Here is a 108,357-nt window from a genome sequence, read left to right on the forward strand (position 1 = left end):
AAACACCTCTAAAAATCCACACGGAAAACATAATTTGCACTAATCCGTGTGGCCAGAGGAATCTCTCCAAACATGTTGTGAACACACTAAAGATTAGAGATGACACTGTTCTCCACACGCCATATTCCTGTTCCTTAATCTGATGCCATTTGTTGAACTGCAGACTCTAAAACTAACAAGGCTAATCTCACTGCTGCGCTAAAAACTGTTTTCCGTGAATGTTGGGATTAAAAAATCCAAAAGGCCTGTTTCAGTAGCACGAGAAAAAAGTGATGTCAGTGTGAAGAGAATGTGAGTTTGGTCAGTTCATGCAGTTAAAGGTGCACATTTTCTTTACGGTCTTTTTATTTTACATTTTAATGACATTTAGAACACTGACACCAAACTGGGTGATGGCAATCTATTTCTTAGGCTATGCATCAAAGATGTTGCCATAATGCTGATGTCAGGCTTTACTGTGCAAAGTGTTGCATTTTGTGATGTCATCACTGAGAAGTTTAATTTCTACAGATCGTGGCGTCATCTGTGTTTACAAATTCACAAGAGATTCAGTTTTTTTCAGCTCTGGCAAAGATCAGGTCTTGTGGTTGTCTAATAGAAAAGCAGTGAATTAGATTTTCCTTCTTTAGGCAGCCATGAACTGTATCTGCACCGCAGTTAAACATCTGATCCAATGTGAACGCCTGTCTTCATTCAAACATCTGTCTTCCAGTTGCCACTTTAAACACTGACTGAACGGCTGCCAAAGCTTCCTTTTGTAAACTGTGATTTGTAGTTTTTAAAGGTCACCCATATAAAATTCTTTTATACCAGCAGGTGTTGCGACAGAGATGGGAGATGCTGCTCTATTGGCCGGACTCATCCAACACTTTCTGTAGGATTTAATCAGGTGCAGGGTCTGGAGGGTTGTACTGCCCTTTGGGACGGTTTAAATTGGGGATGCAACTACCGATAATTTCCATTATCTATTCATTTGTCAATTATTTTCTTGATTGTTTTGTCTATAAAATGTCAGACCATAGTGAAAAAAGCCTTTTAAAATGTTCCCACAGCCCAAAGTGATCCATTTCGATAGCTTGTTTGATTTACCCAACAGTCCAAAACCCAAAGATGTTTAGTTCACCATCATATATGACAAAGACAAGCATCAAACCCTGACATTTGCTGGAATCAGTAAATGTTTGGCATTTTTGCTTGAAAAGTGACAATTAATTGATTAGCATAAATAGTTGCTGATTCATTTTCTGTCAGTCGACTAATTGATTAATCATTGCAGCACTTGTTGAAATGAGTTGCGTAAGGGTTCTTTGGCAGCCAGAGCAATAGTGACAGATGAACCTGAACCCTACAAATCTTACGCTGCTCGGTAAAGTCAAGCAAGGAAATGATATCGGTTTCATTTTGAATTTTTTAGAAAAATGTATAACAATTCCTTTATTTGTTCAATGTCTTAAGAAGCTTGTTTAAAATCAGCCGTTAGCCCACGATTCAAAGCTGTGCCACTAGCCTGAAACCAAGTCAGCTGATCCAATAATGCACTACGTATGACAGGTTACTGTTTCGTCAGTACACTAACCATTGGTGCGGGTGATTACAGGGTTCGGACTCCTGTACCCACAATGCCTCTGATGTATGTGATGATGAAGTGACCCATAGAAGAAACAGCAGTCAGAGTGGTGCAGTGGACACTAAAACAGATGAGCTGACTTGCTTTAAAGTGAAACACAAATAGCTCGATGACCAGTTTCCATGATTTGTTTGCTGCCTCCAGGAAGGAGATGATACATGTTGGCCTGTGAATATATCATAAAATGAGTTCAAATGTGTGACTTTTTGAATATTCCCATAGTACAATATTCATTTAACTTGCAAACTGTACATAGTGTGTAAAAACTGATGATGCCAATAAATCAGATGTATGCTTTCTATCATTATTGAAACATTTCATTATTATTTTCTAAATCACAACTTCATAACAACCTCTTTGGTTATGAAAGAGTTTGGTTGAAGTACACACAGCTGCTTTTCAACATATTAGTGGTACATACAGACTCAACAATATTTATTTATATATAATATTTATACCTGTAAAACAAGACAGGTGGACACACTGCATCCTGTATGAGAGTGAACACACGGCAGGTTCAAGGTTCAGCTACATAAAGGACTAACGAGAGAAAGAAATGACCAGCGCTTGTTTGAAGAGCAAATGGTAGCCATAAAGCAGAGGGTTTATCTGTGACGCAGAGAGAAAGACTCAGGCGGTTCTCAGTGTTTATGGCAGTTTATTGGCTGCAGTATGTGGAGGCCATCCTGTGAACCTCAGACTGCATGTTGCACTACTGGTGGTGCTTGATGAATATGACACAGATTACAAGAGGCTACTGTTGAAATGAGATTTGTGTTATTGAGTCAGACTGTGAATATGAAGCAGGTAGAGAAGATTTAAACAGACATGAGGTACAGGTGTCCCATACTGTAGATAGCTTGGGATTCAAAAATCACAAAAATAGTTCTGAAACCTGATTTTTTATAATTTAATCAGATATTTGTGAGTCTGTAGAACTATCAGACCAATAGCTTGGTCATTCATTTGTAACAGACTGTGGTCTCTAATAATCTATTACACAATTATACCTGTCTAACAAAATATGCAAGACTTCCTGCCAATACGGTAGGTAGAACAGAGCAGCTTAAATGTGTGAATGTTTACTTTCTAGAGTTCATATCTGAGCAGCAGCTTGGCGATTCCATGCTGATAACAAAGGCACTTTATAACGACGTGTCAATGTTTTACAAGAACACTTTATAAGCAGGTCATAAAAGATCCTTCTTCACTTACCAAGAACACAACATTTTATGTTACATTACAAACTCTCTTTATTGCCCTCTGTTCCAGCAGTGACGCCCAATCTGACTGGTTGTCTCATAAATAATGCAGCTATTGAGAGCTGGTGTTTAGGGAGGTGATTTGACTCCTACTGACATGTCCATCAGAAGAAGTTAAATATAAAAACGCACTATATAACACACATTTCAGACGGCTGAAAACACATTTGTTTTCTAAAAATGCAATGTAACAATCATGTAAATGCATTCAGAGTAAAATACTGATATACTTCTACTTCTAAATCGGCCATTTGTCTTGGGAGTGTTGCTTGGATATGTCAGAGAATACCTTTGTGATCTATGTTACATCTGAAAAAATACAGATACTACTAAAAAGACAAATACTGGAAAAAGACAAAAAAATTCAGGAATAGAGACGATATATTATCTGAATTAGAACAAGTGGCCACACTGCAGAAATACAGATGATACTGATCCATGTCACAGCAACAAACACCCACAGGAAATGTAATGAAGCACTCAGCGGTGAGATCATTTTCTCCTCCCATGTCCTCATGTTAATGCTGCTGTGCGGCAGATTCCTTGGATTTGCAGCAGAAGAGAGTTATTTATGTAAAAAAAAAGACTCCACTTCCACTGCAGAGCAAGTTTACTCTGAACATTTGTCAGGTGTGACACAGTGTTAGCTACCTCTTCTGCTACTATTTTCCATTTCTGGCTGTGAACATGAATCTAACCTTCTTTTCCTCAGCTGCAGAGGAGCAGCCTGGATTCTCCTGTAAAATGTCACCACAGTATTAGTAGTAGAAGTAGTAGTAGTATAGAGTCAAACTATTAAGTATATGACCTATGTATGTACTCGTCATAGAATGACAGACTTTCTCCCATCCTCTCACATAAAGGGACATAAAGGGATGTGGGGACAGGAGGCTTGGCGAAGGCTGAGCGGTGTGTGTTTGAAGGTGGGAAGCAGCTGCTGGCTGACAGACATCAGAAGGTCAGGTCTTTCTCTCCCAGTGAGGAGAAGCACTGGTCCACAGTCTGATCAGACACCTCCTCCAGCGTTGACGGGTTCCACTTGGGATTCTGGTCCTTGTCAACCAGCACTGGAAACATGCAGAAAATCACCACATACCAGGGGGAATCAGATGATGTGACAGGCATGATATGAGAAAGCTATTATTTATCGATCCTTTAATAACATTTAGAATCAATACTGCGTTCTTTTTCATTGCACTTTAGTTCTTTATAACTCTGTGCAATCCATATAAATTATGCTACTTCACTGAAATTCACATCCACCCTATTCCGCTTTTGTTGTCCATGCACTGCAGTGACTCACCGGCTCTTACACCCTCATAAAAGTCGCAGCCCCTCTGCAAAACAACAGAAACTCACGTGAGATGACATCCTTTCAGATTTTACTCCAACATATCAAGTCATAACCAAACTTAAACAGCTGTGGTAGACGATTAAGGTAAGTAATACTGACATTATAGCTTTAAAGATAAATGCAAGTTAATATGGTAAAGAATGGGATCCTCAACTTGAAGAATCATTTACTAATCCTCCAATTCTGAAAAGTATGAAAATGAAGCTGATGGATGTTGATCATTTCCCTGTAGGCTGACACTCCAGTTAGAGTGAGTCTGTTGGTTTTTACCATGCAGGCCTGGCTCAGTCGATACTCCATCACCAACACGTCCTGCAGGCTCAGAGATGCACCCGCCTGCAGCTGCTTATAGGTGATTTTCAGGGACGTGGGAGACATCCTGGACAGCGTCTGGAAGAGGAGACACAGGGAACCTTTCTGTGTAAGACGCTAACAGATAGATGGTGATGAGCTGCTTAATTTGCTTTTAAATCAAAACAATTCTCCAAATTATCAAATAAAATCATGGAAAAAACAAGCGGAGCGACGTGTAACTAACGAGAAAGATGGCTATGAATATTTAATGTACAAGGCAGGGCAGTGAGTCAGCGGCGTAGTAGTAACTGAGGAAGTGGGTTTCTAATAAATATTTGATGCCTGAGCTGACCCTCATTGGCTCTAATTCAGATTTTCATGGTTTGAAAGGATACTGGAAATGTTTACATGTTAAACTGAATGAAAGCAGCCAGGCAATATTTGTTAAACCTTCAAACAGTTCTTTAATATGAACTATAATCCAAATGTTCCAAATCAAATAATAAACAGGCAATTATCAGTCAATGGAGGCTCACATTAATAGCTGGCTAGTGGTACAGTATTATTAATCCTGGAGTGATCAGGAGAGGAACAATGAGGAGAGGGCTGGGGTCGAACCTGGGGCGTGTGCACTGTTTCATAAGGTTGTACGCCTTGCTTCCCACATTTGATCTCATTGGACCATCGGGGTGGAAATGACGTGAAATACTAAATCCGAGAGAAGAGTCACATCCACGAAGAGTCAATTTCAGAATCATTAGGAAAGTTTGTGGAATGAAGCCACTGTGGTCGGCTAAGAGCTCTGAAATCTCACAGGAGGGATTTTGGTGCAGCCAACAAGGCACAAGACTAAGACTAACCCCATTAAGTGCTTAAACTGAGGTTACTGCTAATTACCAACATATACTGCTAAAGCCAAATAATGCCCTGGCTCCACTCCAGCACTGTCAGTGGGATTTATCTGATGGTGGGGTAACAGGGCTGCAGAGGGGAAACGTACAGCAGTTCCTTAAAATAGCTTCTATAACCACAATATACAGTAAGTGTCCATGTGTGAAGCTGTCAGCAGGCCTCTGCACCAGTGCTGCTAGATTTCTCTGCAACAAATGAGAATAAACAAATGGCAGTGATTCTGATAAAGCCGCAGGTCAAGATCATACCTCCACTTGTTTGTTAGCGAACTCTGAGCCATCTGCTTTCAGGTTCTGCATGATGCCCTCCACGCTGCTGGAGCTGAACAACCTGAAGGGAAGGACAGACCAACATGGATTCATGTTTTCAGCAGGTTACCTCAACTCACGCTCATTCAAACTACAGTCAGAAGGTTTCTCCTTTCAGTGTCCGTTGTGATGCTGTGCTGGCAATATTCGATGTTTTTCTTATGTCCACAAACCTCATGAATAAACCAAAACCAACAATGAATTGATTACATTACCAAGTATTTTCTGTGTATATCTTATTCCTCTGTGCCACAGAATTCTATTGTTGTCCAAAAACTATTAAAAACATCAATGAGCAACAAATCCACCGCTAAAAATAGTCCCCAACAAATACACTATTTACTGTACTCCTGTTTGAGTAACATCTGTTAAACTACAGTGCCCAGCTGGAGAGAACTGATCAGCTTGTAAGATGTACATCTTCAGTAGGGATGATCTCAGGGCGGAGAGCAACAACAGGGCAGGGAAGTCAGGAGGATTGAGAGACAGACTAAGACAGACTGTTGGTTTTGGTCTTTTCACGGCATTTGTTGACAATAACAAAATATAGCTGATCACAGCCTTATCCTTTAAGTAACTAGCTGTTCACTAGGTTGAACCATTCAGATTATGTTTATATTCAGGAACACAGACATTCAAGGACTACCTGTCAATATCAGACATGTGCTTGTCCAGGACAAAAACCTTCTCAGAATCCAGACTACTCTGTGGACAGAGAACACAATTATCAACACAGACAGGCTCTCTGACTCTCAGGCGTTCACCTGAAAACAGATGTCTGAGGGGCAACTCGTTGGCTTTTTGAGCTGTTTTGGATATTTTACGTTCAACTTTAGTCGTATGGCTTACATGTATGGATTCTAACCTGGTTCTGGTAGGAATCTAGCACTCTGGAGACGTCTTCAGCAGAGGGAGACCTCAAGTCCACCAGCTCCTTCTCCAGGTCTGGGATCTATTGAAGTAGAAGGCTTGACATTAAAACTAGCCACTGAAAAAATGCTTGTAAATTTGCTGTTTGTCTGCAGTCGACTGTTGATTCTACAAGCAACTAGGCTAGATTCAACCTTTCATCATTTTGAAAACAATCACATTTTTGGATGGAGGCAGATCTTTCCCTCTTGGTTCTCACTAAGGAAAAACATTGTTGAAGAACTGGCTGCTCTGGATGCAGGATGGTGGCTGTTGACACTTTGCATACTCCAAAATAGTTTTCAATTTGCGTTTATGGTTTCATTCAATGAGAAAATAACACATGAATGCATTGCTGTGTAGTAGCCAACCTGGAAGTCACAGACAGGGGAATGTTTCTACAAGAGCATTAACATGCAATGTGTTCACCAGATACAGTTTGACCTTTAACAAACAGACAGCTGAAGATCTCAACCAAAGTTTATTAATCAGACTTTTTCTTTAATTTCCCCAGATATTTTTCCAGCTCTGTTTTTAAACAAACTGCTGTAAAAATTGTACAAATAAACTAAATCCACCCCACTGCTCGGCTGTCCTGAAAATCAAGGTTGCAGTCTTAAACAAACTCTGCCGCCCACTGTTCTGACCTCACGCCAAAAGCAAGGCAAACACAACCTGCCTCTGGACCAGCCAGTGACTCAGCATCTGGCTTTCCAGAGGAGCTTTGAACCCCCCACACCCCCCCACCCACCCCCGACTATGCTCATGCATGTCCTGCACTCCTCCCTGCAGCACCACCATCACTCGCAGTGCATGGCCTGTTAAGTTAATATAATGAATTGAAAGCAACATATTGGGAAAATCCTGGTTGTTTGGCTTGTCAAGTGTTTGTCTGCAGTCTTGTATAAAATAGGTTGTCTGTTTCATATAACAATATTATTCCTTAATATTTTTGAGGGCACTGTGAGTTTATCTACTAACTTGAGTTACCGTACCTTCTTAGACTCTACAAAGTGAGTGGCAACTCCAGCTCTCTGCACGTCACGTCCCTTGAGACGGAAGCCCGTTAAGGCCAGAAACAGTCCCAACTTGCCCCGGAGCCTCGGCAGAAAATGGCCACCGCCCACGTCAGGGAAAAGCCCTGTCAAAATAAGCAGAAAACTGGGCACATTCTTGTAGTCTCAATACACATGACCAACTGTCACTGTTCACCCTGTCAAAACGCCCACCAATAAAACATCCCATTACCATGTGACTGTAGCCTGACCGATGCTGCATTTTTGAAGCAGATACTGATATCGATATTTGAAAGTAAAAAAAAAAAAAATACAATATAGAGTCGGAGTGTATCAGCCATGGCCCCCCCCCCCGGCCCTCCCTTTGGAAGGTTGCTACTATAAATAGTTTAGTTACTATACTTTAAATAGTCCGTTGTTGAGCAGTTATTTTCTTGATTAATCAATTATTCCTTTTGTTTACAAAACATCAGAAAACAAGTGAAAAGTCAGTTTCCTATAGCCCAAAGTGATGCATTCAAATGTCATGAACGTTTTGTCAGAAAAACAGTCTCAGACCCAAAGATATTCAATTTACTATGTCAGACAAGGAAAAAAAGCATATTCTCATATTTGAGATGTTGGAACCATCAAATGTGACATTTTTGCTTGAAAAATACTTTAATGAGTAATTGATTATCAAAACAGTGGCAGATTAATTTTCCTTTGACTGGCTAATGGATTAATCAACTAATATAACAGTTCAATAACTAACAGAATTGCACCAGATGTCAGCTTTGTCCACATTGCCTCACCTTCCTAAAATATCTCTCCAGCTCACCCAGAGATGATTTACATACAGTATGATTAAGTAAAACCATTAAGAAAACAAACGATTACAGGCACTCTACAAAAAGCTAAACATGCGGCTTACGAGCATTTATGATTATGAAAGATTTTGTCACAATCCCCTTAATCTGGACAGAATTGAGTCTGTATTTTCAATAATGTTTCCATTTGATTTCAGTGTTTGTGACAGGAAATGAGACTCCATTGGTCACAGTTGGTTCTCTGACAGCTTTTGCATCGTGGCAGGGGGGGTGGGGGCAGTGAATGGGAGAGAGACGGATTAGATGAGTTGACCTGATTCACTGCTGAAAATGTAATATCATAAATGTGGCAGATTATGGCTGTTGTTCAGAATGCTAGCAGGGCTGGGTTAAATCTGTTAATCCCGCCACGGAAGGAGTTAACCTTAACGCTTTACCGTGGGGACGGTAAGAGTGTGTTTGTGTGTGAGTGAGTGTGATAGTGTTGGGTTATTGAAAATGACATACATTTTAACATCACAGCATGTCTATTGTTCTCAGCTCAGCATTTTAAGGGTGCCTTTTGCAAAGGCAGCTGTTTTCAACCAGATTTTTTTAACCCTCTTTTGAAAACCTTGGTGTTAAGCTGCATCTGGAAATGATGGGTCTGGAAAGGGGTTTGTAAGTAAATGTACCTGTCCAAAGAAGTTTAACCTGTTACTGATTTCTAGAAATTAGATCAATGTTATCTCTATGATTTCAATAGACTGTGGGGAGACTAACTATATGCCCTTTTCATAGCAGACATTTTGCATTAGCATAGCAGCAAAACACAGGCGTTAACTACTGACATTAACGATGACTTTGTTACATTTAGGTGTTCTTGTTTGACAGAATGTACAATACCAGGGTCCTAACACTGTTACACCTTAAGGGAATGTGGTCATCGTTAATGTTATTAGTTACACATGTGCTTGACAAGTCAAAATGTCCTCCATGAAAAGGGACTTTTTTGTATTTCATTGTGTTTCCTCCCAGATTTTCCTATTTTCCAACAATTACAAAAGGCCCGTTCCCTATGAACTGCAGTCTCTGTCACTGCTGAGTCTCAACTTGGCGTGGGGAGGGTGGAACACACGGTGTCTACAGCTGCTTCTTTTCACTTGCCATCGATTAGCTTCGCTGGGAGGGTGCTACACACACACAACACCAAAGTTCTACCCCCAACTGTGTTTGCACCCCACCCAACCAGTAGGAGTGGCTAATGTAGCAGCAAGTTGAGAACCCTCATCCGGCTTCCCACCCCAAACTAAAGGAGTACTTGAATTGTGTGAACCTCTGATAATGTTCTAGTCTTAGGATACACCACAGTGGGAACTCATATTAAGCTCTTTTCATACATCTATCATGTAAATGTGGAGGATGTTGTTGTGATGACTTCAAACTGCATGCTTCAAACAGACGTCCAGAATACATCCTCTGCAATCCGGCCCAGGACATCATGTTTTATCCACCTTGTTACTCATTAACAATTACATCCACACTGAGCAGAAACACTAAATTATGACATATGTCAACAAGTGGACACATACCAACTGACAACAGTACACCATTTACTCTTCTTCTGTCTGTATGTTATATCTGTTCCTTTTTTTTAAATTTTATTGTGAAGCACTTTGTGACTCTTGCTCACTTTGAGGCTCTTGAGAGGATTCCACCCCAGGATCAAGGCTAAAATAAGCAAGTAGGGTCTCGAAGCAGCTGCGATCTCTGTGAACATGCTGTTCCCGAATGGAAATGGTGCAGTGTGAAGTCCAAGTTTCTGATTACAGAGGGGATGTGTGGTACAGAGGCCTGGAAGCCAAGTGCCTTTAGTAAAAACAATAGTGACAATGTGTGAAAACAGCAGCTCTGAAGAGGATTAGCCAAGACTTCCTGCCTCCTTGCCAAAGTGACTGGAGAGTTTTAAAGACACGAGGAGATTCTTGCTTTATTTATGAGCATTAATAATGAGACTAAACGGAATGTATTTCATGTGCTACTTCACCAGCAGGTACTGGACGACACAAGGGTGTACGTGCGTGGATTAGTGGACAACAAGGACGCAGTTACAAGAAGACACACCCTAATAGACACACATACTGTACAGTACATCAGCCTGCTCGTATAGCCAATCATCAGCCTGTGCAATTGAATTGCCGTCTCATTTCCTCCTACTCTTCATTTTGGCCTCGCCTTTGAGAAAATCCCACACAACAGTCAGACTGCATCAGCAACAACCCTTTAGTCTTTTCTTTCTGCGAGACTAATTTCCTCTCCACTGACAACATCATCTTCATCCTTGTGCTGCTCCAGACATCTGAGTCCGATTCCACTGCACACCACCACACAGAGTAAAGCATCAGCTGAAGACTGATTATGGAGACCGAGTCCAGAATGCTCTGGAATAAGCTTGATGTGTGTGTGTCTGCGCGTGGTTGTGTGTCAAATAGAGGATGACGTGAGTGTCCTTGGAAGTGTGAGGGAGTGAGCACACACAGTCAGTTCATCAGAAAATGAACAGATACACATTAAAGCTGCAGAAAAACGATCAACCTAGCAACTTATAACATACTCAAAGCATTTCCTCTTTGTTACACAACACATAATATAAAATTTGTCTGTTGAGCCTTTAAATGGATCATCAAAGATGCTCGAGGACCACCTCAGCTGTAATTCGTTAGTTGTTAGAGATTTGTTACTAATCTCCTCAGCGCTTCAGGAGAAGGCCATCTGTCTACAGGAGTCAATTAGCTAAAGAGCAAACTATAGCTTAGTGCTCTGGCAATGGCCATTTACACTTGAGGAACTGGCTTAGACAGAAAAACACTAAGTTCTTGATGATTTCTACATGTAAGCCATTTAGTTACTGATAGTATAGTTATGCTATGTATCATTTGGTGGTATCAGATTATGCAAATAAAGTTTGCAACTTTCAAGAAGGCAGATAAAAAGCCTTTCTTCTCCTAATAAAGTTGAATTTAAAAGTAGTTTTTGCTACAGACTGTCCAATCAGACGGTTTAGAACAGGTGAAATGAGGACAGTCTTCAGGAACAAGAATTCCTGAGCCATGACTTATTTGAAAATGAAAGAATTTTGTATCCCATCTGGATGATTTGTTTTGTTTCTCATCCTCCTAAAAAGGGTCAGACAAAATAAGTGTGTCTGTGGGAAAGCTGCAGCTGAACTACAAAAATATACAGGAATGCTGTTCTGTCACCATGGCATGTTTGTGTGTCCTGTAGTCATGACTTTATATGTATTTGTATTGCCAGTATAAGCTTCTCACAGGCTATACAGTAGATCAGAATCAATTGCATGATATTAATGAGAATATTAATTGATATTAGTTTAACTGTTTATGAGCATGTACAACTGACAGAAAGTGTTGCCAGTTTGTTTGATCTCTCCAATTGTTGATCCACTTTCCAGTTCCCCTTACTGTCTCCTCATTTCTATCACCTGCATCTTATCGTCTCTCCTATTTAAAGGTGCAAGGAACTGTTACTGATGACGGCTGCATACTTATCAGCAGGCTTGAAACTGTTCTATGGTATCTTATTAGTTTTTATTTTAACAGATGATGTGATGTACTGTCCAATGAGGGCACACAATTACCACTGCTAACACTATTTATTTATTTTTTTGATGATGACTACTCTGACATTACCCTCAATTTCTTTTACCAGTTTTTTGGTACATTTACTTCACCATCACACTTTAAGAACAAAAACTTACTTTGGACCTCAACTCTTAAAGGAGTAGTATGTAGGATTTAGTGGCATCTAGTCATGAAATTGCAGATTGCAACCATTTGAATACCGCTCGCCTCACCCTCCCCTTCCAAGCGTGTAAGAACAGCCCAATCTAGAGCCAGTGTTTGGTTTGTCCGTTCTGGGCTACTGTAGAAACATGGCGGTGCAACATGGCAACCTCCATGGAAGGGGACCCGCTCCCTGTGTAGATATAAACAGCTTATTCTAAGGTAATGAAAACACAAAGTTCTTATTTTCAGGTGATTATACACTAATGAAAACATAATTATAAATATCATATTCCATTTCTGCCAATAGATCCTCCTAAATGTTACACACTGGACCTTTAACCATCATACAAAGTTTTCTTTATATTGACCATCACAGAGTCACAAGCATGGCTGTAAACTCTTGTTTTCCACATTACCACACTGGTCATTTTATCAGTTAATTTTAGCAGCATATCTATCCTATCATATGCTGTGGTGAATACCACTCATCTATCCCTTGGTGTATTCTTTCCCAGCGTCCTATGCAGACAGACCTTGTGTCTATGAATGCATATGAATTCGATCCAGCTGGGTCTGCAACTGAAATCACTGCTCCTAAATAATTAATGGTCTAGATACCTGCTCACACTGATGTGGGCCAACCAGTGCCCCCACCCCACCCAGAGAGGAACCAGTGCAGCTGGACAGTCTTACCAATAGCAGTCTCTGGCATGGCAAACAGCGTCTTCTCAGTGGCCACTCGAAACCGTCCATGAACTGACAGACCTACGCCCTGCGGGTGGAGGAGAACAAAGGTTACACACACACAAAAAAAAAATCAGTGCTATGAAGAAAAGAGGAGGAAACAGAGGCCCAGGCTGGGTAAAGAGAATAAACAGAGGGGGAAAACAGGGCATGGAGAAAACATTAATAACTGTCACCTCTACATATAAGCACTGAGCTGAAGTTTGAGAGCGAAAATGCTGACTAAAAAGTAAACCAGGCCGACCCTGCGTAAGTGTGTGTGTGTACGTGTGTGTGATTTATGTGTGCGTCTCCCAGCAGAGAGAGAGGTGAAGCCTAATGAGCAGCGTTGGCCAGAGGACATTTCCAGCACAGTTTGGACCCTGTGTGTCACATTATAAGGTTACCATGGAAACAACATCCCCTTGCATGCGTCCTCTACTTATATGCATTAAACAATGTAGATACACAGACAGGTGTATTGTACTGCCTGACAGGTGAATGTGCATGTAGTTCAGCTATGATGAAATACATCATTTAAAGAATTATTTAAACTTTAGCTTTTTAAGGGTGAAAACGCCTCACTGACAGCAAAAACAAGCTAATCTCATAAGATTTTGTCACATATAAGAATGGTAAACAATTTTTCTTAATGACAATTACACAAAATGAATAATTCATTAATTTATTTATGCAACTGTCCTTTATCCTGCAGGAGACAAGCAGACATTTTCATGTTCTAATACCCTGCTGATGAGACAATGGCAAAATGTAGGATGAATCAAAAAAGCACTCAATTATATTTATAATGTGGGCGTCATCAAAGTGAAAATACAATAAAAACAAGTCACAAAGCAAGAGACACACAAGATGGATACTGTACTCAGCTCAAGGTAAAAAAAGATGACAAATTCTGGAGGGGATGTGATCCAGCAGCACAAAGTAATCACATTACTTCACTGACCTTCACTGTTCTGGAAGACTTCTTATTAAGTAATCATTCACACACAGGCGGAAATGTTGTGATTGGACCCCTTACTGTACAAGGAGCAGAGTTATTTACTGGTCAGGTCAGAGAAAAATCCAATATGTCAGTGACTGACTGACTGGTGACTGGTGACTGTGGAAGGTCATCAGGTAAATCTCCTGAGGGTTCACATATCTGGTTTGTGTCAAGTCACGTAAATCGGCTTGTACCAACTGAGTATCACATATGCCAAGAAACATTTCTCTATTCCTAGTTTGCTTCACTTTTGTGCAGCCCACGACACATGAGCATTGGCGTCTCTTTCCCTGCCAGGCTTTACACTGAGATGACGTCACACACATTTACAGCTTTTTTGGGCTTTGGGAAAGTTTTACAAATATTGAATCTTAATGGTTTAAAATGCCTAATACAAAGAGTAATAAGTGACCTTCAGGGCCATTTGAGGCATCATATCAACAACTTTAAATTGCCTCTTTTCTAATGGCGGTCTATGATGAAGGTGGTTTAAAAGGGGCAGTGGGACATTTTGGAAAATACTTGCTTTCTTGTCGAGAGTTAGATGATTGGATCAATACCACTGTAATATATCTCTCTTTCTTAAATATAGCTACAGACATCAGACGATTAGCTTAGCATACAGACTAGAAACAGGGGGCAAACAGCTAGCCTGGCTGTGTCCAATTATAAAAAAATCTAAATTAAAAAAAATACACCTGCCAGCACCTCTAAAGCTCACTAATTAACACTGTATATCATGTGGTGAACTATTTCTTGCATATTTCCCAAAAAGTTGAACTATTCCTTTAAAAAAAGGCCACAGGTTGAGCTCTTAGTGTTGAGGAGCTGGATTTGCTCCACAGACAGGTAAACAACAGACTAATTTTGAGTTTGGTTCCTCATATGTGAAAAATGCCTTTACTCGTTATTTATCTTTACCGGTTGCCCCCAAAGTTAAAGAAACACATGACAAAATGACAAAAACATCTATTTATCCCACTAGATTTTTGTTACAGATTAGATTCAGATTTGACTTGGCTTGGCTGCTCTGGAGCACATTACGATGGAGTTAATGAGTTTTTATTTTATTTCTGAATATTTATAAAAGGTTGGCAATATTATGCTAATGTTTTACCCCCTCTATACATGTTGCTTTTTTTTGGTCTGGGTTTAAAGCCACTGTTGCTTGTGCTCACACGCTGGTATGTTATGTATATCATTTTATGTTTTTTGGCCCCAACAATATATATATATATGTCCTTGCATAGCGCCTTTCTAGTCATCCGACTACTCAAAGCACTTCACACTACATATCACATTCACCCCATTCACACACATTCACACACTGATGGCAGGCGCTAAGTGCTCATCAGTCCAAAGAAACTAACTAATCATTCACACACACACACTCACACACCGAAGGCACAGCCCTCGGGAGCAATTTGGGGTTCAGTGTCTTGCCCAAGGACACTTCGACATGTGGGCTGGGGGAAGACAGAATCAAACCGCCGACCTTCCGATTGGTGGACGACCCGCTCTGCCACAAAAGTAAGTTTTGACCCTTGGTGTCTGAAGCCCTTCACTACAGAGTGTTGCTCAACTTGACGTCACACTTACGGGAGTGGAGGGCATTAAGGCAGTGGTTCTCAAACTGGGGGGGCGTAGAGCCACTGCAGGGGGGCCGTGGCTGATGAGCGCACCTAAAGTTGCATGAATATGATTCATGTGGTGACATAAACAAAAGTGCTCTGATGCTAGCAATGCTATTTTGCTAACCTAAATCTTTTGTTTATTTCAGTCACCCGTATTGTTAATGATTGATAAAAATGCAATCTACCTTCGCTAGGGGGGGGGGCATTAGCGTTTTTCAGCTTCTGAAGGGGAGGGGCGTGACAGTAAAAGTTTGAGAGCCACTGCATTAAGGAAAGGGTATAAATAAACAGGTAAATGGTGGGTAGCAATTGCCACTCTCCACCATAAACAGGAAACAGTTGAGGACAATTGATGAAAGTTAACCCTGCCTCTACTTGTGCCCCTGCTGATTGTGATGCTGATTGTGAAAAGTTTCTTTTGCACTTTGCTGGAAAGGTGGAGTTAATAAGATCTGGTATCACCCCCAACTCTGCCTTTTTAGATGTGGATCACCTTCTCAGGGATTCTTTGAGCAATTTTTCTGCTATTACTCTGCCTGAACTCTGCCTTTTATTTCAAAGATTCTCTATCAGCTTCTTGCTGCTGTGGGAAACAATAATACCTTTGAAAAGTTCCAATCTGGCTTTCATCAGCACTGAGACAGCCCTTCTCAAAGTCACTAATGATCTTTTAATGAATGCAGTCATGTGTTCAGTTCTTGTGCTGCTGGACTTAAGTGCTGCCTTTGACACAATTGATCATGGCATTCATTTAGATAGACTGAGGCACTGGGTGGGCATATCTGGCACTGCACTAGGCTGGTTCTCATCTTATCTGTCCAATAGGAAATTCTGTGTCAGCATTAATAACTTCCTGTCATCCTTCTCCCATATCAAGTACGGTGTGCCTCAAGGTTCAATTCTGGGTCCAATACTGTTCTCCTTATACATGCTTCAGCCTGTTCACTTGTCTTAATCAAAAAACTCTGAAACGACTGCAGACTGTACAGAACTCAGCTGCTAGGCTGTTAACTGGGACCAAGAGGTACGACCACATCACACCTGTTTTAGCCTCTTTACATTGGCTCCCTGTTTGTTTTAGGATTGATTTTAAGATCTTGTTGATTACTTTTAATGCTCTTCATGGCCTGGCTCCAGACTATATTTTAGTCCTTTTAATCCCTTATGAACCTTCACCTAGTTTGAGATCTTCAGGCAGGTCTTCTGTCTGTTCCTGAGTCCAGGAGGAAAACTAAGGGGGACAGAGCTTTTGCTATCAGGGCCCGAGGCTCTGGAACAACTTGCCCGAAGAAATTAGGTTGTCTGAGTCAGTGACTTCTTTTAAGTCTCTTCTCAAAACACATTTTTATCGGAAAGCATATCTTGATCTTACCTGAGCTGTCTGTTTATTTTATTGCTTTTATGTATTTTATATTTTATCATTCACTGTGGTATTTTATTTCTCTTTTTGTGAAGCACTTTGTACTTTGTTTTGATAAGTGCTCTATAAATAAAGTTTTATTATTTTATTATTATTATTTATAAAAACTTGCTGTGTTCAAAGGTAAAGGCTAGAGCAAGCACTGAAAGCAAGAGGCCACAGCACCTGGTGTTGTTATAACTGATTCACTGGTATTGATTAACAACCTTATCAACCTGTAAACATAGAGTATTACATTCATTTTGTGCTCTGGGGCAGTAAAAAAATCGTTATTGCCCCTTATGAGCCAAGATAAAACTTTATTGGAGCAGCAGCAACAGTATTACGATTCATCAGTGGAACAGATGTAGCACACAAGAAACCAGCATTAGACAGAAAACAATTGTGTGGTAATGTAGACATGATGCAGACTATTTAAAACATGTTAACAAAGCAGAGAGAAAATGTTAGAAACTTCAATATGTAGTAATGGGGCTGCAACCAAAGATTATTTTCATTTTTGTTTAATCAGTCAATTATTTTTTGATCATTGAGTCTATAAAAATAGTCATTGTTTAGTCCATGAAAATAGTGAAATACGCCCATCAGAATTTCACAGAGCCCAAGGCGATGCTTTATTCTGACCATGAGTCCAAAACCCCAAAACAATAAATAATGATATAAAAAAAACAGCAAATTCTCACATTTGATTAGTTACAGATGCAGGGTTACTTACAGTCAAACCAACTGTCACAACAGCTTATTCAAATGTGGATTACTATTCATGAAATAACATCATCAATAAAATCTGAAATATAGTACACTGTACAGATATATAAAGGACGCAAACTGCTGAATGCTGAATCACTGCCAAACAACAAGTGGTGACTGTGATTTCAGTCGACAGCCTGTCTTCACCTCGCTCTTAATGGATAGCGAAAAAAAGAAGTACAGAAGCCAGAGGGCAGTGCTGCAGGGTTTGCCTTAAGGCTGTGTGACAAATGACCACAGAGGATTAAAAATATCTGATCACTGGAGACTAAACAGACCTCTGCCAAGAGCTGTTCTTCTGAAAGAGCCAGATCCCAATACAAAAACAAAAGAGGCACACAAAACAGACAGACGGTGACTTCTGTTAGCTTAGGACATGAGTTATATGATGACTGTGCTTTGGCAACACGTCAGCACTTAGGCTCAGGGCAAAGACAGGCACTGGGCTCATTTTCTCACAAGTCAAGTTAGCTTTGTAGAATGGAAATAGGAAATCAAAAGATATTCATTTTTAATCCTGCAACCTAGTATATGATGAAATAGAATTTTGTGAAAATTTGTATTTCATTAGCTTAATGTCAAACTAGGAGTAATCTGTGTAACTCTAATGTGTTTGTGCATGGAACTCCCAAAATGACCAATATACTGTATATAGTAAGCCATTATGAGATAAATAATAAGTAGAATGAATACAATACCATTGTGAAAACATTAAATATTTTATTTTATATTTTTATCAGTTTGAGTTTTATTAAAGTTAAATTTCTTTTCAAAATGCCCTCTTTCAAAAATTTATTTATTTCACAATAGCATTTTTCAATTACACTTTTATTTCATAATCACTATGTCCCCTAAATCACCCTCTCATTCACTATTGCCTATATAAAAACGCTAAATAGATTAATCTATTATGAACACTAAAATGAGCCTTTGAACATACTCAGCCATATGTCGTACAGCTTTTTAATTTTGTTTAGACAGAATGGTAGAAGATGGTAAAAAAAAAAGAAAGAAGAAAATTTAATAGTTCTGTTTCAGCGGCCTCTCAGAAAACCCATTTCCTATAAGCCCAAGGCCATTGCGAGTTAAATATCACCAGATCAACTAAAGAGATGAGTCCATGGGTCAGACATGTCCGTAATAACAGCGGGGCAGAGCAGGGTAGATGCTTTTTTAGACAGCAGAGATTACAAGTAAAAAGTTGAAAAAGTGACACTAGAAGAGGCTCACACTGTCATGGCTTACTGTGACACTTGAATAGAACAGAGCCATCGTTAATGTGTTTAGTAACACCTGTCCTATGAAAAGTCAAAATGTCTGCTGTGACCTGCACAGGTGCAGTGTTTCTTCACTTAGGCCTGGTTGATGTATGGAGACTTTTGAATCCCACCAGTAGGGATTGCACTTTCTATTCTGCTTACCATCATGTCTTTACTAGGATAGATTATTTCTTGATATCCCATTCTCTCCTTTTATACACAGCCTTGTGTGACATTAGGGCTGGGTATCGTTCAAAGATTTTCGATATTGTTACTGGTACCGATACCTTGAGTTCAATACCGGTTCCTGAACGATACCTTTTTCGATACCAACTTCATAACATCCATTTCCAGCTGCCATCTTGCACTTGTGACATCATTTGGAGCCAGAGTCTGCACAGTAGTGATCGGAGATGGAGCCGTGGTATCGAGCCAATCAACTGCACTATTATTTCTTGGTACAAGCATGCTGCATGGTGCACTGACGCTGATGAGATTTACTCCTTAGGTATTGAAATTTGGTACCGAATGACAAGGCATTTTTTGATACTTGATGGTATTGAAGCAATTCGGTCTGCCATAAAAGTATCCAAGTTCAGGACCCAGCCCTATGTGTGGGGTGTATTTTAGTATCAAATAAATAAATAAATATGGTCTAATTATGAGGCTCTTGCCCTAATAGCATACTCTCCCAAAACCTTATTCCAACCAGGCAACTTTAGATGGTCGGATCAGGGTATTTGGTATCTCGGGGTCCTATTCCCACCCAACCTGTCAGGCATCATAAAGATAAATATAGAACCCTTACTTGAGAAATTTAAGCTAGACATACAAAGATGGGATCCCCTTCATCTCTCTCTGCAAAAATCCTCAATTTTGACCCCTTCCTGAACACTACCTCAATCCCTGCCTACATATTGGTAAATCCTCCTTCTACTGGAAAAAATTACGCAGAAGGGTACAAAACCTTCAATGACTTACAGACCGAATTTAAGTTTGTTTGTCTGTTAAAAACAATACAGGCAATATGTGCAAATTCATCCATAGCATCTCAAGCTACAGTAGGGGTCATAAGGCATCACTTTACTATTCTATGCTATTACAGAAATATGGCACTATCAGTTCCCTGAAAACTATATGGGAAACAGATTTCAGAATTACATTTACAGAAAAAGAATGGGTCAATATCCTACGTAATTCAAAGCACATGTCACGTGATAGTCACACTAGGCTAAATCAAAGATTAAAGATTATTATTATTATTATGACGCCCTCTAGATTGTATAGGGTTAAGCTTAAAAGTGATCCCGGGTGCTGGAAGTGCCCTGACGAGGGTATGTTAACTCATGTTCTATGATATTGGCCCCAAAATAAGGGACTTTAGGATATCAGTTCATGATTGTATCCAAAGAATCATTGGTCAGGAAGTCCCCTTTTGCATTTGTTTATTTCTGTTGGTGGACCCGACCACCCTGAAAGACACAATTCCCTCTATCTATACTGAATGGGTCCAGACCGCTATCACATGCACACACACACCCACACATTTGCTCACCTGGTCACAATTACAACACAATCTCTTAAATTTTTCTTTTTTACTAGTTAATGTCTTAGTCCTCTGTTTTAAGCTGTATATGTATATACACTACCGCTTAAAGGTTTGGAGTTCCTTGTTATATTGATGTTTTTCTATTTTCCTTCAATAATGGCTATTTTAACATAGATAAAAACAGTATAATTATACACCAAATGTATTTACATTTGAAAGAGTTTTAGAATAATTAAATGATTAAAACTTCTGTTTAGTCGATGTCCCCAGAGTGTTGCATGACACGGGAGAATACTGTTGTAACTATTTTTTCCTCAAATACTCTTCGATGTTTTATTTGTTTTCCAGTCCAGAAAAGCGTAAGTGACCCTAGATCATTTTTGAACCACAATTGGGCTCTAAATATTTTGGGAACCCATTTTTCTTTGGGCCCTCTGCAGTCTACTCAGTGGTTAGATTGAATAGGTTTAAACTGTGATTTGTAGTATGTTCAGCTGCTATTCTGTGATCCAATTCCAACAGTGCTAACCCTAGACTAACCTACTATTTCCATTTGGAAGTTTTAAGCTTTGCTAAAACAACACGCCTGTTAGTTCCAGCTTGTTATAGGCATTATTGTGCACTCAACACTGAAACAGGAACCTGTTCCTATTTAAATCTGCACAGATTTAAATGCTAAGCTTCCAATTTCTTTTACCAATGACTGCTGATTTCTTATATTCTTATTTAGCTGTTGCTCAGAGGTATCTTTGTCTCTTTCTGCCCTTTCAATTGTCAGTCTGGTTGAACCACTGTTTTGTTCTCCATGTACAAATCATTACTTTTTTTGCAAACCCTTCATACAAAATAACATAACACAAAAAAATAGATTCCAATAAAACCCTGTTTTAATCAAGATACTGAATGATTTCACATTTTGCTTATTTACATATTTTACTGCATTTTTTCATACCACTATTTGTTTCATAATGTAGTTAATTAATATTGGCCATTTTGGGGTTCCATATGTGTAAGGTAACGTTTTAGCAAAATATCCAGAGTTCCTCTTGTCTTCGTCTATTAGATACCGAATGAGTCATGTAAAATGGAGTGTACTTGAAAGAGAAGATAAATGAACCTTGTACATCATAGCAGCCATTTCCTCCAAAGTGTAGAAATAACACAACCTGAAAACAACTGTGGGAACGTAGAATGTTTGCAATGAGGGAAAGAAAGAGGAAAGAGACAGAAAAGGACAAAGAAAGGGAAAAAAAAGAATAAACAGTCTTCTTGGAATGATCATCAGATGCACCCAGAGGAATGAGGGGCCGTTTAATCTCACATTACCCGAGTTTCACCATAAAAGTAGTGGAACATTGTTACATGCTGGTGTGTTACCACCAAGCACCATATAAGAACATGTCTCCAGATCCTGCTGTAAACAATGGAAATGTGCAAAATTGTGCAGATGAGCATGTTTATAGCTAATGCTTACAAACAGAATAGGCTTCAAAATGTACAGTTTGGGACAGTTGGCTGGGACAGTTTACACTGGCTAAGAATATTGAGGGCTTCATGAAGTCCTCATTATGATATTTGGTTTACTGGATATAAACCAAATACTGATAAAACAGGTGGGGTGAAATCCATTAAAATGATGTAGAGAAGATGCATTACTTTCTACTAAAGTGAAATCTAGGTACCTCTCCCTAATAATATTATTAACGCTTTTCGATTCAGCAGAGGAATCAAATTTTTAAGATCAGAAATCATTAGTGACACTGTGTATGAGAGTGGAAACGCATGTGTGGATAATGCAGAAGCCTTCCAGTTGGTGCCAACAGACACAAGTGACAGATGAAAGTTATAAACAGAGAAAGTGACGTCTGTTTGAAAATGCACAAGTTACTTTCCACATCACTCTTGCACAAAGTATTCACTTTCAAAACAAGCACCGAACAGGCTTTGAAAGATGAGAACCTTAATGCGGGGATCCAAATCTGCCCTGAGGTCATTTCTGGCTTTCACTTTTGTTCATTCTTGTCTCACTCTCATTAGATGATGTGGACATTAGCCAACAAGAGCTCTTTTTTCCAGGGAAAAGAGATTACAATCATACTGCTCTAAACAAATATCCATCAACTGGGCAGCAACCGCTACGCCACCCCTGTTACAAACTGAGTGTTCTGAATGTGACTATGTAAATGTTTGAAACCTTAAAGGACCAGTGTGTAGGATTTAGTGGCATCTAGTGGTGAACTTGCAGATTGCAACCATTTGAATACCGCTTACCTCACCCTCCCCTTCTAAGCGTGTAGGAGAAACTACGGTGGCCGCGAAACTCGTGAAAAAAGTGAACGGCCCACTCTAGAGTGTTTGGTTTGTCTGTTCTGGGTTAATGTAGAAACATGGCGGTGCAACATGGTGACCTCTGTGGAAGGGGACCCGCTCCCTCTGTAGATAAAAATGGTTTATTCTAAGGTAACGAAAACACGATTATTATTTTCAGGTGAATATACACTAAAAACATACTTATAAATATTATATTCCATTTCTGCCAATCGCTCCTCCTGAATGTTACACACTGGACCTTTAAGAGAAAATCAAACATGCTCTAGCAGACATGGATTAACAACACTTCAACATTCACAGAGCTAAATTCCAGGGATTTTAAACTTGGAGAGCGGTAAATGATGTGCGTGAGATGAGATCCCACTGATGTATGAGAGAGGCAAACACATAGACAGTGTGTGTGTGTGTGTGTGTGTGTGTGTTCTATGACCTGCTAATGACATGCCTTTACTCCCTGGTGGTTTGTTAGCACTAACGCTAGCATACTTGTTCGACGTGGGAGTTCTACCCCGAGCTCAGCGCAGATCTGGGAACAGGGACTCTAGTAGCTCTTGGACTTTTCCATATATAGAACTAGCCTGTTTTCAACCACTACAAACATTAAACAGCAATGACCCTGAGGATGGTTTGTGTCAACATTAGTGTCTTCTCTGTACTGACATGACAGATAGGAGAGTTGTACTTCAAATTACTTTATTCCCAGAGCCATAAATCTATAGGGGGAAAAAAAGAGTAGAAAAAGATTAAATAAGTGTGCGATAAGCAGCACAAATATCAAACATCACAACTTTTAAGGTTTTCCACTGGGATGATGAACGGAAGTGACTTGTACCACACCATATGGTGCAACATACATCAGAAGCAAGCACTCAGCTGTCCCTTGCATCAATTACTGCACATTACCCTACATTGTTTGTTCAGTTTTGTTCTGACAAATAAATTATGGCTTTTGTCTCCTCTTGGAAAGGAAAATGGTAAGTGGGGGTGTCATTGTCATCATGGCTGTCTAAACATAGGAAAAACAAGCAAACAAGATGATTTTTTGATTCACAGCTTCTAGGATCCCCCCCCCCATTTTACCAGTGTAAAATGTTTGCTATGCTGAAAATACTAACAAACAAACAAACAAAGGCTGAACTTGTGAACTTTTTTTGTGTTTTCTTTCATTTTTCTGTATTTGCAGTCCATAGCAGCCCGTAGAACTAACTGGTCAGTTTTTATGAAAAGTGACACATTGATACAGGTCAGCCCAAGAAATGGTAAACACCGTGAGATCAACAAAACAGTCCCTCTACTGCCATCTAAAGTTTGACCCTTTAAAACCAATCCCCCTTTTGTGGGTGGTTTGTCTAATTTAAACCAAGTGGACTATTTTTGATCATTAGACCCTTGCAAGCCAGACTGCTTTGAAGGTAGGGAAACAAAATATCTTCAAAGCTGCACTAATCAATATTTTTTATAATAATAACGAATCAAATGACTGTGTGATGTGAAAGGTGTTGCTCATAGTGACAAACCCACAGCTCTACAGCGCGTTTTAGCTCATTGTTTTGGTTTCATTTCTGCATTGTGCCTGATTATCAAAGATCACCAGTTACGATTACAAGTTATTGTACCTGTATGCAAATTTTATTCAGTTGTTAGGATTACTAATGATGTAGAACGACACTAATTAGCATATTAATCTCCTTCCATAGGTAGCAAGTAAGTCAATATTCCTCTACCTTGAGAAGAAGCAGTGCACCACTACAGCACCATGTACAGAAAATGTAGATGTAACAACACCAAGAAGTCAACCCACACTCAAGTCAGTTTCGTTCAGTTCCTCACAACAGACAAAATCAAGATGAAATGGATAGCTTCTGTGCAGAGCCATGGTCTCCAAAGATATTCACCATTATACCCTTAAGTTTCATCAATAAGTCCATGGCCTCAGTGATAAGGGTTCTACCAAAACCTGAACCTCCTCTGTATGTTATGTTCTTCTCTGTCCTCTGTGTCAGCAGAGACAAAACCATACAAGAGCCAACTGCTGTCATTTTATTTCTTCAGCCCATCATATCTCATGCCATATTATTTGATTCCCTCTACTTGAAAGAATTGAACAGTCGGTGTGCAAGAAAATCCTGCATTAAACAGCTCCCTTCCTGTTCCAGTCCAATCATACCAACCCTAAATGTGCATGCAATCAAAACGTACACACATTCACAGAGAAGGACAAATTTCTTCTGCAGTCTGAACACTATGATTTTGGAAGGGTAAGCTTTGATCTGGGTTGCAGTGCATGAGTGTCAAAGACTTGACATCCCATCCAAAATAACACCGCATAAGCATTCAGTATAAAAAGGAGCAGTCAAACAAGACCAAAAAGCTCCCCATCCCTGTGGCATTCCTCACCCTCTCTCAACAAACTACACAGCCAAAAATATAAATAAAGACCTGAGCCACCTGATCAAGATGTTGATTTGTACCACATGCTGCTGTAAAATACTCCTAAAGAGATTTCAGGAGTACCAGAGTGTATAGTGCACCCTAATGGCCAGTAGTTGAATGGTGAGATTCAATGTTGTGCAAAAGCACTTCACATATCTGTGCGCCACAGGGACACTGACACTCACACCCAGAGACATGATGAGTAATGACCCAGCAGATACTGTGGCTGTGAGTGACCTTGGTGACACCTCAGGAGTAAAATCTCTGTTAAGGTCATGACATGGAAAAAAGAACAGACTCATCCAAAGGCCAGACATCTTCTCTGACCAGGTGAGTTAATATTAATAAATTACCGACCTTTGCGATCAAAGTTATTTCTGATTAATGAGCATGTGTTGTCTGAATTATGTCTCATCATGCTTATTGTGGGGCAAACTGGTACAAATTCAAATTCCTTCTACAGCTGACACCCGGAGGGGAAAAACCAGTGGCAGCAACAATGCTTTGTCACTTTATATTTCATCCAATCAGAGGCCACCTTGCCACTGGCATCAGATGACAGTGGCACATAGTTCTCTAGTGACACCTACAGGCATATTTTAATATCACACCTCATATAGCAACTCTTTTCACGCAACAAGGAACCAAAAAAAAAGGAATCTTTGATCCTCATCACAAGGATGAAAATTAAGTCTTTTCATTGCTTCATAATATGCAAATATCCAGAGAGAAACTGTGTAAGGTTAACCCAACCTTATAATACAAACTTAAATACATAAAAAGAAATGTACTCACCCCTCCCATTGTTATTCCATCAATAAGGGCGATATATGGTTTCCTGCATGCTCCTTGAAAGATAAAATAAAATGTGTAAAAACTAAGGAACACTGACTTTAAACAGGCAAACTGATGAAGTAGAGGTAACTGGAAATGTATAAAGTGAGACAATAAGTGAATGTGTACCTATACACAACAGGTAGAATTAACGACACAGGTGTAATTGTAACGCTTACCAATAGCATTGTTGAGAATATATTCCTCACGGAAAAAGTCCTCTGCAAGAGCGTCTCCAACTTTCCCTGCTTCTGTGACCGCTGAGAGGACAAACCAGATCAAAACAGTAATGAAAAGCTCCCAAGAGCCTAGCCCCAGTTTGTGCCTCTCATGTATTGGCATACATTAAGATCACAAACGTAACCATCCATATTCTCCACTGCATGATAAAAATATGATTTTTTGGGTTCATTCTGGGTTTTTCAAACATCACCGCTTAATTATCTTTTAGAGAAACTGATGGTTACCTCTGTGACCCGGATGTACGCTGATACATGAGAGGCCCAAACTGGGGCTATCCAGAGCCCAGTGATGCTGCAAGGCTACTGCTTACCTCTGATGTCTCCACCAGCACAAAAGGCTTTCCCACCTGCTCCTTTGATGATCATAATGTCAGTCTCATTGTCATTTTCCCATTTCTACAATCACAGAAAAAAAATAGCAGCTAATGCATAGGAAATCATCATCAAAAACAAATCTTACGGTAATTTCATGTGTCACTAAGATGAAACAACACTATTCAAAACACCTTAAAACAACTTAATGTTGAGACCTTAAACACAACACCATCAGAACTTGTGGTACGCTAGATGACACAAACTGTGTTCCATTTTAGCATCTTCCTCATTTGAAGGATAGGGTCTGTAAAGATGTGGCCTTCAGAGGACGCAAGGCTTGCTGGCAAACTGAACAAGCGAGTGGCACACAATGGATTTTGGGATATTTAAAACCACAAATGATACAAAACAGTTGTGTCCTCCAAATTCCAGCAAAAGAGGGCAATTTTTATTTGATGAGAGGAATGACTGTATTATCAGAAATATTTTTGTGTGTGTCTTCTGGTATCCAATTACATCAAACCAAATGTTTTTCAGGAAGAAAAAGTAATTACATTCCCTAAACTGGTAGATATGTTTGGAATAAAATATTGTGTAAAAGGGTTTCGTACAGACTACAAGTATGTCTGTAACTGTTAATAAGTGCTGAATAGGTTTACGCGCAAATCTATCCAACTCTCAATTACATCAAAACCTTGACAATGTCAAAACTAAGTGAGATACTGGCAGCCATTTACAATCAGTAACAGACCGCTGCAATAAATTACACTTGACATTTGCCCCAGTTGAAGTTTGCATTAACCAAGCGTTCCACAAACCTTGAGCTGCGGGTAGATCTGCCGGATCATGGTTAGGTTGAGGGCATTCAGGACTTTGGGTCTGTTTATGGTGATCAGACCTGCGCTGCCCACTTTCTCCAGAAGAACCTCTGGTTCCACCTGACTCGACATCTGATCCAAAATAGAGACAACAAGACAATTATGTAAAAGTCTTTACAACACACTGTAATAAACTCAAAAATAGCAGTATCACTCCAATCGATTTAAATAGTGAACTGAGTAAAATCCCTTTGATAGACTATAGAAAAGACTTTGATTGAAACTGAATGTGACTGATGACATAGAATCACTTCAATAAATGGTATTATAATAGAATAATACTTATATGGCTGATTCTAGTGAAAATGCAATATCAATAATGGTCCACTTTTAATTCTACTGCCAATGTTTGGCTGACAGAGGAATTTGAATTTTAGCATAACATAACTGTCGATTGTCTCAAGATTGACACCTTGTAAACACTTGTCGTTAATCTGCATTTTTAGTGAGCAAAAAAAGTACAAAGTTGTGTTGTACACTGGTATCAGCTAAAGAAAACCCATATAATTGTGTCCAATCCTCACCATATATTACTGGAAAGCTACAGTACAACATGTAGGTACATGAGAGGGGTTTGCTCACCATGTGGCCCTGGATTCGCTGCAGTCTGCAGAGGGACCTCAGTCTGGAGGAAAGAGTAACGTTAGTGGCAAACATTAATAATAACCATACAGGCTGGACACACAACGTTAGTATCTAAAAACATTTGATTTCACAGACTCAGACTTAATTAACTGCCAGGTTCAAATTTAGATACTATCACAACATTATTACACACATATATACATACAGAAGCTAGCATCCTAGTGACTTACTTCAACCTGATTCCAGCACGTCTGACATTTTATAACAAGCTACATAATGTCAGCAAACTCGGGAGTTTCAGGACAACAAACCCCCAACTATACTGTATAGGTTCGCTAGAAACACCGTCACTTGCCACATACCTGTAAGCAGATCTTAAAACGGTTAAGGACATTATTATTTTAGACTTATGTCGCCTGGCCAGAGGTTGCACTCTCAGGTACAGCTTTCCTTGCTATCTCCTCTGTAGTTTGTGCGTTTACTTCCTGAAAGAGGCACCGAGCTGCCCCTGATTGGTCGGTGTGGTGACGTAACGGTGGGCGTACGCACCGCCGAGGGAGTTTCAGTCCGTGCTGTGTTTGTGCCACACTGCCGCCTACTGCGGAGAGGAGGCGCTCTCACTCAACAGGATGGCACTTCTGCTCGGACTGTGTTTGCGTTGCTAGAATGCACTGCGAACACTGGTTAAGGCATTCACTCAATTACTGTACTTGAGGAGCTTTTGGAGGTACTTGCACTTTACTTGAGTATTCTATGTTACTCCATACACAAATATTACACTTTTCACTTCATGCATTTTATTGACAGCTGTAGTTGCCAATATAATACATTTTGCAGCAAACCATGTAAGCATCCCAACAGGATATATATATTCTTTACTTTTACTTAATAATAATAATAATAATAAAACTTTATTTATAGAGCACTTATCAAAACAAAGTACAAAGTGCTTCACAACAAGAAAAATAAAATAACAGAGTGAATGACGAAATATAAAGAAATAAAACACATGAAATACAGAAAAGCAATAAAATAAATAGTAAAATAAACAGCCAGTTCAGGTAAAATCAGGATATGCTTTCAGATAAAAATGTGTTTTGAGACGAGATTTAAACGAAGACACTGACTCAGACAATCTAATTTCTTCGGGCAAGTTGTTCCAGAAGCCTCGGGCCCTGATAGCAAAAGCTCTGTCCCCTTAGTTTTCATCCTGGACTCAGGAACAGACAGGAGACCCCTGCCCGAAGATCTCAAACTACGTGAAGGTTCATAAGGGATTACAAGGTCTAAAATATAATCTGGGGCCAGGCCATGAAGAGCCTTAAAAGTAATCAACAAGATCTTAAAATCAATCCTAAAACCAACAGGAGCCAGTGTAAAGAGGCTAAAACAGGTGTTATGTGGTCATACTTCTTGGTCCTGGTTAACAGCCTAGCAGCTGAGTTTTGTACAGTCTGCAGTCGTGTCAGAGCTTTTGATTAAGACAAGTGAACAGGCTGTTACAATAATCAAGGCGTGAGGAGATAAAAGCATGCACAACAGTTTCTGCATCACTAAGATTTAAAATAGATCGTATTTTTGCAATGTTTCTGAGGTGATAGAAACATGATTGGACAAGCTTAGTGATATGTTGCTCAAAACATAAATTGCTATCAAACAGGACACCAAGATTTCGTGCAACAGGCTTGATATGTTGTGACAGGTTACCAGTGGATGGCAGTATTTGTTTAGTGATGTGTTGGGGCCCAATAACAAGGATTTCAGTTTTATTTGAGTTGAGCTGAAGAAAATTTATCGACATCCAATTTTTATGTCAGACAGGCAGTCCTGCAGAGAACTCAGCATACTAAGGTCAGTGGGCTTGACAGGGAGGTACAACTGTGTGTCATCCGCATAGCAATGAAAAGAAATACCATGTCTGCGGATTACATCACCCAAGGGAAGCATGTATAAGGAGAACAATATTGGTCCCAGAATTGAACCTTGAGGCACACCATACTTGATATGGGAAAAGGATGACTTGAAGTTATTAATGCTAACACAGAATTTCCTATTGGACAGGTAAGATGCGAACCAGTCTAGAGCAGTTCCAGATATGCCCACCCAGTGCCTCAGTCTGTCTAAAAGAATGCCATGATCAATTGTATCAAAGGCAGCACTTATGTCCAACAGCACAAGAATTGAACACATGCCTGCGTCTGCATTCATTAAAAGGTCATTAGTGACTTTGAGAAGGGCTGTCTCAGTGCTGTGGTGTTGACGAAAGCCAGATTGGAACTTTTCAAAGGTATTATTGTTTTCCACAGCAGCAAGGAGCTGCTTAGATACAAGTTTTTCGAGAATCTTTGAAATAAAAGGCAATTTGGATATTGGGCGGTAGTTATCCAGGAGGGTGGGATCAAGCCCAGGTTTTTTTAAGACTGGCTGGACACAAGCTGTTTTAAAGAAATCAGGGACGCAGCCAGTAGACAGCGAGCTGTTAAAAATAATTTGTAAAGGGGCACAATACAATCCATAACTTCCAATAGAAACCTAGTTGGGATTTTGTCCAGAGGGCTGGAGGATACTCTCATAAGAGACATGATGTCTGCGAGTTCGGGCAGAGTAACAGCAGAAAAATTGCTCAAAGAATCCCTGAGCGGGTGATCCACATCTAAAAAGGCAGGATTGGGGGTGATATCAGATCTTATTAACTCCACCTTACCAGCAAAGTGCAAAAGAAACTTTTCACAATCAGCATCACACTCAGCAGGGGCACAAGGAGAGGCAGGGTTAACTAACTGATCCACAGTCTTAAACAGGAATCTGGGGTTGTGCTGATGGGCAGAGATAAGTGCAGAGAAATGGCATGTTCTTGCATCCTTCACCATCCTATTATAAAGGCGTAATAACTCTTTCATGGCCACAAAGTGGACCTGGAGACCTGATTTCTTCCATCTGCGTTCTGCTCTTCTGCAATTCTTTTTACAGCTTCGAATACTGTCATTTAACCATGGCTGTTTTCTAGTCTTTGAGTTTTGTCTATTTTTAAGAGGAGCTATGAGATCTAAGGTTGAAGAACACAGGTAGTTAAAATAATCAACCAAATCATTGGTGTTGGAGGAATCGGGAAACACACTGCCTGGAGGATTGAACCGTGTACAGAATTTTAAGGCACTATGCTCATTAAGGACGCGTGTGTACTTAGAGCGGGATAAGACAGAACTGGCAGCCTCTAATTCACAATTGAAAACAATGCATAGGTGATCAGATACAAACATGTCCCTGGTTTCCACAGATGGGGTTTTCAGGCCCAAAGTAAAGACTAGGTCTAAGGTGTGGCCACGGGAATGAGTTTGGCCAGACACATGTTGTTGTAAGTTGAAAGAGTTAGTGATATTTAAAAAATCAGCAGCAAGGGCATTAGAGGAGTCATCAACGTGAATATTAAAGTCACCACAAAGAACAATTCTATCATAATTTAACACAAGACTGGATAAAAACTCAGGGAGTTCCAACAAGAAGGAGCCAGCTGGTTTAGGGGGGCGATATATAATAGCAAATATGACTGGGAGGGGGCCACCAAGTTTAAACATGAAAGTTAAGTAAAGGATCTGGATGCATCTTCCACCACTGACTACAAATACTGTCTACAATGTCTACATTTATTTTTAAATAAAACAACAACAAATAGTGACCCTCAAAGACTAGTGAACTTGTTATGTAAAAGGCTGGATACCAACATTTAGACATGTTTGATTACACAGGCTATCAAAATAAGATTAAGGTGACTGCGCGGGCAGTTTCAGGGTGCGATAAGGGCAAATAAAGAGCACACCTTGGTTACATTAGCCAGAGTAGCAAATGAGTGTATCAAGAAACATGGAGACCAAATAAAAGCAAGACAATGCATCGTTCATTTACTAGCATTTATCTTTTTTTTTTTAAATCACAAACATAATCATGGATACAACAATGCCTGTAATATGTCTCTTACACCAAATTTATGTTAAGTTAAGAAAACCTTGAACTACGTCATACCACGTCCACAAGTCATGACATGGCTGATCCAGAAACATTTTCAAACACCCAGCATTGTTGGACGGTGGTTGCCTGTCAGGAGTCAGAGCCTGAAGCTGTGGAGTGAATATTCATCCATCTCCATTTTCACTTGCTATATGGCCAAAACATGTGAAAACTAAATGTTTATTTTTCATTCTATATGATTACATGTTTGGGTAAATCTTTTTAAAAATGCAGGTGTTCAATACAAATACATTTTTTAAGATTATATGTGAAGGAACACTTAGGCAGTAAAATATTGATTATTATAAATGGTAGGAGGATGAAGGCTTCCAGGTGGTCACTTGTGTTGTTTCTCTTCCCATCCAGGTATCTTCATCTAGTCAGAGTCGCTGCTGCAGGAGCTGCTGGAGGACTGCAGCAGGGATGAACATAGCACACGGACATCAATGAATCACTTCAATCATCTACAAAACCAATATACTGTAAAGCTTATATTACAGCTGTTTGGTCTACATTAAATTTGATTTTCTGTGTTTAGCTCACATTAGGTTGTATTGCACAACTCTTTTATGTTCTAATTCTGAATAAAATCTACTTTCTGGAGCAAACAAAACCAACATACAATGCATCATATTTCAGAAAATGACTGACTCTTACCCCATGACAGTCCTTTCCTTTCTTGTGACAATGGCCATGCTTGTGACCATGCTTGTGCTTGTGTTTGTGCCCATGTCTGTGGCCCTGCCCATGGCATTGTCCATGCCCTTGTCCGTGTCCATGTGGCTGCCCATGTCCTTGTCCATGTCCTTGGCTACAACCAGGTCCAGGTCTGTGTCCGTGGTGGCCTCCGGGTGGACCGTGGGGCTGAGGAGGGCAGTTTGGTGGTGGGATGGTGCCTGGAGGATAGTGAGGGTATCCCTCTGGCGTCTGCTGAGGATGGTTCGGGTAACCAGGAGGGTACTGGTTTCCTAAACATAAGGGGAAAAGAGAAATCAACCTTCAGTTAATACTTAGCAAAAATGATTCTCAAGTATGTAATGCACATTCATTTATTTTTGAAAGTGATTGTGTTATTTACCTTGGTTGTGTCCGTACATTTTAAAGCTTCAGATGAAACTACAGATCCTGAAAGCGGAAAAAGGCACATTAAACAAACCAACACGGCTCGTCTTTTAACGCACATATAAAATCATTCTGTATTCTGTATTTAAGAACTTTAGAGAGCGACAAATCATCAGCAGAGTTTTAGAGGTGAACTTACTGTGTGCTGGAGAGCAGATCCACAGATGCCGCCGTCACCTGCTGCTCCTTTTTATGTGCAGTCCAGTTCACTTCATTGGGGGCAGTGCCTGAACTCCCATCAGAACATTTTTTCTGTGTGAGCTAAATGGGTGTGTGTGTGTGTATAATCTTTACATACAGTCAATATGGACCATATACAGTCTAAATTATGGATACACACACCCACAAGCAAACTTTTGAAATTTTGTTGTGCTTTTCTCTTTAAAAATCTGGTTTACTAATCTTTTTGTCTAGCATTTGCAATCTCATAACACTTTTTTTCAACATTTGAATACATTCTGATCTTGAGTTTTCATTGCTTAATAAATTGACTATCTGCCCATATCTCAACACGTAAGAAATCAGTATGTGGGATGTCTCTTATCGGACAGAGCGCACTATTTCCAAGTTAAACATGACATCAATCAAATGTATCATGTGCACTGTGCAGTACACTGAACTTTTTAATCAGCTGTCAAACACAAAACTCCACTGATTGGGGTTGGGCCAGAGGTGCAACATGTTTGAAAGTTTCGGCCCATAGAAGGCAGTCCAGTAGCAGAAGCAGCAGCTGCCTGCCCGGTGTGAATTTGTGGTATTTCATGGGCGCAGTTTCCGTAGCTCGCCTTCCAGTTCACATTTACACAAAAAGGTACCGGGCTACCCCGCCTTACTGTAATGTACTAAAAAGAGAAGATGCTCTAGTTTGTTTTAATCATAATGCAGTAATCTATGGTGTTATTACAAGACCAAAAATAGCATAAATGAAAATTCACAGTTTACCAAATGTTTGAATGGTGGCGATTAATGTTGGATTCAAGTGAATGTACTGGGGAGCTGCAGGGTGTGTAACTATTAGTGAAAAACACTGCTGAACAAAGGCCTTAATTCAACACTCCCTGGGTAAATAAAGATTATATAAATACACACTGATAGATAACACACACAATGGAACAAGAAACCGTGAGGTCAAATGAAATAGAGAATACAGAGACAGATATTGAAGAGATTAACTGCTTTTATGACCAGTTTTATTGAACAATTAGATCAGTTGATAATACATCAAAAGCACACATGCTTTAAAATTTAGATGGTCAAATAAACTGATTATTATGATGAGGTAGGAGGAGGAGGGTTTCCAGGTGGTCACTTGTGTTGTTTCTCTTCCCATCCAGGAATCTTCATCTAGTCAGAGTCGCTGCTGGAAGACTACGCAAGGACAAACATTGTCATTTCATTTAGTGATGATGTGTCAGTCAGTTCAATAATTGAGTTAGGAATTAATAATTGAATGATATAATCAATAACATTGTAAATAAATGAATAAAGTGATGTGTCAATGTTGTATTCAATTTTATTATTATGTCTTTGAATGATGAATATGTTTCTGGATCTAGCAACCCTTTCCATTTTCCATTTACTTTGCTGCTTTTCTATTTGTGTTTTCGGTTTGGGCCACACTCACACTCAACCTTAAACCATGTGGAGGCAGCTAACTTTGTCTGCTGTTTGATGCTGGGCAGAAGCATACAGTTGGTTTGCAGAGCTTTTTTCAGTGAAAACAGCTGCCTGCTGCGACTGAAAACGACGCTACACTGCTGATTTAAAACAGTAAAGTTGCAGCCGGGAGTTGGGTGATAATTCTCTATGGGTTCATCGCTGTAAACGACACCTTTCACATTATAGATAGTCATTTGATCCATTGTTATTAAAAAAAATATCGATGATGACCTTTGAATATGTTTAACCAAGTAGTGCCTAAACTTCAGCAAAAGTTAACCATAGAGGTGGCACCAGGAAATGCTCATATGAGTCGTTTTTGGAACAGTGAAGCGGGTTGCTTTGGAAGACAACTAATCAAAATCATTAGGGTTCTTCCATTAAGGACCATTATTGTCATGGTAAGATCTTACTTTTTAAAGACACAAACTACAGAAGCAAATAGAAATTGTGAGCCTAACATTGGCACTAGGGTAAACCTTTAGGTTTTATTATTAGATTATTAGAATTAATCCTCTGGGGACAAAGAATGTCCCCAGTGTCATGGCAATTCATGCCAGGCGTTTCTACTATTTCGTCCACTCTATTTACATAATTGAGCGTAGACTAAATAACAGAAACACATCACTGTATAATGTAATGCAGTTCAACAGCACTACATCCTCCAAAATGACCATACAGTTGAATCAATACCTCTCTAAAACAATTTCAACAAAAACTGAACATTATAACCTTCATTGAGGTAGGGTGTATTGCAGGACTGTTGTATTAGGCTGCACTAGTTCTAGCTAGGTGTACCTAATAAACTGGTAACTGAGTGTATTGCCAAAATTAAAAAGGAAAGAAACATTTAAATTCCTTTAAGAATGGGATTTGTTAATAAATTGTCTCTTTGTATTTAACTAACATTTTGATTAACTGCAGTGAAACTGGATCTTTAATATGGCCTAATGTGTTTTATTTTAAATGTAATGATTACTTATTGTCAGTGGATTACAGTGCAGTATTTACTTTGGTACAATAAAGACTCCATGATTTGCACTTTACATTAATCGATAAATCAACTGGATCTTACCCCGTGACACTTCCTTCCTTTCTTGTGGCCATGACCATGTCAGTGTCCATGTCCAGGACCATGGCTAGGTCCACACCCATAAAAAGGCCCTGGTCCACAACCTCCGCCTCCATTCCCTCCACAAGGTGGGGGTACAGGATTGCACACACTTGGACCACAAGTCCCCGGAGGACAGAATTGGAAAGTGCCTAGTGTACCTGGTGGGCCTGGTGGGCCTGGTGGGCCTGGTGGACATGGAGGGTAATGTTCTGGCATTGGCTGAGGACAACAGCCAGGGGGATACTGGTTTCCTAGTCAAAAAAAAGGGATGGGGATCATTTTCTCTTTCTGTTTGTCTACACATAAAATTAAATTAAGACAGTTTGACAAAAAGGACGGGGATGGGGTTTTAGCAAAAGTGAAAAAGTGAGTTATTTACCTTTTTTATTCCCGGACATTTCAAAATTTCAGATCCAAGCCCTGAAACTGAAAGAAGCCTCTTAAATGGACACAAATCCCCTATTAACATAAGAAAAGAAATAACTTTTTATGAAATGCGGATGTGAGCTGTTGTAAAACCTAAAATGCTATATTGTGTAGAAAGAAAGCAAATGTAGTCCACTGAGGACAGTATGTTTGTAAAACGTTACAAAACAGGCAGTTGAGGTCATGTGATTTGTGATAAATATACATCATAAAGTCATGTCTCACAGGACTGTGTAAAGACAAAGCTACTCATCAGTAGGGTATGTGTTACAGATAAAGAGATGATGACAGAATAATGCAATACAGTTAACAAATGAAATACATGTCGATCTATCAATACACATATACACACACACACACACACACATATATTTTATGGTAACTATGCCTAGATAGCTATTAGTGAACTTACTGTGTGCTGGAGTGCAGATCCACAGACACAGCAGTCAGCTGGCTCTGCTTTTATATGAAGCCTCACCTCAGCTGGAAACAATCCAGTGCTCATCATCGGGGAAGAGCCTGAACTCCTACCCAACATTTTTGGTAAGATGTTGGGTGGAGATGTGTAAACCTTCACTTGAGATTTCTATTTATTTATAATTATTCATACCATCACTATTTACATGTTTTTGTCACCACGTGGCACCAGATAATATAACAATAATCATAATAATAATAAAACTATTATAGAGCACTTATCAAAACAAAGTACAAAGTGCTTCCCACAAGAGAAATAAAATACCATAGTGAATGACGAAATATAAAGAAATAAAATACATAAAATACACAAAAGTACATAAAATACACAAAAGCAATCTTAAAATCAACCCTAAAACCAACAGGGAGCCAATGTAAAGAGGCTAAAACAGGTGTAATGTGGTTGTACTTCTTGGTCCCAGTTAACAGTCTAGCAGCTGAGTTCTGTTCAGTCTGCAGTCATGTCAGAGTTTTTTGATTAAGACAAGTGAACAGGCTGTTACAACAATCAAGGTGTGAGGAGATAAAAGCATGTACAATAGTTTCTGCATCATTAAGATTTAAAATAGATCGTATTTTTGCAATATTTCTGAGTTGATAAAAACATGATTGGACAAGCTTAGTGATATGTTGCTCAAAACATAAATTGCTATCAAACAGGACACCAAGATTTCTTGCAACAGGCTTGATATGTTGGATTTCAGTTTTATTTAAGTTGAGCTGAAGAAAATTTATTGACATCCAATTTTTTATGTCAGACAGGCAGTCCTGCAGAGAACTCAGCGTACTAAGGTCAGTGGACTTGACAGGGCGGTACAACTGTGTGTCATCCGCATAACAATGAAAAGAAACACCATGTCTGCAGATGACATCACCTAAGGGAAGCATGTATAAGGAGAACAATATTGGTCCCAGAATTGAACCTTGAGGCACACCGTACTTGATATGGGAGAAGGATGACATGAAGTTATTAATGCTGACACAGAATTTCCTATTGACAGATAAGATGAGAACCAGTCTAGTGCAGTGCCAGATATGCCCACCCAGTGTCTCAGTCTATCTAAAAGAATGCCATGATCAATTGTATCAAAGGCAGCACTTACAAGTGCAGTACAAGAATTGAACACATGCCTGCATCTGCATTCATTAAAAGGTCATTGGTGACTTTGAGAAGGGCTGTCTCAGTGCTGTGGTGTTGACGAAAGCCAGATTGGAACTTTTCAAAGGTATTATTGTTTTCCACAGCAGCAAGAAGTTTCTTAGATACAAGTTTTTCGAGAATCTTCGAAATAAAAGGCAATTTGGAGATTGGGCGATAGTTATCCAGGAGGGTGGGATCAAGCCCAGGTTTTTTTAGGACAGACTGGACACAAGCTGTTTTAAAGAAATCAGGGACGCAGCCAGTAGACAGCGAGCTGTTAAAAATAATTTGTAAAAGGGGCGCAATACAATCCATAACTTCCAATTGAAACCTAGTTGGGATTTTGTCCAGAGGGCTGGAGGACACTCTCATAAGAGACATGATGTCTGTGAGTTCGGGCAGAGTTAACAGCAGAAAAATTGCTCAAAGAATCCCTGAGCGGGTGATCCACATCTAAAAAGGCAGGATTGGGGGTGATATCAGATCTTATTAACTCCACCTTTCCAGCAAAGTGCAAAAGAAACTTTTCCCAATCTGCATCACACTCAGCAGGGGCACAAGGAGAGGCAGGGTTAACTAAGTGATCCACAGTCTTAAACAGGAATCTGGGGTTGTGCTGATGGGCAGAAATAAGTGCAGAGAAATGACATGTTCTTGCATCCTTCACCATCCTATTATAAAGGCGTAATAACTCTTTCATGACCACAAAGTGGACCTGGAGACCTGATTTCTTCCATCTACTGTACGTTCTGATCTTCTGCATTTCTTTTTACAGCTTTGAATACTGTCATTTAACCATGGCTGTTTTCTAGTCTTTGAGTTTGGTCTATTTTTCAGAGGAGCTATGAGATCTAAGGTTGAAGAACACAGATAGTTAAAATAATCAACCAAATCGTTGGTGTTGGAGGAATCGGGAAACACACTGCCAGGAGAATTGAACAGTGTACAGAATTTTAAGGCACTATGCTCATTAAGGACGCATGTGTACTTAGAGCGGGATAAGACAGTACTAGTAGCCTGTAATTCACAGTTAAAAACAATGCATAGATGATCAGATACAAACATGTCCCTGATTTCCACCGATGGGGTTTTCAGGCCCAGACTAAAGACTAGGTCTAAGGTGTGGCCAGTGGCCACGGGAATGAGTTTTGCCAGCCACATGTTGTTGAAAGTTAAAAGAGTTAGTGATATTTAAAAAATCAGCAGCAAGGGCATTAGAGGAGTCATCAACATGAATATTAAAATCACCACAAAGAAGAATTCTATCATAATTTAACACAAGACTGGATAAAAACTGAGAGAGTACCAACAAGACGGAGCCAGCTGGTTTAGGGGGGCGATAAATAATAGCAAATATGACCGGGAGGGGGCCGCCAAGTTTAAACATGAGCATTTCAAAGGAGGAAAAATCATTGCAAGCTATGAGGTTACACTTTAAATGCTTCCTATAGACAGTAACAAGGCCCCCACCTCGACCACAGACCCTAGGGCAGCTAAAGCAGTCATAATCTGGAGGGCACAATTCACTGTGTGGCAGTTTTTGGTGGGCAGAGAAGAGGAAAAAGAAGAGTGAGGGGAAACAGGTGATGTAAATAGTCAACCACGTGAGGAGGACAGCACAGCAGGCTGCAGGTTAGCCGCCAGCATGCAACTACCTGACTTGTTTGGGTGAAGACTGTCTTGTGCAAACAAGGAAGAACGATCCCAGAATAAGTTAAAGTTGTGAATAAAACCAACGTCATGGGTACTGCAGACAGACTGGAGCCAGGTATGAAGGCTGAGGATCCTGCTGAAATGGCCAATTCCCCGACTCAGTGTAGGAATTGGACCGGAAATGAAAGCATGCTTTCCGGTGCTGTTGAGCAGGTCAAAGAGGTAGAAGTCTACTTTTGTCAGCTCCGATTGCTGACGGGCGGTGTCACTGGTGCCGACAGGGACTACGATTTTCGTGATAGTCGTCAGGAGTGCGGCCAGAAGTCCGGGGAGCTTTTCGAGGATGTCGGGGGTCATAGCTCCGGGAAAACAGTGTGTGACCGCATTAGCGAAGCGGATATTCCTCACTATGGAATCTCCAACGATCAGCGTAGTTGGGGGGATGAGAGGAGGCAGAGTCGATGATCGTGGGGACCGCCGAGTTCCATCAGCCGTCCGTGGGATAGTCGTGGCCGGGGACTGCTGTGGCGAGGGGGGCGGCGTCCTCCCTAGCAGAGGTGTTCGCTGCAGTCTCAGGACGAATGAGACCTCCAGAGCTTCTCCTGATCACGGCCTCTTTCAGTAACTTGCGGAGAGAGGAGGAGGAAGACTTGGCCGCTGGAAAAAGGGAGCGTCCCTCCAGTGGAGGAAAGTCCTGCGTGTCCAGGATGTCAAACCTGTTGGCCAGCGGGAGGTCCCGATGTGAAGGTGGAGGAGGCAGGCGCTTTGCACCATGTCTGTCCTTACAGGCTACAGTCCTGTGCTCCGGTTGGCATGGAGTCGCCAGGTGCTTTGCCTGGGCCGAAGCAACAGTGGAGAACTCCAGGATGAACTTGTCTTTTTCTCTGAGCTCGGCTTCCAGACAGGCGATACTTTTCCTCAGCTTTGAGACGGTAAGGTGACAAGAGCCACACTCAGCCATCAGGCTATCATTTAGTCCGTGAGAGTCCTTCAAAGCTTAAAGTCCACAGTAAAGTCCATAAAAGTGCTACAAGCTTAAAATCTGTGGTAAAAGTGACCGGTTAGCCTAGCTGCTGGGCTAAAAACAAACCTAGCTAAGCTAGCACCAGTGGAGGCAGTCCAGTAAACCACGTCGAGTTGCAGCCAGCTTAAAATCACTTAAGATCCACACGTCCGATGACTGAAAACTTTTACCGAGTTAAAACATATAGGTAAAGCAGTGGCCAGGAAAGTAGTGTAGCCTAGAAAACTTGGCTTAAAAACTCGATAAAATATCAATTTATGATGGTTTAAGACGAAGTTTCTAGCAACGCTTCTGCCGGGTACACAAAAACGACACACGCACATTGTCAGCGATAAGCAACAATGGCAAGAATACCAGACAAACTCATAGCATCATCAGTTGTCATTGTATAGTTATGTTTTTTTTTAAATGAATTCATTAGTAATATTTTTTCCTGACAAACACAATCATGGATACCATAAGCCCTAAGATATGTTTCATTTACAGCCACTATTAAAGCCACTATGTTAAGTATTTGAAAATGTCTTGGGGCACCATCTGGCTGTCTTATCAACAATGACACTGTGGCAGACAGCAGTGCACACCACTATCACATCCAATCCTCACAGATCCAACCACGATTTTCCCCAGGAATGTTTCAGTTTTGTACAAACAATAAACTCCATCAGAATGATAATAATAATGACAACATCACATAAAATGCACATGCAGTGACCTAAACAAAAGTTATGAAAAGCCAACACAACCATCAGTTAGAAGAGAGAACGACTGAAGCTGTGTAGAGAGAATCCATCCATCTCTGTTTTCACTTTAAAATGTATTACCTTAGTACTCGACACAAGACCGTACAATCAGTGAAAACTCAATGTCTTTTACATGTTTGACAAAAGCTTGTTTATATTTGTTGGGCCAACAATATACATGCTTTTGAGGTACAGATAACCTTTTAAGGTCAAATGTGATTCTTGTGTAAGGTAGGAGGAGGAGGGATTCCAGGTGGTCACTTGTGTTGTTAATCTTTCCATCCAGGAATCTTCATCTAGTCAGAGTCGCTGCTACAGGAGCTGCTGGAGGACTGCAGCAGGGATGAACATAAAAGACAAAACAAACAAAATGATTCAATTACCGATGACAGCTTATCATTCATTTCTTGACAAAAGACTTTGAATGCGTTTGTCTCTTGGAAATCAGTTTTCAGTTTTAGAGCAGAGAAGAGAGCAGTTGTGCCCCAAGGGTCACTGGTTCCCTCCCGGGGCAGACAGGATAAATCTGGGCATGGAAGAGGAAGAGTAGCACTTGGCCGTCCCTCTTGAGACACTAAACCCCCAACCGCTCCAATGGCACACAGATCTGACTGTGGCTGTTACATCCAGGTGTGAATGTATGTAACTGTGTGAAAGTGGAGCATGGTGTTCCTGCACAAGTGCATTTGTCCTCACTGTTCTACCACTGGATAAATAACCTTTACTAAATAGAGTATTCCTGTGATCAGTTTTCATTAGGATGGATTGCACAAACCTTTTATGCCTCATGTTTCTCTGAATTCTGAACAAAATCCACTTTCTGAATGAATAAACTGAACAGTGCATTGTTGAATCTTACCCCGTGACAGTCCTTCCCCTTCTTGTGACACTTGCCATGCTTGTGGCCAGGCTTGTGTTTGTGCCTGCGCTTGTGCCCATGTCCATGTCCATGTCCATGTCCATGTTCATGTCCGTGTCCATGGCCACCATCTTGTCCGTGTCCATGGCCTCTTTGAGGACAGTGTCCTCCTGTAATTAGTCATAAATCAATATTTAGTAAATGTAAATGTCGAGTATGTAATACATATTCAATACATTGGAAGAAAGAGGTGAGGATGAACCAAAAGCAACTGTGTTATTTACCTCGATTGTGCCTAAACATTTCAAAACTTCAGACCCTAAAATTGAAGAAAATGAAAAATGTAATGATTTAAATAAATCCACACAGATCCCCAGTGAGCAATTAAAAGTCACAAGAAACAACAAAACACCTGAGATGGTAATGTACTTTCCAAAACATTCAAAATCAGGCAAACGCAACTGTGAGGCATGTTAAGGTGCTATGTACAACAATTCAAAATTATACCAAAAACAACCATCACCCTCTGCACATATATGCTCATTCCCTATTTTAAGAGAGCTGCTACAGATCATCAGCAGAGTTTTACAGGTGAACTTATTGTGTGCTAGATAGCAGATCCACAGACACAGCTGTTACCTGCTGCTCCTTTTATGTGAAGCCACACTTGAACCTGAATCAGTTCATCAGGGGCACTGCCTGCACTGTCATCAGAAAATCTTAGTTTTGTGAGGGTAAAGTATGTGAGAGGCAGTGCGGATCATCTGTAGCATATAGTACATGTATATGTTGCTATGTACACAATAAGAATACTGCAAATTTCTTAAACTAGTATTTACATGTTATTTGTATTACTTATACTCATGTTGTGAACATTGCAAGAGTGTTGCACATCATGTAACCCAATGTGTTTGTTTTGACTTCCTTTGTCCTCTGTACAGTGTGTTTGACAAACGTGTTTGTTTGAAAAGTTTTCCTGATAGCCAGCCAGTATGATGTTATCAGGAAACAAAACCTGTATTTTCACCTCTGAAGAGTGAAGAAAGCTGTGTTTTCTTTGCAAGGCTATACACACAAGTCACTTGTTCACAAAGTTTTGAAGGAACCAAGGAATAATAAGTGCATATTCAAGCCATGTGGCTTTACAAGGCCTGCTTGTCACTTGAGACTTGAATGTTTCTGCTTTCAAGTGTCAAGTCCAGTACTTAGAGAGTCTTTAGGAAGTCAAGTCTCAAGTCAAGTCTTTAGAGAGTCACATCTCAGGTCACGAAGTCAAGTATGAAGTCAAGATTCTAGGGAGTCAAGTCAAGTCTTCGTGGAGTCATTTCTCAAGTTAGATCGTGTTTTTAGGGAGTCCATTATCAAGGCAAGTCTATAGGGAGTCACATCTCAAGTCAAGTAAAGTCTCAGGTAGGGAGTTAAGTCTCAGGGTCAAGTCTTCAGGGATTCAAGTGGCAAGTCTAAAATCAAGTCTTTTGGGAGTCACATCTTAATTCTCAGGTCAAGATTTGAGTGAGTCAAGTCTCAAGTGAAAATCTTTGGGAATAAAGTCTCAAGTCAAGTCTTTGGGGATTCAGGTCTCAGGTTTAGTCAAGTCTTAAGGGAATCAAGTCTCAAATCTCAAGTCAGTTCTTTAAGGAGTCAACTGTCAGGTCTCAAGTCTTTGGGGGTCACATCTCGATTCTCAGGTCAAGTCTTTAGGGAATTCAATTCAATTCAATTCAATTTTATTTACATAGCACCAATTCATAACAGAAGTTATCTCATTGCACTTCTCCTATAGAGCAGGTCTAGACCGTACTCTTTATAATATTATTTAAAGAGACCCAACAAATCCCAGACTCAATGATGAGCGGCCATCCGCCACTGCCGTGTTAGGTTTTGAGAGAGAGAGAGAGAGAGAGAGAGAGAGAGAGGTTTTGGGGGTGGGGGGAGGCACAATGCAAATACCACCTACAATTTTATATATATTTTTTTTAAATAGTAGAATAGTAATTGTAGTGTTAATATTAATAGATTAGTAATAATAGGAATGACAGCTATAGGAAAAATAATGTCAGTATTAGTAACAGAGCCAATAACAACAACTGTAGTAGCAGTTGTCGAGCAGGAACACGGAGGCAGCAGGCGGCCCACAACCACAGATCCAGTCTCTGCAGCTCCGGAGGCAGAAATACCTGCTGAAAGCGACAGAAGGAGAGAGGAGAGAAACAAGAAAGCACAAAACTACGGGAGAGAGAAGATGTCAAGTTAGTAACATGCAGTAATGGGATAAAAATGCATACAGATGGAGAGGGAGAGAAGGAGAGAGGAAAGAGGTGCATCATTGGAAGTCTCCCGGCAGTCTAGGCCTATAGCAGCATAACTAAGGGATGGTTCAGGACTCACCCAAGCCAGCCCTAACTATAAGCTTTATCAAAGAGGAAAGTCTTAAGCCTACTCTTAAATGTGGAGATGATGTCTGCCTCCCGAACCCAAACTGGGATCTGATTCCACAAGAGAGGAGCTTGATAACTGAAGGCTCTGGCTCCCAGTCTACTTTTGGAGACCACAAGTAACCCTGCATCCTGGGAGCGCAGTGTTCTAATGGGGTAATAAGGTATTATGAGCTCTTTAAGATACGATGGTGCCTGACCATTAAGAGCTTTGTAGGTGAGGAGAAGGATTTTAAATTCTATTCTGGATTTTACAGGGAGCCAGTGCAGAGAAGCTAATATTGGAGAAATATGATCTCTTTTCCTAGTTCTTGTCAGTACACGTGCCGCAGCATTCTGGATCAACTGGAGAGTCTTAAGGGACTTATTCGGGCAGCCGGATAATAAGGAATTGCAGTAGTCCAACCTAGAAGTAACAAATGCATGCACTAATTTTTTGGCATCATTTTGAGACAGGATGCGCCAGTTTAGTTAACTGGTTAGTTTCATCTGGCTTGATCGAAAGATATAATTGTGTATCATCTGCATAGCAATGAAAGTTTATGGAGTGTTTCCTAATAATATTGCCTAGAGGAAGCGTATATAAAGTGAATAGAATCGGTCCAAGCACAGAACCTTGTGGAACTCTGTGACTAACTTATGCGTGCGCAGAGGACTCACCGTTAACATGTACAAACTGAGATCGATCTGATAGATAGGATTTAAACCAGCTTAGTGCGGCTCCTTTAATGCCAATTACATGTTCCAGTCTCTGTAATAGGATGTGATGGTCAATGGTGTCGAACGCAGCACTAAGATCTAACAAGACAAGTACAGAGACAAGTCCATTGTCCGATGCAATCAAAAGGTAATTTGTAATTTTCACCAGTGCTGTCTCTGTGCTATGATGCACTCTAAATCCTGACTGAAAATCCTCAAATAAACTGTTATTTAGAAAGTCACACAACTGATTGGCGACTACTTTCTCAAGGATCTTAGAGAGAAAGGGAAGGTTAGATATAGGTCTATAGTTGGCTAAAACCCCTGGATCAAGAGTGGGCTTTTTAAGAAGCAGTTTAATTACAGCTACTTTAAAGGATTGTGGTACATAGCCTGTTAATAAAGACAGATTGATCATATCCAGTAAACAAGTGCTAACTAAGGGTAAAACGTCTTTAAGCAGCCTAGTTGGAATGGGGTCTAAGAGACAGGTTGATGGCTTAGATGAATTAATCGTCAAAGTCAGCTGAAGAAGATCGACAGGAGCAAAGCAGTCAAAACACACATCACACATCTACAGCTGTTTCCAAGTTTCCTGTGTTCCTGGAATCAAGTCTTAAATCTCAAGTCAAGTCTTTAAGGAGTCAGCTGTCAGGTCTCAAGTCTTTGGGGGTCACATTTGTATTCTCAGGTCAAGTCTTTAGGGAGTCAAGTCTCAAGTCAAATCTTTGGGAGTAAAGTCTCATGTCAAGTCATCAGGGAGTCAAGTCTCGAGTAAGTCAATTCTCAAGTCCTCATTTTTGAGTTGAGTACAACTGTAGTAAAGAACAATCTAACAACTGTTGTTTTTGACTGATCCACAGGAATATTTGCATACATGTATATATTTTCACCTTGAATTTAAATTTTAAGTCTTGGTGTGGGGAGAATTCCCCGTCCTCCTCCTGTGGAGAAGGTGGGAGAGGTGAATTAAAACCAGCTTTCTTATCAGCATCTGGTCATGCTTAAGAGTCTGAACAAACAGTAGAAAGTAGAAAGCACTGGCCCAACCAGTTACATAGTCTTGTCTAGTATGCCTGTTTTCAACCACAGGATTCTAATTGCTGCTGTGACTGTAAAAACCCATTGTGTGCTTTTGCAGTCACCTGTCCCTGCGCCTCAGCTACACAAACAAACACTCCAATGGTATTTGAGGACTGTCACATGTACATTATACATTGAGAACATTCACGTACTCCCACACACATACCTTTTATTCAATAAAACATCTCAAAACATTCGTCACAAACACACCTTTAACTCCACTTAAAAAATGCAGGTGTGTCAGAAACAGCATTAGTGGTCAAAGTGCAAAAAACTGGAGCTTTGGTAACTAAATACTTACTTACACAGAATAAATCTGGGTATAATGAATTGCAGAGAGCCCGGCCTCATATAAAGTACAAACTGTGACATGCCATAAGTGCTTGCAGTGTGACTGATTAATTATGGCAATCTACAGAGTTTGTATATATCTTTTTGCCCGTGAAGAGGTTCTGCCCATAAAGGTTACAAAAGTAGACTTATCCTTACATCCTTTCCCTCTAGCACCTGCTGGACTGTTCACACAAGCAATACTCAACTAACAGTAAAACTAATACCAGTATGTGTTGCTATGTGCAAGGGAGGTGGTGCAAGGTGTGAAAAAAGTGTCTGCTTTGCCAACTTTCTCACTCTGATAAAAGGATAAAACATCATGGGACATCACTGTCCATATACTGGGTGTTTCAAATGCAGTTAACATGTTCACCATGTGAAGGCCAATGTGTCACATTGTTGCACAAGTACTAACATTTGGGCTGATCAACACAATGAAAAATCCTGATTGATTATTTTTTATTATTTTTCTATAATAATTGCTTTAATTTCCATATGCGCTCTGTGTTTGATATTTGACTAGGCACAAACCAATACATTCATCAAAGACACATCCAGTCAAGATAATACCATAGAAAAATTATTTATTCTAAATGCAAATGGTAAGGAAGGGGCAAGCATATAAGGCAACGTGGACATAAATGCTTTTACACACTTTATAAACCAGCGCACAGTAACTGGGTGTCTTGGATAGCAGCAGATTATTGCAACAGATTTGTAAGGAGTAGCTCTGGTGGATGAGCCATCCTGGAATGTCAACATAGATAGTAATTCAAAGAATGAAATGTGTTACTTTATCTGATGGATTCAACTCTGAAAACACAACTGAAGTGCTAATATGTCCATAGTGTACATTCAGTCAGGGCTACACATAGAAATTATGCATAATTTGAAGGCTGAATGCAATTCATTCACAGTTCTGGTAGTGTCAGAAAAGATGTCACTCACAAAAAATATACACTTTCCATTAACTGTCTGAACGTTGTGGCTGTTGTTGTATTTTGCTTTACTTGAAGACATTATGTTTCTTCATCCAGGGAGATAGTCTGATGAACCATGACCTTTTAAATGTCTTCACAGCTTGACCTTCCCAGCCAATGGACTGCTGGGGTAAAGTGTGGAGAAGCGGCCGAGGGTCCAGACTGTGAAGACATTTCTGTAGGAGGTGTAGCTGATAGCACAGCTCTTGTTGAACACACCTGCAATATTCTCCTGAGGAGGGGAAGCACAGAACATCACATATCAAAGTTCACATTATATCTTATACTGTTATTGGATTAACTTAATAATAAATCAAATATATGGGACTCAGAGACTCAACCTGTGGCCAGTCTCCGTTGGGCAGCTGCTTGTCAATCAGCAGCTGTATTCCTCTCTCAATGGCCCGCCGGTCAGGATGCCTGGTTATGCACACAAGAGATTTGGCTCAGACACATTAAACAGCACAGCATGTGTGCAATCAAAGGCAACAGCAAATAAATAAATAATATCAATTCATGATACACAACTAAAATCAACAGGAGAGCTTCACTTTGACCTAGACCACCTATCATGATTTTCAACAGCAATTCCCTCGAGTCCCATTGTGATCCAGCGTAAGCACCAAGCCTTTGAGTTGAGCACTGCTTTACCTGACAGCCATGAGGCCTAATAAAGCCCAGCAGGTGTTGTGGATCTGAGCAGTGCTGCTCTGGACGTAGCGCCGCTGCTCGCACGACTCAAAGTCCTCCCCCCAGCCTCCATCTGACATCTGCAGGTCCAACAGGAACTGACAAGCTTTCTGCACCTCCACACACACATCCCTGGTTACAGAGGCACAACAGTGTAATTAAGTATGTAAGCTAGGAGTTCATGGATGTCCTGTGTGGCTTGGCAAGTTAAGGAGCACACGGTGTAATTGTTGTTGAGGGTCATATATGATGTTCGTAGTTCAGTGTAAAATTTCAGTAGTCTGTGATGAGTCTTTGGAACTCTTACTCATCCTTGTAGACATGTCCCATACAAGCAAAGGCTTCAAGGCCAAACCATATTCCATATGTGAAGCACACTCCCCAGGATCTGAGCACAAGCACAAAAGGAGTATTTTCTATTAAACATGACCTGTCCATTAGGTAGGATGTCAGATATTAAAAAAGCAAGCGTAGTCTCACCCTTCCCAGGATCCGTCAGGCCTCTGCACCCTCCTGCAGTACTCCAGTCCATCTCTTAGAGTGGAGCTGAAAAATGAATCAACAAACACATAAACAGAAAACCTTCACCTCCTCCCTCCAGAGTTTCTAAGATTCCTCCTGAACTTCAACAAGAACTGAGAAATGATTTAGGTAAGAATGTCTTTGTGTGTTTTGTTTTTTTGCGGATTTCTCTGCCTTCATGTCTTTTGAAAACAATTTAAGAATAAAGTCATGAAACAAAAACAGGATGGCAACAAATATGATCTTAATACATATGGTTAAAGCCACTTTAGTTGGAAGTTTGCTTTGTCGAGGGTTATGCGTGTTTCATTCATTCCATCGGATTGGTCAGGTGTTTCTGTCTCGTTCAGTAATTAAAACCAATATATGTATGCAGAAATATATACAGTGTGTGTGTGTGTGTAGTATACCTTATCTCCTCAGCACGGTGTTCAGGATAGGCCTTCTGGAAGTGCCTCAGAGCCTGCATTACTGCTGAGGTACACTCCACATAGGTATAATCTATCATGATGTCACCTGTTTGTGTTGTGTGTGTGTGTGTGTGTGTGTGTGTGTGTGTGTGTGTGTGTGTGTGAGAGAGAGAGAGAGAGAGAGAAATACAAAAAATGTTGCAGTGTTTATGTAGTTATCACTTATTTGTATTTTGTAAGTCTACAATTTTTATTATTATTGTTATTATCATCATCTTATCTTACTTATCTGTATATATTTTAATAGCACATTTCTTCTGTTTATGTATATGTTTTTATTTCACACATTCTTTGGCAATGTTAATGTTTCCCATGCCAATAAAGCCCCACTGAATTGAATTGAATTGAGAGAGAGAGAACACATTGTTACTAATAAACATCACATTTCAAAACACATACTGCATCATCTTTGTAACAGGGAAACATGACATTATTAGGCTCTTTGCCCTTTGACCTTTGAAAAGGTCATAATATTGCAGCATATCCAGAGTGCAATGGAAAAAGCCTTTGAATGTTGAAAGGAGTCATGTTTTTGGCTTCTTGTTTCCCTTTTTCACATCAGCATATCTGCAGGTTGAGAAACACAGCAGGAAGTCCTGGCAGTGAACTGAGCTCTTTGACAAGGACTTGGGGCTGTAAGTCAGGTACCAACTTGCATGATGCTGTTATTATGAAATGAACATTTCTGGAATACCAAGAAATCAATTCAGTGACTTTTATGTCATGCATTTTTTTGTTAATTGTAGGCCATGGAATTATAATACCTCCATCTCCACTATTTTGTGTAATAACAAACAATAGATTGAAAGTAATGTTTTCAGACTGACCATATCTGGCAGTGAAATGCATTTAATGGGTGTTGACAGTATGGTGTTGGCAACAGACCTACCAAACACCTCAGAGGGGTTGAGTAGCTCCAGGAGTTTCCCTCCTCTCTTGGTTTCATATGTGGCAAATCCACTGTCAGAGTTTCTCATGCTCAGGAGCTACAAGGAGAAGATAGGCAAATGGTGAAAGAGCTGTAAAGCTGAAAGACTACAGTAGCAATTTTTCAGCACATGTGTACAAGAAGGACTGTGGTTTCAGTTTGGATTGCAGTCTGATTTCAGTTTGTGTATGAATTAAACAAACAGGTTATAACATATGAATTAATGAGCTTTAGAGGTGCTGCTGTGCAGATTTTGTTACCCTTGGACAAAGCCAGGCTGGCTGTTTCCCCTTGTTTCCAGTCTTTGTGCTATGCTAAGCTAACTTACTTCTGGCTGTTGCTTCATATTTATGGGCAGATATGAGAGTGGTACTAATCTTCTTGCCTAGCGCTGGGGAAGAGCTAGGCAAAAGACTTTAAGTCATGGGAGTATGGTTAGAGGTTAATTAGTCTTCCATTCATTTATTCACTGCAGACTCACCACATTGACAGCATCATATAGGCGCTCTGAGGTGACAGGCTGGCCAATGGAGGGACAGAGCTCCTGCAGCAGCATCACTGATTTCAGGCCCTCCGCTGTGCAGTCAGCCACGATCCAACCACAGTCGCGGGTACTGAAGGGGAAGCCTCCCTGACAAAAAAGAACGCAGGAATAAAAAGTGCATGCACATACACATGCATGCCAACAGGCTAAGAATTTTAAAAGTTTTTCCAGAGGCCATGTTTGCCTTCCTTGTCAAAGGCATTTGAGTCTTTTATTTAACAATAATTTGAAAAGTGGCTCTTGTGTGATATTAGTTTTACCTTGTTCATCTGTCTGTAGTACTTCTGGTACTCAGGAGGATTCTCAGGTATCTGTTACAGTAGAAAAACTAGTCAAGCATAAGAAATCCTTTTCATGAAAGCAATTCAGATTTCACTGTTTTGATCTTTAGCACACCTGAATGGTAGTGAAAAACTGAAGCTTAAATAAGCACTGCCAAACACTTTATACCAGTAGAATATTAAGCTATGTGTTTTATTCCTGCAAGATAATGAAACCCGTGAAACTGAGGTGTTGGGGGTACCTGTGTGATGGTGAGAAACTGATGGGCATCTCGGAGGCACTCTGCTAGCCTGGGGTTATCCTGAGCTCCTGCCTGAAAGACCCCAACAAACAACTAATTACAATTAGCTACATGATACCTTTCAATCAGGATTTTATGCCAACCACAGTGCTCAAACAGCTCTTCTCAAGGTGATCAATGATCTACGAACAAATAGTGACAAAGGTGAGATATCTATTTCAGTAATAATAGATTTGACTGCAGCATTTGACACAGTTGATCACAACATCCTATTTAAAAGGCTTGAGAAGTGGGAAGGACTTTCTGGCTCAACACTTGCTTGTTTAAGATCTTATCTAAAAGGACAACAATTTTCTATTGGGAATTTTATGTCTAGGAAAGTTGACATCATATGTGGGGTCCCTCAGGGCTCAATACTGGGTCCACTGCATGTCAGTTTGCACATGTTGCCTCTAGGCCACATAATCTGGAAACAGTGTATGTTATTGTAGTTAAACTGATGACACACAGTACCTAACTTTCATGCATCACAGACATCAACAGCCTCTTCCCGCTCAACAAACACAAAACTGAATCTTGAGAGCAGATTACAGATCTTGTAAGGTCAGAAATCTGGGTGATCAGAGCCCCTTCAGCAACATAACAAAATCAGCCTTTTATCATCTTAGAGTTTAGACCGACTACAGCTAACACAAAATGCAGCAGCCAGAGTCCAAACAAGAAAGAACAAATTTGATGAACCTGTTCTTAGATCTTTAGAATATACGCCTGCTTGCTCGCTTGTATTAAGTGGCCATTCGTTACCTCAAGGAAAGCCTGTACGGCAAAGCAAGTATCCCAGAGTTGAGAGCCATTGGTCCCCTGTGCACAACCAAAGGGACAAAGTGGTCAAACAAAAGTGGACAAAGTGGTTAAGTTCAATTTGAACTCACTGAGTGCACTGATTCACTTACTGCAGAACAAAATACAAAGTATGAAACCAGCAAGTAAGCTAAAAGAATGAAGGTGAAAAGTTCATTTATTTTTAAGGTAGTTTTCAGTCCATCCATTTGTTTTCTGCCACTTATCTGCACCTTAACTGGCTCCTTTCATTGCGAAAAACCAGCGTTCCTACTCTGAGCTCCTTTTGGATATCTGAGCTACTCAACCATTCCTATACTTGAGCCTTTAGGGTGAGACACCCTTATGATTTAACTTTGTACAGCTCCAAAGCTACTACATCTGTGCAATTATATACTGTCACTCATACAAAAGGAGCAGAGAACCGATTCTCACCTGCATTTTCATGCCATCTAATCCCAACCTGGAACACAGAGAACTTACTGTTTATCAGTTGTATACTTTCTTTCACATCTTTGGTTAAGGATTTATTACTACTGAATGAACGGTTTTCAGCATTTACACATTATATGTTATTGAAAAAAAGTTTGTGTTGTTTAAGTTGATAGAGTTCAGCTGACTGACCAGAGGTAGTCTGGGATCCTGGACACATGCTCCTGAAAGGCTGGAGAGGAGGGACCATCCACATACCAGCGAACCAGCATGTTGATAGTCTTGGAGATCTGAGGACAAAGGCCAATCCTTCATGTTCATATCTTCTATTTCTTTTACAGTGTCAGTTTAAATAGGATGATTTGAAAACTTATGGAGATAAGTTGGTAGTGTTTTTGATCCTGTGTCAAGCACAGACATATCGCATACTCTATTCAGTCTGTGTTCTGTGTTATTGATATCAGTGTTTTTTGTATCTGTGTATATACTACCGGTCCAATGCTGATACATTTAGTGAAGCGGTCGTCAGCCTGGATGTGTTCATACAGTTCTTTGACAGCCCTTCCTCTCAGTGTGGTGCTGTGGTGGGCTTCGTACACATTCAGCACCACTGCAGGACAACAGGAACAGGGTCCAGTCACAAGGTTAGGGGAGTGAGTTCACAGAGCAGCTTATTGGGAAATTCTGATGAAAAACACTCCACTTCTTTTTATCATTGCATAAAACATCCTGTAGCCAGGAATACGCCTAATGTTTTTTTTATTTACTATGTCTCACTTGAGTGCCTGTCGTTGAGTGCACTGCTAACCTGAAATGTGCAAAACATTTTCTTTTTTACCTTTATGGTCAAAAGAGTTGAATCACAGTTACAAACTGTTACTTACAAAACACACAAAAATGAATTGTAATAACATAAAACATGTGTTGTTAATGGTCAGTACGTGCTGCCTGTTTTGTGGTGGTTTATCATCATGGTGCACAGTGTGCTGTACATACTTACTGTAGGCGACGGTGAGCAGTGTGCTGTGAGGTGTGTACATGTCACACGCTGCCACGTTGTTCCTCTGAGCAGGCCAGTTAATGGTGGCATAGTCCTGGACATAAAGCTCCTAGAAAACAAAGAGCAGGACAGTATTTGGTTATGCAAATGTATAAACAAAGTGTGTGTGTGTGCGCGTATATATACAGTGGTGTGAAAACGTGCTTGCCCCGTTCCTGATTTCTTATTTTTTTGCATGTTTGTCAAACTTAAATGTGTCAGATCTTCAAACTAATTTAAATATTAGTCTAAGATAACACAAGTAAACACAAAATGCAGTTTTTAAATGAAGATTGTTATTATTAAGGGAAAACAAAATCCAAACCTACATGGCCCTGTGTGAAAAAGTGATTGCCCCCTAAACCTAATAACTGGTTGGGCCACCCTTAGCAACAACAACTGCAATCAAGCGTTTGCGATAACTTGAAATGAGTCTTTTACAGCTGTGGAGGAATTTTGGCCCACTCATCTTTGCAGAATTGTTGTAATTCAGCCATATTGGAGGGTTTTCGAGCATGAACTGCCTTTTTAAGGTCATGCCACAGCATCTCAATAGGATTCAGGTCAGGACATTGACTAGGCCACTCCAAAGTCTTCATTTTCTTCTTCTTCAGCCATTCAGAGGTGCAGTAGAAAAACCTTTAGAGTTGAGGTGTTAACTCAAAAGAAGTCTTATAACCGAAGAAAGATGCTCTTGCACTTTAACTCTAACCATCTGACAGCAAAACGCTGACATTTACTGTTAATAGTGCAGAAATAATTAGTGGTTAATCAACTGATGAATTGACAGAAAAGTCATTGCCAACAATTTTGCTAATCGATAATTGATAATCTTGGGGATTAAACACACAGCAAAAAAACAAGATACACCCAGGAATGAAAGTCCCAAAGTCTCTCCACTGTGTTAAAATTCAAAGTTTATCACGCCCCCTTGTGGTATGAGGTGGTTTCAGCACCTGTCTGAGGCTGAGGACCAGGGAGTCTTCCTCTGCAGTCAGTCTGACAGCATAACAGTAGCTCATGGGGAGGTAGACCTGGCGACAGTGACACCACAGGGTAGAGGGGTGGGCTGGCATCCAAGTGGGGAACAGCCTGGAACAGAAAAAAATACATCCACCATCCCTGAATTGATACAGAGGAAAAAAGGCTGAACAAACAAAGAATAGAGCGCCACCTACAGAAAGTTTATCGACAGAGAGTGCAAGACGAAAGATATCACAGTATTATTTTAATGACATAAGTTTAAAAGTAATCCCACTTTTGTACTGGGGCAACATAATCATGTTTTCTCTCACCTCAGCTGAGATCCTGAAGCTTTTTGGGTGTATTTAAAGCATAACTGATGGGTAGAAGAGGACATAATGGGATGTTAGAACATCAAACTTACCACATCTCTGGTAGCAGTGTGTTCATTCCCTCCCAACTGTAGACATTTAAAATGGCCAACCAGAATTTACCCCATGAGGGAATCCCCACAGCGCCGCCTGTACAAAAACAAAAACATAGACAGCTTTAGTATCACGCTACTACCATAAATAATTGACATGGTGATTAATAAGCACGGACTATAGCTCATATTACATTTGCAGGAAATATGCCTTCTAAACTAAACACAAAGCAGTAACATATTCCCCATTTAAAAAAAACTGTTTTTGTATACCTGTGTGTTATCGGTACAAAAAGATGATTAGTAATCAGTGCTGACTGTAAGTATTACTGTGAGTGACTGACTGCAGATTTAATTATAAGTGACATTGTATTTTTAGGGACCATTTCAACTTGTTCCTTCCCACCTTTGCTGTGCAGGTTGTTCCTGGCTCTAACCACATCTGGATCATCAGGCTCTACTCCCAGGATCCTTAATGAGATGTAGCTCAGCACTGTGCCAAAGACAGTAGACTTATCTTCAATATGCCTGAAGAAAAACAAAACACATCCGCGATGCTGCCATAATCAATATTCCAGACAGTCTCATCCTGTATGTTTTTAGACATTTCTCCTGTAACTGTTATTTTGTAGCAGTGGGGATGAACGGACACTTCTAGTAATTACTACACCAGTCTTCCTGTAGCTGCTTGTATCATAACATTACATTTCACTGACCCTATAATTTCTGGAGTACGATGACAAAATTATGCTTGTACATCTGACAAAAGTATGGACATTTTTCCAAGTTTGGAGGTCACCTTTGCTGAAATGATACTTGGCAAACCGTACGTCTTGACCATACTCAGAAGTACTAAAAACATGAAATCACCTTACATTAGCAATATGGCATGCGTGCATATCAAAAGACAAAAAAGTGTGCTGTTGACTTACAGACCCCAGCCTCCATCTGGCAGCTGAACGGAGCGCAGGTACCTCACCATCTCTTTCTTCCAGGCCTCGGCCAGAGGGATCTTAGCCACATGGCATGTGATCAGGAGACCTGAAGCACAGAAATGGACACCCATGCAGTGGCAGACAGACACAGACGCTCCTCTTTTCACCATCATCTGTCATCACACAATCAAATTTAGCAAAAAGATGGAAATGATGGTTGAAGATGGCTTATACAATATTGAGCTTTTACTTGGGGACTGTCAATCACAGACAGTATGCACAAATTACAAAAATGAAATGTGCACACTGATCTCCACATGGTTCCTTCAAAATGTGTTCTATAAGACATGCCAGCTGATGTAATTAAAGCAGTGTGCATTTCTGTCTGCCACGGTGTCTTTAAAAATATCACCAGGCCAAATTCTACACATAGTGGCTTTAAATTAAACGTATCTCTTACATGGAAGGGTAAAAAAACAGCTGCTGCAAATTACAGGTGTCAAATATAAGGTCACGGAGGAGGATGATTTGGCTTTACCTGGGAGCAGGAAGAGAGGTCCGCCGTAGTCCCCTGCCCAGTGACCGTCCTCGGCCTGGAGGTGGCTGTAGAAGTGCATACCTTTCAGAGCTGCATGTACAGCCGTGCGGGCAGCTGGGGAGCCAGACACAAACTTACTCTGTGGAGAGAATTGGTGATTAGAAATGAACACCAGACAAATGTTATACATTTCAGAGGTCTACCAGCCACTTTGGTTACCATTAATAGAAACAACTAAAAGTATCTATTACAGTTTTTGTACATAAGAATAAGTAAGTCTAAGTAGTCGACATGTTCCTAGACTGATAAGGTAGGACATCTCCAGGGCTACATCTTGAAACAAATAATGACAGGAGTCTAATTTCACTGTTATGAAAAATAAAGATTTTACCGTATCCAAGCCTAGAGAATGGGCTTCCAGCATCGTCTGCTCTCTGTCTGGGGTGTCCTGATCTTCCACATAGCGCCAGGTCTGCCTGCCCTCGACATTAGTCAGCCTCCAGCGGCTCATGTCTGTGGCTGGCTCCGTCCTGTACGGCCCCCCTCGCCTCCGCAGGTGCCTGGTAGTATTTCAGTGTTAGATCATCTGATTATTCAGTATACTATTGGATTCTTGAACTTATGATATACTGTTTTTCATACTATATGTAGGCTACCATAAAGTCTCACAAAAAAGAAATATTTTCTCAGCCGGTCAACAGTGAAACCAGTAATTCGGTTGTTAATAGAGGTCGTTGTTATTTTTGTCCATGTTCAAAATCCTCTACACAACATGTTTGATACACAATCAAAAACAGTGTTTGTAAGTGATGGAAATATAAATATATATTTAAGGCAGCTTTTTCTCCCTGTCAAAATATCTTACAACTACAACTACACTACAACTTGGCTAGAAAGCACATAAAGGTTTCTTACAATTCACAGGGGATCCAGAACTATGATAACCTACACAACATATTGCAACCTAATAAAACTGTACCTTTATGAGGCTTCCAATGGGCCTGTGAATGCTGTTGTTAGCTGTGTCTGAGGCGTTGATTCATTTTGTCTTTTGGATATCTTATATTGCATTATATTGTATTATTGTAAGTGGGGCGTTGTAATATTCAGTTTCCCCATCCACAAACCATATCAGTCAAAACCGTTATGGTGGGGGAGCACAAATAAATGTCCATTGGTCAAACAAGTTGTGTTGTTCTGGCAGGATACGTTTCCAGTGGAATAAAATTGTTTTAAAGTTCTGTCAGATGGAAAAAAGCTATTCAACTTATTTCATTACTGCCTTAATTATAAGCATATTTATACAGTGGTGGAAAAAGATTCTTTAAGTGAAAGTAACAATATCACAATGTAAAAATTACAACATTTTACTTAAGTAGACCTACAGAAGTATTATCAACAAACTGTACAATGTACAGTTAAAGTATTCATTTTGTAGCAGAATGGCTCCTGTCAGTATTATATTATTTTACCATATATCATTTGATTATACTTACTATACAAGGTGCTAATTCATTTTGTAACTGGTTGAGGTGGAGACACTTTTAACTACTTTAGAAACGCTAAAAACAAGTAGTTTTGGCGAAATTATCCCTTAAAGAAACAAAATAACGTTACTCACGTTCCCTCAGTCATATCTGTGATTGACAGATACAGCGTTGAATCCTCCGCTGAACCGCATGAATGAATTTCTTTTCAGGTGCCCTAAAGGCTCTGCCCCTTCTGCTCTTTTCATGGGAATTGTAGTGTTTTGAGGAAAGCACAGCTCATTGATCAGGACAGTTCAGACTTCATTTCCCAGCGGACCTCGCGGTGCCGTCCGAGGAGTTCTCGACATGGAGAGACATGAGCAGAGACTCAGCTGTCCAATCACAAACCGGTTGGGCGGAGAAACAGGCGGGTCTGCCGAGAGGCCCTCCAATCAGAGCGCTCCTACGACACACTACACATGTGCTCACACATTAATTATGATGACCCCCGAGCCTGTTAACTACTGAATGACAACTGGGCTCAATGGGAAACTCACTTTAAAAATAACATTTTTATTCAATATGTAGCTATTAGACGATTTCATAACTCAACAGTACAAAAATTTGTTAAAATAACAGAGACGCCATTCTATGGACTATAGCTAGTTTTACAAATGCAATCCAAGTAACTCAGTGTGTCAAAGACAGGCAAGAAAAGCAGCTTTTCTAGAGATTTTAGAGATCAGCATCTCGTCAGGTTTGTGCAAAAACCAACATAATGTTAGACACTGTATTTAACACACACATTTTCAAGTTAGAAATGCAAAATCAATGGTACAAAATTAAACAGTAAAATTCTTGATTTTCTTTCCGTATTGTACAAACCTAGACTTTAATACAAGCAAAAAAAAATAAAAAAATAGGACACACACGGTTGCAACCAGTCAGTCTGACCTCAACAGAGTAAAAGATGAGAAATTCAAAACAGAGTGAACTCAGTATGCCACAGACTGCCATGAATGAGCTCAGCGAATAAGTCAAAGTAGTCTCTCGCTGCAGGCAGGTTTGCTTGTCCTCAGTTTTCAAACATTTGCATTCGATAAAAGATTTTCCTTCAAGAGTTCATTAGTCATCAACAATGCTCAGCAGACCACTCAGCTTCAGTCTGCAGGCCAGTTCTTCCTCTTGGCTCGCCAAAATCTGTCGCTCCAGCTCCTTCAGTCGCCATTCCATAGATACGGGCGTGGTTTTAGGCCTGTCAGCTTTGTCCAACAGATCAGGCTCTGGCTCCTGGACGGTCAAAACAATGAAAATGCATGATTACTGCAAATTGTGATTGCAACATTTAGAAAATACTGTTGATGAATCTTGTCATTTGCAGCCACATATAAGAAATCACTACTTTTTTGTTCTATAACTACAACAAACGTATAATCTATTGTGTAGCTTGGAGATTAGGTTTACTGCAAACTGCTAATACCTCATCTTTAATGAAGAATGTGCAACATAAATTAGCTTCAAGTGTAAAACTCAGTATGTCTGACCAAACCTGCCACCTTCACTATTTCTATCACCCAGAATGGCTGTTTGAAAAAAAAGGATAGAACTTGTCCCAGGATCAGTGAGTGAGGTGAGGGGACATGTCATACCTGTGTGCGAGTGGCATCTCGAGTCTTGGCTGTGGGTGCATGGATTACGGTTGTGGGCATGGACAACAGAGTGGAGGATGGAATGAAAAGAGGCGTGGACAAGTGGTCCAAGGGGTCACCATCCAGCCAACGCTGAAGCTGCTCCATGCTCCTGCAGACAGTAGTGCGTGTTAGACATGACACACACATGGATTCTTTTTGGCGAATACAGTTCCAAGGACTCTTTCTTTGTGTGCTCGAACTCTATGCCAAATTTATTAACACCGCATTACCAATGACGCAAGTAAAAAATGTGCTAAAAATCCTAATGTTGGTCTATAAACTAAACATTGGCAGTGAGCTACTGTATATCTGAACTATATCATTGAATACATTATCAAAAGAGTTTGTCAGGGAACAGTGCAACCAAAGACTAGAGCTTTCTATGTATTTTTGATAGGGTTATTCATTTTTTTATTCATATACAGCTCCTCTTTCAAAATGGTGTATTCTACAAAACTCTAGATGCAATGAAAGCTTTTAACAGCAGTGCTGTAGCTGTACCTGTTGCTCTCAGCCTTCTCCTCCTCTAAGCTCTGGAGGACTTTGTGGGCCAGCAGCTCTTGCGCCGTGGGAGTGTGTGTGATGTCCAGCGGAGCTGTCGGGGCCTCGAGAGGTTCCATCAGACTGTGGAACAACCTCTGTCTGAGGGACAGACTGCTGGGCGTGGCACAAGCAGCTGCACTCGCCCTGAGGATGGAGGAGGATGGAGGAGGGAGACGGAGAGAAATTGGAAAAAGGAGAGAGCAATGGAGGAGTCCTGATTGGATTGTGTAGCTGCAAGGCCGTGATGATGTGACTTGTACTTGCTTATATGTTCTTTGAAAACAATGAGCACCTTCAGTAATGTCTCATTCAAACTTGAGTGACAGGGAAAGGAAGTCGAAGTTGGTTTATACGTAAGATGCAACTTTTGAAATAAATAAGTACAACGTACATTATCTATAATGTACATTATCGTGTCTGTCTATAATAACAATGTAATTTCCCCTGATTGACTGAAATGTGGGTGAAACACACCAGCCACCCATAGCACATATTGGATGTGCACACACTGGTGTGTTTTGCCCTTTATACCATCTGCTCGCAGTGACCTTAAGTGAGGTGAGGTTAGCGACCACAGGAAGTAGTAGTAGGAACTGTGAAGCTGAACTTGAAAGCTACTGCCCTCTCAAAATCGTAGATTAACGTTGACATAGCAATGTTTTATTTTAACTGCAGACTGGCTGTATTATGTGTTTGCTTCCATCATATGCTGCTTTCAAAACATGTGGTGGAAGAGATTTTAGAGATCAGCATCTCGTCAGGTTTGTGCAAAAACCAACATAATGTTAGACACTGTATTTAACACACACATTTTCAAGTTAGAAATGCAAAATCAATGGTACAAAATTAAACAGTAAAATTCTTGATTTTCTTTCCGTATTGTACAAACCTAGACTTTAATACAAGCAAAAAAAAATAAAAAAATAGGACACACACGGTTGCAACCAGTCAGTCTGACCTCAACAGAGTAAAAGATGAGAAATTCAAAACAGAGTGAACTCAGTATGCCACAGACTGCCATGAACGAGCTCAGCGAATAAGTCAAAGTAGTCTCTCGCTGCAGGCAGGTTTGCTTGTCCTCAGTTTTCAAACATTCGATAAAAGATTTTCCTTCAAGAGTTCATTAGTCATCAACAATGCTCAGCAGACCACTCAGCTTCAGTCTGCAGGCCAGTTCTTCCTCTTGGCTCGCCAAAATCTGTCGCTCCAGCTCCTTCAGTCGCCATTCCATAGATACGGGCGTGGTTTTAGGCCTGTCAGCTTTGTCCAACAGATCAGGCTCTGGCTCCTGGACGGTCAAAACAATGAAAATGCATGATTACTGCAAATTGTGATTGCAACATTTAGAAAATACTGTTGATGAATCTTGTCATTTGCAGCCACATATAAGAAATCACTACTTTTTTTGTTCTATAACTACAACAAACGTATAATCTATTGTGTAGCTTGGAGATTAGGTTTACTGCAAACTGCTAATACCTCATCTTTAATGAAGAATGTGCAACGCAAATTAGCTTCAAGTGTAAAACTCAGTATGTCTGACCAAACCTGCCACCTTCACTATTTCTATCACCCAGAATGGCTGTTTGAAAAAAAAGGATAGAACTTGTCCCAGGATCAGTGAGTGAGGTGAGGGGACATGTCATACCTGTGTGCGAGTGGCATCTTGAGTCTTGGCTGTGGGTGCATGGATTACCGTTGTGGGCATGGACAACAGAGTGGAGGATGGAATGAAAAGAGGCGTGGACAAGTGGTCCAAGGGGTCACCATCCAGCCAACGCTGAAGCTGCTCCATGCTCCTGCAGACAGTAGTGCGTGTTAGACATGACACACACATATTGTGGATTCTTTTTGGCGAATACAGTTCCAAGGACTCTTTCTTTGTGTGGTCGAACTCTATGCCAAATTTATTAACACCGCATTACCAATGACGCAAGTAAAAAATGTGCTAAAAATCCTAATGTTGGTCTATAAACTAAACATTGGCAGTGAGCTACTGTATATCTGAACTATATCATTGAATACATTATCAAAAGAGTTTGTCAGGGAACAGTGCAACCAAAGACTAGAGCTTTCTATCTATTTTTGATAGGGTTATTCATTTTTTTATTCATATACAGCTCCTCTTTCAAAATGGTGTATTCTACAAAACTCTAGATGCAATGAAAGCTTTTAACAGCAGTGCTGTAGCTGTACCTGTTGCTCTCAGCCTTCTCCTCCTCTAAGCTCTGGAGGACTTTGTGGGCCAGCAGCTCTTGCGCCGTGGGAGTGTGTGTGATGTCCAGCGGAGCTGTCGGGGCCTCGAGAGGTTCCATCAGACTGTGGAACAACCTCTGTCTGAGGGACAGACTGCTGGGCGTGGCACAAGCAGCTGCACTCGCCCTGAGGATGGAGGAGGGAGACGGAGAGAAATTGGAAAAAGGAGAGAGCAATGGAGGAGTCCTGATTGGATTGTGTAGCTGCAAGGCCGTGATGATGTGACTTGTACTTGCTTATATGTTCTTTGAAAACAATGAGCACCTTCAGTAATGTCTCATTCAAACTTGAGTGACAGGGAAAGGAAGTCGAAGTTGGTTTATACGTAAGATGCAACTTTTGAAATAAATAAGTACAACGTACATTATCTATAATGTACATTATCGTGTCTGTCTATAATAATGTAATTTCCCCTGATTGACTGAAATGTGGGTGAAACACACCAGCCACCCATAGCACATATTGGATGTGCACACACTGGTGTGTTTTGCCCTTTATACCATCTGCTCGCAGTGACCTTAAGTGAGGTGAGGTTAGCGACCACAGGAAGTAGTAGTAGGAACTGTGAAGCTGAACTTCGGAAAGCTACTGCCCTCTCAAAATCGTAGATTAACGTTGACATAGCAATGTTTTATTTTAACTGCAGACTGGCTGTATTATGTGTTTGCTTCCATCATATGCTGCTTTCAAAACATGTGGTGGAATTACAGATGTCAGTTGCTTTACAACGACTAAATCTCATTAAAATGATAAATGTTGCAGCAGTAACTTGACCAATTAAGGGTTTAAGAGGATTTCAATACACACTGAACTGCCTTGAGGTGACAAGTTGCATACAGCAGTTTTAAATTAAAAGTCTAAAAGACTGATTAAACTTTTTGGGGGGCTTTTTGGACCTTCTTACCCTTCCTTCTCTTGCTGCTTTTCCCTGTGGGTTTGTCGGATGGCCTGGGTCCATTCCTCGGGTGGCTGGAAACACTTCAGTGCCTCTGTGGGGAAGTAAACCAGGATCTCCCCATCCTCTGTCACAGCATCTTAAACAACAACACAACCAAATAATTACATACTGTAATACAAGTCATCAGTAGGTTCATGTGGAAAACACAGTAAAATATCCTTCCCCAACAATGTCCTCACCTTCACAGACAGCTGGTCCAGGGATCTGCCAGTCTTTCAGCTTGTGGTCTATGCAAATCACCAGAATATCGTCCCAAGGAATCCGACTGAAGGCAGGCCACGCATTTTCGTCTCCATTGCCCCGATTGCTCATGGTTACCTTGGATCTGGGGGTTTGGGTACGGGGACCCTTTAGCCTGACCCTTTCCAGAAGGTTTTCCAGCCGTGACATTAGCAGAGGCTGACTGCGGGGCGAGACTGGGATCTGAGCAGCGTAGTGAAAGATGGAGGAGCAGAGCTCAGACCACGAGTCTAGAGAGAGAGGGAAAAATAAAGGAAGTGAGGAAGGAGAAGGAAGTCTAATACATGAATTATTGGTTTCTTGTTCACTTCTTTGTGTGCAAAAATGACATCTCAGTCACTGACCTGTGGCAGATAGCTGCTCCCACTGTGGCAGCTGCAGGCTCAGGATGGCTTTGCGTAGCCAGGCCAGGTGCTGGGAAGAGTTCCAGCCCAAATGAGGGACAAAATCACGGGTATCAGGCAGGTAGAACTCGCCCGGCGGCCACGAGAGTCTGCTGAGCTCCTGGGACGATACTTTGTCAGCAATGTGAGCCAGGACGGCGTTGTACAGCTGGATGACAGGCGCAGGCCCCTGGGAAGGACGAGATGCAGCGGCCCGCTCCTGACGGTGGGCGTAAACTCTGGGACTGAACTCACGACTCAAACTGGCCTCTACGAGCTGCACCAGGGTCTGGCAGGAGAGTGGGAAGGGTGGTGGAGCACGGGCAAGCAGCCAACGCATAGCCCGGCTTAGCTAGAGACACACAACAGGACAGGTGGGAGAGAAATTGAAGAAGGTTGATGGCCATAAAGACTTAGAAGAAAAATGTTTCAAACAATCTCTATCTATGCTGTGGGCGTTTTAGCCTCTTTTAATGAAGTTTTATAACTTTAATGTTTTGGTTCAGTCTCACCGCTCTCATCAGCATTTTTAGCACCAGCAGGCAGCTGTTTTAAGCAAAAACGCTCTAAAAACCTATTGTACGATACCTAACCATGGCAGATAGACAAAGTTAGCAGCTAACTAGTGGAGCATTTAGCAGCTAAAAAGACATATTTCTTGGAGCCCAAAAACGGAGCTAAAGAGTGAATATTGGACTTACTTTTGCCTGCTGAGCAGGTAGCATACAGTGGCTTTTTAGAGCTTTTTCGCTGACAACAACTACCACCTGTGGCTGAAAATGATGCTATGAGAGCGGTGAGAGTGAACCAAAACATCAACGCTGCGGGCCGGACAGCTGAACAATGAGATGAAGCTGCTATAAAGCTCCGTAAAGCTGAGGGGAACTGCAGATTCAGGTGATAATTCTCTGTAGGTTCATCACTATGAGCGACGGCTTTCACATTGTTACATTGTTTTCACTTTATAATTTGATACATTGTTATTATAAAAACATACTCAGTATTTCTATCAAACACAGTCCTGCTCGTGAAAGTGAAGGACATTAAACACAAATGACAAAAAAAAAAAAGTGCAAAAGTGTGGTGTTAGTTTCTATGCATGTGTATGTGGAGCACCTGTTTGGATCCCTGTAGGTCACTTGTGGTCTCTGGTATGAAGAAGAATGTGTACTCCGATATCAGGCCTTCCTTGACCAGTGTGTGCAGCATCAGGGCTGAGGGACAAGGCACGTTTTGTCCAGATTAATTCAGCTACTGTTCCATGAATAACTTCCTTAATAACCTGCTTTTTATCAATGGCTATTTGAATAACCAGGTTGTGTTCATACTAAATGGACTGAATTTATAAAGTGCTTTACAACACACGCCAACATTCACACACATTCATACATGCCATGCAAGGTGCCAACCTGCTCATCAGGAGATCGAACCAGGAAGCTTCCGATTACTAGACGACCACTCTACCATAGTGACCGTTACTTTAGTCTTAGAGAATACCAACTACAGTATTTATGTCATTATTACTGTTATTAATTACCTTCTTCAAGTTTCTGTGTGTCACCAGTGCCACCATCAGGCCCTGGCACCAGAATGACCAGAGGCAGCGGGCAGTGCCAGGTGCTGGCTTGCTGTAGCTGTTTGAGCTGAAGCAGGGCTGACAGCAGAGGTACATCCTGCTCCTCGTGCCCGGACTCGACGATGGGCATGGCGGGGAGCAACGTGATCAGAGCTCCTGTCCCATGGAGCTCACAGGACTCCTCCATTTTGGACAGGTTGTCATCGGTCAGAGGGCCTCGGGACGCCTGGGAGACCCCACCAAGAAGACTGGTCAGAAAACGCCATTTTACACAGTGCCAAGGCACGTCAAATAATATTTTCATCTACCTAAATAACAAATGTATAAAAATAGAGCAGAAACTGATTTATTAATAGCAACCTGGGTTATTAATAAGTCTAGATATATAGTGAAGCATATATAGTGTTCGGAAGCTTTGCTGATGAATACCACTAACTCAACAATAACTTCACAAAGTGCTGAGATTTCCGTCTTTTAAAACCAGCTGTTAGCATTTAATCTAAACATGACTTTTATTACTTTTGTCAATTACAGGTCAGTGTAAGAGTTGCTGTGGTCAAACATTCACAACTGTTGAAAAAAACGCATATTTCCCGGACTTTCTTCGAGTAACGTAAAAAGTTGGATCCAAACAGCAATCACGTTACTGTTTGTCATGACTGAAACATGGGTAACTTTTTCTTAATTTTGATTGGGTATATAAAACATGACTGGTCATTAATCTTATGGTGCATCATAAGAAAATAACTCAAGTAAATGCTCAAAACTCAGTTTTTAATATATATTACATATATTTATAATTTTTATCTTTGAATTTTAATCCTTTTTATTTCTTTTTCTAATTCTTATTTTTACTCTGATTCTAATTATTAATCTTTATTGCACAGTAGCCTTTTAGCTCAGCCCTAAGAGTATGCCACGCTGCATTTCACCGCACATATTGAATGAGCATGTGACAAATAAAACCTCTGAGATCTGAAACTCTGTCAAGTCATTCACTTATACGTATATACTGTATATTCTAACCATAGATGAGCCCTGTTGAATAAACACTGTCTCACAAACGTGCATTCCTTTTTAAGCATTTGACTGCAGTCATCCACATAAGCTGCAGTCTGATCTTACCCTGACACTGATGTGGACTTTGTGAGTGCGTTGTCCTTTATCCTGGAGTGTGTTGGTGACACAGAGAGTCTGCAGTGTGCCATCTAGCTGCTCCTCCCCCTCCTCCCCCTTGCCACCACCAAATTTCACCTCCAGCCAGTCTGACAGGATCCTGCAGACAGGAGAGGACACACTCAGTGAAAGGTTCAGTGAACACTGGGATCCTTCAATGAGGAGAAATTCAATGAAATCTTAAAGGAAATCGAACATCCGCCTGTAACAACTGCTGTTATTGTCGGAGACCTGTCGTCATACTGAAGTGCAGCTGCTTACCTGTCTGCCAGGCTGGCCACACTCTCGTGGTCGCTAGGTAAGAGGAGAACAGCCTTCCAGAAGATTCGGTCAGGTGGGTTGGGTATATTTTCTGTCACCAGTGCCGGCAGGTCGAGTGGTGCCCACACTGTCTCACTGAGAGAAACACCAAAAAGGAGGTCAGAATGCTGCTTCGTGACGTGGACCAGTGACTGAACAAACATACTCATGACTTACTCGAGCAGCTGCTGATAGTAGTAGTGGACTCTCATCTGGTGGATCACTTCTTGTCTCATTTTCAACAACCTTAACAAAATACAAAGTTTCATACTTACTGGAGCAGTAAAGTGACATTTGTTTCAAGGTTGACAAAGATAGTAAACTAAAAACAAAAGTGATTTAGCCATAGATGGCTGCAAATATCTAACCAAACAAAACACATCATGTGCTGTAAATAATATAATAATGCAGTGACAAATATGGTGATATACCATATTTTCATTCAATCAATCCTCATTTGCATTCCAAACACACACTTGGAAAACAACACTGATTGGAGATGAACATACCTGGTGCTGGAGAGGGCCAGCGTGCCGGCGTTTCCCAGGTTGACCAGGCCACGGGCCAGATCTGCTATGGAGGGCTGTGCAGGGGCGCTGGGAGCCAGAGCCTTCAGTTTGAATCGAGGGTCCACACAGCAAGGAGCTGCAGGGAAACCTCTCATCTGTCTCTTCAGCTGTCGACGGACTGCTACCACATCACGCCACCTGGTGGTACAGATGAGAGGACAAAAGAAGAAACAGATAATAAATTGTAAAAAGGATATTTAAACTACAGTCTACTAGAGTTAGAATGTTATCCCGGTGCGTCAGATTGATGTTGGCCTCTTATCTTAGTCTGAATATTTCTCTGGCTTTTCACATTTTCTTACCTTTTGATGTACTTGTGGATACGTTGCAGCTCAGCTTCAAGGATGTCTTCAACCAACAGAGCGATGTCTGCATTCAAAGTCTCCTCAACTAGACTGGTACAGACCTGCTCTGTGCATTTAGCCACACGGTCTGCTTTCTCATTCACTGCCCGTCTGAAAAAGGAACAAAAAAAGTGTCAATTTAAATTTAGTGAAAAGTGTGCCACTCAAAGACATTGTGTTTCATGATATTCCTCTTGAATTCCAGCATTTAATTTTAATTTTAAGTAGTCTTGTTAATTATGTAACTTCACAATGCTTGCTCATGGTGGGATTTGTTGGGTCTCTGTAAATAATATTATAAAGAGTACGGTCTAGACCTGCTCCATAGGAAAAGTGCAATGAGATAACTTCTGTTATGAATTGGCGCTATATAAAATAAAATTGAATATCAGATCAGATTAGAATTTAGAGTTTTAAAGCCTTACTGGATTTCAGAGGAGGCGGTCTCCTTGATGGTCTCATCTAAAACTTGGTGGATGATCTCTGAGCAGAGAGAGAAGCTGAACTGAACCAGGAAGGCCTCGTGCTCCTGCCTCCTCCTGGGAAAAAGAAAAGAGATGTGGGTGAGTTGTGGCATATAAGGCTACTTTAAATTGGCAGGGTACTGTGATTATATTAAGTATTAAGTTGCTTCACAGCGGTTTTAGCACCTTAGATTTATTTTTTACTTTATTATATCTGTTTGAAAGAACATGACGCTGTGAAATGAAATCTGCTCACAAGGTGAATTACAACTATTTCTTATGGAAAATAAAAGAATTGGGCAGCCCTACTCTGGATGTCACAATCTAAAAGGAACGCTTTGTTGACGATTTACAAATATGCTTGAATAAATGGATGAATGAACCTTTTTTTAACCTCTACATGACATAAAAAACTCACAGAGCTAACAAAGATTATTTTGAGTCCTGTGTTTGGGGTCAGGGCAGAAGATGCTTTTCCCTTTCTGAACCAAGCTGAGTGTCATGATAGAATACAGTGTGCTATAATCAACAGGTCATTATCAGGCTGCCCTTGACAGTCAGTACACCAACCTGGCTTCTTCAAGCTTGCGTTTCTCTTCAGCAACACGCTCCCGTTCCAGCTTGATCTCGGAGGAGGACATCTCCTGCAGCATCTGTCCCAACACCTCACTCACCAGTGACTCCGCCTGCACACTGCTCTCCCTGCAGAACCAAAGGCCAAAGTTAGTCGTCATACACACACTGTAACCAAATAAATGAATGATAACTGTAAAGAAGTGAAGTAAAGGTAACACGTGATTTAGATGTAGCTGGTAAAGAAAAGCTGGACGGATGGATCACTTGAACTTACGCTAGAGCTGTTGTGGCATAGCCGGCTCCAGCATCGGCTACCTCCCTCACTGCTGCTTCAACCACCTCTTCGATCACACAGTCTAGTACAGCCATAACGTCCTGCAGCAGGGAACAAAAACAGCCCCGTTACTGTCATGCGCACACTGAAAACAAAAGGACAGCCAGTTCAGTGTTGCTTTAATGAGCTGTAATTAATACAGACTGAGCCCTTTTATCCTTTTTGGTTTATTGTTGTATTATATTCAAGGCTGCAACTAATTGCAACTAATAGTCATTTTCATTATCAATTAATCTGCTGATTCTTTTCTCGATTATTCGAAATGTCAGAAAATAGTTAAAAATGGCCAACTTCTACTGAAGTACAAGGTGCCATCTTCAGATGACTTGTTTTGTCTGTCCAACAGCCCCAGACCCCAAAACATTTATTTTACAATCACATAAGCTGAAGCCATGAAAATGTTTGGCATTTTTGCAAGAAAATATGAGTCAAATGATTAAACGATTATAAAAAATACTTTCCAATACATTTTCTGTCGGATTGATTAATCTATGAATTGCTTCAGCTCTAGTTAGATTTTGATTTAAGACTTAACCTTAACAGATATATTGCAGTTGGCATTTTAAATGTTCGGGACATTTAAAACAGCTCAGGATAAAGACAAATTCCTACACAGCGGCGGAAGACGTATTCAGTAAAAGCAACAATACCTCAATAAAAACAACAAATACCTTACAATAAAAGCCCTGCATTCAAAATTTTACTTAAGTAAAAGTACAGAAGTATTGTCAGTAAAATGTACTTAAAATATGAAGTCTTTAGAAAGGTTACTTTTTGTTTGTTTTAGAGTGTTATATGATGTTAAACTATTGGATTATTATTGCAGATGCATTAATTGCTTACACTTTAAATGTGGCTGGTCTGCAAAATAACGACAGCTGTCAGAAAAATGTACTGAGTAAAAAGTGCCGTATTTCCCTCGAGTAGCATAAAAATGAAACACTCAAGTTTAATTACTTCATGTACCTAGTAAATGTACTCAGTTACTTCCCACCACTGTTGCTACATCACCAAATTTACAAGACACCATCAGTAAGGAATACAAGGATCAGAGCGGAGGTACTGTAACTATATTGTGGTGGCTACAAAATAATCATGTGCTGGAGAAACGCCGGGAAAATAATTACAACTACGGTGCGGGCAATTCAGTGAGAATGAATTAGTTCTCTAAGCGGGACATCTAATGTGGTCTGAGATACAGGGCCGAGAGATCTTGCCCACCTCATTGCTGAACACCGGCTGAGGTTTGGGTGGAGGTGATGGCGGTTTGACAGGCTGAGGTTGAGATATCGGCTGGAACAGCTGCTGGGCGTCTGCCGGGCGGGCCGAGCTGTGGTACGGTTCACTGGGCTCTCCCGTCTCATCCGTGACAGCTGGGGGCAACCCAAACACACTGGGCTCGTCTGGAGCCTTGACCGGCACAACCTGTGGTGGCAACTCAACGCTGGCTGGTGCCTTAACCTCCGCCATGGCAGCAATAGCTGAGACAACAAAGACACATTTCAGCTGTTATTATTGAGACGGATTCTCTACATTCTTATAGATAGGATAAGATAAACTTATTTTATTAGAATTCATTTTAAAACGGTTGCCATTAAAAAGATGCAGGCCCTGTCACTATAGAGCTGAAGTGTTTTATTCCTCAGAAAAATCAATTCAGTGGTTCAGATAAGAGGTGAAAATAGTATTGAAAGAAACATCAAGACCTGCAACCCATTTACCAGCTAATCATACAAACGACGCTGTTCAGGTTAGTTTACATGAGACACTATGTCTATTGTTATGCTTAGCAAATGCATGTACTGTAAATGGAGGAATAAAAATTATTTCCCAGGGTTAGGACCAGTTTAATGGAGCCAATACCTTTAAATTGGCTTGGAGTGGGCTCAGCCAGAAGGCCTTCTCCACGGTACTTGTTCTGGGAGTCAAAGCTGCAGACAGGGGCGTGCTGGAGAGGGTTAGGGAGGGGGCCTCCGTTCACCACCTCTCCGATCAACACAGTTTTCTTTGCGAGGATGACATCTGACTTCTTCTGGGACAGAGGCAGGTCTGGCTCCTGATAGGCTATGCGACTCAGCTCTACCACACTGTCAACAATATTTTGTGAAGTTTTCGTTAGACATTTGTACAAAATACTTTAAGCTATAATATTCCACTCTCAGGTGGATAGGGTTTACAATAGCAGTGACTCAGTGATTGTTAACTCTGTTAAGGAGGTTATGTTTTCAGTCCTGTTTGCCTGTCTATGTGCTAATAGCACCATCATGTGGCCTTCTATGAAGACATTTACATTTTTGCTCATAACTTCTTACCTCTGAGGTACAGAATACGTCTTGCCTTGTATAGTGGGGGGCTATAATCAGGTATGGTCCAGTTAAAATATTTTTTCAAAACTTTTTATTATTAAATTAAGCCACTCAAACGTCTAGTAGGCACTCACCCATCGTTGACGTTGAGGCCGTACTGCTGGATGAAGTCAGTTGCCTCTGCAGCGTTGGGGAACATTAACATCCGAACTATGTCCTCAACTGGAAACGCAGTCGATCGTGGACCCACGGTGTGGGCCATGTTCAAGGTCTTCAAGGCCTTAGCTCTGACCTGGGCGCACACACACACACACACACACACACACACACATTTTTGAAAGAACAGAAATATTGAACAACACAAACTTCTGCCTTGACCTGCTCGGTCATGGGAAATTTCCAAACATTATTTGCATTTACTAATTTAATGCCAGCAGTTACAACAGCTGTGTGTGTTACCAGTAGGCATAAAATAGCATTATATATACTAGAGCAGACCCATGTTACACAAACCATGTTTCAGTTGTTTTAGAACTGAAAACTTTTCTCTAACTCTTCTATTTATTTGCATCTCCTTCTCTACTATTGGTATAGTTTTGATATGCAAAAACATTAAAGGGAAAATGGCTATTGCCTGGATTCACCTCACAAACTTAATAAAAAGAGTAAGTGCGCACATATTTTCCAAAGTCCAGGAACACATCCAAATGAGGGAAAACGCTTTAGACAAGTTCAAGGTTTACTCAGTCACATTCATTAATGAAGGCAACAGTTACTAACCTGATTGAAGTATCTGTGTAGGAGGCAGCTGGCGAGGTAGGAGGATCCTTTCACCAGCTTGAAGAAGCGCACAAAGTTGTTGCTGTTGACTGCAGTGAATGCATGCACGGCAAACTTCACCTCGGGGGAATTGCGCACTTCGTCACGGAATTGCTGCACCTCACTGCGTAGACATGAAGTGTGAGGAAGTATTTCTTTACCGTATAGTGAGGCACAAAATGCAGTGAATGCTAACAAACAAAATCACAGCTGAAGATGTATAAAATCATTTCAAAGTGCTTTACATATATTTCAATGACATTTCACCAGCATATTTAATCATTTGTGTATATGTGCTTCAATGGACTGACCGTAGGATGTCACCGTCATTGAGTTTCAGCAGCACGCTGTACTGACGAAACTCTGCCTCCCGGGGGCAGTAGATGTGACGCGTGGCCAGGTCCTGGTACATTTCTTTGAGACTCTGGAGGCACTTCGTCATGTTCTCGTTGTTGATCTTGGCGTCGAAAGATGAGATATGCTCCTGGCAGAGGTGGTGAGCGCAGTGCACATGGAAGCGCGTGCACTTCTCAATCAGCGACACCGTGTATGGGCAGCACAGGTGCTGCTGGGTGATGTCCTGTGGGAATGGCCCGGGATTTGAAATCAGTGTCAAAACACGTGTCATAACTTGTTAAATCGCAACCCCCCCCCCCTCTGCAAAAACATGACAGGACCCAGGAAGTGTGTTGAAACAATGGGTTTGGGCAGGTTGAATTTGTGTGAGCACGCTCATTGACAAAATATTGTTGCTGCAGATTACGCTCACTCTTGTTTAGTTTCTTGATGACATCATGAATATGGGGATAAAATGTAAAAGATTGTTTAACTTTCTATGTTAGACTGATAGAGGAAACATCAGTTTTGTCCACTTGGGTATAAAGAGCAGCACGGATGTATCTTTTACTTTCCACGTGTGTGCATATTTGTCTGTGGTCTGCCAAAGTACTTTAAACGCACATAAGACAATATCAGATAATTCACCTAAACAGGATGCATTTGTGCAGGTAAAATGTTTGCCTGGTACTATCCAATGCTGTGGGCACTGCGTTGCACCTCAAAAAGGGAAGCTTGAGGACAACCAACTCTCTCAAACCAACTTTTTTAAATTCTCACAAGATTTAAGCGTGATTACAGCTGACATTTGAAGAGGGCAGCTCATCTGAAACAGGGTCTTACCTTGCGGATGCCACGGGTCCTGTTCCAGACAAAGTCGTACCAGTCCCGGTAGTTTTCATGGCCCTGGTCCATGATCTGAGTTACGAGATAGTCCATGGTCATGCTGAGCACAGGCAGGGGGCGCAACTCGTGGGGCAGGGGCTCCTCCTGGTCGGCTGATGATCGGCTGTACTCCTTCACGGCTGCTGTGTGTTCCACCTAGTCGGGGACAGGAGATGACAAATTAATTTTTTTTGTCTACAGTGTCCCTCCTGTCTTCGATGAACCTGCAAGCTCCCACTTGCAGAATCATTATTCGTAATTATCCTTTAAGCTACAACATAAATGCATACATTCAATATGCCTGGATAACAGACATGCCAACACTTTACTTTGCATTCCTAAGGTGAAGGGGAGTATAGCAAGTGACCTATGTTGCAAAGCCTCCCACAGATTAAATAAAAAAGTGTCTGAAAAAAAGCCTCTTCTTCAGTCTGAATGTGGAATATAGGCATTAAGGACGTTACCATCTCAGTATCTGGGATGACCTCGAATATGCTCAGCTGTTTCCGTGTTTCCCTCATGTATCTCTCCTTCTCTGGACACATGTCAGGACACGTCCCCACAAACACCTTAGACAGGTCCAGGTCCGTCCTCTTGGGCCGACCTGTGCGGACATATTGCGCACACAGTTAGAATGTCGCTCATGTTTTTAGCCGTGTTAATGGCTGCAACAGATTGGTTTGAGAGGCGGCTTAACCTTGACGCAGGATCTTGTCTCTCTGCTCCAGGAGGCGGTACTTGTCCTCAGCAGTCTCAGCTACCTGGCCAATGAGGTGGAGGAGGGAGGAGGGGACAGGGCGCTCTGAGCTCTGGGCCTCTGTGCTGCTTTCTTTCTGGGGTTCGGTTTCAAACTGCAGAGACTTGGCCAATGACGACTTCTTCACCGGAGAGCTGACACATGAAAAGACACATGTAAAACTGTCACAGGCAGCACTACATTGGTCCACACCTGTTGGATGGAGGCCTTACATCTGAAGTAGTTATAAGATTCATGCAGGTGCGAGTGCTACCTGCGGCTGAGGGTCACCGTGCTGCTGACTGCAGGTGCTCTGAGTACAGGTCTTCTGAGTGGGGAGGAAGCAGCCTTGGACTCCGCGTCCTCCTGACTTTCTCCCTCTGCCTCCTCCTTTCCTGCTGCAGGTCTGCTCCCTTTGTCACCCGGACCTAATGCACAAACAAATAAAAACAACTCAGGATCAATATGGTGACTCGCTGCAAGGAATCAAAGGTAACGTGGAATAAACCGCCCAGAACTCTTTAATCAGTATATAACTGTAAGACCTGATTTATAGTCACTTTTGCTTGTAGGCCTGTACCTCTAAACAGTAATAGCAATACAGCAGAACTTTGCCTGTTGGGTACTAGCAATTATTTCTATATTCATTGAGCTTTTACAGAAATATGCTATATTTACTCTGCTTCTTCCTCTGCCACAAGAGAAGGAGTTCGTGTCTATGCAGGACTTTGCCTTTCTTCTTTGCCTTAGCTGCTGATGCCTGAAAGAGACAATTGAAACAGTTAACAGTGTGAGAAAGCAAAATAATATTGTGAGCTCACTGAAAACTACACATCGTCATCTTTGGCCTGTCTCACGGAGCAGGACTAGTGGGTTAGCTAGCAAACTTTTGGGGATTATTCCTGCCATTAAACTGAGCTCAGTTGAAATGGGAAGTGATGCCACAGACTAACTCTGCAAGGAGTAAAAAAGAGAATAAAAAGTCCAAACAGCTAGTAGTAAAACCAGTGCTCCACTCTGGCTATATAAAACAGGTAGACACTATGAGTAATAGCTCAAATTTACTGTAGCAAATTAAGTGTGCTGAAAAAACAAAGCTAGTTGAGGACCAGATTAGAAGAACGGTTATAACTGCCAGTTTTAGGAGCAGCACAGAGTTAACTCACATGGTGATCAAAGTGTACTATGGCCAGGTTCTTGGCAGGCCGGCAGAAGACCTTACGGACTTTGCCGAAACGACCAAAGTGCTTCTCGATCGTGTCCTTCTTGTTGAGGGCTGAAGGCACATTCCTGCACTGGATGGTGGTGCAGTCTGTGGGAGACATGCCGCTCAGGCTCTCTGAGCTTTCCCTGCGTACGGCACGTTTCACAGGGGTTGTGGTTTCGAGCTTCGGGTCTGAGGCTTTTGCTGGGTCTAGAGAGGGATGATGAGTAATAGGCAGACAACAGGATGATAATGCAATCCACTATTTTAATTCATTTACATAAAATTCAGCAGGATGAAGATTTCTGTCTGGGTTTCTGCACTTCATCAAAACCCAAAAAACTATGATTTTCATAGAAGAAGTAGAGGGGAAAAAAATTGACCCATGCATATTTCATGTTGCCATATTTCAGGCAAACAAGTCATTTAAGTGTGATTTTATCATGTAGAGTTGCTTTTCATAGTGCAGATAGGTTTCAGAAATTCGTAATGTGGTAGTGCGTATGATTTGTACGTCTCACCTGACTTTTCAGCTTTTTCCAACACATCCCTGGTCAGTGCTTGTGCTGTGGGTGGTGTAGCAGGTAGGTCGTCACCCTGAGCTTGGACGTCTTCCCTCTCTGTCTCCTCCCACGTTAGTGCTTGCTGCGGAGTCTCCCTTGTGGCCTCTCGCCTCACTGGGTTAGCGCCATCTTTACGAATACTGCTTAGCGCTCTACCGAATAAGCCTCCTGGTGGGCCGCGGGACCTCATTAGGGGCCTCTTTGAGGGATGCCTTGGTGAATCTGTTTCTGCTGGAACATCCTCCTCTGTGGCACGCTTCTCTGGGCCAGTGCTGGGGGCCGCTGGATCTTCCTTGCGCTTGGTGCCTTTGCTAAATCGTGCAAATACATTTGTGTCCCCTAGACCCTCAAGCTGGCTCCCTTTCTCATCTGTACTAGTCTCTGCTTTAGCTTTGGTGTCACCAAAAGCTGAGGGCTGACCAAAATTAGTTCCTCCAAAAAGGGGTGTTGCCTGGGGTGGGGGGGCTTTGGCTGAAAAACTGAAAGATGACGGGGTGGTGGGCTGGGTGGTGGAGGCGTTAGTGCTGGAGCTGGAGGGGGCGGCTGGCTGGGAAAAGGTGAACTGCAGAGTGTTGGAAGGGCCGCTGCTATTGCCAGTTGTTGGTGGATTGTTTTGAGCAGAAATAGAGGGGGCAGCCGCCGGCTGTGAGAAGCTGAAGCCCAGCGGCCCAGACTTAGCACCAGTCAATAGAGAGAAGCCAGTGGTGGTGGTGGTGGTGGTGTTGCTCATGGTACTGGAGCTTGTCTGGGACCCACTGCTGCCAAAAGGTGAGCTAGACATTGAAGTAGTTTGAGGATTGGCAGGCTCAGGGCTGGCACTGAAGATGGGTTTGAACAGTGCCTCATTAGCCGGCTTGAAACTGAACTTGGATGTTGCGAAGCCTCTGCTCTGGGTCACACTCTGAGCTGTGCCAAATACACTGGTGGTGACACTGGTAGATGATGGCTGTCCAAACACAGACTGTCCAAAACCCAGTTGCTGAGGTTGCCCTAAGGCAGTGGTGGAGCCAGAAGCCATCTGGGAGTTACCAAACCCAGAAGGCTGTTGGCCAAACCCTGGTGGCTGTTCGCCAAATCCCGGGGTCTGCTGGCCAAATCCTGGAGTCTGTCCAAATGCAGATGGCTGCCCGAATGTAGGTGTCTGCCCAAAGACTGAACTCTGGTTCGGTCCACTAGTCTGTCCAAAAGCTGGTGCGGTGCTACTACCAAAGCCTGAGCTGCTCATTGCTAATGATGGCTGTCCAAATGCTGGAGCATGGCTTATTGTAGGCAGCGAGGGGGGCTGTGTAAAGGCAGGGGCCTGTCCAAAGATGGTATTTCCATGAGGAGGGGGCTGATTTAAGACAGATTGCTGTGCAAACGCTGAAGGTTGATAAAACCCCATAGTTTGGGGCTGATTGCTAGAACTTTGTTGTCCAAATGACTGGAACAAACCAGTCTTCAAAGTGTTGCTTGGGGCTTGGAAAGCTCCACCTTGTGGACTACCAAACGGATTGGATGATGGATTCATGGCGCAAATGTTAGCTGATGTTTAGTATCCTTGGTTATTTGTTGAAGGAAATGTTTCTTATCCAGACATTCAAGCAGCAAAAATCTGTAACACTGCTCCGATCTCTCGAGTTGTTCGGTGTAACACCCTATCACGTTAAAAGTCAACAGAACATTATGAAGACAGGAACGAATAAAAATGCATGGCTCGGCCGCTAGCATAAGCTAACACCACAATCATTATCAAAGTTAGCTTAGCAAAGTTTGTGTTGTTGCTCTTAAAGTTGTTATATTGACACTACAAAAGTCATCAGGAAATACTCCTAAACTATACAACTCTGATACGAAAAAAATCTCACCTTTCACAGTTTGAGTTTGCTATGTTGTTTTTTTGGTTCAGTTCAAACACATTCTCCCACTTCCGGTCCGACAAATCTTTTGGTCCCCGCTCAATGCCGTTCCGCGATTGCCAACGTTTCCGCCGTTTCATCGCTCGAATAGGTTTTGAACGGGCAAGCCACCACTTTCCTTAAACGACAGAATATGTTTGACTTATCTTAACTATACTGTCCACACAACCCAGTTAAAGCGTACATAGTCGGTTTCGGGGAACTACATGCTGATACTGCCGGGACGTGTCACCTTGAATTCTGCCTGTCCAGTCTCAGAATGGCTGAACATCGCTCGCGGCTAACGCAAAGCTGACCAACCGCTATCGTAAATTTGCCGCCACAGAATTGTTGTAACTGGCCGTCGTCGGAGGTGGATTAGTTTTAACGTTCACCTATGTCTCGGGATTTTTTAAAAATAGCGGTTTTCTCTTGTTAACGCCGAATTTTCAAATGGGAGTAGTACTGCGGAATCTCCAAAAGGTGGTGCCTCTTCGCCGCGCCAGACTGCGCAAGGACGTTGACACACTGAGGCACATACTGGGCGTCCAGAAATTTGACCTGGGCATCATTTGCGTGGATAACCACAGGATTCAGCAAATTAATAACATATATAGAAAGAAAAATGTGCCTACGGATGTCCTCTCATTTCCATTCTATGAGGTAAATATGCGTACATGCCAACATATGACAGTAACGTTAAACCTATTAGTTTACTTGCCTCCATAAGGTGTTCACTGGGCTACACGTTTTCCCTCCAGTAAGGGTTGACCAAGAATTCTCTATTAATGATTTGTTTTTGACTTTTTTTTTTTTTAAATGATCACAATTGAAATGACACTTTTGTGCTTCTAGGACCTGAGACCTGGAAAGCTGCCCTGCCCCCTTCATAGGGATGAGCTGAACCTTGGGGACATTTTCTTGGGGGTCGAGTTTCTGATGCAGCAGTGTCAGGAGGAATCCCTCGATCTGCACGGAGCCCTCACTGTGAGGAGCTGCAGCACTGTACACCATGCTCCATTTGATAAACTGTAGTTGTGGCACCTCGCAGAGATGCAGCCTGTTCACAAACTCGTTTCTCATATTATTCAGTGAAGTCCATCCACTGTCATGCGTTCAGATTTGCAGTGACATTTTCTTTCAAGGTGCATATTTGTTGCTGTAGGTTATTTATTGGCTCTTGAACATTTTGATAAATAAATTTAATACATTAACAAGTAATCATATGTTTAGATAAAACTGCATGTCATCCAGTAATTCAGATCTATCCTGTCTGTTTGCAGTGACATTAGCTGGCTTTAATTGTTCATCTTTTGCTCATATTTTAGGTTGTCACTGCACATGGTATCTGCCACCTGTTGGGCTACAGACACGAGACAGAGGAAGAATGGGCTGAGGTTTGTATGGAGATTATATGGTGAAAGAATCTTAATGTGAAAAACACAATTCAACCAAATTACAAAGTAATGTTTTCTCACCGAACTTCTACTGGTATGTAGCCACGCGGATAGTTTTCTTTTTGTTTCCAAATTTATTTGTATGTGACATTTCGGCCTCCACCCCCAATACAACTGAGGTGAATCGAATGTTTTCTCTCTCGTCACTGAAAATCGTATCAGCAACATGTCTTTCCAGAACACTCACAAGACACGGTCATCACTTTTAATAGGGACCTTTTCCCCTTCGGTATTACAATAAGTAGTTCCAGTAAAATTTGTTCATAACAGGTCTGTGGGTCGTCCAGAGTGTTTCTCGTTTTATTGGGGCAGAGGCAGATATTTCAAAACAAACCACCCAAAAAAAAAAAACATGGCTAGAATATTGCTGGTGGTAATTAAGAAAATATGTTTCTTGGAATTTTGGGTGAACTGTCCCTTTAATTGAAAAACAGGTGCAAACTAGAGAAAAGTCTCATTGCCTTTCTTCTATGCATTCTGTTTAATCAGTTTGGGTGCTACTGAAAGTGAATTTTTGCACCTTTTATGAAATCTGTTTTGTCACCCTGTAAAGTGTAAAAGGGGTTATGTTTAAAAATGTACATTTTGTATGTTTCCAGATGCTGCAGAGGGAAAGCTACATTCTGAGTGAGTACAACAGACTCACAGGGAGACATCTAGAGCCACTGACAAAGAGATGCAGTCACGACAGGTGACAGTGACTGTCACCTGCTAACCTAACAGTTGCACTATGGCGCTTGATCTTGTTCACTATCCTGTAACCAGGTGGACTACTGTTTTATTCACTGTCACGCCCTCGTTCCTAAACAAAGGACACCGGATGCAGTCTTCTCCACACTCACAATTTGCAGCGATTGTTTTTAAAAGGACTTTAATCAGCTGGCAGTAGACATACAGCCATTTGATTGTGGATACCCTTTTCAAACATCAAATTAAAAAGTCTGTGCACTTTCACTGTAATATTTTATTAAAATCTGCTTTAGGAAGAGTCATTTGTGTATGAAGGGTAGAAAAAGCTGTTAATTTTTACTTCACAAATACATCATACCCTCTTTACACTGCATTTGGGACAGGATGTTCAGGTAAGCGCAGTGTTCCAGAAATGTAAATCCAAGGCAGATACAAAAAAGGAGAACCAATTTCTGATTTACTTTTGTCTGCTGTCATAATTGGGTATATGTTCATCGTGCAACAGAATACTGTACTTCCAGGAGTCAGCTGATAATAATGCACACTTCCTAAAAACACAACTATATAGGGCTGGGTATCAAGAATATCATTAAGTTCACACAGATTTTTTATTACCCATGTCTTATAATGCTATATTATATACTTTCTTCTGTTGGGGAGTTGAGGGAATAATTTGGTGTAGTCTGAAAATGCCCAGCAGGCACCATGTTTCAATGTGGCACATTAGCCATGGTGTTCTGAAGTGGGGTTTAATTTTTACAGGGGTAACAAAAAAAGAGCTGTACAACCAGTGTCTAGTTATGGAACCATTCTATAAGCAAGCACACCTGACAGGAACTTGTTGAACAGGGTTAGCAGAGGTCTAAGGTGTACTCCATACTGGCCTTAAAGATAGTGCAATAAGACATTACACTATAGCTACCTTCCCTGGTGGTCTAGTATGAATGACTTCTATTTGCCGTGGCGTATCTCGATGGGCTAATTAAGTTAATTAACCATTTGCTGCAATAAATAGAAAATCTTGGCTTTTTATAAAGGAAAATCTGACTTGCACATTGAGGTTTGACCAACATCTTCAAAAACAACAAGGTTGTGCAACTTTCAAAGTAAAGCTTGTATACATATTTATAAAAGTTTTCTTAGGAGGCACACGGTCAAAACCCCAAAAGAATAACGTGGGCTTTACTGAGAAAAGCTCAGTAAAAACAGGCTTTGTTATTCAACTTACTGATTGTTCTCAAATCTATAATATGGAGACAACCACACACACAAATTAGTTCATAAGTCAAGCACAAAAAGCAACTGGGCAAACATTCACACACTGACAGAAAACTGATTTGAATTGGCCAGTTTGAGCCAGAACATAAATATTGCACCAAATATACCCGCTAAATACAACAACCCTCTAACTCTATAATAGCTTATACTCCAACATAGAATATATCTTTATTTAGTTTATATGGGGAATAAAGGGTCTGCAAAACATACAATCCAGGAAGCACCAGTAGCATCTGGTGTTTGATAGTTGCTTTTAAGTGAAAGTCTGAATGAACGGCTTTAGAGTTTAGACAAGTATATCAAGAAACAAAGAAAAAAAACCTTTACAAAACAGTTGTTTGATAAAATCATAGCAAAGAAAAACTCCAGCCCCAAAAACATGGAGGCAAAATTTGATCCACTGAACATTTTTAACTGCATTTCTGGTATCTTAAAGAGTCTAGACAGTTTAGCACCTGTGTTGGCATTTACAGGTGCTAACTTAGCAGGGCATTTAGTGATTTGCAGAGGAAAAGAAGTGCCTGAAGATGACCGAAAAAGGACAGCAATCAGTAGTACTCAAGGTTGTTCAGAGGAGAGCTCCATCTACCAGGGCTCAGCGGTGGATGTATGTGTGTGGGTGGCTGTCCAAAGATGTAGCGCTCAGAGGGGCTGCAGGACGTTCCTTCCTGCCTCTGAAGTGGTGCTAGCTCCAGATCTCTCCATTTCAGACAGCTGCTCAAACACATCCCTGAGGACACATGATAAGAACGTGTCAGAGCGTCTTACAGCCAAACTCATGTAATGCCCTCTGACATGAATACACACACAAATATATACTACTACAAATCAAGTGTGCAGTGTTTGCTGTGGTGTAAAACCTGCGACTCACCGAAATTACAAAATATTTTTATTAAGTATTCACCTCCTAATGTCACACACGACATGGAAAACAAATGCATGCAAAACAAAACTACACAAAAAACCAGGCACCTTGGATCAAAGAGACTGCTCAGGATCCAGCACAAATGCTGCACTGACATAAGACACCATCTGGTTAATCTGCCAACTCACTTGTGCATGTAGAAGAAGATGTATCCACTGCGGTCACGGTCTCGCTGGACGGCTGCTTCCTGTGTGCGTGACACGTCCAGGTCATTGTAGGTCAGCCACGACTGCTTCTTCATGTCGTACACGTCACTGATGTAATGGCCTAGGGTGGAAAATACATAATGTTAATTTGTGGACACTCAAGCGAAGACAGCTCGTCATGTGCCATGGTATGCCTAAGGTAGGAAGGATGTCATTCCAACCAAAGACTATACCAGGTGATTTCACTGCCATGCTAAATGTTAGCAGCAAGGGCGGGGAAACCAGCTTAAATAGGAGTGCAGGCAGCAGGTATGATGTTGAATCTCCATCAGCTCATCAAACGATGAGGTGTAAATATCAGGTTAGGCAATATATAACAAGTAAAGTCACTGTATTACACCACAGGTACCCATCACTGAGACCAAACATTAACATCAAATCAACACAATACTTTGTATTGCAAAATCATGCCAAAGATGTTTACCCCTCATATGGATAGGCTAAGAATGGTACTTATGTCTTCTTAACACACAAGCACTTAAATCCTGGCACTGTGCTGGTCAGGCTTTACGTGCTGACATTCATTCTGCCACCTCTAATGGTTTCGACTTGCTTTTTTTGCAAAAGGGTAGCTATAAAACAACTCCAATGCAGTAGTTGCATAAATGTCCTGATACAGGAATTATTTACACTGCAGACAGAGAAACAAATATATAAGTGCTCACCAGAGGAGGAGCTGCTCCCAATGTGACTGACAACACTGATGAGTCTAAAAGAGTTGGCCAAGTCTCCGCTCTGTGGATTACAGCGTTTATAAGCAGGTTACTATGAATGAAAGTGGTTCAGTGTATCCAATGTATTCTGTAAATTAGTACAGCTAGAAAGGTTTAGTAGAAATGTTGAGCCAGACTACTTCTTTTACACAGGAAGGATTTTTACTTGAGTATGTTTGTAGTACCTAATAGTTGCTTTTAGTTTATTGTGGAAATGAAGTAAAAACAGACTACCATTTTACTCATGATCTAGACTGCTCTACTTGTTTAAAAATCACAAGGCAGATGTGTGGCAGCAGGATGTACCTCAGCATTCCTCTTCAGGTTCTCAGCCTCTGCTTCAGTGTACTCCATGTCCAGCACATCCTCGTTGCCAGAATCATCATCTGAGCACAGCAGCTCAGGCAGAGAGTTGTTAAACTCTGTTGGGTGAGAACGAGGTATTGATACTGGTCAGGTATTCTCACAGCACAGTGAGTCTGATTAAACAGTGTCATTATGTGCTCTGTGCATTTATTGAGAACATGTCTGATGACAATTGCAGCTGGCGCTGTAAAGTTTTGCTTTGCACTGATGTTGTCAGCCTGGGCTCTTTTGCTTGTGTGAAAAAGATAGGCCAAAGTAAAAAATTTGAAGAAACTGCGATTAATTTGTGCGATAACCGATTCTCTAAACAGCCAGTCAGAGATGTCTTGCTCACCGACTGCCTCCACCACCACTTTAACATACTCAAACAGCCACCAGCTGACTACTGCCAACGGTGCCCGGCACGCTAAAAACAAAAACATCAATGGTACTTTGTTCATCAAAGATGCTCAACAAATGTTTGCTTTTGAGTGATTATCAGGGCCCATGAGTTTTAATAGCCAGCTACTCAACTAGAGCTGCAACGATTATAAATATAAATTAATCTGCAACTACTTTGATAATTGATTGTTTTGAGTAATGTTTTAAGAAAAAAAAAGGTCAAAATTCTTTGATTTCAGCTTCTCAAATGTGAATATTTTCTGTTTCTTTAGTCCTCTATGACAGTTTCTTTAGTCCTCTATGACAGTAAACTGAATATCTTTGGGTTGTGGACAAAAGAAGACATTTGAGACATCATCCTGGGCTTTGGAAAACAGTGATCAATATGTTTCACCATTTTCTGACATTTTATGGATCAAACAACTAATCGATTAATTGAGAAAATGATCGACAGATTAATCAATAATGAAAATAGTGATTAGCTGCAGCCCTATACTCGACATTCAATTCATCTTGGTTCATACCTTGCAAGCTGAGCTCAGTGGCCCTCTTGAGATCATCATCCTCTCTCATCTCTTGGGCCTCCTATATGGGGTGAGGTGGAGACAAGGTATTACATTATTGAGATTTACTGTATGAAATTTCAACATTGCATTTTCACTTTGATCATATCTGCTTGCTCATAAAGTACATGCTTCAGTGAGATCTTCAGTGATATTTTGACGATTATAAAGAGAACTACTATAATGTAACACCAGCTCAGACTCAACATTACTTATTAAGGATGGGGGGAAAATCACCATATCATGGGAATCACCACAATTATTATTTTATTCTGCGTATTTGACGCAGGTAATGGTTTCATGGCATTATGGTGCTACAATATAGTATTTAGATGCAGCACCATCGTTCCATTCTTAAAGGAAAGCCCTGCAGATGTCACATGGCCTTTGATCTTACATGCTCCTGAAGGCTCTGGGCCAGAGCCTGCTGTAGCTCCTGTTCTTCCCTCTCCTGATCCAGACTGTACTGCTGGACCCAGTCCAGTTCCCCCTGCTGCTGCACACCTTCTGGAGTCTGGTTCTCCTTGTTCTCATCCATGGTCAAGTCCAGGGAATCCAGCACATCTACACAAGATCAACACATACACAAGTCAGTTAACTTAATACTTAAATACTAGTGAAGTTATTTCCACCTCAGCACCTATATACTTGAGTTTAATAATACCAATGTTACCTTGGTTAAGACATTCATATTTCAGTCAACCCAGTGTTGAATGAATTTAATGTAAATGCAGAAAGCCACATTGATTCCAAGCAGCGAGTACTAGCAAGACAACTGACTGATGCAGAAGTCAATATTTTTCTCTATGCTTAGTTCATACAATCCCTCTATTATGCTGTCTTTAAAATTTTAAAGACAAAAGTAAAAATTGACTGCCACCTATAGAAACCCCGTCTACTGAATGTCTTGATCCTGATGATGTTGGACTACCTGCAGGCTGTTTGCTGTCCGTCGCCAGCAGATCTGTATGATAGGCCAGGTCATGGGCATCTGTGTCCCCAAAGCCTGTGTCGGGGCTGCTGGTTGGCTCATCCTCAACGGGGGATGGAGCCGAGAGCCCAGCCTCTTGACGACTCATCTCCAGGACGGCCGCCAGCATTTCATCATCATTTATGCCACTGAAGTCTGCTGAATCAATTGTTGCTCCCCGCTGAAAACACATAAAACAGTGTCAAAACAGCAACAGAGACAAGAAAAAGGAGGCTGGATCATAATTGTTAAGGTCTGTAGGCAAATGCTCACCTCTTCCGGTCGGTCATCATCGTCAGGCAGACAGCTGCTGAGGCGTCGCTTGCGGCTCGCGCTCACCTTTCTGTTAGGCTCTTCTTCACAGTCAGAGTCCACGAGGATAGAGGTGCAGCTAGAGTTGGCCACTTTCCCTCCAATCCTTCTACACACACACATTCCAGTGATTACATTTACAAGCAAAAAAGTAGAAAACCAAGTCTGGGCACACTTAAAGTACTGTTCCTAATCCTGCAATATATATGACAGATCACACACACATTTTTATCAAGGAGGCTGAGTACAGAACAAGTTCCAGCACACTTGGGAATTCATAGCTTTACTTATGAAAATCTAAGTTGTGGCCAGTATAAATGTAACACTCCCTTCTTTTTCTGTTTATAAACATCATTATTTGAAAGTCTTGCAGTCCGGTAACAGTACTTACCGGAGAGGTGCTGTGGAGGAGTTGACCAACTGTGACGTTTTGAGTGTTCTTGACCTTTGAGAACAACAAAGAAAACATTTAAAAGCCTAATTATTTGCTAATGGTTAATTAACCATCATCTCTCAGCCAGTGGAGCCAAATCTAATGCATCCAGGTCAATTGCAGCGTTTACTTAAAACCTGACTGAATCACTCAATAGCTCAGGATGTAATTAGCCAGAGTGTGAAATGTTTAAAGGTATTATTCATACATTTTTATTTGAAGGTGTTTAGGATGTCTTACATGGAGGCTTGGGAACTCCAGCCGAGACTAATAGGGGGTCGTGTGGATTCAGTGCAGTGGGACAGCAGGGTCAGGTATCGGGGAATCACCACCTGCTGGCCCAGCTTGCTGTTCAGAGACAGCTGAGCGTTAAAGCTGTACCGTTTCAGGTGTAGGATGAGCACTCTGTGGGGAGAAAATATTAATCATTAATCAAAAGGAAATTGGCCTCTTTACGAAGTGTTTCTTATATTCTACTTGTGATGCTAACAGGGAGGACTGGTTGTGATTCTTGTAGTAGCTGAGCAGCTACTAAAGTTATGTTTGAAATGCAGTGCACTTCTGCTCAACTCTGAAATATGTTCAACTTCAACAAGTATTTGACAATGAGTGTGACAACTTCTTATGGTGCATGTGCATTTCCCTTGCAACAGTCTGTGTGTGGATACCTGGGCAGTTTGCTGAATTTATGCTTAACAGTCGCTGCTTTCCCACTGCACTTTTCACATGAGTACTCAATTTCCTCCATCTGCAAACAGAAAAAGTAACATCATCATTACATATTCAAACGTTATTTTTCTAGTTGAGGCCTGTTTGATTCACGTAGGGATAGTTATTTGCAAAAGGAATATAACAAGTGCGGTACAAGATAAATCTTTCATAGAAACTGATTAGAACTATAACCTTTAATCTTTATACAAAAGACTCACCCTAAAAAAGAGATCCAGAGAATCCTGGATAGAGCGAAGTGGGAGGGTTTTCTTTCTGCGTGGTAGGTCGATGGACAAGTCATTGAACTGCTCTCGCTTGGTCACCACCTCGCCACAGCTGCAAAACAAAATGAAGGTATAACATATCATTTATTTTCTCCAGAGCCACTAACAGTTTTGGCAAATACGTCACAAAGATACATTGCAAGGATAAATTCAGATGATCAAGCTGGAGACAGGTCTCACCCTTTGCAAGTGATGGTGTGCTGCACCTCAAATTCCATGTTGACAGCCACAGGGCAGGTGTAGATGCGGGAGGTGTCCACCTCTTCACCAGGCTCTGCCTTGGCTGCCGATAACGTTGCCTCCTGGCCATTCTCACATGAAACAGAGGATGATGAGGATACTGCAGCTTCATTTGTCCAGCTTTTGTTCATTTTCTCCACATCGTCCTTTAACTGGTCCAAACACTGGCTCAGGAACTCATGAGCATCCTGGTAAACATTGTGACATACAACGTTTATCTATTAGGGCACTTTTTCATGTACCAGTAGACCACAACTGCTCTGAACTGTTGATTTTAGAGGCAGATCTTACATTTTGCATGTTTCCAGAGAAACGCTCAGCTGTGGAGGAGATGGCACTCTTCACTTTCCTCAAGAGGTCCTTTTTTGTCTCTGGACAGCCCACGTCCTTCTTGACCATAAGGTGAGCAAAACGTCTGCAGGCAGTGAAGATATCATACAGAATAAAGTAAAACATGTTAAAACATTTCTCTTTTCAAAAAGTATCATCAAATTGCGGCAAGTACTTTTAAGCAGGGTTGGGGGGGGGGTCAGATAGCAAAGCACGTGAACAATTCATTTTCTACACCGATTGATAAAGTTCCTTTAATAAACAACAGAAAACTTGTTCTTTTAACAATCTGAGGGACATCACGAATCACACAGTAGACAGGAGCCGACTGAAGGGAGACAGAGCCTAACGTAGTACCTGAGCAATGCATTGATGGGCACCTTCTTCCATGGGATGCTCTGCCTAAGCATGTCATTGGAGAAGGAGGGGAGGCTGAAGAGGGACTGCAGGATGGCGTTCATGTAGCAAGTGTTGCCCAGGTTGGAGAATCTGCAGTATACGAATGAAAAGATTTACACAATGGATGACCGAAAAATAAGTTAAAAAAGGTATATGTACATTTTCTGCATTAAAATGTCTAAAAATAACTAGACCTATGCTCTATATTTTGTTGAGTTGTGTTCTTACATTATCCCAAATGTTTCCAACAATTTTAAAACCTAGAGAAATCCGTAATTTTAATTGGATAGGTAACGGTCCATTTCATTTGGTCGCCTGTCAATGGCGTCATATCACTGTTGCGCATGCATCAACGTTGTCTGCCAGAAACTGTCTGACTTGAATTTTTATGCAGTTTTAAGCCACATTTTTATAATACACTTTTTAGATCTTGGTCGATTTTAACTATATATTTTAAGTGGATGAAGGACTTCAGTCATCGGACGTCTGGATCTTAAGTTATCGGAGAAATTAGCCAGCAATTGTTGGCGGCAGCTCAGTTCGCAGCCCCTCCGGGACAAGATACACTGACTTTTTAACGTGAAACTGCTTTATTCATTCAGTGTTTTTACAGTTTTAATCACCTGGTCCGTTTGTTTTGGAGAGGAGAAGACCTCTGCAGATAATTCGGTTCCCAGTAAAAACCTCCTGAACGATGAACACTGAAGGAATTCTAACCGGGAGAAGTTGACTGCAATGACGGTAATGGTGGTGAAGACAACAACTCCCATGATCCCACTACTTCACAACGTTATCAAGCTATGTCTTTTGTTATTGTTTTGATGTGAGAGACCCCTAGCAGCAGAAATTACATACTGTGCAATAAGATCTTGAATTTGGATAACAGAATTTCCAAGACTGTACCCTTTTCAGGATTTACAGACCTATGGCTTTCATGTTGTTACAAATGTTTATGTTTTAAATCATAAAAGCAAAACTGACTCCTGGAGACATTTTTCACAATCCAGTCTCTCTTCAGATATGCCGACTGCTTATGCTCACATTTAATGGAACCCATCTGGCTTACTCTTACCCTTGCAGTGGGGGCTGAGGCTGGGCCTGAGTGGAAGGCCTCTGCTTGTTCCAGCCACCATAGTCCAGAGAGGGGCGTACCTTCTTGAAGGGAGTAGAGTGATTAGGCAGCATGAGGCTTCTCTTGGCTGTGGAAGTCTGTGCTGTACTGGATGGCCTGGGAGGGATTTTAGTAAAGATTATACTGATGTGATTTACTGGTCTCACAATGATTTGATTCTTCAGCTTTAGATTTAACCTTTAAGCGTGATTAAAATGTATTAATTCAATTTTGAAACCACAAATCCCTTCAGTAATCATTAGCCAAAATTGTATATCCCTAAAATAAACATGTAATAATGTGACACTATTCTCCTACTAGATGAAAGAGACACCGGAATTTGTTTCACTGCACTGCTTGAGTATCCTGACCCCTTGCATTCACTGCTAGCTTTTTTTTTTTTTAAATAAAAAGCTGGCCACTAAAGAGACTCACCTGTCCAGGAAAGAGTGGCTCTGGCCATAGTCCTTAGTCACAGATCGGCTGCCGTAGAATGACGTTGGCTGAAGGGGAGTTGAACCCAGTGGAGCTGAGGGGTATGGAAAAAGTGTGGTGAAACAAAGTCAGTTATAGATTTGAAAATATTATAACATATAAACATTCTATATCATCCCGTTTATTGTCTCAGAATTTGCAAAGGGCAATTACAAAGATGAATTTTTCTAAGTAATTGAAGACATAACCAGCGGAATATAGATGGTATTGCTGCTGAGTTGTGGATGTAGAAGTTTACCAGAGCTCCTGTTTTCTTCTGCCTGCTTCAGCTTATCTTTGCAGCTCAGTAGAAACTTCCTGGATGGATCTGAAGTGGCCTTGTTGTTGCTAAGAAAATGTATATATAAATATGTTTTTTGGATGTTATCTGACTGTGGAAACAGTGGAAGAATTTATAAAAACCAAAAAACCTTTGTATGTACTTTGATTAACGATCTAAAGATTTCGATTTTGCCAGTGATGATGTACAGGATACAACTTACACTACTGTATATATTAACATTCTGGTATCTGTTTTATATACCTATACCTAGACACAGAGTCTGACAGCACCATTACAGTTCAGTCTGGGCAGTGAGGCATGTTGCTTTTACCTTGAGGAGTCATTTTCCTTGGGGTAGTCCTCAGTCAGGTCACTTTCAGAGTTAAGGAGTCTCTTTCGCTTCTCGCTCCTGAAAAACAGTGACGCGGAACAATTATTGTCACAAGCCTGAACTGACCATTCCTAAATTGGAAAGAAAGACAAAAACACAACACCTAAAAAATGACAGGTGTCAAGGTTCCCCTTTAGGGGGACAGTCACATGCAGAAAGATTGTCACAAGGAATATAGTCCAAGGGCTTGTTATTGTTGTCAGTAGAAAGAAACAAACAACAATAACAAACAAACAAAAACACATTTTCAGAGGCTGAGCTCTATTGTAATAATGCCAAGCATCATAACTTCAAGTTATGTTTAAAAATTAGGGATTTAACGGTACGTGGATTTGTCCCAAACCATTCGGTACAGGACATTCGGTTTGGTATGTAATATCCTCAGTTCAGTACGCCCTGTGGCTAGAGGTCAACCGATAGTGGATTTTTAAAGGCCGATATAATAATGATAGTTTGGAGCAGGAAAAAGCTGATAGCCAATTAATATCCGATATCTGCCCCCAATCTTTGACTTTATTAGAAACTGGATAATTGTTCGCCGATAACGATAGTTTGATAATCAAATTGTTCACATGACATAAATTGCATAGCAACTGCAACATGAATTCCCATCATACCTATTCTCAGAGAGTCCAGTGCGAGTGGGAGTGGAGGAAGCTCTACTCGGACTGCCCAGAGGCTTCCGTGGTGTTGTGTCCTCCCGGCCTTCTGCACTCTGCCGCCTCGGTGTTGTCTGGAAGATGTTAGGAGTCTGGATATTTCAGTCAAATGTAAGCAGATGCTTGTCTAAATATTTTTAAGGTATAAATGCGGTTTTGTGTTCTTGCTCACCTGTCTCTCCCCCGACGGACTGGCCTCATTTTTCACAGAGCGGTTCCCAAGCACACTGAAGTTTGCACTTCCATGGGATGATTTTAAAACTGCAAAATTAAGAAAGAATAAGACCTCAGGACAAAGCATGTGAATGAAATGATTCCTTGAACAACTGAGTTATGAACATTTCGGTTATGAAATCCCTTTTCAAAAAACACCATAATATTTTGCTTTAAGCTAGCACAACCTGAACTACTCCGATGACATTGGCCCTGATTTACTGTATGTTCATTTCACTGTGAAAGGTAGTCTATTGTATTGTGTTTGTATATACCCAACTTCATAGGAAATCTGTAATGAAGGGTAGTTGAAAACTAGTTCAGTCAGTTCAGTTGCATCTTTGAGTGACAAATGATGTGTAGGATATTGTGATGCAAGTCCTTGTTTTACAAACTAAAAAAACGTTATTTCCTACTGTCCCTGGACACAAAGTGGGTCCTGTGTGATACTGGTGGGACGGGAGTGTTATTAAATTATGCTGTCACAACTGGGCCTTAGGAGTTGGCAGGAGTCAGGGAAAACGTGAACAGAGTCATTTATAGGCTGGAGTCAATTCAGCATGAGGTAAGGATGTATGATTATTTGCTCAATTTAAATTCAGAAAATCAACGGCCTGTTTTGACAAATTGGTGCCAGACCAGCTGAGAGGGTTTTAATGCACTTCTGCCTGCAGACCCACCAATGTTCTTTAAGAAGAAACTATGTATCAAAATGGAAGGCAACTACACAGAATAGAGCAGAAGGAACAGGACAAACTTGCAACATTAGAAAACACAGGGCAGTGTGGAAATAACTAAGAATGAAATGCAACAGGATTACATTTTTTTGTGTTTCCTTCTAATCTGGCCATCTAAAGCTTTATTAAAGTCCAACTGAAATCACACTTAGTCATCCCTTTTTGTAGTCAAATAAATAAATAAATAAATAATGTGTTTTTTAAAATGTATTGCTAATAGCTGTTTTATCATTAAAAAGGAAGAAAAAAAATCTTTGGGGAAATATCAGAAATGCTTTTCATCTTCGTTGGCTGGAGGGGCATGTCGGGGCTATGTTTGATTGACAGCAGTGGCGATGTTAAGAAAGACAAAGTAAACAAACTTGCACCGTCACGGGCAGACGGCATGTTGTTAGTGGTATTGAAGAGTAAGGACCACATCAGCATGTAACCGGACCGAAGTGATTTTGCAGGTACGTTTACATGCTGTTTAATGTGCTGCAGCTGAGCAGCTAATTAGCTATCTAGCCTGCAAACTGACATTAGCAGTCCACTTTTCCCTGGTGAATGTTTGTTTGGTCGCTCGTTCAACAAGCTATGGTGCAGGACAAGACGTGTGTTCATGTTTGTAAATTAGACAAGAAGGAGACTTTAGCAGGAAAGCTAATGTGGTTGTTGTTCAGAGTCAGTAGCTCTTGTGTTGTGTAGCGGGCTGCTGGCTCAGTGTGACCGTCTGCTCTGCCTATGACAGAACACTGACGTTACTGCTTTATGCAAGATTTGATTAACTGTATCGAAATAAAGTCTCCATCTACGTAAACTGGTACAACAGTATTCCGTTGCATTAATGCAAAACTAGGGGGCGCCATCATGAAACCAAAAAATATAAAACATAAATTTCTTCCTTTTGGTTTCTGATTATTTCTCAATGGACAACACAGGACAAGTGATTTACAGAGCAAATATGTATGCTGTAGCAGACAAAAAAAAAGCAATTTAATTTCAGTGGGAGTGACCATTTTTTACTTGAAATAAACCAATAACATAGGCGACAATGCTCAACATAAAAAATGTGGCAGTGGTTGGAGAGTTGTGACGGTCACCTGTTGGAATTTAAGAAATGTATGTCTGGAATGCATCAATGTTCACCACACATAAAACTTGGGTATATGTCCTGAAAAATTCTGTACTGAAATTGTGCAAATCTGTACAACTAAAGCAAAGCTGTAACTAAAAATAATGACTTTATACTTTGAAAAATCATCAGTAGATAAGCTAAACTATATGATCACAAATAAGAATCACGTTGCTTTGGTTTCGATCATTCAACTTTATCGTCCTGTGAACCATCAACAAAGCTTTGCAAGATCTTAAAATGAGCAGAGGTGTAATTACTTGTCTTTCCCTGCTTCAGCTTTTCCAGGTATTCTTTAGTCTTCTGAACCAATGTCTGGGGCATCTTATCCAGGATGATGACACTGTTGTCCTTCAAAGTCAGCATGATTCGGTTTAAATTCTGGTTGATGTTCTTCACATTCTGGTTCAGCTGAGGACAAGAATACAAGTTAGTCACATTAATTTCTTGATTGCTGTTTCATTTATTTCTTATGCTTTTCCTATAAATAATTACAGCTGCATACTTTATTAGTGTTATGCTGAAATTAAATTGCTTGGATTTTAAGTATACACCAAGTATTTTACCAATTCACTACTAAATTGAATAATATTTTTTCCCCCCAAGGCATTTATGACGAGAGGGGCATTTTATGTGTCCTAGACCACTGATCCACCAAAACACCCCTATTGTTTTTCCTTTTTGAAATTCTGCACTACTCTGACTTGCATCATTCATGCTCCACAGACTTGAAAGGTGGACAGCTTACAGCTTGCCCCTTGCAGAGGGGTGGTGGCTGTCAGAATGCCCAGAAAAACATATCAAATCATTCAGGTTGCTCAAACAGTTCAGAATCAGCTTTATTGGCCAAGTATGTGTACATATACAAGGAATAGATAGATTAGATTCATAGATAGAGATATTTCCTGACTGTTTCCTGACTCTGGACATGTATAAGTTCTGAATGGAGGGCAGGTTGTCACCAGTGATTTTTTCTGCAGCCCTAATTGTCCAGTTACAGTTACTAGCTTTATAAACAAAAACACCAGACTCTAAATAGTTAGTTATGTAATTTATACGACTGGTAGCATCATAGTTGACCTATGACAGAGCAGTACTCCTCAACCGTGTAACAGCAGGAGGTGGGCAGGCGTTCTGACACTCTTTTGTTAACTGCAGCAGACATTTGACTGGTCATTTGGGCTGGGTACCGAACTTCGATATTTTTATGGCACTGACCAAATTGCTTCAATACTATTGAGTATCAAAAAATGCCTTGTCATTCGGTACCACATTTCGGTACCTAAGGAATAAATCTCATCAGTGTCAGTGTGCCAGTAAGCACGCAGCATGCTTGTACCAAGATCTAATAATGCTGGTGATTGGTTGTTTAACGTTACACGTCGTAGAGGCATGCAGGAAAAATACTACGTTACGCCATGTCTATGCGTTACACACAGAGACAGTGCTCACTGTTTGTTTTTTACTGCCAGCTGCTTACCTGCACACAGGGTCCGAAATTAACACCCGCCAAGCACCAAATACGGGTAGTAAATCTCAGAATACTGGTGGGTAAATGTTTCAAATACTCATGTAATAACAAACTATACTGAGACTCTCCTCCGTGTTTTGGTGTCATTTACGGGCGTGCTGCTTCTTTTTCTTTCAGATACTCTGCTAAACTATGACTTGCCGCCGGTCTGCTGCTGCAACCCAGAATCACGGGGTTGATTGTGTGAAACGGCGGGGCACAGGACACAGGGCACGGAAGCGCTGCCCGCTTCCTTTCGGCATCCATGTTAACCAATTGGGCTGTTCATAGCTACACGGTCGGCTCTTGCTCAGCAGTGATCGTTCGCCATCGGGTCTATTTTTTTTAGCATGCAGAGAGTGAATCTGGCTAATACATACACACACACACACACACACACACAATTTCAGAACTACAAGTTTCAACCTAACTACAGCTCAGGCATGTAATGCCTGAGCTGTAGTTAGGTATGAGAAACAGCCTTTTACTGTCTTTTTTGTGGTATTTGTAGGAGGCAAAAACGAGTGGACTGTAGTCCAGTCGAGTTCTGCAGCAGGACAATGAACCAAAACACACCAGCTAGTCCACCTCTGAATGGCTGAAGAAGAAGAAAATGAAGACTTTGGAGTGGCCTAGTCAAAGTCCTGACCTGAATCCTCTTGAGATGCTGTGGCATGACCTTAAAAAGGCAGTTCATGCTTGAAAACCCTCCAATGTGGCTGAATTACAACAATTCTGCAAAGATGAGTGGGCCAAAATTCCAAACGCTTGATTGCAGTTGTTGCTGCTAAGGGTGGCCCAACCAGTTTATTAGGGTTAGGGGGCAATCACTTTTTCACACAGGGCCATGTAGGTTTGGATTTTGTTTTCCCTTAATAATAACAACCTTCATTTAAAAACTGCATTTTGTGTTTACTTGTGTTATCTTTGACCAATATTTAAATTTGTTTGATGATCTGAAACATTTAAGTTTGACAAACATGCAAAAAAAAAAAAAAAAAAAAAAAAAGAAATCAGGAAGGGGGCAAATACTTTTGCGCCCCACTGTATATATACACATATACATAGCTTTTTTTTTTTAAAGCAAAAGGTGTTTGTTTTTGCATTTCAGAATGTTTTTTCTTTAAAACCCAGAATGTAATATGGCACTTAAATGCACTAAATGGGTTTAGTTTTGACAGATATTATTGTATGCAATTTAAGCAATAAAAATGTAGTTTTTTTTTTTTTTTTTTAAAAAGGAAACCAATTAGTTATTAATTTTAAGTATTTCTTATCCAATTGCTCAATGGAATAATAGGTAGAATACTCGATTACTAAAATAATCGAAAGCTGCAGCCCTAGCTGTTAATGTAATGGTCACAAACATTAACTCATGGTTTGCCGCCGCCGACTAAAGAGCTAAACAGCACCTCTGCTATAAACGTTCAGGGGAAATCTGGTGAAAAAACAGGCTCCTGACGTTATTTATTTTCCAGCAGTGCATCTCACCAACTAGGTAACAACGTAGCGTGAAGTACACACTCAGACTCAAACCACCACCGCACTGTCGTCTGCTGAGTTGCAAAATGATGAAGAGATGTTCTCACGCTTACCTTTCAATCTGTTACTGACTGACAGACTAACGTTATAGCTGGCTAGCTACCTCGCTAATACAGGAAACAGTTATGATAAGCATGAGTGACGTAACGGTTGTCAGGGACAGGGTTACATTAAAGTTATATTGAAAGGGTAAAATGATGGATTCATTGTTTATTAACTTTCCAGCAATGTATTTCACAAACTAGTTAGCAGTGTACCGTGAACAAACCGCTTTGATTCCACTACGTCTATCGGGCACTCTACTACATGTGCTGCGCGGTGCTGAGAGTATTGTAGCCATAGCGACAGCCCATATTTCCCAGTATGCACTTCCTAGTGCTGAAAGCAGTTTAAGTTAGCTGCCTTACGTTCCTAAATGGACTGAGTTTGTCCCTGCCGGTTGAGAGTCAAGAGATAAAAATCATACAGTGGATTGTGTTTAATGATTCTTATCATTTGTCCTCAAACCCAGTCACTGCCAGTCATTCCCATTAACATTTTAAAGACGGTTGATTTTTACAACTGGAATCAAGAATCATGAGTGTGAGAATAATATACGAAAAGTGCCAGGAAAACACTTGCCCCGAGGGCTGAGCAAAACCTTGCGGTGTGCCATTGGAATATTTATTTTATAATCCAATTCATCTTGTTTCAGTGCAGAGCCGCAGCTCATGCATTGCACAACATGACATACCCCAAAACGGATATTGTACTGCCATTGTACAAAGTGCTGGGTCATTGAATTAAACTAATCTTGCACACAGTGACATGCAACAAACCAGCAAGATTGCTGTTATCACACAGTGTATTAGGCCTTTATAAAGTTCTCTTTCCTCCAGCTCCCTCTCATCCAAATGTAGCACTTTTCAACTGTTTCTTTGGCTTTTCTTTGCAAGTTGCAGCATAAAATAGCAAAACAAAACAGTCGTGTTTTGGTTTTCTGTGTTTTGGTACAATCACATGCAAGGTTTCTTGCAAGATTTTAAAGGTTGCCTAGAAACGCGGCTCTACTCATGGTCTACCAGACGTTCAGTGCGTTGTCCTCTGTTTTTGCTCAGTTTTTCAATATGTACTCCTTTCTGACAATACAGCGAGAAAAAACATCATGCACGTTGTCGATCACTTGAGCTCACTTTGTTAACAATATTTCATTCCTCAGATCTTCAGTCCATAAAATTCAATACTCATCTTTCATGACTGCCAAACCTGTGTATAGAGAAAGAGCGCAATGCGTCATACTCCAAAAACCATGCCCACCAGAGGGGAAAACAATCGGCGCTACCAAAATGCCTGTAGCTAGCTAAAAACATTACATTAGATTAGTTAGCCTAAAACTGACATTTGGATATTTGACGTACAGTGACAAAATGCTTGCTGCACGAGTAACTTAGGCATACTGAGTGTCAGGATCCCACAGTTTGCCCATCCTTCCTGCTGATGCCTCACGTCTTATTGCCTGTATCTACTTTTGTCTTCCTAAAGGCTCAGTTTTTCGGTTTAGCAGCTTATAAAAACTTAGTTCTGGGTTCTTTACCTTGTTGGTAGTGCACCCCACCACACAGCAACTTTTAGGCATTTTTCTGTTGTTTGGTACCAGATGGAAGTGACAAGGAGGCACCTTCACACAATACAAAGTCAATTGAGTCTACATCTACATGAGACTACAGCAAAGCCAAATGTCTGGGATGCTGATAATGTCGTCCCTTCATCTACAGACGTTGAATGAATGGAGGAGGCCGACATTAGCAAGTCGGCTAGCATGCTAGCGGGAGCTAGCTAACTGGCTAATTTGCCTGATTGTAATTTGGTGATGAAAACAGTGTTACAGTTTGATTACATCGTCGCAGTTCTTTACCTGTCGATGATATGTGCTTGTCTTGAAACTTTTAAATCACAGTATCGTTTTCGTAGATCCTCTGAGGGCAGAAACTTTGGAGGCACCTTCACGCAATACAAAGTCAATGGAGTCCTTAATTGCACTCTGTCTCTGTGTTGATGGAAATAGTCATAATATGTGGAGCATCTAGTTTTTAATGGTGTGTTCCTAACTTGCGTTTTATTACACATTTCTGTACATTTGAAAATATTGCTGCTGCAAATTGTGGCAGAGTTAAGGGACAGGCAGATAATAAGGTGGTACGTTATTGCTTGTTGTGTGAGCTAGCCATTACTCCCTCTTGCAGAATAAAGTACATGCATCAACAATCAGCTACAATATCACCTGCATTCCTTGAGGCTTCTGATGTTTAGATAATGAAGAGAGACACATTAAAGACTGCTCTGAACAAATTTCTAAAGATGAGACAGATGTTTCCAAAAATTTGTTACAATAACTTTTTTTTTTTTAACAAAGCTACTGCCTCTTAATCCAAAGCAATGTTTTAGCGGTTGCAGCCATTATTGAAAAAGTACAAACTGAACAATACCTGGAATGTTTTGGAAGCGCCGCCACAGTTGAATCTTAGACAGAGGTTGACCTTGTTGTCCTTTTCCAGAATCTCAAAAGTTCCCTCTTTCCATCTGGTGGTGCCCAGGTCAATGCTGGTAAAGCGGATCTTAACAGCGCCACCGCTGGAGAGTTTAGGCACTGTGGTTGCCATGGCTTACTATCCAGTTGGTGCACTTTGGAGGCTGGGACTTGTGACCAAACAAATCCTAAACAAGAGGGAAATTAAATAAACTGTCAGTAAAACTACAGTGTGTCATTTGTAATCCACTCTCTATGTCTAGTCTACATAAAGTGGATTCTAAATATCATGCTCTAACCATATCAGTGCCACCGAATTACCGTCATTACTGCCATTGCTCCATAGAGAGATGACATTAAAGTAGGCTAATGAACTCAATGAACGAATTAATTTACCATACCGATTTGAAAGAAATCATTAGCACTAGCACTGCATGGATTATTAAAATCACAAAACACTTGTAAATTGGAAGTTTACGATACTCAGCTAAAAATAAATAAATAACGCAATTAAGCTAGCCCGCGCTGGCCAACGCTTCACTACTGAGCGCTTGTTGAAAGTCACAACAAACTCCAAGTCAACCACAGGCAACGTAGCACAGCAGCTAAACAGCACAGGCACGTTGTTAAACGGCTCATTAAAACATGGACGATATACATTTTGACTAACAGAGGTGAGTGTTTTACAAAGTGGGGACATTCACGCCACTTATGTTAGCTGGCTAGCAGTCCCATTAAGAACCAATGAAGCCTGGTTTGCATTAGCCATCAAACTAGCCCAATGGTCAATCTGTATCAGTAAGCAAAGACGAGCGAAGGTACACGACACATTACGACCAGCGCTCATTACTTCTAGCTTGGTAAACGTTATTATGACAAGACGAACAGTCTCAAAAATGTGCAAAACCAGAAAAGTTACTAAAACACAGCCAGTATGAGACTACAGCAAAGCCGAATGTCTGGGATGCTGATAATGTCGTCCCTTCATCTACAGACGTTGAATGGATGGAGGAGGCCGACATTAGCAAGTCGGCTAGCATGCTAGCGGGAGCTAGCTAACTGGCTAATTTGCCTGATTGTAATTTGGTGATGAAAACAGTGTCACAGTTTGATTACATCGTCGCAGTTCTTTACCTGTCGATGATATGTGCTTGTCTTGAAACTTTTAAATCACAGTATCGTTTTCGTAGATCCTCCGAGGGCAGAAACTTTGTTTTGCCGGCATTCACCTGCTCCCCAGTACGTATGTTGTTGACAGTGAACCCGCACACGACGCCTCGCAACACTGCGCGATGATGGCGGGAATGTGAAAATTTACAACGGAAATGATAACCGAGAGTGTGTCCGATCCTTCTCTCGCGATATTTTACTTATTTGTATTTAGGTTGCCTCCATTGCATCCAACAAAAAAAACTCAGTACTCGCCATTGAATTTTGTTATTTGATCAATAGCATTCAGTTTTGAGCTCTTGGGGGCGTTATCGATACACATAAATGAGAACATTAGCGTTTTGTTATCCCGTTATCTCAAGGAAGTTATGTTGCTTGTAATATGTTGATGTACGCGCGTAACGTTACCGGATTCCATTTGTCAAGGCACTTAGCAGCTAGCTCAGGCTAGCTGCCCGTGCTGTATATTAGTTACGCCAACTTTGTTTAATTGCAGCCATATTAGTTTGCTACTACACCACACTTCCGCTGATACTGTCGTTTTTAACAACACTTTTGGACCACAAGAGCTTCAGAGAATGCTGGCGACGGGAGCAGTGAGTATTTAATATCGGCGTACTGTACGGTACTAGCCGTCTTGACATCCATTTCCCCCGTTTGTTTCCCCTTAAGTTGCTTTAAGGTTTTTAAAACCATCTTTTAATCCACTACTGTCTGATAGTATCATACATATATTGTGTATCATGTTCCAACTCTTAATTGGAGCTTTATATGGAATATTGAAAGCCAGGACTCCATGTTTTTTTAAGGCTGCACTTTTCCACCAAATGGAAATATGCTAGATGTCTTCTATATCAGCTTATCATTTCCCCAAATTCAGCCTAACATATTTGGTGTTTTTTGAAACTAAAGGCTCTCCACCAGAGCTTAAAATATATTGTGGTGCTTTGAATAATGTTTGGCTGCATAGTTTGTAATGGCTGGGCCACTGCCTAAGTAGAAAAGTTATATTTTGGCTGTGATATAACTAGGTAAACGCATAAGAATATTATAGTCAGATCTCAGTAAAACTGCCAATTCATTCACAAGGATGCCAGGATAAGGCAGTTTGCTTCCATAAAAACAGATATGATATTTTTTGAATACCTTGATATCAGTTATGTGATGCCATATTGTGGGTATGTCGAGTGGTATTTGTTCTAATAAACAAAACAATGTAATTTCTCATAACATCATATTGATATACATTAAGTATCCAAGGTTCAGTTGCATGGTGATGATAAATGCATTTATTGATTATTTTCCCTACCTTTTACAGGCTGTAACTAACGTCACAGCCCTGGCCCAGGTAGACCGGGAGAAGATCTACCAATGGATCAATGAGTTGTCCAGTCCAGAGACCAGAGAAAATGCCTTGCTGGAGTTAAGCAAGAAACGTGAGTCTGTGCCAGACCTGGCACCAATGCTCTGGCACTCCTGTGGCACCATTGCTGCCCTGTTGCAGGTATGACCCATGTCCCATCCCTAGCTGTAGCACATAGTATCTCTTTGGTCACCATATGTGTCATTAAGGGCTGGGCAGCTCTGCCCAAGTTTAGTAAATGGAGGCCCAAGTGAGCAGAAATGCTTCGAGCTGGCAGGAATTATGAAGTCCATTACTCTGTTTTTCTCAAAAACTGTAAAACTAATCCTCCCACATTTTTTGTTCAATTGACACCAAACTTGCTGCACTGCATCTCCAGACCACAGCCGATCCAGCCAGATTTTTGAATGATCGAAAATTGAGCCCACAATGCATTAAAATGTTTTATACAGTACTGTAAACAGCAACTGCAAATTCTGATAACACTTTACTTGGGTAGTCCGCCTACAGATAGTTTATTGAGTATTTGTAACATTTCAACTGTTTCGCTGTTGTCTGTAGCTGTTTAACAGATTGTCAATACAGTAATATGTGACAATTCATGAACATACCCTAACTGAGATGTTTTTTGTGCCTAAACCTAACCAAACCTGTATTTGTGAAACAGTTGAATTGTTGAATCTCAACTTATAAGCTGTTAAAATGTTACAAATATTCTATAAACTATCTGTAGGCGGACTCTAAAAAAGTAAAGTGTTAACCAAATTCTCACTAAATAAATCTCCAATGTTCATGAAAATAAATGACTACATGACATCAACATTTTAACTATTGCAGTCAATGGAAATAGAGCATTTTTAAAAATCAGTTTGTCACTTATGGAGCAATCAATCTTTGTAGAAATAAATTACACACATCTATGTTGTCTAGATGAAGTACACAAATTCTCAGAATTTAGTCTTGATAACTGAACTTTTGACACTAGTTTGAAATCTGCCTTTACATCCATGCACATCTGTTATCGCAACCCTGGTGGTTGCATAAGTGTTAGTGTGAAGCCACCTCTGATTTTCTCATTTCTCCGGGTAGCTCAACATGATCATGTGCCATTGGTGGCAAAGGTTGTGAGTTCAAGACCCGGGTGATGCAGAATGAACATCTTATACCTACTCAGGCATTGTGCTGTGTGAATTAGAGACACATGACTTCAAGATTTAATGATAATTTTGGTCCGGAAAGTTCTGCTGATGGACCCTCCTGTATTTCTCGTTTGTCTTCCTCCTCTTCCTTTTTCCATCTTCCTCCTCTTCCTCCCCCTTCTTCCTCCTCAGAATGCCCAGCCCCGACCCAATGCTGCGCAGCAGCTATAATTATATCTACTGTTGTGTTGCCTTGATGATAAGTTTAACTGATTTCTTTCCATATCTTATTTCTTTCTCTTTTTAGGAAATAGTGAACATCTATCCATCTATAAACCCACCTACGCTTACAGCTCACCAGTCTAACAGAGTGTGCAATGCCCTGGCACTTCTACAGTGTGTTGCCTCACACCCAGAGACACGGTAATTGGGAGTTCAGTATAATAAAAAATTGCAGTGCTTTTTGCTCTGGATTTGTTGAAATCTCACGAAATGGTTCAGTTATCATCAGAACACAAATAGTAGCAAAATATTTCAATGAGATTTGTTTAAAGGATTTAGGTGTACCTCCTATTGTCACGCACATCTCATGATGGCACATTTATGGTGCCTTGGTTCACTCACGTAGAGGTTACATTTACAAGATTCAGAATAATCAAACTTAAGAGGAAATTAAAATCACTAAATTATACATCAAGCATAACAAGAATTAAACATGATTACAAATACACATGCACTAAAGATATTCAAACATATTATTATTCGTGTGATATGTATAATTTCCCTCACACTTCAGTGACTGTTAAAGGTAATGCCCCAGAACTGACTTCTTTATCAGACACATGACTCATTTCCTTTTTAAAAATGTGTGTATATAATGTCTTACATCTGGGAATTGGGCCTTTAATCCCTGTTCTTCATGAAGTTAATTGCTTGTAATCGTAGAAAAGGTTTCAGTCGTAGTCTACGATAGAACACTCCTGGACGAATGAGGGACTACACCGTCTTATTTTGAAGATTTGCTTGTAATGTTATAAAGGTGACGCCAGAGCTTTCATCTGATATTAACTGTGTATATAAGTCTGGTCACATGCTTTTACTTCTTTGTTCCTTCCAGGTCAGCTTTTCTTGCTGCTCACATCCCTCTTTTCCTTTACCCTTTTCTTCACACTGTGAGCAAAACACGGCCATTTGAGTACCTGCGACTTACCAGCCTCGGAGTCATAGGTAAACTTTTTCAGAACTTTACTTTTTTTTTTTTTGTTTTTTCTTGATTGAGGGTTATTTCCACAAAGCTGTGTGTTTATCATTCTCATCCAGCCGTCTTTCTACGTTTACTGCAGGTGCCTTGGTCAAAACAGATGAACAAGAAGTGATTAACTTCCTCCTCACCACTGAAATCATCCCGCTGTGTCTCCGCATCATGGAATCAGGGAGTGAGCTCTCCAAGACGGTACTTAACTCTTCCAGCTGCTTTTCAAACAGTCCCCTAACTGGCTTATACTCTAACTTGACTGTTGGTATACAGTAATAGTTCAAACCTGTGTCCCACCACAATGTATTCTCCTTCTTTCCCTCTTCATGTATCAGTTACTTATTTTTTTTACTCTTAAGTTATAGAAAAATAAATAATATACTAAGTGACAGTTTCGGTGCCTAACAGGGTTATACCTTCAGGTAACATCTCACCATTCTTCACTTCATTTTGTTTGGCAGGTTGCTACTTTCATACTGCAGAAGATCCTGTTGGATGACACGGGGCTGGCCTATATTTGTCAGACGTATGAGCGCTTCTCCCACGTGGCCATGATCCTTGTAAGTGTCCCTTGAGAAACGTCTGAATTTGATTACATTTAAGTGTGACCCTTGGCATCAGTTATAAGAGAAGATCCAATATTTTACAATATGATTTTCATCTTTTTCTGTGCAGGGCAAAATGGTGCTCCAGCTCTCCAAAGAACCATCAGCTCGCCTGTTGAAGCACGTTGTTCGCTGCTACCTTCGCCTCTCAGATAATCTCAGGTAGAGCGGTGTTGTACAGATACAGTATACTGTATGTGGTCACCTGTTTTAACTTTGGCTCTTGATTGAGTGATGACCTGTGTAAGATAGGCTCATGACCCTGGAAACTAGTAACTGGTTAGAGAAAATGACTGAAGAATCTGATCATCAGTACTTGCCACTAGGAGGAGCCATGACATAAATACAGTGTGTGGTGGCTTTCAGTTAAATGGCTTGCCAGCCTGTGGTCGGAACTTAATGTTTGCCCACTAATTGCAACAATTACTCAATAACCAGAAAATTAATTTATTGCCATTTTGATAATGAATTTCCAAAGTTCTAAATATTTGGTGGTTTCAGCCTTACAGATGCTAAGATTAGCTTTCTTTTCTACTCTTAATATCACTATAAAACAAATACTTTTGCTCTTTTGGGCTGCTGCAATTTTAAAATATTGCTTTGAGCTCTGGTAACTTGTGATGGGCTATCATCTTTTAAAGAGATTGCAGCTGATATAACAGGGTTTCCCCTGGTGGAGGTACACCACTTTGCCTGAAATAAGGACCACCCCTGCTAAAGTCAGAAGAAATGACATTAATCTAAAGGGAGACAGCAGAGACCCCACATCATACAGCAAAGGCCACATATTTAATAAGTGAGGGGATCGTTTAGATCGCCTTCTAGTAACTAAATCGATCACGAGATGAGATGTGTCAGGGCCAGTCTGATTCTGCTCAGCAGGCCACATTGATTGACTGGTCAGTCACATCATACATTCACTTTTGGATAATCAAAGCAGCACATTGAAAGGTTAGAAAATTTTAAAGTTTAACGTTATATGTTGACCACCTGGATTTGTGTTTTAATGTCAGGATGTCCATGTTGTTTGCACCCATTACTCTGATCAAAAGTTAAAGAAGAGCACAGAGATACAGCTCTGCCCCTCTGCTCCTCCAAAACATCTTGTGGATGAATCCACCATGTATGACACAGAGCACAGGGCTCTGCTAACCAATTTCCTGCAGGAAAGCCTTGGATGTTTTATTGAAGTTTACCAATATAGTTTATCAGCCTGATGGGTAAAATATAGCCCATTATAGCTAGTATCCCTTTAAGTAATCTCAACAATGCATGGAAAGGATATGCAGGTAAGCATATTTCAGAAGAGAGGTTGTGCTTTAAAAAATAAATTGGTCTTTGATAATAAACAGGAGAACCTCCATAAATAACAGCCTTTATCTAAGGAATAACCTCTCTTCTGCATGAGTTTTCCACACGTGTATGTAATCTTGATGTAGGTAGAGAAGTACAGACTTTTTAAAAAGGTTTACCTCTCGCTGCCATTTGGAGCCACCAACGTGAGAAGCTGTCTGTTTTATAGCTAGATGCTGTTAACAGAAAAGTACATTGGTCTGTGACACGTGGCATTCCTTCCTCAGAGCGAGAGAAGCCCTGCGTCAGTGTCTGCCAGACCAGCTGAAAGACAGCACCTTTGCCCAGGTCCTGAAGGACGACACTACCACGAAGCGCTGGCTGGCACAGTTGGTCAAGAACCTGCAGGAGGGCCAAGTCACCGATGCTAGAGGCATCCCACTGGCTCCGCAGTGATGGGGACAAAGTGCTTACAGCTGACGCAGAAGGACTCTCATTACTGTCTAGATTTTGTATTTTGCCATATGTGGTGCTAAGACTGTCTGCAAAGTGAAGGACATAATAGAGGAACATTTGTTTGCTTTTGGATAGATTGATTATTTTACACGTTTTTCTGCTAGTATGTCATGAGGTCACTATCACAACTGAAAATCAGTTTTTTAAGAGCCAGACTGATAGTGGATTTTCAAAGCCGATACTGACATCGATATTTGAGAATAATTTAAATCCAATAATGATATATTGGCTGGTATTTATGACAAATGTTTTTGGCAAGATCCCTCAAATTTGTTTATAAAGAGTTGTGAAAAAGATGTCTGGGGAAGGATATTCTACAGTTAAAATAATTCACTATCAAAACAATTTTTGAACAGTAAACTTAACTGAAAATTATAAACAACTACAAGTAACAACAAAACAAATACTTGGAATTAAAAAAAATACCAAATGTACATTATAACAGCCTGTAAAACATTTATTGCGTCAGTCAACAGCACTGCATTTCTATCTGGATGGCTGTCAACATATCAATACTAATACATCAATCATAAGGCAGTATCTGATGTTATCAGCTCTTCCAAAATATCGGTCAGCTGTTTTATTTCCCGTTTATCACTGTAACTTCCTGTAACATTCCACTTCAAAGTAGGAGCTGTTATTTTTTTGCTTCTTTTGTTTCGAATACAACATTAATATTCTATATGGCTGGTTGTGTCTCTTTTTTGCTAAGCCTCTGTGGACTGATATTAGAGTATATGCAGAAGTCTAGTGATACGGTGGATGTCTTTCTGTATAGTTTTTACTGGCTTTGTTTTTGGTGGCCCAGTAATACTTAAAATGATTTCTGTCCAGAGGGAAATCTCAGAAGCTGGTCTTGTTTAAGATATTTCATAAATAAACTGTTTTCCACCCAATTTAGGATATGAATAGTCCTGTTGACATGTGGTAAAGGAACTGCTTTCAGTCTTATCCTCTCGAAAGACAGAGGGACGTTGATTTTTGAAGGACGTTTTTTTTTGTTGATGTCTTGTGGAGCCAGCAGCAGGAAAAGTTTTCCATTGTAGCTTTACAAAGTTTCCTGCAAGCCCTTATTTTTTTGTCAATTAAAATGTGTATATTTCATACTTTTCAAACACACACACACACACACCTCATTGTTGCAGAACATACTGCTGGCATTGGTTACAGAAGGATTTCAGAACTTCTGAATGTTCCAGTGAGCTCTGTTGGGGCCATAATCTGGAAGTGGAAAGAACATCATTTCACCATAAACCGGCCACGACCAGGTGCTCCTCGCAAGATTTCTGACAGAGGAGTGAAAAGAATTATCAGAAGAGTTGTTCAAGAGCCAAGGACCACTTGTGGACAGCTTCAGAAGGACCTGGAATTAGCAGGTGCAATTGTTTTAAAGAAAACGATAAGTAATACACTCAGCCGCCATGTATGTGCCTGTATGCACGCTCACCCCGCAAGACTCCATTACTGAAGAAAAAGCATGTTGCACTCGTTTAAAGTTTGCTGCACAACATTTGGACAAGCCTGTGACATACTGGGAGGATATAGTCTGGTCAGATGAGACCAAAACTGAACTCTTTGGATGCCATAATACACACCATGTTTGGAGGAGAAATGGAACTGCACATCACCCCCAAAACACCACACCAACAGTGAAGTTTGGAGGTGGAAACAACATGGTGTGGGGCTGTTTATCAGCATACGGTACTGGCGAACTTCATATAATTAAAGGATGAATGGAAAAATGTACAGAGACATTCTTGTTAAAAATCTGCTGCCATCT

The 108,357-nt window shown here is 40.8% G+C and overlaps 7 protein-coding genes across 9 annotated transcripts; 2 read left to right on the forward strand and 5 right to left on the reverse strand.

The window, feature by feature from the left end:
* Window positions 1-2,268: 2,268 nt before the first annotated feature.
* hibch (3-hydroxyisobutyryl-CoA hydrolase) lies at window positions 2,269-28,749 on the reverse strand. Its single transcript, XM_044215705.1, has 14 exons — window positions 28,595-28,749; window positions 28,230-28,272; window positions 27,588-27,719; window positions 26,766-26,850; window positions 26,392-26,472; window positions 26,174-26,226; window positions 12,970-13,048; window positions 7,662-7,807; window positions 6,623-6,709; window positions 6,404-6,462; window positions 5,698-5,779; window positions 4,514-4,633; window positions 4,193-4,226; window positions 2,269-3,956 (listed from the first exon to the last, which is right to left on the reverse strand). Exons 1-14 carry the CDS (start codon window positions 28,624-28,626, stop codon window positions 3,841-3,843), a joined length of 1,149 nt encoding a protein of 382 aa, XP_044071640.1. The 5' UTR covers window positions 28,627-28,749; the 3' UTR covers window positions 2,269-3,840.
* Window positions 28,750-32,126: 3,377 nt separating this feature from the next.
* On the reverse strand, window positions 32,127-36,988 carry LOC122885070 (zinc transporter 7-like). Its single transcript, XM_044215707.1, has 4 exons — window positions 36,971-36,988; window positions 33,316-33,362; window positions 32,895-33,205; window positions 32,127-32,649 (listed from the first exon to the last, which is right to left on the reverse strand). Exons 2-4 carry the CDS (start codon window positions 33,332-33,334, stop codon window positions 32,614-32,616), a joined length of 366 nt encoding a protein of 121 aa, XP_044071642.1. The 5' UTR covers window positions 33,335-33,362; window positions 36,971-36,988; the 3' UTR covers window positions 32,127-32,613.
* A 10,584-nt stretch (window positions 36,989-47,572) lies between these two features.
* lss (lanosterol synthase (2,3-oxidosqualene-lanosterol cyclase)) lies at window positions 47,573-58,604 on the reverse strand. 2 transcript variants are annotated; one of them, XM_044215550.1, is made up of 22 exons: window positions 58,455-58,604; window positions 57,225-57,393; window positions 56,834-56,972; window positions 56,293-56,401; window positions 55,767-55,888; window positions 55,361-55,457; window positions 54,930-55,065; window positions 53,935-54,043; window positions 53,426-53,544; window positions 53,127-53,224; window positions 52,938-52,965; window positions 52,467-52,523; window positions 51,663-51,734; window positions 51,400-51,450; window positions 51,077-51,226; window positions 50,557-50,653; window positions 49,608-49,713; window positions 49,156-49,221; window positions 48,983-49,063; window positions 48,637-48,807; window positions 48,327-48,405; window positions 47,573-48,217 (listed from the first exon to the last, which is right to left on the reverse strand). In XM_044215550.1, the coding sequence occupies exons 1-22, from the start codon at window positions 58,466-58,468 to the stop codon at window positions 48,080-48,082; spliced, it is 2,208 nt and encodes a 735-aa protein (XP_044071485.1). In that variant the 5' UTR covers window positions 58,469-58,604; the 3' UTR covers window positions 47,573-48,079. The 2 variants fall into 2 exon arrangements, with proteins under 2 accessions (XP_044071485.1, XP_044071486.1); XM_044215551.1 differs by lacking the exon at window positions 52,467-52,523.
* A 2,664-nt stretch (window positions 58,605-61,268) lies between these two features.
* On the reverse strand, window positions 61,269-78,099 carry LOC122885010 (minichromosome maintenance complex component 3 associated protein). Its single transcript, XM_044215547.1, has 28 exons — window positions 76,520-78,099; window positions 75,961-76,208; window positions 75,473-75,554; window positions 75,069-75,222; window positions 74,756-74,949; window positions 74,523-74,662; window positions 74,017-74,214; window positions 73,149-73,417; window positions 72,799-72,961; window positions 72,153-72,310; window positions 71,576-71,799; window positions 70,934-71,193; window positions 69,653-69,753; window positions 69,373-69,504; window positions 68,764-68,877; window positions 68,297-68,449; window positions 67,935-68,132; window positions 67,603-67,671; window positions 67,387-67,521; window positions 67,075-67,225; window positions 65,911-66,175; window positions 65,490-65,587; window positions 64,335-64,725; window positions 63,930-64,220; window positions 63,697-63,826; window positions 62,733-62,918; window positions 62,185-62,335; window positions 61,269-61,824 (listed from the first exon to the last, which is right to left on the reverse strand). The coding sequence occupies exons 1-28, from the start codon at window positions 78,069-78,071 to the stop codon at window positions 61,660-61,662; spliced, it is 6,372 nt and encodes a 2,123-aa protein (XP_044071482.1). The 5' UTR covers window positions 78,072-78,099; the 3' UTR covers window positions 61,269-61,659.
* Window positions 78,100-78,890: 791 nt separating this feature from the next.
* Window positions 78,891-80,849, forward strand: ybey (ybeY metalloendoribonuclease). The gene is made up of 4 exons (XM_044215553.1): window positions 78,891-79,101; window positions 79,294-79,425; window positions 79,767-79,835; window positions 80,495-80,849. Exons 1-4 carry the CDS (start codon window positions 78,892-78,894, stop codon window positions 80,588-80,590), a joined length of 507 nt encoding a protein of 168 aa, XP_044071488.1. The 5' UTR covers window position 78,891; the 3' UTR covers window positions 80,591-80,849.
* usp37 (ubiquitin specific peptidase 37) lies at window positions 80,842-100,534 on the reverse strand. 2 transcript variants are annotated; one of them, XM_044215549.1, is made up of 24 exons: window positions 100,371-100,534; window positions 99,196-99,424; window positions 93,939-94,089; window positions 91,787-91,875; window positions 91,573-91,688; window positions 90,896-90,973; window positions 90,541-90,629; window positions 90,243-90,336; window positions 89,769-89,924; window positions 88,655-88,786; window positions 88,259-88,382; window positions 87,908-88,155; window positions 87,662-87,779; window positions 87,401-87,480; window positions 86,973-87,137; window positions 86,691-86,744; window positions 86,261-86,408; window positions 85,949-86,168; window positions 85,415-85,581; window positions 84,979-85,039; window positions 84,014-84,129; window positions 83,660-83,729; window positions 82,917-83,055; window positions 80,842-82,593 (listed from the first exon to the last, which is right to left on the reverse strand). In XM_044215549.1, exons 2-24 carry the CDS (start codon window positions 99,367-99,369, stop codon window positions 82,506-82,508), a joined length of 2,877 nt encoding a protein of 958 aa, XP_044071484.1. In that variant the 5' UTR covers window positions 99,370-99,424; window positions 100,371-100,534; the 3' UTR covers window positions 80,842-82,505. The 2 variants fall into 2 exon arrangements, with proteins under 2 accessions (XP_044071484.1, XP_044071483.1); XM_044215548.1 differs by having other exon boundaries at window positions 91,573-91,706.
* Window positions 100,535-100,614: 80 nt separating this feature from the next.
* On the forward strand, window positions 100,615-107,259 carry LOC122885014 (CCR4-NOT transcription complex subunit 9-like). The gene is made up of 8 exons (XM_044215552.1): window positions 100,615-101,002; window positions 101,725-101,910; window positions 103,216-103,331; window positions 104,026-104,135; window positions 104,252-104,361; window positions 104,625-104,723; window positions 104,839-104,930; window positions 106,349-107,259. Exons 1-8 carry the CDS (start codon window positions 100,985-100,987, stop codon window positions 106,515-106,517), a joined length of 900 nt encoding a protein of 299 aa, XP_044071487.1. The 5' UTR covers window positions 100,615-100,984; the 3' UTR covers window positions 106,518-107,259.
* Window positions 107,260-108,357: the final 1,098 nt, after the last annotated feature.

This window comes from Siniperca chuatsi, linkage group LG12 (assembly GCF_020085105.1).
Source record: "Siniperca chuatsi isolate FFG_IHB_CAS linkage group LG12, ASM2008510v1, whole genome shotgun sequence".
Lineage (NCBI taxonomy): Eukaryota > Metazoa > Chordata > Actinopteri > Centrarchiformes > Sinipercidae > Siniperca > Siniperca chuatsi.

What these genes read in the sequence shown, in the direction of transcription:
- hibch (XM_044215705.1), bottom strand. Translation starts at nt 28,626, where the DNA reads ATGTCCTTAACCGTTTTAAGATCTGCTTACAG. An exon ending in AGATCTACCCGCAGCTCAAG is followed by an intron (nt 26,851 to 27,587) that starts GTTTGTGGAACG and finishes CTGTGATTGTAG; the next exon opens with AAATGGGAAAATGACAATGA. An exon ending in TTATGAGGGTGTAAGAGCCG is followed by an intron (nt 3,957 to 4,192) that starts GTGAGTCACTGC and finishes GCATGTTTCCAG; the next exon opens with TGCTGGTTGACAAGGACCAG.
- LOC122885070 (XM_044215707.1), bottom strand. An exon ending in AAGGAAAGGACTGTCATGGG is followed by an intron (nt 32,650 to 32,894) that starts GTAAGAGTCAGT and finishes TCCCTGCTGCAG; the next exon opens with TCCTCCAGCAGCTCCTGCAG.
- lss (XM_044215550.1), bottom strand. An exon ending in AGTTTCTCACCATCACACAG is followed by an intron (nt 51,451 to 51,662) that starts GTACCCCCAACA and finishes CTACTGTAACAG; the next exon opens with ATACCTGAGAATCCTCCTGA. An exon ending in CCAACGGAGACTGGCCACAG is followed by an intron (nt 48,218 to 48,326) that starts GTTGAGTCTCTG and finishes TCCCCTCCTCAG; the next exon opens with GAGAATATTGCAGGTGTGTT.
- LOC122885010 (XM_044215547.1), bottom strand. Translation starts at nt 78,071, where the DNA reads ATGAATCCATCATCCAATCCGTTTGGTAGTCCACAAGGTGGAGCTTTC. An exon ending in GGAGCAGCTATCTGCCACAG is followed by an intron (nt 64,221 to 64,334) that starts GTCAGTGACTGA and finishes CTCTCTCTCTAG; the next exon opens with ACTCGTGGTCTGAGCTCTGC. An exon ending in GAGAAGGCTGAGAGCAACAG is followed by an intron (nt 62,336 to 62,732) that starts GTACAGCTACAG and finishes TACTGTCTGCAG; the next exon opens with GAGCATGGAGCAGCTTCAGC.
- ybey (XM_044215553.1), top strand. Translation starts at nt 78,892, where the DNA reads ATGGGAGTAGTACTGCGGAATCTCCAAAAGGTGGTGCCTCTTCGCCGC. An exon ending in ATCTGCACGGAGCCCTCACT is followed by an intron (nt 79,426 to 79,766) that starts GTGAGGAGCTGC and finishes CTCATATTTTAG; the next exon opens with GTTGTCACTGCACATGGTAT. An exon ending in CAGAGGAAGAATGGGCTGAG is followed by an intron (nt 79,836 to 80,494) that starts GTTTGTATGGAG and finishes GTATGTTTCCAG; the next exon opens with ATGCTGCAGAGGGAAAGCTA.
- usp37 (XM_044215548.1), bottom strand. Translation starts at nt 99,369, where the DNA reads ATGGCAACCACAGTGCCTAAACTCTCCAGCGGTGGCGCTGTTAAGATC. An exon ending in AGCCACTCTTTCCTGGACAG is followed by an intron (nt 89,925 to 90,242) that starts GTGAGTCTCTTT and finishes AATCCCTCCCAG; the next exon opens with GCCATCCAGTACAGCACAGA. An exon ending in ACCTGAAGAGGAATGCTGAG is followed by an intron (nt 83,730 to 84,013) that starts GTACATCCTGCT and finishes TGTAATCCACAG; the next exon opens with AGCGGAGACTTGGCCAACTC.
- LOC122885014 (XM_044215552.1), top strand. An exon ending in TACCAGCCTCGGAGTCATAG is followed by an intron (nt 104,136 to 104,251) that starts GTAAACTTTTTC and finishes CGTTTACTGCAG; the next exon opens with GTGCCTTGGTCAAAACAGAT. An exon ending in CCCACGTGGCCATGATCCTT is followed by an intron (nt 104,724 to 104,838) that starts GTAAGTGTCCCT and finishes TTTTCTGTGCAG; the next exon opens with GGCAAAATGGTGCTCCAGCT.